Below are 111,683 nucleotides of genomic sequence, written 5' to 3' on the forward strand. Positions count from 1 at the left end.
TTTCGAGGGGCGTTTCTGGGCAGAGCTTGGTAAGGTCCATTACATCATGATTATTATTTTTTCTATTCTTTGCAATTTTAACAAAAAATTGTAAAAGATTATTAACTATGTCTAAAATTTACATGAAAGTACTTTATAGGTGCCTAAAAGACATACTTGTGCATATGTATCAATTAGTTTTATTTTGTAATCAGGTTGCTGCGTGTGGCAGACTTCTGGCCAGGTCCCTCTTGAAAATGAGATCTGGATCTTAACAGGGGTTAATCCGGTTAAATAAAGAAAGTAAAAAAATGGCATACTTTATTAGCCTAAAATTTACACAGAGCTGTAATTTAAAACATAGTGAAATTAATAATTTAAAGTAGTAACTGAATTTTAAAAAAATCTATTTTGAGCATACATTTTAGAATATACACAAAATATACTTGAACAAGTGTATATTTACACTTGGGCAAATATATATTTTGTCCAATTAAAGTATACTTTTATTTAATATATTAAAAGTGTATTTTGGTACAATTATGTTTAAGTGTGTTTAAAGTTCTAATTTCAAAATTGGTACAAGCATACTTTTAGTATACTTCAGATATATTTGTAGGTAGTACACTTAATACTTAGTATACTTAAAGTGTACTTTCACAAATGTAAGTATATTTGAAATATACTAAAGTATACTTTTTTTAAAAAAAATAAAAGTTGCTTGTGGAACCAGCAAGTAAGCAGCCTAGGCTAACTAGCTAGTTTCACTGGCATATTATTTTACTTATAACAAGACATAGATATTAAGTGAAATAATCTGCACATGGGTAAATGTCTGAACGTAATGTGAAGCTCTTTGGGGTAATAAAAAGTCTGCCAAAAGGCTTGGTGCTATTGAAATAAAGTGTAGAAACAAAAAAATCCAGGTGACCCCCAAAATGTTTAGTTTTTATTTAGTTTTTCCTAAGCTCTTATCTTAATTTGCATAAACATCTCATTTTACCAACAAAGTATCGTATTACAAGCACAGTAGAGTTTAAAGAAAATATATAGTTTAGGTGTTTTTAAAAAAGTGCTTAGATATAATTACTTGATAACTGAAAAAATATTGGGTAAAAATAGACTAGTAATCGCTATAAATTATAAATTACATTAAAATCATTGATATTTTCTCAATTGTACATAAAAATGTATTAAGATATAACTAGGAATCTCCTATTACCTAGGTGCTGTGTTGAAATCCTCTGGGGAAATCCGGACCATGAATGCCTCCCCAATATGGCAGCTTTCGTTGACGTACGACGCTTTTACTTCTAATACGCATGAATGTGACCACCAAACCAGTCGCCATTTTAAAAATAATGTGAAATTAAATTTCTGTATAAAATAATGATTACAACCTTTATTTAATCATCAGAATATCATAGTAGTTTAATTATATACAAGAGTGATTCAAGATAAATGAACTTTAATATCAACTTTTGAGCCTTTTAGAAGATTTCTTTTTCGAACATGTGAGATTCGCCATTACGTCCTTCAGCAAAGAAGCAAGGTCGGTTTTCCACCATTTTGTTTGTGCTAATATGGACAAAAACATTGGTCATGACGTCAAAAACGTCATGCAGTATAAAAGCTAAGTCCCTCCTTTCCGAGCTCATTCGCGGATTTGGTCAAAGGTAAGTAAAGACAGTAAAATTTGGGGAGCGATAAGACACCAGTGGTTTTTAAATGCGAAAAATACTACTAAGGATAATAAAATCCCTTAATATTATCAAGGACGGGGGTGTTTAACAGTCAGTTGAATGTGAATTTGTGGTTTTTGTGTATTTCTGCAGGTTTGAAATTGCTTTGCCGAAGACTGAGCCGTCGAGGACTTCAAACAGCTCTTCTCAATTTCATTTTTTTCCCTTCAAGTAATGGACATTTGATTACTATTTTTGCCTCCAGTTGGTCAAGAAGAAAAGGCTAGCGTTTAGCTAGCACAGCCCAGTCCATAAGAAGTCTTTCTGATGACAATTAAAACCATGAAGGTTGACGACATATAAATGAATTATGAGCTATAAGTGCTTGAAAAAGTACATCATAATATAGCCGAGACGCTGAGGATCTATAGTATCAATAGTAAGTTCATTTTTTGAAGTTAAATCGACACTGAAATGAAATTTGTTGTAGGTTACGGCTAGCTATCGGTAGCGAGCTAACAGAGCTCGTATAATAGTTTGGCTCTGGGCAAATATATTCTAGTATGAGCTCACACGCCAAAGAGGACGGGCGCTCATTGCCCCGTTCCTTTGTGTGTGAGACAGGATGGACAAATTGCTAAAATAAAAAGTTTAAGCAGGATAATGGTAGTATTTTCATAAGCAATCTGTTTATAAAGATTGCCCTAAGGATAGAAAGGAAATGCATAATTCGGAAATCTTAAGTGGAAAAATGCGTTTCATAGAGGTTCTTTCAAGGATTGCAAATCTACCGCAATCTGCACATAAAGATTGCGGTAGTATTGGGGTTACGGACACAATATGAAGCCCATTTGTTTTGTCGATAAATATAGGACATGGACACAGCGTGGTGGTGTAGACGGCAATCTGTGGATAAAGATTGCAGGATGGTGGCCCAGCCTTACATCGAAGCACAAACATTGTGGATTGGCCTTTATTTGCTTTCCGTCCTCGGACAACTCGGCGCTATCTTTCCGGATGAAGATTTTTGATGTTTTTTTCTAATGTTTTCGGAACGAGCATAGACTGTGATCTAGTTCGTTGGTCACGCTGGTGTATACGTCTGATATTGGCCATCACGGCGTTTGCAACACCCATTGTTTGTATGAGGGACTGAATGTACCTAGGAAGTGGTTAAGTAGGGGTGGGACTTTAGCTGAAGTCAGACTGCAGTTCACTCCCCCTACTTGAAAAGTGATGCAGGCTTGTAGGCTGCCTCTGCTGGGACAAATCGGCACAGCCTTTCAAAGGATAGGGTGGTTGTGAAATAGGATTTGCTTAGTGTAGTTATTGTGCTCAAGAAAAAAAACATTTTCTTCCTTGGTAGCTTGATTTTCTAGCAGACATTCTGTGGCAGTGTTGCTCACTAAATCCACTCTGATGATTAGAATATGTGCAGTAACACCAAAATGTGACCCATAACATTTCCCCCACCTAAATTAGGGTCATGTTTTCTATTTTAATAACTATGCATTTGTGTAACTATTGTGACATTTACAGGGTGTCAGGTATTTGCAGTGTTGTGGAGGTGTGAGACAATATAAAACTTCTACTACAACTGTTAACACGGGTAAGATCTGATGAATCTGACATTTCAACTTGTTTCCTGCAGGACTACGGCTTCTGCACTTGAATAGACACTGGCACAAAAACAGCTTGATTATTAATAATCAGAGATAAATGCATGCTTTTAAAGCATCACCTGCATAATGACTTTAAAATGATTTAACAAGGTCAAATAATGGAAAATGTATTCATGTATTCATAAACTTGTTATACAACCGTTCACTTGTGCCATTTAGGCCTTTGCCACGTAATTTGACAGTATAAGTCAAACAATAGCTACTTTCTGTTTCTTTTTTTTAAAGGCGACAATAATGGTAAAGAAAATCTAAAAGTAACAATGTACATTGGTGTCCAATACTACTTATATCACTGGCAAATTTAGATTTTGAATTATTTTTATTCACCCAAGAAGAAGAGAGAATAGATGTTGTAGGAAATGAGATGGGTATTGCTCAAAAGGTGAAGGAAAAAAAGTAAAATGAGTATAAATTTTCCATAAAAATAATTTGCATTTCTTGTAAATTTTAACAAAAATATTTATAACATCAATTATTGGAAAACATTTTTTGACATAGCAATCAACCTCTTACAAATTGCTAACCTGCTTTTTGGAATTTTCCTACTATTGTTATGACTTACACTTTAAGAGCTCCAGATCTCTGAGGCTGGTAAGCCTCCTGGTCGTCACCCTAATATTAAACTCCCGTCACAGATTGTCAGTGGGATTCAAGCCAGGACTGGCTGGACCACTCCAAAAAGTTACTATTATTTCAGACTAGAAGAAACAAAGTGCAAAATGAAATCTGCCTCGGGTAAGAATAGTTTGGGCCTTATCTGATGATTGTGACAAATACCCCATCCCCTATTTCTAACACATTTAACTGTAAGGCACTGTTGTGTAGTATTAATGAAACATTCCCCCTGATCACACAGTGAAAGGTGTAAGTTTATAAGACTTCCACATTTTCCGACCACTTTAGAATTTATACTAGCAAATCAAAATTTTGTAACTCAGTGCCGTTTCTCTTTTCATCAAAATCTTTGCCTGTTAGACTGATGACCCATCCTGCTCCCTGCAGGTCGGAGTATCTGTCAGACCAGTGGTCAACAGAGAAAGATGTTTTATTTCATCCTCGGGCTTAGAAAATGTTAATTAATGTAGTGTATTATTTGTTGATAATTTCTATCAACAAACAAAGCTAAGAAAAATTTACTTATTTTATGAAAATAAGTTGGAAGTTGTGTCCAAATTTTTGTCTGTGTAACATAGAGTGAAAATAGTTTTGTTTCTTCAACCAAAATAAAAAAAAATGAGATTAATAAAATGTATTTTTGTTGGATGTGCTTCATGAATCAATTTTATGAACACTGTCTCTCACTTTGTACTTTAACCTAAACTGGAATAAATATGTTGTCTCACACACACAATATACACTGTATGGGATTATGTTTATTCTTGTGAGCAAATTTGTGGAAGGAGAGATTGTGTGGTACTTTGAACTCATATTCCTATTAGACTGGTTTCAGTTGAGTGCAGGGAACAACTCTACATGCCTTGAGTATGAGGCAAAACTACCAGTGCTTGTCAGAGCAGTAGTGTAAGTTTCTGGAATATCAGATCTGTGTACTTGGATTCCTCAACCCGTGGAACCTGTTAAACCAGAGAAATGATGAGTTAAGATGTTCAGTGTTCTGAAAGATGTAGGGCACTTCTACACTAATGTTGCTGTTGTTGTCTGACGTTTGAACCAATGCAGACAAGTTGGTGTAGTCAGACAGCCTTTTACAGGAGTACCAGTTGCTTGTACTCCTGTAGAAGGCTCTGCATTCTAATTGATGCGGAGATGTCATTCTATTCTAACCTTGTTGGTCCAAATTCACTTTAGTTGAAGTTGTTTTGAAGTCCTTGTGGTGGAAGAGCACAAAGCATTTTGCTATTCATGGTCTTAGAAAACAGTCTGTGTCTTGGCTTTGTTTTTGTTTGACAGGCAGACATAATGGATCCCAGAACCATGTGTGTGTGGAAAAATGTAACATTTACTGCTTTTGACTTTATGGTGTGTGTATTCATAGAGCTGTGTGTGTTTCAGACATGGCGAAGGGACCAGTTGACCCCAGGGAGATTCTGAAAGGCGTTGAAGCCCTGCTGGGAAAGGATGGTGAGCTGCGCAGTCTTGAGGGAGTCCCGAAGGTGTTTAGGTGAGAAGTTCAAGTCTGATGAACCTCTGTGTCCCCTGCTCCTCCATTATTAATAAATGTGCCAACATAGTTTTGCTTGTTTTCTTTTCCTTGCAGCTTGATGAAAGCCTCTACTAAGATGGTCAGTAGGTGTATGTACCTCAACGTGCTGCTGCAGACGAAATCTCATGATATTCTTAACAGGTGGGACTTTAGATGCCATATCTTGCCATTATTAATCCTGCATTATATAGTGTTCCATTTAACTCCTAGTCCCTGAGCTACAGATAGGTTTCCTTACTGTCAAAAGATCTAAATGTGTTCAGTTGGCTGTTGGTGTATAAATGTGTTAGTACAAATGGATCCTGATGTAAACCACAGCTGAAATTGACTCTGTTGTAGTCTTCATTAAATCAGCAGTTCCTTCATACAGGTTTATCAGAGTTGGTGGCTACAGGCTGCTCAATTCCTGGCTTACCTACTCAAAAACCACCAACAACAGCCCTCTGCTTCAGCTCATCCTGCTCACGCTGCAGAAGCTGCCACTTAAAGTAGACCATCTCAAACAGGTAATGCTTTTATTTTACCGACGGAGTACACATGTAGTCACATGTCCAGCTACTTTTAGTAATTCTGTTGTCTTTCATTGTTTTCCCAGAACAACACAGCAAAACTTGTAAAGCAGCTGAGCAAAAGTGCAGAAACAGAAGGTCAGTTTACTTCACTTTAAGATAAATTAAAGGTGATTTGTGATGTAGCGCTAACATGGACTCTTTGTTTTTAGAATTGAGAAAGTTGGCAGCTGTTTTGGTAGACGGTTGGATGGCAACAATTCGTTCTCAGAGTGTCTCAAGCAGTGGCAGTTCCCCTGCTGGTACAAACTTGCTTATCTTTCATTCTTCTTCAGATGTAAAGTCTACCATTTTAACACACCACTGTTTGTCTTTAAGATAAAAAAAAGAAGAAGGAAGAGAACAAGATGGCAGTGAGGGATGTGAAGGAAAAGAGTGGAGATGAGGGGAGGAAGAAGGAGAAATCCAAAGCTCATGCACCCAGCCATACAAAGATTCGCTCCATAGGTATGCTTGACTTTAGCAACAATGATCCTTGGGTTATACAGTATATACTGTATATTTGTGTATCTATATTGATTGTATGTCTGTACTGCATAGGTCTGGAGATGGAGGCTTCCAACCCAACTCCTCCTAAAAAGACGTCCTCTGCACCACAGCTGGGTGAGAAATACATCATAAAACCCCCGTTACTCAAGAGACCGAGGTAAGGCCAGTTTTCTAGCTTTCTTTTAAAATGGTACCGCCCTGTGTTGTGATAATGAATCAAGTTCAGTCTGCCAAATTGAGCACTAAATGTTTTTTTCCAATAGTTCTGGTCCTTCAGATGCTCCACCTCTTGAGAAAAAATACAAACCTCTCAATACGCCTTCAAATGCAACCAAAGAGATTAAAGTGAAGATAATTCCAGCACCACGTAAGCTTAATTACAGAAAAACAAAGCAGCTTTGTGTTCTTAGCTGATGGAATAACAGTGTTGATATGGGCTGTTTTTTCCCCCCTCATTGCAGCAATGGAAGCCACAGGCTTTCTGGACGCCCTGAACTCGGCCCCAGTGCCTGAGATTAAGATCAAAAAGAAGAAACCGCCTGGTACTTCTACTCCTGCTAACACCAAAGCTGTCTCACCAACATCAACCAAGGTACTGACTGAGTTTATGGGACTCTAACAGGAGTCTTAATGTTGTTAAGGTGGTCACGTTACACTAGTGATGTTTCGCCACGTTATTAACGCTACTCTACTGATGCTACACTACTGAATCTACATTGGTCAAACCACACTACTGCCACACTACAGTGATGCTATGTTACACAATCACTGTAACATACAGAGTGTACAGAGCTACAGTGATGTAGCAGCTAGCATTACTACAATGATAGTGTAGTAATGCTAGTAGTGTATAGTGTATCATTTGTGTAGTGATACATTAGTAGTGTAGCATCATCAACATAGCACAATATGCTATGCTAATGGTTCTAACCTCTTGAGAAAAAATACAAACCTCTCAATAGGCCTTCAAATGCAACCAAAGAGATTAAAGTGAAGATACGCTTTAATCTCTTTGGTTTAAAGCGTATAATGATCATTATAATCGTTATTATAATGATGCTACACTTTTAATGCTACAATACTGATGCTACGCTCTGGATTCCACACTAATGGTGTTACTATGCCTGTTGCAATGAACAATAATTCAATAAATCGCATGATAAATAGAAACAAGCTCAATAATTTCCATGATAGATTGTTTTTCTCCTGTCTTTCTCTTTCTACTGAAGACAGGATGACAAAAGGTTTCAGTCTGCATTGGTTTCATCTAACTTCTTTTTTCAAGGGCAATTTGGTTTTTTAAAGACTTATCACATGAACGAGCTCATTCAAGTGTGATTGTCGTTTTTTCTTTAATGGAAGCACCATAATTGTAAAATTAGCAGAATATTAACAAAGATTTGCGCAGATTTGTAATGTAGTCACAGCAGTCTGTCAGGGTTTCTGCCACGGCAAGATCTAGTACCCCCCAGCTCATTATTTGGACTCAACTTAAATGTTTTAAATTATAAAACTGCTTCTACCCATACCTTTTCTGTCCTCAGACAAACCCATTTGACAACAAACCAGCTGGCTATTCTCCATCTTCAGCTAGACCTGCATCTCCAGAAACTTCTGCTTCCTCGATTGCTGCTGATGAAAACCAGGAGCCAGAGCAACCTTTGACCCCAATTCCTGCTGAGGATCCAGACACTGCTGACAACAGTACGGTCCAAAAACTTGTAACTCTAAGAATCTGTCCTACATCTCACTGACATTGTACAAGAATCTACTTTTTAATCTGAAACAATTACTGTATTGTCACAAACCTAAATAGTGTGTTGCAATCTGAGCCTAACCTGTTAGTGAAACACAGTGTGTCTGGAGGAGTAGACAGCTAACCAGCTAAACCAATGTCTGTTCCTGTGTGCTTCAGCTGAGAAGCCCAACGCCTTGGCAGAACCGCGTGCAGACGAGGAGAGCCTGACCAAGAAGGGCAAAAAGAAAAAAACCGTCCACTGGGCCGAGGAAGAGCAGCTCAAGCACTACTTCTATTTTGATTTGGACGAGACAGAGAGAGGTATGTGTGAACTAATAGTCATACTTTTTGCTGAGGAAACTGATCAGAATGACAAAGTAAATCTGCAAAAAAAACATATGCTTTGTATAAAATATAGTGCTAAAGAAGAAATTTGTTGTCCCTTCCACTACCTTTAAATAGTTAAATTTAATTTACAGTCAATGTCAACAAGATCAAAGATTTTGGTGAGGCTGCCAAGCGGGAGCTTATGATGGATAGGCAAACATTTGAGATGGCTCGTCGACTTTCACATGACACCATGGAAGAAAGGGTCCCCTGGACACAACCCAAGCTCCTGATGCTGGCGGGCAGCTTGGTGACCCCTGGGGCCAACAGCACAGAGAAACACACCCAGAGAGAGCGTGAGATGGGCATCCTACAGGAAATCTTCCTCAGTAAAGAGAGGTAACTGCATATTAAGCAGAAGTCTGCACTATGCTTGTAACGGTGGAAACAGCTTTGAGTGTTTTCATCCTTACCTGTTGTGTTGCTCAGTGTACCTGACAGCCCTCATGAGCCAGACCCAGAGCCATATGAACCCATGCCCCCCTGTCTCATTCCTCTGGACGAGGTTAGTACACAGAACCACAAACACTCAGTCATTACTGTGATGTCTTATGCGGTCTACTAAGCTGCGTATGTGTTGTTCCCTACAGGACTCGTCTATGATAGATGAGGACTACGGTGAGCCTGCAGACGCCGCTTCCCAGCAGGCCCAGAGTGAGAGTTCCAAGCTGCCGCCGGTCCTGGCCAACCTCATGGTCAACCTGAGCAGCAGCTCCCGTAGCCCCCAGGCCTCCAGCGCCACAAGCAACCCTGCAGCTCCAGTGGTCAACGTACAGGAGCTGCTCTCATCCATCATGGTACTGATGGGATTTGAACAACAGATACTCTTTTTAAGCACGGTTTCTAGTGCTCTCAAAGAATACACATACACACAGACCTTGTTCAGCTTAGCTAATACCTGTTTTGTGTCATCAGGGAGCTTCTGGTGGTCAGTCTACTGAAGAGCTGATAAAGCAGCCAGACTTCTCCGATAAGATCAAGCAACTGCTGGGTTCCCTGCAGCAGAGCCAGATCCAAACGCAGGGAGGACCACCTCCAGGTAAACACATGTCCTGATTCATCATGCACCTTCCCTCCAGAACACACACTAATGTCTTCTTCCTGCTCAGTCAACTTGGGGCTGCTGGGACATGGCCCAGGCATGAACAACATGACCAACATGCACATGCAAGGGCCCATGAATGGTGGATACCCACCCAACAGCTCACCTGGGGGTCCTCGCTTCAACCATCCCCCTCCACCTCACAACCATGGGCCGCCCTTCAATAACCCTGGAGGCCCTCGCATGATGGGGCCCCGGCCTGGACAGGGCAGAGGAGAGAACGGGAACTACTGGGGAGAGGACTCCATGAGAGGAGGACCACACAGAGGAGGACATTTCCACCGAGGAGGCCGGGGTCGCGGTGGAGATCTGGGTTTCAGAGGCAGGGGCCGTGGAGGGCCCAGAGGAGGACACAACAACATGAATGGTATGTGAGCTAAAATCATGGATTCTGAGAATATTACATCTACTTATTTAACATACAAATTGAACTGGAGAGTTTTAAGCCAACCAGAATTGCTTAACCAGCTTATGTCACTATGTAACGGTCTTTCCTTGTCACAGATATGTCCAAAAGGCCAGTATGTCGTCACTTCATGATGAAGGGAAGTTGCAGATATGAAAGCAATTGTGCTTTCTACCACCCTGGTGTGAACGGCCCACCTCTACCACCCAACTACCCTGCTAACCAACACAACCAGCACGCACAGCATGGTCACTAGGAGACACTGTCGCTTCCCATGTCTTCTACAACCACAGTGGCAGACTGACTGCAGTTATGCTGATGAATCACTGATATCTGACTCTGCAGACAGACGCTTTGAGACTACAGCAAACAAAATTTGTGCAACATGATCAGAGATGGGGCACGAGTGTATTTGTTGTGATTTTGTTTTATTGTTTTCCTTGATCTGTGAGACTTGAGAAAAAACCTGACCACTATATTTGAGTTGCTGCAGCTATATATAGGCTCACTTTGCTCTGTGCTTCATGCTGTGAATATCATAGACCAAAATATTTTTTCTGAATTTCTTTAGAACAAAACGTCCCTCTTAATTTGGTTTTGGAGTTTGTGCCAAATATTATGCTGCTGTAGGATTTTTTTCAGTTAATCCCATCCCCAGTGTAGTTTGGACCAAGGATATTCACTGATGAAGGTTAGTGAAACAGAACGCAGTCAGATTGTACTGGGCTTAGCTGAGCAGCTATAAATTTTTTTCTAATCCAACAAAGCAGGTCCAGCTTTTTTCAATTTTTATTTTTTCTGTCGCTAATATGAATTGTTAGCAGATGCTAAAAAAGCTGAGCAGTGTGCTACATGGACATTTTCTGCATGCACTCGCCTGTATTTGTGGGTCTAAAGTGGCAATCTTGGCATAACTGTGGTCATTATTGTTGAGCTACTGCCTGTAACTTGTGTACTTTCATGTAAACCCAGAAAGGGTTTGTGTTGTCAGTGTTAGAGAAGATGTGTCCATCTGTGGGTCACGTATAACAAGTGTTTTCTGTGAAAACAATGATTTTTTTTTTTGTCTCTTGTGGGACTTTGAGAATGTAATGTTAAACGTTGCTCCCTCCAAACTTTTTTGTTTATTTTTTGATACAGTCTTGGCCTTTGAACCTGTGTGAAATGTCTTCATTTATATTGTTTGAACAAAATCTCTGTATGAATACTGAACACACACACACACACACCACACACAAATACAAATACATATACTCCTGATCAAAATCTTAAGACCAGTCAAAAAATTGCAAGAATTTGCATTTTGCACTATTGGATCTTAAGAAGGTTCTAAGCAGAGCTTCACAATGTTAAAGGAAAAAATCTGTGCAAGAGACAAGAACTTTTGAGCAAGGAATTTTCTGAAAACTGCATTTACACTCAAACATGATTTTTTCAGCTGATCAAAAGTTTAAGACCATAGTCTTTAAAAGCCAAAAGCTGTGAAAAAAATCTGGAATCTGTCATTTTCTGTCAAGTCTTTACACTGTCAAGACCTGATGGCAAAAGCAAAAAAGCTCACTGACTTTGAACGTGGTAGGATTGTTGAGCTGCATAAGCAAGGCCTCTCACAGAGTGCCATCGCTGCTGAGGTTGGACGCAGTAAGACGGTCATTTTGCATTTTTTAAATGATCCTGAGGGTTATGGAGCAAAAAAGTCAAGTGGTAGACCCAAAAAAATTTCACCAGCTCTGAGCCGCAGGATCCGATTGGCTGTCCGTTAAGACACGAGACGATCCTTTACCCAAATTAAGGCCATTACTGGTGCTGACTGCAGCCCAATAACCATCAGACGGCATCTGCGAGAGAAGGGCTTCAAAAACAAAAAACGTCTTCAAAGGCCACGTCTTCTTCAACGCCACAAAATTGCCCGTTTGGACTTCGCAAGGGTGCACCAAACATGGGACATTGAAAGGTGGAAGAAAGTTGTCTTTGATGAGAAAAAAATTTAACCTTGATGGGCCTGATGGCTTCCAACGTTACTGGCATGACAAGGAGATCCCACCTGAGATGTTTTCTACACGCCATCTTTCCGTGGGGGCGCCATCATGATTTGGGGTACGTTTTCCTTCAATGGAACAATGGAGCTTCAGGTTGTGCAGGGGCGTCAAACAGCAGCTGGCTATGTGGAGATGTTGCAGCGGGCATCCCTCATGACTGAGGGCCTGTGTGGTAATGATTGGGTTTTTCAACAGGACAATGCTGCAGTTCACAATGCCCGCCTGACAAAGGAGTTCTTCCAAGAGAATAACATCACTCTTTTGGACCATCCTGCATGTTTCCCGGATCTAAACCCAATTGAGAACATTTGGGGATGTATGGCAAGGGAAGTTTACAAAAATGGACATCAGTTCCAGACAGTGGATGCCCTTCGTGAAGCCATCTTCAACACTTGGAGCAACGATCCCACTAGCCTCCTGGAAACACTGGCATCAAGCCTAAACCATTGTTTAAAGTCATCAACAAGAATGGTGGAGCTACTCATTACTGAGTCCTTTTTTTTGACACTTTGATTTCTGTTTTGGGGGGTTTTCGGGTTTTTTTTAGCTATGGTCTTAAACTTTTGATCAGCTCAAAAAAATCATGTTTGAGTGTAAATGCAGTTTTCAATTAATTCCCTGCTCAAAAGTTTTTGTCTCTTACACTGATTTCTTCTTTTAACATTGTGAAGCTCTACTTAGAACCTTATTAAGATCCAATAGTGCAAAATGCAAATTCTTGCAGTTTTTTAACTGGTCTTAAGATGTGGCGTTGAAGAAGACGAGGCCTTTGAAGACGTTTTTTGTTTCTGAAGCCCTTCTCTCGCAGATGCCGTCTGATGGTTATTGGGCTGCAGTCAGCACCAGCAATGGCCTTAATTTGGGTAACACTCTGTCTTGACGGACAGCCAATCCGATCCTGTGGCTGAGAGCTGGTGAAATTTTTTTTGGGTCTACCACTTGACGTTTTTGTTCCATAATCCTCAGGATCATTTAAAAAATGAAAAATGACTGTCTTGCTGCGTCCAACCTCAGCAGCAATGGCACTTTGTGAGAGGCCTTGCTTATGCAGCTCAACAATCCTACCACGTTCAAAGTCAGTGAGCTTTTTTGCTTTTGCCATCAGGAGGTCTTGACAGCAGGCACGTGCAAAAGAGGGCTGGGGGTGCTTGAGCACCTTCCCTTTTTGCTCCTTGCCCCAAAGTGCCCTTTTGGTCAATTTTTATTTTATTTTTATTTTTTTTCTATTATTATTTTCTAAGCCCTCTTCTGACACATAACATGTACTAAAATTATTTTTATTATTTTTTTGTACAACATAATAAGCCCTCCGGTCACCTTGTTACTTTTGACCTTTTGCCCGTGACGCATGACGCAGTTGCCTCTCGCACAGTGAGATAAGGCGGCTAACTGGAGCTTAACGTAGCGAACGTTCCAGATCACAGAACAGTTTTTGGTGAATTAAAACATTTTTGGTGAATAAAGTGGAGTAGACTTGCTTCTTGTCAGATGATGGAAAAGATTGAAGTATCGTTTCTGCTTCAGCTCGGAGTCGCGGTTTAAGCAGAGAGGTAATGAAATACAACAGACACTGACAGGCCTCTGCGTCTGCCTTTCTCTGAAGAACTACTGAGCTGGAAGAGACAGCCACGTGAGGAGAAACTGTTCTTATCTATCGATTCAGTATTTTTATCATATAGACATTAGGCTGTTGTTGATGTGGTATTAGCTAGCCGCTAGCTAACGACTTTGCTAGCAAAACTAGATAACTAAAAAGCTTCTTCCCTGTATCTTTAATGATATCAGTCATTCTTCAGTATCGCTTATGCAATAAGGGCACATCGCCCGTCCAAAACCGATCATCTCCATAATGGATATATGTCCGATCTTCTAATTTCCCTTGCTGCATAATGTACATTTCATTTATTCTAGCATTATGTAAATGTATCTTGAAGGAGAATAACACTTAAATAATAGTCCAACAAAGATATTCATTTAGAATTTAAAATAACTGACCCTGAATTACCATGATAGATATAATGAATGTAATAAAAGTGACATTAATGAAAGGGAAAAAAACTCAACCCAGACTTTAAGTTTAGGGTCTGGTTCGCAGAGTATGAAGTTAAATTTGTTTCCCAATTATTCAATTGAGAAAAAAAACTAACCTCAGTTAAGTAAAATAAAATTGTAATCAAAACTTTTGGAATTGTAATGATTTCTTTTTTTATAAAAACAAATCTTTTTGTTTAAAAAACTTTTTAATTAAATAACTAATTTTTGTCCTGTGAACATAAAAAGTTATTTGCCAAGCAAACTTTTATTTTCACACATCATAAATCTTTTGTTGTGATTTTAGGCCCTGCTCAAGACGTCATATGAGAATCACAAGCAAAACTTTGACTCCAACAAAAACTTAGAATATTAAGAAAAGATTTCTGACATGCAAAATAAGTTTGTTTTGCAAAAACAATGCACTTCATGAGACAAATGTGATTTAAATGTTTAAAAAAGTTTTTTTAAGCAAAACTTAATAGGCTTTTCTCATGGTGACATACATTAACAATTCAATATTTGCTTTTTTTTTTTTTTTTTTTTCGTTTTTCTGCAGTTCCGTGTTAAAGTTTGATGCACCTCTGCTCTCCTGAATGGACCATCTTCATCTCCACTGCAGTAAACAGGCAGCTATTTTATAGATTACAGTCACTAAAAGGTTGCATTGTGCCCTTGTTCATATTTTTAATAGTGTAATTCTGTAAAGACAAAATATGTCTGGTGGTCCAGCTCTGATTTACATATCTTGTTAAATTGCGGGTTTGAATATTACAATACTTTCCTATAACAAAATAGACCTGCAGAAACAAATTACTAATAAAATATCTTACATAGGCATAGTGTTATGCTCTATATGGAAATATTCGTTAGCTTTGATTGTATATCTCACAATTTTGTAATTTATCATTGTTTATTAAACTCTGAAAGCTGTTTGTTAATATTCTGTCCTAGAAGGCGGTTAGATGGGCCCTTTTTTTTTGAGCACCTGCCCCTTTAGTGGTCTCTGCACGGGCCTGCTTGACAGAAAATGACATGAAATCCAGATTTTTGCACAGCTTTTGGCTTTTAAAGACTATGGTCTTAAACCAGTGGTTCTTAACCTTTTTTGAGGTACCGAACCCCCCAGTTGCATATGCGCATTTACTGAACCCTTCTTGTTCCATCTAATTTGGAAAATAGCTAAAGGGCAATTACACTTAATTTTTCACTATCTTGAGCTTTTTTAATGTGTTGTATTTTAAAAACTACACCTAGACATTTCAAACCTAAGTAGATTATTCTGTACTAACAGCAGAATAAATAAAACATTTGTGAAACCTTCTGATTTGTGAAATTAATAAATAATAAGAAGAAATAAGTCATCGCAAGAAATAACGATGACTGCTTTCTTGCAATTAAAATTTCTTGTATCCTGACCGTAATGCTCCCTTATACAAATCACAGAACAGATGATTGAAATAAAGGCATTTTTTGAAAGTATTTTCTGTGCTTTTATTATAGAAATTGAGGAATCGATTAAAATCAAATCTGGTATGAAAAAAAATCTTGTATCATCCAGCCTTATTCAGCATATTAAATTATATGACTAACAACATGCTACTTAATATATTTCTTTGCTGGTATAACCTAAATGTGTTGCATTTTAACATTTCACCTTAATTCCTGATCTACATGCAAATACTTGATATAACGTAAACACTGAGAAAAGGAGAAAAAGTTTGTGAAATGTAGAGAATTACAAATGAGATAAAATTTTATTGTGGGTGCAAACAGGATAGCAAAATGAACAGTGAATATATAACATACTTCCTAGCAGCTAATCAGACATCAGACTTGTTTTGCCTTTACTGGTGATGAAAACTCGTCACTCTGGAGGAGAGGAAGACCGGCTCAGCCCCGTCCAGGATGACTGCAGTGTCAGGGTAGCCAACAAAGTCTGCAGGTAGATTTTTGCATATCTGGTGCTCCGGTTTCCAGATCATAGTTTAACCAAGTACTGTAAATAAAAAGTCAAGTACTGTAAATAAAAAGTTAGTCCATGTTGTGATGATCCGGCAGACCGTGGACTGATGGATGCCGTCAGCTGGTCCAGGTGCTTGGATCCAGTGGAAAGGTAATCAGCACAGAGGCTCAATCATGGCTCAGAAACGCATCACGAGACGTTACGATGCAAACCTGAAAAATTAAAAAGAAAAAAATCTAATAAGCGTCCATATTTAACTGCACAATGTAATCAAAACTAATAAATCCTCAGCTCTTTTTGAGAGTTTTGCTTGAAAATAAATTGACAATATCTCAGGAAATTAAATGTGTAAGTGAAACAGTTCTGGTATCACAAAGAAACTGCAAAAAATGTTTCAGAGGTGTAACAACACTGAAGTTACTGAGTAAGAGTGAACTGAAATATTTACTACTTAGAAAATGCATGTTAAAATCTGAATACTCTTTTGAAAGTGCAGCTGAAATTAATTTAAACTACTAGCAGGCAAAGCACAGTGTTCGCCTAATATTTGTACCAACAGTAATACAAAAAATTATGCATATAAGAGGCATTAGTTTATAAAAGTCGAGGCAAACCTAAATTTACCATTTTAAAAACAAAAAGCAGCGGGAGGATGTAACTTCATAACCTCATTTTCTAAGCAGAATCTCAGAGGGGAAAAAAGAGAAATTACGTTGTGTAGCAAGAACAAATTGTAGCAGCCAAGTGGAAAAATTCACTCTAACGTAGATATAATTATGAAACAGCAAAGGTAGATATCATATTTTCAGAATTCGGGAAATATGCGATTTGTACCATTTGTTCTGTGGGTCGGTGCCACTTAAACGGCTTAAAACGAAGGTTTTGGACCTTAATCTGACTGACTATTTCGGGCTGAAGCGTTGCTGCTCTTGGTTGTTCTTAAATTACCTGCTCGGTATCGCAGGGGCTCGTCGCTCCGACTGCATGTTAAATGTATTTTATATAATTGTCACATAAAAAAAAGCTAAGGAGTTGCCTAAAAATAATTTCATACTCCATATAATACAAACGCAAATATCAACACACGTACTGACTCACCTTGTGCCAAATCGCTGCCTCTGTTCTCAGCCTGTTCCCGACCAATGAGTCATATTTTTTGTTTTTGTTTTTACATTTAACCTCAGATTATAGATTGTTAAAACTAGAAACATGTTGGTGTCTTCCATCTTTTTGTTTGTATTTATGGTTTTTAAGTTTTACAAAGATAAACTTTACCATATTTAATTTATAAATGCTGAAACACTTAATTTTGAAGCCTCATCTGGGGTTTAATTGATTAGTGTGACCAATGGCCAGTATTCCACAGAATATAAAGCTCAAGATATGGAGCTAGAGGCTCTAAATATAACTTGTACTTTTAAGTTCACAATAGCTCCAATCAATCAGTTTGCAAAGGATTTCATTGAGAAAAAATGTCTAATTACCTTTTAACATACCCTAAATTGCCATAAGTATTTGCTCAACGGCCCTGACTCACATATGAGTTTAAGTGACATCCCATTCCTAATCCATAAGGTTCATTATGACATTGGTCCACCCTTTGGTGCTTCAACTCTTCTGGGAAGGCTATCCACAAGGTCTAGGAGTGTTTATGGGGATTTTTGACAATTTTTCCAGAAGTGCATTTGTGAGGTCCCATACTGATGTTGGAAGAGAAAGCCTGGCTTTCAGTCTCCGCTCTAACTCATCCTGATAGAACAAAGATGTTCTATCAAGATGAGGTCAGGACTCTGTGCAGGCCAGTCAAGTTCATCTACACCAGACTCTGCCATCCATGTCTTTATGGACCTTGCTTTGTGCTCTGGTGCTCAGTCATGTTGGAAGAGGAAGGGGTCAACTCCAAACTGACCCTTACCTCTTCCATGTTCTCAATGTTCCATTGGAGAACATCCAAAATGTCTTGGTATGTTGAAGTATTCAGAATTCCTTTCACTGGAACTAAGGGGCCAAGTCCAGCTTGGCACAATGCAGTCAGACAAGTACCATTCTCCTGGCAACCGCCAAACCCAGACTCATCTATCTGATTCCCAGATAGAGAAGCATGATTCGTCCTCCACAGTTCTAGAGTCCACTTTATACCACTGCATTGCTCTTGGTGATGTATGGCTTGGATGCAGCTGGTCACCATGGAAACCCATTCCATGAAGCTTTCTGCGCACTGTTCTAGAGCTAATCTGAAGGCCACATGAAGTTTGGAGGTTTGTAGTGATAAACTTTGCAGAAAGTTGGCGACCTGTTTGCACTATGCGCTTCAGGGTCCACTGTCCCTGCTCCGTCTGTTTACGTGGCCTAGCACTTCATGGCTGAGTTGCTGACTTTCCCAAATACTTCCATCTTTTTATAGCATTACAAGCTGACAGTTGACTGTGGAATATTTAGGAGTGGGGAAATTTCACGAGTGAATTTGTTGCACAGGTGGCATCCTATCACAGTTCCACACTGGAGTTTTCCAAGCTCCTCAGAGCGACCCATTCTTTCACAAATGTAAAAACAGTGAGCATACCTATGTGCTTCATTTCATACATTTGTGGCCATGAAAGCGATTGGAACACCTGATTTTGATAATTTGGATGGGTAAGCAAAAACTTTTGACAATATAGTACACCTTGCTTCAAATTATTATGCAAATTAGATTTGTTATAAAGATAAAATTTTTGTTGTGCTATTAAATTTATAGATGGTATTGTGTGTCAGGACTCTGAATCACTATAATTAATTTCAGAGAGCTGGGTTGATTAGTTTGTCTGGTGAGCTCAATTAAAGGAAATCTACTTAGGAAGAATGTTCAACATTATTAAGCAGGCCACAGGTTTCAAGCAATATTGGAAAGAGAAAGTGATGGGTATTTTTCTCGAACCTTCATTAAAAGAACCACAGACAACAACGTATATGAATTTTATGACCAAGCTTTTACAAAAGGAGAAGACTCAGCAAACTGTTCCTCCAAGCCGTTCACTGAGCGTTCTGAAGACCTTTGGTTACAGCTTGTCTTTTATTATCAAGCAGAGACAGGGAGGATAGCTAAAGAAGACAACAGAGATAATTTATGACTGCACACAGGCAGTTTCTAAAATAGGGAGTATTCCCGTTAATAAGAAGGCACCTGTGGAAACGTAATTTAAGGTTTTAGAAAACACAGTTAACTGTTTCACATGAAGACACAGGCAGATGGGGCCTCCAGATCACACAGAAGAAAGAGAACACTTTAAACTGAACATTAGACTGAATATGAACTAAAGTAATAACAAAATGATAATACCAAAAAATCTCTAACAGAAAGGGTCTCTCTGCTGACGAAAATCATCAGATAGTGTAGTGCCATATGACAAAGTATGAAAACATTAGATATTTTATGAAAACTGAAGCTTTATTGTTCTGTGAAGAGATTTGTGGCTGATTCAGAACAAAGATGGGTTTGTGCCGATAAAGCCATAATGAGGAAGGTTTTTGTTAGACAAATTCATCAGATTAAGAGAGCAGCTGCTAAAATGCCCTTACAAAGCAGCAAACAGTTATTTGAAGCTGCTGGTGCCTCTGGAACCTCAAGGTGGAGGATCCTCCAGAGGCTTGTGGTGCATGAACCCACTATTCGGCCACCCCTGCCCAGTGCTCACAAGCAGAAATGGTCACAGTGGGCCCAGCCGTACACAAAAATTAATTTTCAAACAGACTTGTTCACTGATGACTGCTGTGCAACCCTGGATGGTCTAGATGGAAGCAATAGTGGATTGGTGGTGGATGGCCACCACATCCCAACACAGCTGTGATGTCAGCAAGGAGGTGGTGGAGTCATTTTTTGGGCCGAAATCATGGGAAGAGAGCTGGTCGGCCCCTTCAGAGTCCCCGAAGGTGTGAAAATGACCTCAGCAAAGTATATGGACTTTCTGACTGATCACTGTCTTTCATGGTTCAAAAAGAAAGAAAAAGTACCTTCAGTAGCAAAATCATATTCATGCATGACAATTCATGCTGCAAGAAATACCACTGTGTCATTGACTGCTTAAAAGGGGAGAAACTCATGGTGTGGTCACCATCCTCCTCTTACGTCAACTCTATTTAGAACCTTTGGAGTATCCTCAAGCAGAAGATCTGAAGGTGGAATGCAGTTCATATCAAAACAGCAGTTCTGGGAAGGTATTCTGACATCCTGCAAAGACATTCAAGCAGAAACTATCCACAAACTCACAAGTTCAACGGATGCAAGAATTGTGCAGATGGGGTTCTATGTTAACATGTAACTCGATTTAAGATGTTTTACATTTAAATAGCTTTTTAGTACCTGTGACCACTTAATGCCACATATTCAAAGAATGACTGTTTGCAGTTCTTTATAATCCATAAAATGTTTAGAAAATCTGCTGTGCATAATAATTTGGAACAGTGCATTTTGAGTTTCTATCCAAAAATCACCAGACTCAGTCAAACTACTTCATATTCTGCCACAATAATAGATCATACACACATGAATTCTATTCAATCTTGATATTCTAGACTGAATAAAAGAATAGAATATCAATACTATAACACTGTCAAAGAACTTTACAAAATAGCTCTAAGAAATGTTCTCACTAAGTTTTCTGGCAATTATAGAAATAATTTTGGTAATTCTAACCGACCTAAATCAAGAAACGTTTGATATGATTTAACTTCAATTAATGAGAAAAAGACGCGTGAACATCTATCAGGTATTAAATTAAAGAACTCTGCTTCTTAAACCCCAGAGACTCCTGAGATTTTTGGGAACAAGTTTTTGTGTGTATTTTATGCACACACACAAGCACACACATACTCATACACACACAGCATCAGATCCGTCTTTACAAGGCGGGGCTGAGTGTAGTTGATAAATATGAAACGTTAATGGGAGAGATCTGAACCAAGCCCATGAGAGCAAATATTGACCATTGTACTCCTAAAACATACAATAAAACGGACAGAAAGCAAGAGTTAGGACACCTCAGCACTAATCAGCTTCCGCATCCTGTTACAAGTGACTATTGACAGAATTTGTTTGTTTAAGTCCTCGGTTGGTGAAGAGGTCTGTCAGAACACCTGCTCATTTTGAAGAATGTATTTTTCTTGAACAAAGAAGTTCTTGAAGATACAAGGGTCATGTATTTGATGACAAACTGGGCAAGAAGCATGGTACATTCATTATGCTAAAGTTCCACAAAAGATTTAAAATGTTTCAAGATGTTTTATTTCCTACCAATTTAGATAAGAATACACTGAACACTTAACACTTATGGGTGACCGTATTTCTTGCAGTACTCACTGAAATAATAGAAGATTTACTAGGCATTTTTAAAATTCCTTCTATCAGTAAATGTTTGAATTCAGTCAACACATCTAGAACTGAGCCTTTATTTTTGGAAAACTCTACCTACAATATTCAACCTAACTTTTATTTTACTGGATTTGACCTTGGTTTGGAAACAGCACAGTAGAACAGCTTCATCGCAAAACCAAACCGTGAGCAGGATGTGCTTTTATGGCATGGTATGATGTGCTGTGCAGAGAAAATGAGAGGCAGGGGCTCAGACTGAGTGTAGAAACAGACATTGGCATGGAAAAAGAAGGAAAGAGTTGATGGAGTGGGTAAAAGGTGGATTGGATGTCCGGAGACTCACTCCTGCCTGGGACAGAACAATGGAGGCTTTGAGCTACCTCTTTACAGGCTTTGTGAAGACACCCTGATAGTGATGGCAGAAAGAAACTGGCATGATGGAAAAAATAAAAAAATTCTAACTTTTATAAAATTGTGGATGTAGACATATTGCATGTAGACAAGAAAATGGACAGCGTCAACCTAAAACGTTGAGATTCTTGTTTGTCCAGGTTGACGTGTCTGCATCCGTCTTCCTGAACAAATCAACAGTCTTATGCTTTGCAGCAAATATGTACTGAGTTGCACCTTTGTGTATCGGGCAAATCACATAAAACCAGTTATGATTGAGTCTTCCAGTGCTGACTCATCATTAGAATGGAGTTGAACTCCTCCTCTTTCCCAAAAACATCCATGGACCTTAAATAAGATTAACTGAGCTGAATCAGCATTGAAGAAATGTGGCATTTTTCATGTCTGATGGAAATATTTTCATGAATGTGGTTAGTACATGGACTACACATTGAGTTACAACAAGCTGGCTGATCATTCTAGCTTTATGTTATGATGTGCAGTAAATCCATCATCAGCTCAGGATGCTGACCTGTCCTTGGATTTGAGCCAAGCTCTTTCTGTGATGCAACAATGACTCAATGACTCAATGACTTGGGAGCAAGATAATAAGATTAAATAGCAGAACTGACAGAGTATTAATCCTGTTCAATATGTGAAAAATCCTTTCCAGAAACTATTTGTGGTGTCCCAGTGAGCTGAATCCGAAAAAACGCTGGCTTAAAGCATTTATATTTAGTACCTAGTTATAAAACTAATCAATGTTTAGAGTTATACTTTAACATCAGTGATTCTACAGGAAAATGTACAGAAATTTCAGATACAACTTTTCCAACAGAGTTCAGTTTGCAAACTTTTGAGGCACTCCCGGGAATTCCAGCTGATGACGGAAAGAATGGAACAGTGAGAAAGAAGAGGGCGGATCCTCAGGGAACAGGTGCTTAAAAAGGGAACGGGTGGGCTTTAGCATCCAGGAGATCACTGAGCTTCAGTCCGACCTGTCACAAACAACAAAGGTAAGTTTTTATGGAGAATTCACCTGAAGGAAAAATTTCTTCCCTTTCAGATTTAATAGCTAAACTCTTCTCAAATTCACTAATAGCTAATTGAAGTTAGTCTTTGACAAAGGAAATTTATTTTTTCCTACAGGTTCCTTTTATATAAGAGAAACAATATTTCCTACTTAAACTAAAAAACTGTCAAAGATTAGTGTGGAGGTAGAGTGTCTTTGGGTACTCCACCTTTTTTTCTTGGATTTGAAAATTGTAAGAAGCAATTGACACAAAGTTTGAGTTTTTATGGGAATATTTTGATCTTTATTGATTGTAGCTTCACTGAGTCACTGAGTCTTTCATAACTATCTGTTTTCATACAGAACTTGAGACTTCATTCACTTATTGTCTACCATTCAGCGATAAAAATACTTTTAAATGCTGATGTGTATAAGGAGGTTGGAGAACTGAAATAACAGATTAGAATGTTGTCCCAGAGTGGAGATGATGGGGACGATGGGGACGGTGGGGACATCCAGGGGGAACAGCAGAAAAGTGATGGGACATTGAGGCATGTATATTCACATACAAAAAAAGCAAATATATATATTTTTAAAAATTAGGATTAGGGACAAAATTACAGCATAAAATAACACTCTGATTCATGTACTGAGTAGGATAACTCAAAAAAGGTGCAAAATGTGCATGTGCATTTGTGCATCAAAAAAGAAGATTAAATGTTAGAAGAATAAAAATGAAAATAAAATTGTGCAAATAAGAGGTGTTTAAACCCAGCAAAAATGTTATTTAAAATGTGCAAAACGGTTCCAGTAGGGGATGGAAACATCGGTAGGTTGTTGGAGTGTGATGGTTATATAAATCTACAGACTTTTTTTTTTTTAATTTGTGATTTTTCAACATTTGTGGTTTATTTTCATGTATTCTTTGTATTGACTCTTATTTTTAACATAGTCATCAACGATGGTGAAGGCTGTGCTTTCTGCTGTTTTGGTGTTGGCGATCATTTCCTCCACCATTGCCAAATACATCCCGAAGACTGGGAAGAGGATCCCACAGACTCTGTCAAGAGGTCTGTAGCAACCAGCTGAGATTGCATGATTAAATGAATATGGATGGTGACAGATGCTGGGACCAACTAGATTCTTACAACTTTTGATATTGTTACACATTTCCAGGATGGGGTGACCAGTTGATCTGGGCTCAGACATATGAGGAGGCTCTCTACTGGTCAAGGTCAAGGTAAGAAACAGTTGAAATGTGGATGACCACAGAGCTTCTCGAATAGAGCAGTAAATGAAATGTGCTGCATTACAGGAACAAGCCTCTGATGGTCATATTTCACCTTGAGGACTGTCCACACAGCCAAGGTAAGGCTCTGGGTTGTTAGTGGTTGGGAAACATGTTGGTCATGTGTGCTTCACATGACCAACATGTGACCAACCTCTACTTCTGTTCCATGTCCTGCTGCAGCACTGAAGAAGGTTTTTTCTGAAAACAATGAGATCCAGAAAACTCTTGATGAGGATTTCATCGTTCTCAATCTCATGGTAGGTTGCACAGTTGACCTGACTTGATAGAAACCTAACTTGATAGTCAAGTTTCCCTGGAAACCAGTGTGTTTTAAATTTGCATAATGGCTCATTCTTCATACTTCACAGTCTTCAACAACAACAAATTCAGTTATCATTCAGTTTTCTGACAGATTTTGTTTGTCTTTCTCAAATTTTTTAAAATGTTTTTTGAAGTATCACACATATATATATATATATATATATATATATATATATATATATATATATATATATATATATACATAGCCAGAAGTGTCTAAGTTGAACAGATGCTGTTGTTCAGACAAAAAGCTGTAGTCCTGAAAGACTCAAACATGCCGTTTTTCTTCCGTCCAGTATGAAACCACAGACAAGCATCTGTCCCCTGATGGACAATATGTTCCACGGATCCTTTTTGTTGGTAAGTGCTTGGCGTTTGGATTTTCTTTTTTTTTTTTTCTTTTACATAATTAACAGATTTAATTCTGTAGACTGAAGGCCAAACCTTATGTATTTGTTGCCAATATGATTCTCTAAAGATTTATATGGTTTAATAATTCATGTTGTGTTTCCATGTGGGAACTGTTTAATTTAAGGGAAGGATAAACAAGAATGATTATAAGCAGTGTTTCCTTTGCTTCACTAAACCATAATATAACTTTAAAGAAGTTAAAGGTGGAAGAACAAAAAGCCATTTCACAAGTTTACACACAATCAGCAAACTGGGAATCTCTGTGGAAACCTTTCTCTGTAGGTTTCTCTGTAGAAAGGTTTCCTCAGAGAAACCTTTGCAGTGGTTTAAAAGTTTAAAACATTTTAATTTCTTACCTTAGTAGAAGGTAAGACAGTGCCCCCCCTGTCATCCATCCATCCATCCATCCATCCATCCATCCATCCATCCATCCATCCATCCATCCATCCATCCATCCATCCATCCATCAATCAATCAATCAATCAATCAATCAATCAATCAATCAATCAATCAATCAATCAATCAATCAATCAATCAATCAATCAATCAATCAATCAATCAATCAATCAATCAATCAATCCATCAATCAATCAATCAATCAATCAATCAATCAATCAAATTTTATTTGTATAGCACATTTCAGCAGCAAGGCATTTCAAAGTGTTTTCATCATTAAAAACAAAAACACAGAATCATGTGACATTGAATAAACAATCCAAAAAATAATAATAAAAATAAATAAATGAAATAAAAAATAAAAAAACATTAAAACCCGCACCCCTTTTCTGACTTAATTCTGATCTGTCAGGACTTAAACTTGCTTCTCTCCCTTAAACAGAAAATATCTACTTTGCTGTAAACTCACCACCATCATCCACTAATGATAAAATGATCTGTTCACGTATACAAACTAGTTACGTTGCAGATATCAGAAACAAGCATACTATATATGAAACACTTATGTATTTACTTATTTATGCAGAGTGGGAACACTCATGCACATCTCATCATTTACCTTCTCAGTGTTTGTTAACTTCCCAGGGATAAAACTGTAGCCAGCTGGTTTAAAGGCAGACACTCTGCTTTACTTCATACCAAAATAAAAGTTATACTGTAAAATTCACATTAAGCAAAGTATCTCTTTTTTCCACTCAGTGTTTTTTGTTAGTACACAGAAAGATGTTAATTTTCCAAATCCCAAACCATATACTTACAGGCAGAGGCAATTAAAAAAGTTTGTCGCCAAACTGCCTTTTGAATAAGTGACAAATAATTTTTTTATTCCTACACATAATCCACGATGGTTATCAGACATCTCTTCAAAGTAGATGCTCACAGTTCTTGACTAGTTGCACTTATCCAGGGCTCGTCTCTCCACAGACCCCTCCATGACAGTGAGGGCTGACATCAACGGACGCTACTCTAACCGCATGTACGCCTATGAAACGGGTGACATCAGCCTCTGTAAGTGCTGCACATGTGTGTTCTGCAAGCTTTGTGTATTCAGCTGAAATGCACATAATCATTGCTTCTTGTTTCTCCCTCAGTGATAAGCAACATGCAGACAGCTAAGAAGCTCCTGAAGGCTGAACTGTGAGGACCCGGACTCCACCCAGTCTGTCACCACTGATCATATGATTTTCATCCTAAATAAAATGTACTGATTCTTACAATTTGTGAAGCTAATTGACTGGACATATAATTGACTTATGTTGATCACATATACTGTAATATGAATTAATTCTTTTGTTTGTCAATACAACACATTAAAACAAAAAATGTGTCTTATTTGTTTTGCTTCAACAGTGTTCCTGGTGTCCTTAGACAGCTCTTTGGTCTCCCTCTGGTGGGATTACATGAATTACAAGGGTTTCCCTTAAATAGTTTCAACCTTTACAACATATAAAAATAATTTTGTCATATAAGCCCTAACATGCAAAAGATTTGAACAAGTTGTCATAATATATCAAGCATATTTCTATGTTTCCATTAGACTTTTTTTTTAATATGATCTGAATTTGTAAATTGCTCCCAGGTAAATCCTGACTTTCTCCTATAGAGGAGCATTAGATCTTGCATGGATATGCAGGATCTAATGCTATCTATCATAGATAGATAATAACAGAGGATTATCTTGTTAGAATATCTATGATAGATAGATATATAGATAGATATATATATAGATATATATATAGATAGATAGATAGATAGATAGATAGATAGATAGATAGATAGATAGATAGATAGATAGATAGATAGATAGATAGATAGATAGATAGATAGATAGATAGATAGATAGATAGATAGATAGATAGATAGATAGATAGATAGATAGATAGATAGATAGATAGATAGCAAAGTGGAGTGTTGCGAAACCTTACAAAGACTGAGTGTTGTCCTTCAGGCGGAGGCGGGGTGCGGGTTGTGACATGGGGAGGACTGACAGATTTTTAGCAATAGAGAATTTTCTTGAACGCAAGTATTTGCTCATATGGGATTTTATCCACTGAATGAATTGATAAGTAGATTTTTTTTCTAACTCTCTGTGTGAGATTCTGTTTCTGTAAGAAACGAGGAATTTATATTTCAAGGTAACATAAACATGTCACTAAAGCAAAATTATGTAGACGGTTTTCTCTAACAGGATTTTCTGGATCCGCAGCCCTTTACTACCAACTGGTGGAGCTAATGCAGCAGCGCGTCGTTTATGAAGAGCCACTAAAGCCGAAAAGAAGAGTGGCGTTTTCCGCATTCCTCCTGCACCCTGCAGTCAGCTCGCAGCTCCGCTCCGGTTCTGGACCAGCACAGAGCTCCGCCGCGCCGCTGGGTGGGAACTTCCCATCGTACATGGGATCGTAGTCCTTTCAGTGGAACATTGGAGCAGGAACAAACCGAGGACTGAGACTGTGAGTACTATTATTATCAATATTCATTTGCTTTATTCATCATACATTTAGTTCCTGCGATGTTGCCCACGGCCTGTTTTAAACGGAGGAGCAAAACTACTCCTATTTCTCACATTCATTTTGTTCTGACATTCCACGGCGGGTGGGGTGGGAAAACACTCAGAGGATTTGAACTGGGGACGGAGGCACTCAACACATGTTTAGTTAAAAAAAAACATTATGACTACTCTTTTAATAAACATTTAAGGGCAAATTTGTTGGCACCCAGGTTGTATGTGTTTTATTGAGCAATCTATTTTTTGACCATTAAGATAATTTACTGAAGTCAGAACAGAAATGGTTCTGACTTCCATTTGTTTGGACCTGGGTCCACTGGGCCCAGTTGGCCTGCAACTTTTTTCGTGACCAACTGGACTTTATTGGGGGGATTCCAAGTTCCAGGGGACAATGGCAAGATTTGTCCTAGTTATAGAATATGACTTGTTCTCGTTTCTTATTGAATAAGTGTTTTTGAAAAATGTCGCCTTAAAAAACTTCCACATGGTACAAAGGCTTATAATAAGGCATATAATACAGAAAATTGACAAAAATGAAAAACTCCACAATACTGGACAGTTGTTTGTACAGCTGAAAATAATGAAGGTGTTTTTATTGTCCTGTACTTCAAATTATAGAACAAATATAATTTTTAGGCCCCTAACTTGAAATCAAAAACACAACTGTTCAAGTACAAACTTAAAAGGACAATAATAAATTATCATAAATTCTGTGTGACTGAACCATCTCTTACCTCACTCAGATCATTACACGTAGAAAGGGAAATACAGCTCAATGTTTGCTGACCTAACTCACCTAATGAGGAAGTACTTTCTTACTGCAATTCCTTTTTTGGCATGACTTTCTTTGTATTTTTCGAAAGCTATAGACAACACAATAGAGGACACGGGCACGAATCTTCAGGCGCTTGGTTCATGAAACAATTAGAAGACCGTTATTTAAACAACAAAAACCAAAACTAAATCCTAGTTGGTATTCTGCCATTCCTCAGCTTCATGGTTGTACAGTTCATTACAATTTGCACCACTGGTGGCTCTTACTGCCTGCTCTTGTGTAGAGCATATAAATTAGCTGAGACAGAGTTGGCTTTCCTCACTGACTCTTTCTGTCCCTCTTGGTGTTATCACACCCTGAGCAAACCGCAGCATAAAACACTTGAGATGTCACTACAGTGTCAGATGTTTTTAACAGTTTCTTGAACACACTTAGACCTGAGTCTCTTCAGAAGATGGAGGCTCTTCCTGTACTTCCTGTTAAAGTTTTTGTGCTGGAGGACCTGTCCAGTTTTTTATTGAGGTACTAAAGCTCCGCCACAATGTCAGTGTCCAAACCCTGGATGTTCACTAGGGATGTCTACGAACTTCTTATCAGAGAGTCATTCAATGCCACTAAAACAAAAATATTAAATAATCTGATATTGTTATTAGGTCATATGAAACATGACCTCACCCTAAATCCCAGAAATGTATTTCCTGGATGATGGGTTGAAATATTTTTGGATTTTTTTAATGCAAATAAATACAAAAAAATTTGTTTACTTATAATAGATTCTAGTTCATGACATGTTTGCATGTTACATGAATTTATTAAATGAGAGAAAACAGCCACTTCCATGTTATTATTCAACTGTACAAATATTTCAACACAAGAAGTGCAGAAAATATTGTTTTCCCCAGTCTACATTTTACATAAAACATCAGTACAGCACTGCAGTTTCATATTCATATGTCTTTGTTCACACATCTGACATTGTATTTGTTGCCTTTTTGCTGCTGGTTCATGTTCCTCTTCCCAGTCTGCAGCCTTTCTGAGCTCTTCTCCTGGGGTTTCCTCCTCAGACTCTCCAACTTGCTCCTCTTTTAAAGCCACCATTACTGTGTCTTCATTATATACCTCTTCTTGGGTTTCTGATACGGTCTCTGTACTTTGATCCCCCAACTGTTGATCCACTGTTGGGGGGATCAACAGTTGATCCCCCCAACCTGGCCTTGAACTGCACCTCTCTAACATGTTGACATGTAGGGAGTTGGTTGAGTGAACAAAATCTTGCCTAGCTGTTAGCGATCAGTAGCACATTACTGACAGATGTTTAGTGTACTACGGAGCAGAAAGCTGACGTTGTCGTTTCTCCCTACATCCAATGGGTGGCGCAGGTTGCAAACAATCGATAATACACACAGCCACACCTTGAAGGAAACAAACGCAGTACAACACTTTCATTCAACTGGTTGAGAGGTTGCCAGGTGACTGTGCCAAAAGGCATTTCCAAAAGCGAGCAGAGGGTCTGAGCAGAGACTAAATGTGAACGCAAGGAGAAGTTTTGAGTACAATCATTACAAGTTTTGAGAAGAAAGATATGAAAAGTCCTCCTTTCAAAATAGAAATGTAAACAAAAGTATTACAAGTTTTGAGAACAAAATACATGAAATCCTGCTTTCAGACTGAAAATGTGTGCTCTTGGATTATGGCAGAAAAATTCCCCCATACTGGTCTGCTCCGCATCAGAACCAGAACCAAACATGGAGCAGCAGCTTTTGGCTTCTATGCACCACAAATCTGGAACCAACTTCTAGAAAACTGCAAACAACTGAAACACTGAGTTCCTTTAAATCTAGACATGGCGTGAATCTGCATCCATCCATCCACCCTTGTCCCTTAGTGGGGTCGGGAGGTTCTGGTGCCTATCTCCAGCTAACGTTCCGGGCAAGAGGTGGGATACACCCTGCAGGTCACCAGTCTGTTGCAGGGCAACACAGAGACAGACAGGACAAACAACCATGCACACACACACTCACACCTAGGGGCAATTTAGAGAAGCCAATTAACTTGACAGTCATGTTTTTGGACTGTGGGAGGAAGTCTGAGTACCCAGAGAGAACCCACGCAGGGTCCTCTGGGAGGACATGCAAACTCCATGCAGAAAGACCCCGGGCCGGGAATCAAACTCAGAATCTTCTTGCTGCAAGGCAACAGCTCTACCAACTGCGCCACTGTGCAGCCCCCATCTGCATTTGAAACATCATAAATTATACATTAATAAACATTCCGATGTATAACGATGGCACTTGACAAATTGTAATCCTTCTGTGCTCTATGACTTTGTATTTTTGTGTTTTTATGGTGTAAAGCACTTTGAACTGTCTTGTTGCTGAAATGTGCTGGACAAATAAATCTGACTTGATTTGGTGGGCCAGTCTGTCAGTCAAACCTCTCTCATAGCAGAGAAGAAGAAGACTGGTTGATTTTTAGATTTTTTTTAAGATCGGTGGATAAGATCGGTGCGGCAGACTGGCGACCTGTCCAGGGTATACCCTGCCTCTCGCCCAGAATGTTAGCTGGAGATAGGCACCAGCACCTCCTGACCCCACTAAGGGATAAGGGTGTAAGAAAATGGATGGATGGATAAGATTGGCATCAAATGTAAATGATCTTCCAAAATGAATTAAATTGCGGCTGAGGCTGGCTGTTTTATAGGTCATGGCGTAAATTGTGGAGTTGACACTGTACAGTGCATGATTTAGTAAACAACATAATATTTTGTGTAACATGGATCACTACAAATCTAAAATGGACTGTTTTACTTTTTGCAGTGGACAAAGAAGATCCATGTGAAAGCAAATCAACATGGCCCTGTTCAAACCTGAGAATGTGGAAGACTTCTATGAGATTGAGGAAGTTTTGGGCAGGTAATGTTATACACACTGGTTGTGTTTTAATGTTTGGGAGATTTGCTGACAAGCAGTCGGTATGTATCAATGTGCATCAAATATTAGGAACAATCTTTATATTTAGAGATTGGTTTAACGAAAACTGCCTTTCTTGCAATGTCGTGTGTTTGAGCAGAAATTCATTATAAATATGCAGAAAAAAGAAAAATCCATCTTGAGTTTGATTTGACTTTGAAAGCACTACAGTATGATTTGACTTTGAAAGCACTACAGTGACAAAATCTAAAATAAACTCAGATCTCACTTCTGTAGTTCTTCAGGAGTTCTGGTTCATGCTACTTAGTTTTTCTATGGTTTTGATAATACTTTTTTATTGTGTTTGGCACATTATTATTATTATTATTATTATTATTATTATTATTATTATTATTATTATTACTTTTTTCCATTCCAAATAATGGCAAAAAATGAGTCATTAACTGGCTGCTCCAGAGCTTAGAGACATACTGAAGAAGTTAATTCAGACATTCAGCGATGTCTGAATGTCTGAGTCAAAGAATCATTCTCCTTTAATGAAGATTTGGCATTTTGCCTCAGATTTAAAAGTTTCAGGTTTTTTCACTTCGTATTAAGAGAGAACATGAACTTATTACCTCAACCTGTTCCGGGGAGAAGACCAAGACAACCAGAAATAACTTGTCATGTATTACTTCCATAGATTGAAAAAAAACTTGCAAGAGAACATGGCGTTAAAGGCAGCAACATTTCCAGATAAAACATAAAGTAGAGTAGTAGTAGAAAGTAGTAGAGAGGAGAATCAGTCAGTATGTACTTCTGTAGGAGCCAAGGCAGCATTACAATAGAGGTAATTCAGGATTACCTAAACCAGCCTAACTAAACACTTGATCAAAAAGTGTTTAGCCTGTTAGCCTGGTTTGTTGCTCACTCACAAAAACCAGCAGCTGCTTAAACAGAGAAGAAACTCTTAAATACTGTATGTAGGACAGCGGTCCCAAACCTTTTTATTACTTCGGACCGGTCAAGACTTGGAAATTTTGCTGCGGCCCGGATGGGCGTGAACCGTCAGATAAGGCTTCTGCATGTTGGTGTTCCCGCTAAATCCTGAATATACCCAATTTGGGTTGTCTTAGCCTTTTTATTGCAGCCTATGGGGTTTTCCCCAACTGGGAATGAGAATACAACCTGCTGAACGTGACAGGTAACCAATCAGAAAGCGTGGTGATGTAAGAACAGAGGGGAATCCCAAACGGCTGACATATCGCGCATATTGGAGATGATATGTGGAAATGTTTATTATTATATGTAAAGGTCATTATTATATGTTTATGTTTATTCAGTTAAAAATGTTAACTATGAAAAAACACAATCACTTCCAAATCATACTGCAGCAAATAGAGCGGCTGCTCCCGTCGTCTTTTATCCACCGCCTTTTCTTTTTGTTACGTCTTTTATCTCTTAAAATGAGTCCACAAACTATCACTATTGCTTCTACATCGTCATCGTGTTTGGTTATTCTAAATTCCCGTATGCTATGTTGGGAGTTTTGTGGAGTTTCTTCTGGAATCGCGATGATCGTGACTGGAATCAGTTCGTGTTACCTCTGCCGTGTGGCTGGAGACACGAACCGATCGAACCTGTTGGACTTTTATCAACTCTGTGGTCACAGAGATTTGGAGAATCGGCCGACATTCTTAAATCTTGCCATCTAAACCAGACTTAAGACTCACAAGCTTTACTCATCTCCTCTCGACCACTGCCCAAACGCTCTCTGACTCTGGTTGCTATGGTAATGTTTACATATCCCGTCAAAGTAAGATACAAATGCACCACAAAAACAAACATTTTACTTTCGTGAAAATTTTAACTCACTATAATGACTAACATCGGGAGCCCTGAGCTTGTTTCTTTGCAACAAGACGTTCCCATCTAGGAGTGATGGGAGACACCCGAGGTGTTGCTTATATGCCACAGCCTGCTTGGTCTCTACGTGGCGAAGCAGTTTGACGCTTTATTGCCTCATTAGCAGCCGGTCGCCGCATGTTACGCAGAGCGGGCTTGTAATGTGGGACTCACCTACCGGTCCGGGATAAATCCATTCTCCTGTCTCTTCTCTGGGCCTTTTCCCCTTTGCAAAGAAACTTTCCAAAGACATCTGATCTATTTCTTACTGCTTGTGGGCTCAATGTTGGAGCGCAAGTAACCGAGAGAATCCGGTTAAAGGACTTTCAAAATAAAAGATCCTCCAGACTCAAATAATACATAAAACGGAAATATTGAATAATTTCTTGCGCGGCCTGGTGCCAATTGGTCCACGGACCGGAGGTTGGGGACCACTGCTGTAGGACAAACAAATCTGGCCTTAGTCATATTTACACTCATATTGACTGAATGGAGCCATACAAGGCTTCTCAGTGCTGCCAAGGGATGAACTCATTGGCCATTGCTACTGCCAACAGCTGATCTAAGAATTTCCCAAAGATGGTCTGCATTGGTGCCCAGGTAGTTTGGTCCACTCTTTTCAAGGAAATGACCCTACTTCAAATTTAAAAGGGCAGATTTCCATCCATCCATCCATCCATCCATCCATCCATCCATCCATCCATCCATCCATCCATCCATCCATCCATCCATCCATCCATCCATCCATCCATCCATCCATCCATCCATCCATCCATCCATCCATCCATCCATCCATCCATCCATCCATCCATCCATCCATCCATTTTCTTCCGCTTATCCGGGGTCGGGTCGCGGGGGCAGCAGCTTCAGAAGGGAGGCCCAGACTTCCCTCTCCCCAGCCACTTCTTCCAGCTCCTCTGGGGAAATCCCAAGGCGTTCCCAGGCCAGCCGAGAGACGTAATCCCTCCAGTCCTGGGTCTTCCCCGAGGCCTCCTCCCGGTGGGACATGCCCGGAACACCTCACCAGGGAGGCAATGTACCCCACCGCCCCCGGAACGTGTTCGAAGTTCTGCCGGAGATGAGAGTTGAAGCTCCGTCTCACAGGGGACTCCGCCAGACGTTCCCAGCAGACCCTCACTACACGTTTGGGCCTGCCAGGTCTGACTGGCTTCCTCCCCCACCACCGGAGCCAACTCGTCACCAGTTAGTGGTCAATGGACAGCTCCGCACCTCTCTTCACCCGAGTGTCCAAGACATACGGCCGCAAATCCGATGAGACGATGACAAAGTCAATCATCGAACTGCGGCCTAGGGCGTCCTGGTGCCAATTGCACATATGGACGCCCTTATGCCTGAACATGGTGTTCGTGATGGACAATCCGTGACGAGCACAGAAGTCCAACAACAGAACCCCACTTGGGTTCAGATCGGGGGGGCCGTTCCTCCCAACCACGCCTCTCCAGGTCTCACTGTCATTGCCCTCGTGAGCATTGAAGTCCCCCAGTAGAACAAGGGAGTCACCAGGAGGGGTACTCTCCAGTACCCCCTCTAAGGACTCCAAGAAGGGTGGGTAATCTGAACTGCCGTTTGGCCCGTAAGCACAAACAGTCAGAACCTGTCCCCCCACCAGTAGGCGGCTACCCTCTCGTTCACCGGGGTGAACCCCAACGTACAGGCGCCCAAATGGGGGGCAACAAGTATGCCCACTCCAGCCCGGCGGCTCTCACCGTGGGCTAACTCCAGAGTGGAAGTACGTCCAGCCCCTCTCAAGGAGACTGGTTCCAGAACCAGAGCCATGTGTCGAGGTGAGGCCGACTATTTCTAGCCGGAACCTCTCAGCCTCGCACACTAGCTCCGGTTACTTCCCCACCAGAGAGGTGACGTTCCACGTCCCAAGAGCCAGCTTCTGCAGCCGAGGATCAGACCGCCAGGGTCCCCTCCCTCGGCTGTCGTCCATAGCACAATGCACCCGACCCCTTTGGCCCCTCGGACAGGTGGTGAGCCCATCGGAAGGGGGACCCACGTCTCCTCTTCGGGCTGAGCCCGGCCAGGCTCCGTGGGTAAAAGCCCGGCCACCAGGCGCTCGCCATCGTGCCCCACCTCCAGGCCTGGCTCCAGAGTGGGGCCCCGGTGACCCGCGTCCGGGCGAGGGAAAACGAAGTCCAAAGTTTGTGTTCATCATAAGGGGTCTTCGGACTGCGCTTTGTCTGGTTCCTCACCTAGGACCTGTCTGCCTTGGGTGACCCTACCAGGGGCATAAAGCCCCAGACAGCATAGCTCCTAGGATCATTGGGACACTCAAACCCCTCCACCACGATAAGGTGGCAGCCCAAGGAGAGGTTTGTTACAAATGTTTTTATCAATGTTAAAATACTACAGACAGTTAAGGGCCAGGCTGGAGTTCCCACCCCTGTTTTAGATGTATGCTTTGGTCTATTATCATGTTGAAAGACCCATTATCCTGTGAACAAAACTGAGCTTTCTGGCACTTGACTGTATGTTTGTTTCATTTGAGATTGTTTTGGTTGTCTAAACAATCCAAACAATTGTTTTGTTTTGTTCCAGAAACTGATTGCTATCTGGAGCTAGACACCTTTTTCCTTCTGTATACAACTTGCCTAAAAGCTTCAGTTTTATTTCAAAGGACATTCTCCTAGAAACTGGAGCATGTCAGCATTCATCTTTGGTTTATTAACGTCTGGTCTTTCTTTGTTTTTCAGTCAAAATTGAATCCATTCTTGGTATTCTTCCACAAAGCCCAGAATGGAAAGGTGTTAGGGTTAGGGGTAGGGTACTGTTAGGGGGTTAGGGTTAGGATTGAACAGTTACATTTCCTTTTTTGTTAAGATACCAAAAGTTTGGGTATAGTTCCATGAACCTTAAATTCATAAATAATGTGGTAACAGGAACAAGTAGCTGGTTTGTGACATTTATAAAGACATAAATTTATCATACTGAAAAATTGTTATATATTTTTTAAACTACTTTTTTTTAAATTACTGGAATAATCCAGAGAAAAAACATTAAGTAGAGTAGTAGGAGAAAGTAGTAGAGAGGAGAATCAGTCAGTATGTACTTCTGTAGGAGCCAAGGCAGCAATACAATAGAGGTAATTCAGGATAACCTAAACCAGTCAGTGAAAAATAAAAACTTTTCACTGAGATTGGTGGTCTATTTGATAAATTAGCACCACCAATCTCTTAATTCTTTTATATCTCTGAAATTAATTGTTTACCTTCCCAGGTAAACCATTTTCATCATCATATATTTCAGAAGACCAGAAATTTTCTTTGCTTCTCAGTCCTTCAAATTATTGTCCAATCACAGATAATTTATGTGTCTGCCTTTATAGGTTTATAAAAGTCCTTATCCTACTTTACTGTACATGGAAGATCTGGACTCTTGTCTATTGAGAAATGATTGCTTCCTGGAGGAAAGGAATCTGTTGAAGTTTGACAGTTTACCCAATCACCAACGTTTGGAAGTGACGTATGTAATGTGGCAGTTTGATGCAATGAAGTTTACTAGAATTTGCCAGCACTGTAAACAATCATCCTGAAGATGGTTGTTTACATGAACGATTACATGAGGAAACAACCATCCTGAAGATGGTTGTTTACATGAACCGATCAGAACAAGGCGGCTGTTCATGTTAATTCAATATTTGGAAGTGTGACCAACATGGGCTGAATAACTTTGTTAACTTCCTAAACTGGCATTGCTAAAACTGACAGACTACAATTGTAAAACAACACAGAAAATCATTTTCATTGTTCACAACTTTTTCTTCTGTTTGCCATCAGAAACAGAAGGTTGAAATTCCACAGGTAACTAAGTGAATGAAAGAAAGCCCAGATTGTGTGTGAAGCAAGATTGGATTAAGCAGGAAGGCAATGGTCAGGATAGTGTCAGTCAAAGAATATGAGGAAATCATAAAGAGCTAATAATGGTAATAACAGCCCTCTCAATTTGTATTGTGTAAAATGACTTGAATTCTGAAATGTTCAACTGAACATTGTATTGATTTTACAACTCTTTTGCATGAGATTTTTGTACCTAATTTCATTTCAATTGTCACCCTTCTGATCTGCATACCTGTATGTGCTGAGGTTTTAAAATATATCACCTGAAGCGTCAAAATCAATTCTTATTGGATGTAGTTGAAAATTGCATAATCTTTTTCACTGGGAGGTCACAGTTTCCCCTTTTTGACACCAAACCTGGGTGGAGCTCTGGGTGATGTGAATGGTCAGAAGTTTGTTGGTATGTTTTTTTGACGATGCACTCAAACAGCAATGTGAATATTTTGCATATTTTTGTATCTGCTGACATTAATGCTTTTGAGAAACGTTTATCAGATGCGATGTGGAACTGTGATTCTTCACAAACTACTAACAAAGATAGTTAAATGGCTAAAATCTTCTGCCATCTCCAGTCCACAGAGGAGGTTATCTGCAGTAAGGTGGTGCTCTCTTTCCATTTTGTCACTAATACTAATGTATAACGAAGTGAAAGTGGTCTGTGCTGTGTGTGAAAAGCGTGCGCTTATATGAAAGTCTTGCAAACAGGTGAACATGTGTGATTGGGTTTTGGGTCAAGTATGGGAGAGCTTTAGCATCCTGCTGCAGTTCAGCCACATTCATACTCAGTTATACTGCAGGTACATTTAGAATACAACACAACATAATAATGTTGCTAAGTGATTTTCTTTCCCAACACAATAGATTAGTATTAGAACTGTTAAAGCTGCCTTGAATCCATAACTTGTAGATAGGATCTTTATGACTGTATTGTAAAATGTATTCTTGGCCCATTTAGTGGGCATTTTGGTCAGGTTCGAAAAGTCTATGAGAGGACATCAAGGACTCACTGGGCTGGCAAGTTCCTAAAGATTCGAAAAACGGCCTGCAGCCGTCTGGGTCTGGACAGGACCAGCGTGGAGCGAGAGGTGGAGATACTACAGATATTACACCACCCAAATATTGTGGCACTCAAAGACGTCTTTGAGAGTCGATCAGAGGTGGTGCTCATCCTGGAGCTGTAAGTGTTTTTCTGTCATTTGTTTAAAAGTTTAATTTAAAACATAAATAAATAAAAAAAAAAATATATATATATATATATATATATATATATATATATATATATATATATATATATATATATATATATAGTAACAGTCTTCTGTTTAACATTTTAGTGTTAGTGGAGGAGAGTTGTTTGACTTCATTGCTGAGAAGGAGAACCTATTGGAATGTGAGGCCATTGAGTTTCTAAAGCAAATCCTGGAAGGACTGAAGTTCATGCACAAGAACAACATTGCCCATTTCGACTTAAAGGTAACATCAACATGGCATTTTGAAAAACCACTTTTCACTACAATGTCATATAACAAAAATGTGTTCTACTCCAAATTTAGCCTGAAAACATCATGTTGTCGGATAAAGGTTCCCCGCACCCCAACATTAAGCTCATTGACTTTGGCTTGGCTCACCATTTTTGCCAAGGAGAGGAGTACAGAAGCACAAGTGGCACTCCCCAGTACATTGGTAAGGACAATAAAAAAATATTTTATGCAATGATCACATGATCATTGCATAATGATCATGTGATGGTGGGATGGTGGTGATGGTGGGAGGAGCCCTTTTCAATTTCTACTCTGTCCACCTCTGGCATTGTGTCCTTTGTCAAGACACATTATCCACCTTGCCTGCTGGTGGTGGTCAGAAGGCCCAACAGGTAGTGCCAACGCACGGCAACCTTGCCTCTTTCAGACTGCCCTCTTTTCTGTAAGAACATCTTCTAAATCGTCCAGTTTGAGTGAGAAACAAACTTCAGAGCTGTAGCCGTGACGGCAAACTAAGCGGCCTATCAGCAGGGTGATTGGTGCACTCTTAGCTTCATACCCTCTTCTATGCATCAACTATAAACACTCTGTCAGGAATGATTCTGCTCTGCTGATGAAATGCTGAACGCAGGAGAGACCCATGCAGTCTGTGCCTACAGTGCTTACCATCATGAGCGTGTGAATGGATGACTGAATGCAGTGTGAAGTATCTCTGGACTAAATGAAGCGCTATACAAGTACAGGTATAGTCTGCAAATAGCACACCAGTTGTATCACTGGTTTAGCCATTTTTATGGAAGACTTTTGAAGTATTGCTTTTGGCCCAGTATTTGATTTCTGAAATTAATTTTTGTTTCCTACTAATTGTTTTAGACTTTAATTTATTCCAGTATGTTTAATAACATCAGTCGGGGATATTATGTAAAATTGTAAAAATTGTGACCGTATTAAATAAAAGCACAGAAAATCCACATCCAGTCACATGAAACAATTAATTACATTTAATCACATTTATTTCCTTCATTTGGTCACATAAACCCATTTTACTTCAGCTCAACTTAGAACAGTAAAACTCAAATTGAAGACTAATTTATTACAGTTGTTTGTTTCAGCCCCAAGCTTCTGACTGAGCTTCACAGCATCAGTTTTTCATTACTTTTTTTTCTTGTTTTTGCTTTAGAAAACAGCATGCAGCAGTATTTCTAGATATACACACTGAAAAAAAGAAGAAACCACACATTTAAGTGCTTGTATAACATGTACAAGCAGCAACTTGCAAGGAGCACAGAGCACTCTGCACTGGAACAGCAGAAAAACCAGATAAATATACTAATAGATTGAGAAAATAAAGCATGGAATAGGGTGGATCTTTATTGTCCACCAGAGTGGACCATTAATTTTACCAACAGGCTACAATAAATTACAGAAAAGAAGACACAAGCACAAAAAAAGAAGAATCAAATAAGTTTATCATAATTAAAACTCTCCACAAAAGGTTTAGTGAACACATGAGGTCTTTCAGTCTTCTTGATGCATAAATATTTGTTTTCAGACTTCAATGTTCACCAGTTTAACTGAGATTTCTGTTTGTTTTAGCGCCTGAGATGATCAGCAACGAGCCTCTCAGCACAGCAGCAGACATGTGGTGAGAATTCGACACTGAATGACCTTTTAAGCATGATCAGACAACCTTCTGCTTGTGTGAACCTGGATCTTTGTTACGTTTGAAATACAGTTGTGAAAAGGTTTCGCCAAACTCCTTTACTTCTACTATTGTTGTGAAGTAACTGAACTCCAAACCATTGACTGCATGTTGTGTTTCTCTTTTCTTCAGGAGCATTGGAGTAATTACCTATATACTGTGAGTTGGTATTATTTTATTGGCTCACTTGTAAGACATGAATACTGAACATTGCATTGCTACTTGTATTCCATCCTCTTTTCATGGCACAGAGCACACTGTGAGAACTTACTTCAATCTGATCAGAGATTATGCTGTTGTCTTTTGATGCCTCCATATCATTAGATTGAATTTTAATTCCTGGCTTATATAGGACCTGGTCTTTTATTTTTTTAAAGACCTCAGTGGCACTTGGCCTTTACTCAATAGTAGCTGGACAGTAGAAAGTGCATAAGGCAGAGGTGTTCGAACCTTTTCCAACAAGGGCCACAAGTGTGAAGTTAAAAAGTCATGGGTTACAAAAACTTTCTTGTTTTGAAAAAAAAAAAATTGATTCCATTGTAAAAACACACACAATGTATTAATAAAACGTATTAACCTGATTTCTATATAGAAATGACCTGCATTTTACTTTTTAATTGTATTGAAAGCTAAATGATATGAGCCTCTAACTTTGTGTAGTTTAATAAATGGTTGTATCCAGTTCTACTTTTTTAAAATTAAAATAATTTTAAAAAATGAATAGTTTGCCAAATCAAGTCAAAAGGAAAAATAAATACATTTACACAATATTCTGCAAATATTCTTAGTAAATAGACATTTCTCTAATATTTGAAGGTGTTTCAAAGTTTTTTTTTGTTTTGTTTTTTTCCCCAGCATTTCTGGGTGATCACCAGTGCTTGAAATAGGAAACAGGAAAAAATTCCAGAATAGTGAGGCCTGACAGATTCATCAGATTTAGCTAAACATCTGTTTGCTAGGGTTTTAGCCAGTAGCACATTAGGGCTGAAGTATGTTCTGTTTGTCGAATGGTTATCTTTTGTGTTTTTAAAGAAATTGGTCACACACATTCAGGAGTTCACAGATACACTTTCTTGGGTTATATCTTTCATTAGTTAGTACCACCATGTGCTTTCCACTGACATTTTAATGCATGTGGTGTTTGTCACTGCAGTTTCTTGATTCTCTGTTCTTTTTGTCTTTTCTGCAGGCGTAGAAACAGACTTCTACGGTGTATTCTTGTATTTCCTCTATACTCTATAGTTCTTCTTTATCCTTTACCTTTTAACTTTTTGCCCTATATCTTCCTTTCTTTTGATGTAACTGTAATGCTACAGTTGTGAAAGTAAATCTTTCGGGCTTCTCCTTTAAACTGCTGTAACATGTAAAAAAGGGAAAAGACATCAAAATGGGTCATTGATTATGACGGATTTATCTCTTAAGTTTAGGTGTGTCAGGCTGGGTTTGTCACAATGCTTTATAGCTCAGAGTTAATTAAGGTTAACAAATCCTTAAAATGGTCAAGTAATGAACCCAACAAGAGTAAAAAGTTCTGAGGTGCAGTTGGCCTAAGGGTAGACATAAAAACAGCTGTCCCATGATTACAATAGCAGTACATAAAGCAAACAGAATAATAATGATATGCAACTGAGGCAACAGGAAGTGAGGTCAGGAAGTGGACAATGGAAGGATCTGATGAGGAAATTAAACTGACCGGCTTTTAACTGTTGGGGAAGGACCAAACTCTGAATCTGAGGGAAAGTGACTCATAAACACTCAATCTCGTTTTAACAAATCAAATGGATCTGATGAATCTACAACAAGATATTTTGTGAACAGAACCACACTGAACGATAAAAGAGAATAACCTTAAAATAAAAATGTAGAGCAATATATTAAAGGAACACAATAAAGAACTAACTCAATGAGCTGGGTATGGAACACCATTAGTCACAAAAATAAACAACTTAGTAAAATGCAAATACCAGAATCAAAGTAATGAACAAAATATGAATCATGACAGAGTAAAAGCAACCAAAGTCTAATGGATAACTGCTAAACCTTCACAATATCAGGGGTCTCTCTAAGGATTGTGTAGGATACAACAAGTGTATGTGCACCCAAAAGGCAAAAATGGTGTAGGCCAAAAATTTTCAGGTTTATAAAACTATGTGTATGCACACCAGCTCAGGTATCTTTTACTGGACATTAGACAAAATGATGAACCTTACTGACTCTGATCTTAAATTCCTTGTCTTCCTTCAGAAAGAAGTTGGTCGAATCTTTACTCTGAGATTCAAATCCTGTAAATCACATCATGTGACCAAAGAAGATCCACTTAAATGAACAGGCAGAAACACTTTGAATGAATGTACTGGGATCTGCACACAATGTAGTCTCTCTAATCCTGTGCTTTCTCTCCTTAGATTGAGTGGTTTGTCTCCATTCCAAGGTGAGACTGATGAAGAGACTCTGAAGAACGTCATTGCTACCGATTATCAGTTTAATAAGCATTACTTCAGCATGACCAGCTCCATGGCCAAAGATTTCATCATGAAACTTTTGATAAAAAACCCCAAGTATGTAACATAGGTACAGTATCTATCTTGTGCATGCATTAAACTTAATAGAAACTAAACTTTAACAGCAGTAATGATGTAAATAATCTGGAACACTAGTTTTAAATCCTTAATACAAATCAAAGGTTCATTTAACTGTTCTCATTAGTTTGATGGATTCCATGTTTTGAATATTTTAAATTAGACCTCATTGTACAACCCCACAGTCTGTTTGAAATTTGTCATTCATTATTACTCCATATCAGCTTTTAGTTGGTTTTTGACCTTTATTTTTTAATGAATGTAATACATACACCTGCATTTGAGGATAACAATGGAGGATAACAGTTTATAAGCTATATTAATAATAATAGTTTATAAGCTATATTATTAATAATAATAATAATGATGATGATAAGCAGTGTAAGTAGTATTGATACACAAGAAGGGCAAAAAGAAGCACAAAGAAATTGTACCATTTGAACTTCTTTGTTCTACTCATGGGATAAATAATGGGAGAAAAATATCAATAGAGTTCTGCATTCAAACAGAAACTGCTTTAAAACTTTAAATTTCCACCAGCCTAAGCCCTATAAAAAGATTATTTGACTTTATTAAACACCATGTCTTTGCCAAGAACCCTGCCAGCATGCCTAGGTGGGCCCCATATGGATGTACAAGAAAGGAGGGCAGACAGATGGGTCCCATATGGGTTTGTCCGCGGGTTCCACGGTGGCCCCACGGTTTGTCCATGTAAAGCCACAGCCTACGTGGGCCCTACATGGGCCCTAAATGGGCAAACCCATGTGGGCTGTGACCCTACATGGGTTTGCCCATCTAGGGCCCATGTAGGGCCCACGGCCCACAGCCCTACAGAGTCCACTCTGAAGGGCTCAGATTAATCATTTAAAGACAAATGACATCAACACCCAGATGCAGTAGTTTCGGAAATCGTAATTGTTGAAACACCTTTCACATATCTATCTATCTATCTATCTATCTATCTATCTATCTATCTATCTATCTATCTATCTATCTATCTATCTATCTATCTATCTATCTATCTATCTGTCTGTCTGTCTGTCTGTCTGTCTGTCTGTCTGTCTGTCTGTCTGTCTGTCTGTCTGTCTGTCTGTCTGTCTGTCTGTCTGTCTGTCTGTCTGTCTGTCTGTCTGTCTGTCTGTCTGTCTGTCTGTCTGTCTGTCTGTCTGTCTAATCATGATTTTCTGTTATTGTATGTTGCAGTGAAAGAATGACAGCTGAAGAATGTCTTGTACATCCATGGATAAAGGTTGCCGCAACTCTTTCTTTCTCAGATAGCATATTTACTGTATTAAAATAAGGACTTTGGGAACTCCCAGTCATTGACATATCTGTTGTTAATCTGTTTTAGCCCATCACTCGCATACAGGTGGACAAAAGGAGCCGATCTTCAATCAATATGAGGAGCTTTAAGAAATTTAACGCCAAAAGGAAATGGAAGGTGTGTTGGAAGAGCTATGATGAAATGTTAAATCTTTAAAGATTTTTTTCCCCAAATATTTTCTATAATAAAGTAAAGCGAATACATCATGAGTAGGGGTAGCTCCTTGAGCCTTTTTAACAGTCAGTATGACAGATAAACAGTACCTGCTAATCACCAAGTCTCTTTTTGAAATAATCACAGAACCAAAACTGGAAGCGCTCCCAATGAACACTGAATTTTTTTGAAAGTTTCTACTCTGTAAAGTATGCGAGGGAAGCAAAACTAAGACAGTTTTCTGGGTATTTATTTAAAGGAAGGCACCGTTTGTTTCCGAGGCTAAGCTGAGTTTTGGGCTGAACATTTCTGCAGCGTGGTTATGGGTCAGTGTGGTATACAGTGTTCAGTTAAGCAAAAGTTTCAGGCAGTAAGCAGGAGAACGGTGAAACGGTGACAGCTGAACGGTGTTGCCTTACAATTTCATGTGGGAAACATCTGAGCAGCATTGTCTTTTGCACTTCTTAATTTCACCTCATATCTGCAACTTTGTCAGATGGTGTGCAGCTACTTTCTAAGAGCTAAGTGGTTGGTGGACATTTTTTTGTATTAAGTTCTCCAGTTCTCCAAAGTGGATGCCACCCAAGTCCTACTTATGAAGGAACACAAGTAAAGTGAAATGAAGTCAGTATCAGTTGATATTATTCTTCTCTCCTTCAGACATTCTCTCACTATTCAAACTATAGGAGGTGTATGGCACAATGACAGACTAACAAAATTAAAACATGCATAATAATAAAAGGTTCACTTTTATTAATATAAAAGTGAACCTTTTATAATAGGTTCACTTTTATAGGATTGTGTGCAAACCACACAATCCTGGGTAAAACTGTTCAACCTAATTAAAGAGAGTTGCTGTTTTCACATAATTCAGGCGTATTGGGGCAATAAGCATAGCATAACTAAAAGTATTACCTTGCCACTGATTATCAAGCAATAGGACCACCTACCTAATGCTGAATAAGTTTCTGATTTGCAAACCAAACAGTTTTTTTAAAAGAATACTTTATATAATATAAGGCAACTTATACAATATGCTGTACATGATTTTCAAACAAACTTTAAGTCTACGTTCTATCCGTTCTTCAGATGTCCTACAACATGGTGTTGATGTGTAACCGGCTTGTCAGTCTGAGGCTACCGTGTAAGAGCAGCTCCAATCCAGATCCACTGCAGGTGAGAATTAAAACCTATTCTAAAGTTTGATTCCACTGATCGGTCTGATAACAGCTTTGTTGACAATTTCTAAACTATAAACTGATCAAATTCCAGTGATGTGACATTAGCAAGTTGTCACAGGTTACTTCATTTCTTGTCCCTTTTCGTTTTTGTTATACAGTACATTACAGTACAGTACATTTTTGTTATATTTCAAGGTGTGTCAAAAATTTTGGAGGAAATAATTATTTAATCCCCTCTTGGTATTGTAAATTATTCAGTCAAAGAAAGAGAAAAAGCTTTTTATTTTATTAGAAACTACAATACAATGCTTTCGCTGATTTTCTCATTTATACTGGTTTAATTTTAATTGAAAGGAACTGACCTTCAACTTAAAAAATCCAGAAAATGTATGATATAAAACTTAAATGACATTATATTAAACTACAGTTACATCCCTTTCACTCAACCAGAATTTGAACTTTCACAGTGTGATTATGTTCCCATGTAGCGCACAGACAGCTGTGATTTAAGCTCTGATATTTTCTTGACTCATGTTTGGATGACAAGAAACATTGAGTGTGACTCAAAGTGAAGCCCTGAGGTGGAGCTACGATGATTTGGGCTGGGTGACTTGAGTGGCCAATGGACTGGCCTATGTAGTGTAAAATCATCTTCCCTCAGCATCATAATGAAGATTATTTTAGAGAGAAAATCTGAATGGGTCTTTCAGGCTTTTAGTGACACAAGTCAGCTTAGAAATGTTTAGGAATAAACACATTAAAGCCTCGTCAGCTGAACAAACACTAACATCAGCTCAGCACTAGAGCTATCTCAGTTCTGCTGCCTTACTAGGTCACTAGGTCAAGGTCATGTATTGCTTGGGGCTAGATTACATTTTGGTCACATATAGATTTTTAGCTGTACCATTATGCGTTTTGTCTAGATTTTTGCTTGGTTACACTGGCTTTGGGTTCATTTTAGTTGACAGAAACCAACATTCAACAAAAAATTCCAGAAAATGTAGTGATCTAAAAAAATTGACAAAAGAGATCATTTTGGACTAAAGCTTTTCATGCGTGCTTGTAAACTGGATATTCTGTCAGTGTTACCAACAATATTATAAAATTATTGTTTTTCTGCAGAGACAATGTGAAAGTGACACAGAGGAAACAGAGAGCAAGCCTGCCTCTTTGCTGCGCCGCAGGCTCAGCAGCAGTTCATAGAACTGTTCAGACAGTCCCTGTTGCTCTAAAGGATTCCTGAGGTCAAACACTTTGTTGCTCTGATCAAGTACATTGGGCCTCCCAAACGAACTGGACTCACTGGTTCTAATGGTGTCCAAGTCGGAGCCTTTTTGTTTCTGAAACACTTTTTTGTATTTGTTTTAACGCATTTTGGTGGATTTGTAAGATATGTGTCAATATAACGTGCCTTAAAAATCTTTAAAAAATCTTCAATGAAGCTCAAACCCATTTTGTACTATTGTTTGTGAAAGATTTAACGTTGTTAATGTTTGGTGTTTCTTTGTCTGTGTAAGTGGGAGGCAAGCAGAGCAAGTTTAATGTTGTACCCAACCTTTAACACAATGTGATCTGGATCTCCATTTCCACCTGCCAGTACAGCACCATCAATATCTGCTTGTCTGTGTGTTGTTCATTAAAAACAATTAAGTTCATGGTTTACTCATGAGTCCAGGAATTCCTTAAAATGCCTGAATTACTGATTTTTTTATTACTTGTGTAAGAACGGTTTCATCTTGTATGAATGTGTTTGCACTAGAGATGTGCCGATCAGGTTTTTTTCCTGCCGATTCCGATCACCCATGAGCAGGGGTGAAAGTAAGGGGGTACGGCAGGGTACTGCGTACCCCTAAAAGATTTAGCAGGGGTATGCAGTACCTGCAAGAGAGGGGAGCGGCTGTCTGCTGTAAAAAATCAACTGTGCAGCCGCGAGTGCACCCACTAATCAGCAGTGACTGATTCGTTTATCAAGATTAATCGTTATATGCCAGACATGGAAAACTGGGATGCACTAAATTCATGATGTTCAGAATTTAGGTCTCAAGGTGTCAACATTGCAGCCAGTGGAATGAGGGAAATACAGCTTTATTTTGTAGCAATTCAAGAGCTAACCATTTTTAATCGCTTCGCAAAAAAATTAATCAGCACAGAAACTCCAAAGCACACAAAGAAGCTATATATATATATATATATATATATATATATTATATATATATATATATATATATATATATATATATATAATTTTTTTTTTGTCATAGTACCCCCAAGAATTTAAAACTACTTTCACCCCTGGTTATGTGTTTAGCTTTTTGACCGTCATGCTAATCCGGGTGAGTGTTTGTAGCTGTGCGCTGCTTTACCTGTTATCTATCGCTCCATATGTCATTTTTATTCCTCGATGCAGCCAAACCCCGTCAAGTATGGCATTGTTTTTATGCCATATTAGATTCGTTGTGTAGATGCATTTTTACATGCTTCACCCCACGTGCTTCAATTTTCCACTGCAACAAGCAAACTTCCTCATCCAGTGCGTTATAGTTCCACACCACATCGCTTAGGATTTGTCGCTGCGCGTTTGCGCCAGCTGCACAGGCAGGCTGCGAAATGAGATGCAAGTGATCGGCAACAAGAGACCGTGATCACCGATCATACACTTTTTCACGGAAATTGGCCGATTATGATCGGTGGCCGATCGATCGGCACACCTCTAGTTTGCACTATTATATTCATAAAGTGATTTTCACTGAGGCCAACAAGCCATATCAAGTCAGAAATGATCCTTAAGATCATGGGTGCAGGGGGAACATCAACAGCCAAACGTTGTGATTTCCTCCTTTTAAAAGGACGGAAAATGGAAAAAAATTCAAGAGAAAGAAATGGTTGAGCTGCCAAAGCAGCAGATGAATGCAACAGAGAAATATTTTCACAGAAATACTGCATCCTGTCAACACAGACAGTAACTGGAGATTCTGACCACCAACATAGCACTGACATAGCACTGACCACCAACATGTAAGTTTGATAGAAAATCTGATTACTGTGTAAATTATTTTAATGAGTAGAAACAAACAGGTCAAACTGACACTGAACTCAATTTGCATGTGGTTATGTAACCTTGTCCGTGTGAGATGAGTTCTCGCTGTTCCCTGGACTCTGCGTTGTGTGTTCTTAAGGGTTTTTGTCGGAAGGAAATGAGACAGGAATCTGACACACTCGGCGGTTGAAATCGTCGTTGGGACAGTTTATTCTGACCACCCGACAGCGCAGCGGCTTCGCCTTTAGAATTCAGAGCAAATACTGACCGTTGTACCACCAGCACACAGTAACGAACGCCAAGTACGGCGTTCTTCAAAGGACACACTTTACAACATTCCACAACCCAAAGAGCAGATCCAACACTTTGGTGACATGCGCCACCACATTCAAGCACTTGTGACCAGCAGGTGGAGATATTTCTAAAAAAGACACACCAGAACACAGATTTAACAGTGTACAATACTTTATTAAACAATTATCTAAAAATTCTTTTAAAACACTTTTAAAATCCGAGGCATCGGGCTCACTACTTGGTCGCCGGAACCAAAGAAAAAGGGACAAACAAGATGGGGTTGTTCCCAAAAAAAAAAAACAAGCAAACCATGCAAATGCAACAAAATAAAGCAAGAAAAAAAGAACATACACGCAAAAGAAATAACAGCACTCAAACGAAACAAAAGAATACTTCAACAAACTGTAAAAGAAAATGCTTCAAAGGATGGAACAAGTTGTCGTCGTCTCTCCAAGTCTTACTTACTTCCAGTCTTACTGACCACTCAAAGGACAGTAAGCAACATTCACCCATTCACACGTTCATACAGCAATCAGTAGGCAACTTGTGATTAATGAAAACACCACAATTGTGTTTTTTCAGCAGTAGTGGAATATTAAACACATTTGTAATGGAGCTAATGAGAAAAAAATAAAACATGTCCTGATGCCGGAAAAGGGTGCCTTCTCCGGGTCAGGGGGTGTCCTGCCCCAAGTGGAGGAGTTTAAGTATCTTTCGAATCACGAATCACGAATGAGGGAAGAAGGGAGCGGGAGATGGACAGGCGGATCAGCGCATCGTCTGCCGTGAAGTGGGCGCTGTACCGGTCCGTCGTGGTGAAGAGAGAGCTGAGTCAAAAAGTGAAGCTCTCGATTTACCGGTCGATTTATGTTCCCACCCTCATCTATGGTCACGACCGAAAGAACGAGATCACGGATACAAGCGGCCGAAATACGTTTTCTCCGCAGGGTCGCTGTGCTCTCCCTTAGAGATAGGGTGAGAAGCTCGGACATCTGGGAGGAATTAGAGCAGAGCCACTGCTCCTTCTTGTCAAGAGGACTCCAGTTGAGGTGGCTTGGGCATCTGGTCAGGATGCCTCCTGGATGCCTCCCTGGTGAGGTGTTCCAGGTACGTCCCACCGGGTTGAGGTCCCGGGGAAGACCCAGGACACGCTGGAGGGATTATGTTTCTCAGCTGGCCTGGGAACGCCTTTGGGTTCCCCCGGAGGAGCTGGAATCAGTGGCTGGGGAGAGGGAAGTCTGGGTTTTCTGAAGCTGCTACCCCCTCGACCCGACCCCGGATGAAGCGGAAGAAAATGGATGGATGGGTCCCGATGCTAACAAGCTAAACGCTAACACTCCTCCATCAATAACTGTAATCAGTTCATTCTTCATTCAGATGTTCAAATAGGTTTAATGTTTAGACGTGAAGTGGCTGCTCTCTAATTTCATGTTGTGATTATTTCATCGATCCACTGCCAAACAGTCCGCTTTGACTTTTGGCTCTTCTTCGACAGTCCAATATGCTTGGTGTTGTCCATTGGGAAAATAACTTATTAACTTACCATTTTATAAGTAAAATAATCTACAATTAGAACTAGAACTTTTTCATCAATATTAAGGAATTATTGTCTTAAAACAAGCTCTTATTTCTGGTTGAAAAGTTACTTGTAAGTTTGTTTTGTCTCTTTTTCAAGTGTACTAAGATATTGACACTAGAAACTAGAATACTTGGTAAGATTTTGTATTTTTGCAGTGCAAACCTCACCTCTGAGTTCACGCGAGTCCGTCTCACCTTTAAAAAGAAATTACTTTTATTTTGGCAAATAGAAATTTTTCGTTTTTTTTTTTTTTTTTTTTTTTTACAAAAAAGAAAAGTTTAGTCTGATTTAACTTGAAACAGCAGCTTCATTTCTATCGATTATATAATTGGAATTACGAACATAAATTTGCTTAATTGAGACACGCTAGTTTTTAATTAACTTGTTTTTGATAAGTTTTGGTGATGAGATGAGGCGGGTTTTTTTGCCGTATCAAAATGAGCAAAACTGCAATAAAAACACTTTTTTCGCATCACACGAGTCACATGATCAACAATAGGATGTTACTACTTTGTTGGAAATGACAAACAGGAAGTAGCTGGAGGATGATGGCACTGCTTGTTTTTATTGACTTATTTTGTGAACAAACTTATTCACATACTTTTACTTGCATTTCTTATTTAAATGCCTTGCCCAACACCACATTATATGGCAGCAGAGGAAACTGAAATCAAACGCACAGCTCTCTGCTTGTCAAGAGCATCAAGAATAAAACGTTCAAATTATATTCCCCTACTGCAAGATTTTCAGTATACAGCAGCGTGTGCCTGTTTGCATTCAGCATGTGCCGACATGAATGTTTGTGTCCTGTAGAGGCAGGAGGACCAGGTGAACCTGGAGGCGTTGCTCAGGCCCCAACATGTTAGACAATTTACATTTTTCAGTGAAATCCCTCAACAGTCATGCTCCCACATCAACATGGGCAGGGGGAGCAGTCATACTGTAATTAGGACGTTGTGGGTTCAATTACAGCGTGGTTTGCCATCCAGCGTCTCAGGAGGGGGAAGCAGAACAGCTTCTGGGAAGAGCAAAGATGTGTAATCATCTGTACTATGATTTTTGGAAAATATAATCTTTATAATTCAACTGACCCCAGGAAGAATAGTTGATGCAGCATGCTGCTGATGCCAATTGGGATGCTAATAAACAAACATATTGACTTTGCAGCAATCCCTCCAGATCAAGGATTAATGAAGCAAACAGCAGCAGACCCCAGCCCAACCACTGGGGGTTACACTGCCCCAAACTGCTTCACATCTCGTGTTTCTGGACACAAGATGTGAGCAGTAAGCAGTTTATATAAATCGGATAAAATAGCAACAAACACAAAGTAAACATGTCTGTATTTATGCAAACATTGTGCCAACTTATTTGCAAAACACAATCCTCTTAAAGAGCAAAATAAAACTTCAAGAATCCAGCGGAAGGATTCTTGAAGAAATGGCACCTCAAAGAGTCAAAACTTAGTTAAATGCAACTTAAAAAAAGAAAACTACATTCAATCTGTTTATTCATTCCAACCCATCCAATGCTCCCGCCCTTACCCGGTGTGCATTGTTCTAGGTAGTGATGGGCCAACCACACAGTGGGAGAACAAAGACGACACATCCCGAATGAACGCCGCAGCTCCTTATATACCACGCCCACCTTAACAACCGGAACTTCTCACCTGACTGATTTCTATACCACTACATGATAATACTACCTTTGACAGACTGATAACATATGAAGGTTCTGAAGAGGCTAAATAATGCAAAGAGCCAAAATAAAACCTCTCAACATTGCCAAAAAAATTCAAGTATAAAACTTAACATTCAAAGGCAAATACAGGATCCATTACAGGATCCAGTATCCATTACAGAATACAGGATCCATTACAATAAACAATCCAGAGTTACTGAATGAAAACTTCCTGATAGCATGGTGGCTAGCTGATTACTGCTAGTTCTGAGTGGCTGTTTCTGACTGAGTGGAGTAATTATGCACTACAGGGAGGAGATCGATTCTTTTTTTAGAGATTGTCTCATGTTAGGACAGCAAAAGTTTTAATACGTATGTAAAATTATTTTTTTTAAGTTAATTTTTTAAAGTTTTAAGCACCGAACCGGTGTGAGAGTCACTACCAGGTAGGTGGAGCAGAAGCGGCGCTCCGTCTGTAGCGCGTAGCGGCGGTTCAACAGCGAGAACAGAACCACATCGCATCTCGAAGACGTAAATAATTTTGCGGGCTATTTGTTTAGCTTTCTGACCGTCATGCTAATCCGGGTGAGTGTTTGTAGCTGTGCGCTGCTTTACCTGCTATCTGATCCTCCATATGTTTTTTTTACTGCAGTGAGCCTCGATGTAGCCAAACTCCGTCAAGTATGGCATTGTTTTTATGACATATTAGATTCGTTGTGTTGATGCATTTTGACCTGCTTCAATTTTCCGCCGCAACACGCAAACTTCCCCATTCACTCAGTGCATTACACATCGCTTAGGATTTGTTGCTGCTGTTTGCGCAGTGTGAAGGAAAGAGGAGACCAGCTGCACAGGCAGGCTGAGAAATGAGATGCAGGTGATCGGTTTGTGTGATCGGTAACAAGAGACAATGATCGGCGATCACCGATCATACACTTTTTCACGGAAATCGGCCGATTATGATTGGTGGCCGATCGATTGGCACACCTATACAATACATATTTATATAACTATACAAACACAAATAAATAATGATTAATAATGACACAAATAAATAATGATTTATACTGAATAATATATACTGAATACATGTTTATATGTATGTATGTATGTATGTATATACCGTATTTTCCGCACTATAAGGCGCACCGGATTATAAGGCGCACCTTCAATGAATGACCTATTTTAAAACTTTTTTCATATATAAGGCGCTCCGCATTATAAGGCGCATAGAATAGACGCTACAGTTAGGGTTGCCACCCGTGCCCGGAGCGAAAATAGTTAAGCTTAACTCTCTTAACTTTTCCTATTTATTCTCTATGGTAGTTAATTAACACTACGGATGTAATGCACTGTTTAACCACCAGCGGGATTTTGGGGGCGCTGGGTCCACGTCTTCGCTCTCTGTGATTACAATAAGGAAGAACTTTAAGTCTGTTTTGATTGGCGGGCTGTGTTGAAGCGACTGTAGTAGCGTCGGGAAAATCCCCAAGACACTTTAATCGCCGATCGACTTTCCTTCACAATCGTATCTGAAGTATCCATCCTTCTCCAAATAACGTAAGTGATCATTTTCAGCAGAATGTTAAAGTTATATATAATTTGGATTATTAATTATTTAAACTTCCGAAGTTTTGGAAAGAGTTAGCAACTTTAGCTTATTAAAATCCCATCGTAACCAAGGTAAAATGTTAAAAGTTTTTAAAAATCTATCAAGCTTTAGCTAAAGAAACCTCTGTATTTTACTGCTATTTATCTATTAGTTAATTTATTTAAAATCATAAGCAATTTTGTTTGAAAAGGATTGCTTTCAAAGTACACTTCTACATCGGATGAATAGAGAAGTTGTTTACTGACCGTCCATCACAATATCCCTAGCAAGTGTTTATTGTTTTATAATAAGGCATAAAGTTCATTCACTGGCATTGTCATCACAGGGTGCAGGAGTCACAGGGCTCCTGCACCCTGTGATGTAGGAGGACGCCTGCCGCTCCTACATCTGGTAGATAAATGAACACCTTCGTGCTTTTCATATGTTTACAGAATACCAAAATTAACTGTGCCAATGGATGAATAAAACTAGTATTACTAGTAAATTATTTACATTACGTGGTCGATCAACACATTATGGTGGGATCCACCATACATTATGGTGTGGTGTCATTATTGTCTGATGGCTCTTGTCTGATGGAAAACTTGTGTTTCCCGGAAAGGTAGAAGTTAACTTCAGGAGAGGGCCTCATGGGTATCTGAGGCAAGATCCATCAGACGCAGCTAAAAAAATCAAGAACAACCCAAATCTCCAAGACAGGTCACCTCCTCTCAGAGAAGACAAGGTTAAAGAGAACGCTCGCTCCATTGTTTTCTTGAGAGGTGGCAATGTCTCCGATAGGCAGGAATTGCTGGGGGAGTATTTGGTCCAGTTTGGGAAGTATAAGGGGAATTCCTTCCGCTGGATTCTTGAAAATGACATCGGGTATGTTGTGTATTTGATCCACCAAGTTGAGGAAGAGGAGAGAGATGGACAGTTCAATCCAGAGGGTCCCAAAAAAGAAAACCTTCTGTCTTTTCTGGAGTACTGCAGAAGCTTTTCAGATAGTCAAGCTTCTTGAATACCTCTCTAAAAAGTCTTCTGAACCGGAAGCTGTTGTGGAGATTGATGAAAACCTAGTTGGCTTCGGAGTTCATTCAAAGAAGACCTGGAGGGAGATCTGGGAGAACCAGGCAGACGGATATGCCACCTTCATCCTACAAAGAAATTGTGTTCCAGGAAGCAAGATGTATAAGCTGCAGCAGTACCTTCAACAGAGAACATCCCAGAGTGCTTCAGAGCAATCTCTCCCTTCAATTTCTTCTTATCCTTCAGGTTTGTTGTCTGTGCGAGGTTGTATCTTTCAGAAATTGTGACAAAATATGAACATTTGAGAAACTTTTTTTTTGTTTTTTAAGAGATGGAAGCTGATGAAGAACTGGAAAGAATTATGCTTACACTGTCTCCATCCAAACTTCTTCCCTCAATGGTAACAATAACACATGCAAAGAGTGTGTTTATACAAATGTTTCCCAGTAGAACGAATAACAAATATGTTCATATATCCATAGTTTTGACTGAAACTGTACACACTTCATTCAAGTCTGTTTTTGTATTGTTGTCATTGCAGCAGGCTCAGAGAAGAAAACTGAGCAGAAAATGGCTGCCTGTCCACCAGCTGGTCCACATCAACAGGGTCGCCAACTAGGTGAGCATCAGATGTTTTCATTTAGACACACAAGGTTAAACTTTATTTCAACAACACAGACCGTTGTGCATTTTTTTGTCTAAACTCAATTCTCTGTTAGTATCACAAAGGGCTCAGTTTTAAAATACTTAAATGTTTCTGTTACAGCAAAATAATGGTATTAAAGTCATCACTGATTTGTTAATGTCACGGTCTTTACTGTGCTTTCAGTTTCAGATGGAGTATCTATGGCCAAATGTTTCCTTCCTTCCAACCATGGAGATTATTCTGACATGAATTGATCTTTTTATTGTCCGTCATTCTTGTTCCTTGGTTGGTCACGTTCAGGCTTGATTTAATGTATATGTTCATTGTGTTCTTTGAAGGCTTTTATTTTGCGTTGCTGAGGGTAAGTACAGAGTTTAAGCATGTTCATGTTCTATTACACGCTGAGGGTGTAATATGAAATTGATTTTTGAGTAAAAGAAAAATAAATGTGATAGTAATAATTTATCATCATTCATTCAAATGAGATGGTGACCCACCATATAATTAAATAAGCTAAAGAATTACAAATCCTTTATCATATCACACTCACATGTTTTTTGATTACCTCCATTGTCCTTATATGTATTTTGTCAAGAAGACATCCATCCATCCATCCATTTTCTTACACCCTTGTCCCTTAATGGGGTCGGGAGGGTTGCTGGTGCCTATTTCCAGCTAGCGTACTGGGCGAGAGGCTGGGTACACCCTGGACAGGTTGCCAGTCTGTCGCAGTGTCAAGAAAACATATGTGGGTAATGGTGGTAAAAATATATTTTTCTGCTTCAGGAAACTTCAAAGCAACGGCAGCAGTCTTGAAACCAGACCAAGCTGGTGATTGCAGCACCCCTGTCACTCCTACATCAGGTGGATAAATGCACACCTGCGTGCATTTGATGTGTTTACAGAATACTAAGTTTCAGATTTGTTTCCCACAGTTTCTTCAAATCGTCCTGTACCAGTACCTCCACAGTTGCTTGCTCTCAAAATTTAATTAAGCAAAACCACATCACCCTTAAGACCAGAGCCTGTTTTGGGTCTCAGTGAGTATATTATTTCAAGAATAAAACATATAATCATCACTGATAAATTTTTTAAATTATGCTTAGGTAAGCAATATAGGTATATTATACAGGAACACCTGCAGCATCCTCAAGTTCCTCTGCATCACCTGCAGCTTCTGGTCAGCCAGAGGTGGCACACTCCACTGCACCTGCTCCACCTTCATCATTCTGTGCAACCTCAGCAGGAGATCTTCCAGATGTGTTTGGTGACCAGCCAGCTGCTCCATCGCTCCCCAGCTACGATCAGGATGTGAAGCAATGGAACTACTCTCACCAGCAAAGGATTTGGATGAAAACAGAGATGGAATCCCTGGGTCTGTGGCCTGGCTCTCGACCAGTGAAACATCTGATGAACATGATTTCTTTGTGGCGTTACCCTCCTCATTGATTCTATCCAAAACCTCCCATCACCTAAATATTTTCATCTCCATCCGTTTTTTATCTGGAAACCTGAGCACGCCATAATGGAAAGAGTGCGCAACAACTACTCACTTCCATGTTTGTACAGCTGTACAAACCCCCATGTTGTGTCATCAGGAGTTGGCCGGCCCCGTATTGTCATTAGTACTACAGTATTACAAACCAGTATTACATCCTGGCCTCACGGCTCAGCTGCAGAGGCTGTAAAAAGTACTGGTTTGCAGATAAGCCACAGTGGATCCACATGCTGCCAGGTCGACTCAAGAACATCTTTCCTGCCTATTTGACATACAAGAAAGACATATGTGATGGACGAGCTGCGGCGCTCAGGGAGGTCTCCAAATGATATGGCCAATCAGTTGAATGAAGCCCTTCATTTGAAGTATGAGCGTGCTCACTTGTCTTACCTGTCCTCTTTCAAAAATGTGTTGGATGGAGAGATTGGACTCTATGGCCAGAAGACCATCACTGCTTCCCTGAGAACCACCAACACTGCTGATCCTTTTGGTGGATACGCTGATGCTGATGGCTGGTTTGGCATTACAGTCGAAGCTCATTATCTGATGGACTGCATCATAAAGGTGTACCGTAGACAGGAGGAGACCCTCAATCTGCTCCTTCAAGGCACGTTTGGGCAGGCTTTTAGAGCAGACCATACCTGGAAGGTGGCCCGAAAAGTTGTGCTGGCATCCGGCACAATGTCTTCCTATGCCGTTACGAACAACTAGCCATGACTTACTGGGCAAATATTAAAGGACATAGTGAAGCTCATCCTCCGCATGTTACACTACAACCTTGTCAAGAAAAAGAAAAGAAGCAAATTAATAGTTTGGGTGCATAATTTTAAATAAAGTAAAAGATATTGGGATAGATAATTTTCTAGTTAGTCCAGTGGTTGTTACTCCTGTTCATCATGGATTTTTGGTTAGGCTGAAGTTGATTTAAAGTTATTGGAAAAAGGGAGACAATTAGAAAAAAAGGAAGTGGAAAGTTATCTAAAAAGAGAATATTCAGAATATATTCAAATATATACAGATGCCTCTAAAATGTTAAACAACCAAGTAGGTATATCATTTGTAGTTCCAGATTTAAATTTTATGAAAAATAAAAGAATAACTGATAAACTGACAGTGTATACAGGTGAGTTAATGGCAATTTTAATGGCTTTAGAATGGGTTGAGGAAATGGAAAGAAGAGAGGTTTTAATTTGTTCAGATTCAAGTAGCGTATTAATTAATATTCAAGAGGTAAATTCAGAATCAAGGCAAGATATTATATTGGAAATAATTAATTCAATTTTCAGGATTAAAAATCATGGTTCTCATGTTTAACTAGTTTGGATTCCAGCCCACATTGGTGTGGTAGGAAATGAGTTGGCTGATAGTTTTGCTAAGAGCTCTTCAAAAAAGAATATATTGTTGATTTGAATATTAAGATAAGTAAAAATGAGATAAAGAATATTATAAAAGAGTATATCAAGGGGAAATGGCAAAAGCAGTGGGATAGAGGAGACAAGGCGAGGTTTTATTATAGTATCCAAAAAAATTTGGGGGAATTTAGGAAATGTAATAGAAATAATAAGGAAGAAGATATTATATCTAGAATAAGTAAGAAAAAATATTTACAATGTGTTACAAATATTTTAGAACTTTGAATATTTCAAGTGTAAAAAGTAGAAATAAATGAAAATCCACTTGGAACAGTAACAAATCCCCATATCAAACTGTACATTGTTCATTTAAATTAATGGCATTATTTACACCGAACTATAGGACTTGCAAAATTATCTGCAATTATTTGCCCTTTTCGGCAGCCCACCTCTCCTTTTCAGCCTCATAAAAAGAGGATTGACAAAACTCCCCCCATGCCATTTCCCCTTTCATTCCCTGGTACTGGTACAAGGACAGGACTTTTGCAGGACAGTAAATGTACTTCTCATTCACACCAGGGAACCCAGTGTGAACATGGGTACTGTTTGGGCCTTGTTTGAGAGGTCTGTCGCAGAACCTGCACAGACGCCCAGCAGGCTGCTCCTCCTTGGCCTTCCTTTTTCCCCGCTCCTCCATCACCCGTCTTACTTTGGCTGAGCGTTGCTTTGCAGCCTCCAGCTCTCAAGCAAAAAATGGTGTGTCCGCAAAGTCAGAAAATGACATTCGAGGGTCAGACAGGCCCTTTGCCACATAGGTGTGGTAAACCTTTTGTGAGCAGTAAAAATACTTTACCTCTGCAGACTGATAGAAGAAATGAACAGAGGAGCCGTCACCCTGAAAACGGGACTTTGGCTGGCCACATGCTAGACAGTTCCTAGTTCTCTTCTTCATGGGCTGCTGATATTTCTGCTGCTGTTGCACAATCTCCTTCACCATTTGCTCAATTTGTGCTTTTGTTAGTGGAGCATCCTGGGCCTTAATGGTAGGCTGGTTCATATTCGCAAGTGGAATAGTGACTACTGGAAAACTAACAGTCTCACTACCTTCTGTTAGATGATGCCACAGCTGTTGCGTCTCTAGAAGTTTCTCTGGGCTGATGTTTAAAAATGATTTTGTGTTTTTCATCTTGGCTAGATGCTTCATGTAACGCGAAATATGGTGTTTGGTTGTCGGGTGCAAAAAGCTGTTTGGGTCTTTCTGGGAAGCCTGAACACAAACAGCATATTCAGCATCCACCTTAACGAGGCAGTCTTTCTGCCCGTGGTGCTTTTGTAGAAGCTGGCCAATCTTATCCCTCATGGGCTATGTCCACCGGGAGTGGTCCAGGACAAAGATCAGACCACCCGCTTTGATGGGACCTTTGCGGGCAGCTCGAGGAGAGGCAGCAGGAAGCAGTGGTGTCACTGGTGTCTGTAATGGAGGGAGAGAAATTAAAGTTTAGATTCAGAAAGAAACTTTATTAGTCCTCAGTGGGCAATTCATTTCTGCAGCCATTAGAATCAGAATTTTAAAAATATCAGGATTTTCCCCACAAAGTTTTATTAAAGTGGTGACAAAATGTGATGAAAAACACCTTTTTGGGGCTTTGCTGGACCCCACCTTGTGAGCCTAATGTAGCCACAGCAGCAGTGCACTCCTGAAACAAAAAAGCAGAGTAAAACTAAGAAATTAATTTTTTTGTTAGTCAATATTTGCATAAAAGATTTATTTAATTGCTGTGGAATATTTGAAAATGAAAGAATCAATCTCACCTGAACGAAGAGCTCCTCCCTCACTTCTTCAAGTGGATCAATGAAAATTTCAGTTTTTGGTTCCTTGTAATGAGGATCTTCATTCTCAGCCGGGGGGTTCTTTCTGGGACTTATGTTTGTCTCAGTTCAGGGGGACAGGGCGACAGCCTGGCTCCAGGTACTGCAGACCAAACCTTTCTCTTGTATCACTGTTGGAAATGTGTAAAAATGGATACTTAGTTTGGCCTATAATTTCCTGAGCGAGTCTGTTCAGGTCTGAGACCAGAACAGGATCAAAAACTGCAGGGAGCTTCAAATCCGGCTGTTTCAGGTCCACAAGGCGCTGAAAATTCCACCGAGCAATTCCCATCGTCCCCTGTGCCTGGAAGAGCTCAGCGAACACCTGCGTCCCAGTGTCCCACCTGGCCTGGTGGAAATGAAAGCCCTCCTGCTGAGAAGTTCCCCTCACAGGGATCCACACAGGTACTGCCGCTTTCTCCCCCTTAACATGGTTCAACTGTATGGTTCCTCCGTGTCTTTTGAGGACGCCTTCTCCAACCTCTGGGTCACTCAAGCAGCCACGGAGGATGTAAACCCTTTGAATTCTCCGCACTTTCAGCATGGAGGGTTTGAAGAGTGGCACCCCATCAGAATCAAGTTCTGAGTACAATCTGCAGAACGCTTTCCACTCTCTCCACCAACTCTGCAGGACCTGGGATCTTGTTTTGGCAGTGGTCTCTAATGTGCTGCTTTGTTGGGTTTGGTGGCTCGATCCCACAGAAAACGTAAGCCTGCCGCAGCCTCTGCAGGACAACAACACAGAAAGTTTGCTGACAGGAATTTGCAGAATGGGCTGTACAGCAGATGATGTTCTGAAGTGCACTCTCTGGAGAAACGCCACATACAGTGAAACAAGTCCAGCTTGATGCTGATTTCACTGTTGTACTTCCTTCTAGAAGCACAGCTGTTGGTGAGGCTTCCAGAAGTTGCCTCAGCTACTGCAGCATCTGTTGTCTTCCAGGAGTCCCACAGCAGGTGTTCCTGTGGTTCAGGGTTTGGGATCCTGAATGAAGCATAACAATCCCTGAAACATAAACAGAAAAATAAATTTAGAAATGTAACATTTTTGTAAGCAAAGTCAGGCATATTTCAAACTGTTTTCCTTAAGCATGAATAATAAAATAATAATTAAAAAAATTGTCTTCTCTTACCTGTCGACCCATTGATGTGTGGCTTTTGGCTGACCTGCAGAAATGTATCTACTAGACAACCCTGCATACATGGGCTCCAGGGACTTGTCCGTTTCTGACTGCAGCATCACGCTGGACAAGATCATCCAGTTTTTGTTCATAACGGCATAGGAAGACATTGTGCCGGATGCCAGCACAACTTTTCGGGCCACCTTCCAGGTATGGTCTGCTCTAAAAGCCTGCCCAAACGTGCCTTGAAGGAGCAGATTGAGGGTCTCCTCCTGTCTACGGTACACCTTTATGATGCAGTCCATCAGATAATGAGCTTCGACTGTAATGCCAAACCAGCCATCAGCATCAGCGTATCCACCAAAAGGATCAGCAGTGTTGGTGGTTCTCAGGGAAGCAGTGATGGTCTTCTGGCCATAGAGTCCAATCTCTCCATCCAACACATTTTTGAAAGGACAGGTAAGACAAGTGAGCACGCTCATACTTCAAATGAAGGGCTTCATTCAACTGATTGGCCATATCATTTGGAGACCTCCCTGAGCGCCGCAGCTCGTCCATCACATATGTCTTTCTTGTATGTCAAATAGGCAGGAAAGATGTTCTTGAGTTGACCTGGCAGCATGTGGATCCACTGTGGCTTATCTGCAAACCAGTACTTTTTACAGCCTCCTGAGCTTCAGTGGCATCTCACCCATCTCAACCTGTAGAGCTGAAACTGGAGTTGATTCCATCGCTCCGCAGCAAAGTCTTAATACCTGATATTGTATTTTATCTATCTTTGCCAATAAACTACTTGAAGCTGAATTATATAAAATACAACCAGTCAAAGATTGATCGAATTAGTCCGATGTAAGCGGTCTTTAATGCTTTCCTGTCTGCTCCCCATTCTCTGCTTCTCAAACACCTCATATAATTTTTTTTTCTTTTTTCCACTATTTTACCTATATGTATTTTCATTGCGAGTTTTTTATCAAACCACATACCCAAATATTTTATTTGATCTTCCCTTTCTATAGCTTTCCCATACAATTTAAGATTCACATTAATATTAAACTTCCTATTTGTAAAAGCAACAAATTTAGATTTGGATGTTGAGAATCTAAATCTCCATTCTAAAGCCCAAGCTTTTACCCTATTTAAGGCTTCTTGTAGTTTCCTGTTTAAAAATTGTGTTTTTTCCCCTCTTCCAAATAATGCCATCATCTGCAAATAGTGAAACACCAAAAGATTGATCTATACTACTAAAAATATCATTAATCATTATAATAAATAGCATAGGACTTATAATACTATTTCCCCACCTAGTTTTACTCTAATATTTCTTTCAGTTAAGAAATTTTGGTAACACTTTATTTGAAGGGGGGTGAATAAGACTGACTGTCATAAACATGACACAACACCTGTCATGAACATCAATAAGTCTTCATGAATATTTATGACTGTTGTCATAAAGTGTCATTTGGTAAATCATGACACTTTTAATACAAGTTGACATTATTGAAAATGTCTTTGTTATGACAACTTGACATTAATCTAGACAAAATGTCTTTGTTATGACAACTTGTCAGTAACCAAGACACCATGATGTGACATAAATTTTCATAAAAGTATTACCAATTAAACTTTAAAAAAGTGCTTTATGTAGTAATATTATATAGCTTTGCCATGGTGTTTAGTCTTAATTTAATCAATCCTAAAGTTTTACAGCAAGATGTCTACAAAGCACTTATGAACTTTGCAATTGAAACATTATTTAAGGCTGTTTTAGCCCTTGTGCGTGCGAAGACTGAGGCAAACGTAGAGGACTGTGGCAAATGATACAAGTTTTACTTGTGTGGGGTCGGTTGGACCCCATTTCTAAATTTTTATAATTGTTGCTACTTGTTTCAATTTACTTGAGGTAAGAGTTAATATTAATGACACTGTAATGACATATTCATAACTGTTGTTACTTGTTTCACTTTACTTAATGACACTGTAATAACAAAAAATAACATATTCATAACTGGTGCTATTTGTTCCACTTTAGTTGATGTAAAAAAAATGTTAATGAGTCTGTTATTAAATCATTTGACAGTGTAATAAAGCTTAATGAAATCTATTTCTTGTCCTACTTGTCTTGCTTTATTTCAGGGAGTGGAAATATTAATCATTGCTTTGTTAAATCTTTTGCTAGTGTAATAATTAAATAATTATGACTAGTATTATGACAAATTTATGTCAGATCATGATTTCTTGGTTAATGTCAAGTTGTCATAACAAAGACATTTTCAATAATGCCAACTTTGTATTAAAAGTGTCATGATTTACCGAATGACTCTTTGACAACAGTCATAAATATTCACGAAGACTTATTGATGTTCATAATAGGTGTTATGTCATGTTTATGAGTGTCATGACAGTCTTATTCACCCCCCTTCAAATAAAGTGTTACCGAAATTTTTAATCCACCTATATATTTTACCCCTTATACCTATTTGTTTTAATTTAATCAGCAGCCCTTCTTTCCACAACATGTCATCAGCCTTTTCCACATCCAAGAAGACGGCTATCACACTCTCTATTAATCTGGGCCCGTCTAATTTCATGTTCCAGACATAATGCTGGATCGATTGTACTTCTGCCTCTTCTAAATCCAAATTGACCTTCTCCTTAGATTCTAAAAAATAAATTAATCTGTTATTTACCATTTTTTCCATAATTCTACCTAATTTGATGTTAGAGCTATTGGTCTGTAACTTTCAGCTGAATGTGGATCTTTACCAGGTTTATAAATAGGAATAATAATGGCTTCTTTCCATTTATCAGGGAATATCCATTCCTCCCAAAATTTTATTATACAATTCCAATATTTCTTTACTCACATCACTAAGATTATTTAGCATGCAATAAGTAACTTGATCATTACCAGGAGTTGATTTACTAGAACCTCAGAGCTTTATTTAATTCTAACAAGGAAAATTTCATATTAATAAAATCATCATATTCCTCATCATTATGAAATAATCCAATATTTTGCTGCAGTTTCATGTCCTATTTTTTCTTTATTTAGATTCTCTGTACTATGTATTTTGCAAATACTTTCGCTAATAACTCATCTTTATTATCATTTATTATATTTCCATTATCTTTTATTATTGGGAAAAAATACTCTTTTGAATTCCCAGACATTTTTTAACAGTATTCCAAACTTGTGACAATATTGCATTTAGTAGTTTTTGGAAGCATGATCCAACTGAGTGACAAGGCTGTTACAGTTTCACCAGCAGATGTCACTAATGAGTCATGAATGAAGCATCGAGTAATGAACCTTTTTGCAAAGCAAAGGGTTGGAAAGCTTTGTTGCTTCATGAGGCTTCATTTGCCCACCACTAGTTCTAGGCTCTCTTTCTGAGTCTGGACCTGCAGCTTCTGCTTGATGAGTCTGAACTCAAGTTGTGAAGATAGTTTTTTTTACCAGCTGTCCATCCCAATCACTGCCACAGAAACACCTGAGTGCAGTTCGTCTCCCCACCTTCTTCAAATCTAACAAAATTGGAGTCAAACATTTGTGGAGGAAAACTTTTTGTTCGTTCTATCAGTTTAAGATATTGTTTACAGAGGTCATGAAAGGTCAACCAGCCACACAGACAAATTTGTTGTTAATCAACAGCTACGTTTGTGCAGCAAAATTTTTTGTTGTGCTGCTTTAATATATTTGAAAACGTGACTGCAGAGTTTTGGTTCGCAGTGTTTATGTTTATGTTCCTGCACTGCAAGAAATAGTATTTTACATGCTTGTTTATTTACAACCCTTCAGTTAATTTCAACCCAAATCAAGAAAGTATGAGAATAACCAGCAAGAGTGAAAACTAAATGTGAATGCTTTAAACTTATCATTCTGTATCCATTAACATTTTTCCTCCCTTGCATGGTGGTGACATCATAAAGATCTTAAAAATATGTTGTAAATTCAGTTTTCCTTCTTTTCCAAAACTTTAGAAAAAGAAATTTCACGTCAGATTGTATTTACCTAGTGTTGTTCATAATGAAGATAACAGCAGAATGCTGATAAAACTGAAAACCTGGGGACATTTTTGAAGATCCTCTCCTTAGTGCAGTAAGTGTTGAGGAATATAAGTATGTTAATAGTTGGAAGTTATGTGGATTCACATTAAGATATGTTTTACTGAAAAGAAATGGGTTGAAATGTTGAAAGTGCTGGTTCAATCTGACCCAATAAGGTGTTGTGCGAGAAATTCCTGGCATGCAAGGGACTCGGCCAGAGTCTCTGTTTGGACAGATAAGAACTAACAATTTGACTAATGGTCCTCTGAGGGAGCAGATTTAACTTCCACGAGGTCGGCCCAGAATTCTCGGAACTTCCAACTCACACTCAATGTAAAACAGAGCCAGAAGCAAGATTCAGAACGCCATTGGTCAGACGGTTTCCAATACACAATAGCAGACTGAAACGGTATAAATGCTCGAAGCCAGAAGCAGGAGACAAGACATTTTGGATTCTGAGACGATGAAAATTAGATGATGAAATGTAATATGTGATTTCGCAGATGTGCATTAAATGTCTTCCTGTTTGCCAGTGAGCCGGAGAGAATGGAGTTTTGTGTATCGTCTCAATTCATGAGTTTAGCACCTTTGAATTCCTCTATACAAGTCTGCCCCAATGTAGTAAAAAAACCTCTCCATTCTGGTTAAAAATATTGCAAATGGCAATTCCAAATAAAAGAACGTTTGCTCAATAAAGAGCTTTTTATACTGTTTAATCCTGGACATTATGATGGGCAAACCACTTTGGAAGCGAATCTTATTTTGAGGCTGATGAGCAGAAACAAGCAGGCACCATTAGAAGAAAAAACAAATATCTGTAATTGAACTTTCTGGAATTTTTCACATTAAATTCAGATTACAAAAATCGACAATTACACGATTTTACATAGCTGGAAAAGTAGCAACCACAAATGTGCTGTCTTTCGGAAATTTGTTCATTTCCATTCCCCCCCCCTTTACTTCCTAGGTTTCTCTTTCTGACGTACTGCTGTTATTTCCCTTGGTAATGTCCATTTCCACTTTTAGTTTAGGTACGGGCTAAACTATCCATCCCTCAAAACCAGTAACTGGTCCTCAGTTCTTCTTGGCTTTTGGTGAGTCATATTTCCTCTTACTGGAGTACCAGAGGAGCAGAGGGATTCCGATAGAAGGCAGAGTCATCACACCAAAGGCAGCCCAGTCCAGCTAACAGAAGAATAAATCAAACAAGTTAAATACAAACAAAATATGTTGCATAAAATTGCAAAGAAATAAAATGACCAGTATATTTTCTAACAAGGAAATAATTCCAGTCCAGCTTACATAGTGAGGAGAGAAACGCCGATCAAACTCCCTCTGGGCCAAGATGCCCCCCTGGCCAGGGGCACTGGTGTAACCCACCTTCAAAAACAAACAACCAAATAAATAAAACTCATTCAAATTAGCTTTTTTTAACCATATCACACCACAAAGATATCTGATCTTACCACAACCTGTCCTCCTTCCTGGGCTACGTAGCTGACAGAAGCTGAGGTGAAGTTAAAGTACCCTGCCTTTAGGGGACGCAACACCACCGTATGAGACACGTTGCTAGCTCTGATTTCTGTAGTTAAATTGAAAACTGACAATGAAAAGAACATCCATGCCATTTACACCACAAACCTCTCTGAAGCCTGTAAGGACAGATAAAAAATGAGCAAACATTTTTTCTACATGGTAATGCTGTCTTCTGTAGTTTACTCATGGTCGACCCACCCTGAACATATTTGGTGAAGGATGAATGGCAGAAAACCACTCAGTTACAAAGTGACTTAGAACTTATTCTGCAGGCAGACATGTTTCCTTTTCTTTAATGTATCCGTTACACCTAGTGATAAAACATAATCATTAAATTCACTTCAAAATGTCACTGGTGTAAAAGTACTTCCATATGCCGTAAAACCGAGCAAAGCATTTTAACAGCTTTTTCAAACATCCAAGTTTTATGTGGATGCTTACATTAGTTTATTACTAGAGATGTGCCGATCAGGTTTTTTCCTGCCGATATCGATCACCCATGAGGGCTGATCGCCGATACCGATCACATAATTATTATTATTATTTTTTTAATCATAAACACTACCGGTTACATTATGTGGAGAAAGGAACCATGAATTCACCTTAATTTAGACAAAAAAAATTTCCCAAGAAGAAAACTAAACAAAACAGGCATTGTGCAAATTGTACTGCTACTGATAATACTACCTTTGACAGACTGATAACATATGAAGGTTCGGAAGAGGCTAAATAATGCAAAGAGTCAAAATAAAACCTCTCAACATTGCCAAAAAAATTCAAGTATAAAACTTAACATTCAAAGGCAAATACAGGTTCCATTACAGGATCCAGTATCCATTACAGAATACAGGATCCATTACAATAAACAATCCAGAGTTACTGAATGAAAAGTTCCTGATAGCATGGTGGCTAGCTGATTACTGCTAGTTCTGAGTGGCTGTTTCTGACTGAGTGGAGTAATTATGCACTACAGGGAGGAGATCGATTCTTTTTTTTAGAGATTATCTGTCTCATGTTAGGACAGCGAAAGTTTTAATACGTATGTAAAATTAATTTTTTTAGGTTAGATGCTGCAGCTTTAAACAGAGGTTTGGTGTGAGAGTTACTACCAGGTGGAGCAGAAGCGGCGCTCCGTCTGTAGCGCGTAGCGGCGGTTCAACAGCGAGAACAGAACCACATCGCATCTCGAAGACGTAAATAATTTTGCGGGTCATTTGTTTAGCTTTCTGACCGTCATGCTAATCCGGGTGAGTGTTTGTAGCTGTGCGCTGCTTTACCTGCTATCTGATCCTCCATATGTCTTTTTTACTGCAGTGAGCCTCGATGTAGCCAAACTCCGTCAAGTATGGCATTGTTTTTATGACATATTAGCTTTGTTGTGTTGATGCATTTTGACCTGCTTCAATTTTCCGCCGCAACACGCAAACTTCCCCATTCACTCAGTGCATTACATATCGCTTAGGATTTGTTGCTGCGCGTTTGCGCAGTGTGAAGGAAAGAGGAGACCAGCTGCACAGGCAGGCTGCGAAATGAGATTCAGGTGATCGGTATCGGCAACAAGAGCCAATGATCACCGATCATGCACTTTTTCACGAAAATCGGCCCAATTATGATTGGTGACCGATCGATCGGCACATCTCTATTTATTACCACCAAAAACAATCTCAAACTGCTATACCACAAGTTCCCGTGTTTCTAAAACACATAAAAATCACAGGATTATGATTAAATATAAATACCTGTACAATTTGAAAACTGCAGCAACAAACAGCATTTCAGTTCAAGGATACGGTGCAATCCTGTCCCATTTAACATTCAACATTCCCGACACAATTCCAAAGTCTTCAGGAGGAAAGGAATCATCAGAAAGTTCCACCTCCAGAGCAGCACTGAAGAGACAGAAAGAGGGACACACAAGGGAGAAAATCCCATTTCATTATTGGGGGCAATAAACCAGGAGATTTCTTAAGAGCATCTTTAGGTATGGGGTGGCGGTAAAGCTACAGTGAAATCTAACATTAAATGTGAAGTTAGAACCTTATCAGAGCTGATAAGGACCTTGGTGGTGGGCCGGAGTCAGTTTGTAACAGAAAAAGTGTTACACGTTTATCACCTGCGCTGCCGGAAATTGTTGTTGACAAGGAATGGGGGCAGGGGGAGGGCGTTGCGGGTTTCTTGATTGATTTTTGCCCAGAAAGCACATGGGCAAAAACCGTTAGTGAAACGGTCACTGGGACTGACTAGTATAGGGAAGTAACTTTAACATATGAATTTCTCATATGTTAACATAAAGGCTTGTTTTGAAGTATAAGCTGCTACTTACAGGCATTGCTTCGAAGAATTCGACCTGGAATGCGGCTTTCATAACAAACGTGTGTTCATCTGCTCTACCGCTAGCAAACAACCGTACTGATTAAATAACATAAAAGTCAAGCAGTTCCCTAAAAGTCCAACAGATGGCAGCAAAGCGCCATGCAAAACAAAACACCCACAGTTTACAGGACACACTTCCTGCTAAAGAGCCCCCTGGTGGTTGGAGAAAAATCCACATATAAACCGGAAAATACAATATATGGAAAAAAATCTGAATGCTCTCTGGTATTGTTCAGGGGGCCGGACCAAATGTGGAGGCGGGCCGGATCCGGCCCCCGGGCCGTAGTTTGGGGACCACTGATCTAAATGGTAATCTACATACATTTGTGTTGATTTTATATCGACTTAAACAGGAATCAATATTGATTCATGCACATTTGACATTAAAATATTAAATGTTACTAAAGCTATTTACTATGTGAAGTCCATTAGAAAAGCTTAGTTTCTCACCAAGGTGTTAATGAACATTTCAGGTTTCATCATCATCAGAACATTTCAGGTTTCTTCATATAGACTATGCACAATTGGCAAGTTTAAGTTTTGGACATATCATTTTTATTCATATTTTCCAACTCAATGCTGAATAAACCTGAATGGTTACTGAATATAAACATATCAGCTGATGTGTATTTGTAAAATGAGGGAGGGTCCTAAGAAAATCAAAATCCTATATCAAGGTGTGAATAATTATTACGCAGCTTTTTTTCCTCAGTCAAAATGAGCCAAAAAAGAAATTTAAGTAATTCTGAAAAGTAAAACATTTTAAAAAGTCTTTCAAAGGGATGCAGCACTATAGAAATTGCTAAGATATTTATTAATTTAAGTTTATTTGATAGGGACAGACAAACATCGACATAGACTGATCAGGACAGCAGTCCCATGTTTGCGTCATAGTGCAATAGCAGCTAATTCGCAGCACTTGTACCTAGATGGGCTTTTAAACAGTGCATCTTAAAACTAGTAAAAATTGAAGTAATCATTTAAAATAGCACAACATAATGTTGACAACATATACATAATCATGCATATAAAACAGTGAAACATAAAACATTAAGTATGGGCACAGTTATGTTTTTGACATAACCAGAGTTTGCTTTTTGAACAAAAAAGCAAACTCAAACTGTAAACCTGGTTACAGACTTTAAATTAACAGGAAGTGAGTTCCAAACTGCTGAACTCAGTGACAGAGCACTTTGAGCAAAAGTGGTTCTATGAAAGGGGACCTTACAATTTCCATTAAAAGCCACTCTAGTAGATCTGCTGTTACCCTGCAGTCTCTGCATACAATCACTTAATGATTTAGGTACAAGTCTGTTTAAACACTTAAAAATAAATTTTAAAAGGTTATGACTTATGAAACTGGAAAAGTCCAAAATGCCAAATTTAACCAAAATGTGACAGTGATGGAAACTGGTTTTTGATATCAAACCTTTAAAGCCCGATTAAAGAGACCTGCTAATGGTTTGAGTATAATTTGACTAGTCTGAGACCAGACAGGAGCTCCATAGGAAAAATGTGGGACAATCATTGTGTTAAAAAAAACACCTCTGCACAATGAAGTGTTAGACCATTTCTGATCATTTTAAAGTTTATATTTGATCTAACGGTTTTACTGATTTTATCAACATGGCTCCTAAAGTTTAACTTGGCATCCAAAATTATTCCTAAATATTTTTCGTGTGATACTTGTTCAACAGAGTCCCCATTGATCTGGATATGCAAGGACTGTAATGATGTTTTCATTATAAGAATCATTTAGCCATGACGATAATCTCTGCAAGCTGTTAAGTTTTTCATTCACTGATTTTGTCCGATGTGTAAACAATGGTGTCATCAGTATGCATTTGCAGGGTAACTTCAGGATAAGTTTCAGGAAGACTGTTAATATACAAACTAAAAAGAACAGGACCTAAGATAGTTCCTTGTGAAATCCTCTTTTCAATTTTACAGAAGCCAGATTTACTAATAACACATTGTTGACGATCTTTCCAATATGACTGAAACCAAGACAATAATTGTTCTGAGAAATTACATGATGAAAGCTTTGAGATCAGTAAATTGTGATTCACCATATCAAAGGCCTTTTAAAGTCAAGGAAAATTGCACCCGTGGTTTGTCCCGTCAAGTGACTGTTTAACCTTTTCAAGCAGCAGACTTCTAGCAGTCTCTGTGGAATGATCATGTCTGAAGCCAAACTGAAGAGGATGCAGAAGATTGTTACTTTCTAAATGCAATAGTAGTAATTCTAAAATAATTTTCTTCAGCACTTTTGACATGACCGGAATGAGGCTTATTGGTCTGTACTTGCTGCTTTCACGGGGACTTCCCGATTTCAAAATCGCTTTCACCAAAGGATTTTTTCATGCATTGGGGAATTGTCCTGTTCTGATGGTTGTATTAACTATGTGAGTTAAAGGTGTGATCACAGAACTATCAAACATTTTGCTGCAAGTAGTCAACAGAGTCACAAGAAACATGTTGACAGAAAAAGATGCAAATTAACTGCCAAAGACTTGAGAAGAATCAAACGTGAAGCTACCAGGAACCCATTATCTCCCAGTGCTGTTATATTCCAGAACTGCAACCTACCTGGAGTTCCAGAAGTACAAGATGTTCAGAGTTCAGAGCCATGGCCAAGGCAAGGAAGGTTGAAACCAGACTACCACTGAACAAGACACATTGTTGAAACATCAAAACTGGGCCAAGACAGATCTGAAGACAGACTTGTCAAAAGTTTTATGGACTGATGAGATGAGAATGACTCGTGACGGACCAGATGGATGGGCCTGTGGCTGCATGAGTAATGGGCACAACGTTCCACTTTGCATCAGACACCAGAAAGGGGGAGGCAGGGTATTGGTGTGGGCTGGAATTATCAAAGATGAGCTAGTTGGACCTTTTCATGTTGAACATGGACTCAAAAATCAACTCCCAAACCTACTGCCAGTTTTTAGAGGACAGTTTCTTCAAGAAGTGGTTCTTCAATCATTGTTCAGCCCTGGTTCGTTCTAGTAGTAGATGATTGTTTTGGAGGCCTACATGAGTATTTTTAATTAACCTTAATAAAGAGAGAAGAATACTACAATAGTCATAGGTGGAGGCTTCACCGCAGAGCGGTTTATGTCTAGCAACAACCGTGCACTGACCTGGAGCCCACATTGTAGATGTTGTACTGCAGGGTGAGGTCTCGGCCCTCCACAGCGTAGCGGTTCAGCAAGGACTTGGAGGCCAGAAGTCGTGCGCCCTCCTCTCCGGCAGTCAGCGTGAGAACCACCAGCAGCACACACACACGCGGTATCATGGTCATCTTGGAGCAAGTTACAGGCTACCGGAGAAAGACAGTTTCTTCTGAAACATCAGGGTAGCTTAGAAACAATAGACTAGAATGACTGTTAAACAGATTGCTCAGGGAAAAAATGGGAAACGAGCAGCTGGAATATTTGATTTAAAAAAAGGATGCTGCTATATTTCCAGACAAAACGGCAAACTCTAAATCTTATATTAGACGTCTTAAACATCAAAGTGAAACGCTTACGTGGACTAACCAGTGTGGTAACAACCATAAGCATTAAAACTCCCATTCTTTAAATAAACTAATTATATTGGTAAATACAGACTTGGTTTAGTAAATATTTTATTTCCTAACCTACAAAACAACCCAAACAACTTTTACCGTGACTGGTTTCCTTCTAGCAGAAGCGAAGCAGTGAGCGTGGCACAGACTGAGAGCTCAGAACATGACGTGTTCCTTAATGAATGAAGTTACCAGGGCAGGCTGCAGCGCCTCTGCTGTTTAGGCGGTGGAAATGCGCAAGCGAATTGGGAAGACTATATTTCCTGAACTAATCCAAGGGAGTAAATCCCACCTCATTATTGGAAGGGACCATAAACAGGGGAATTTCTTAAGAACAATTTTGGAGGGTCGGCAAAGTTACAGAAAAATTGAACGTAAAATGTGGTTTAAAAAGTTTTTAATGTGTTCAAGCAGCATAACCAAAAATGACTAGTTGCAATCAGGGGCGCTGCCAGGAATCATGGGCCCCCTGAGAAAAAAATTATTTGGGCCCCCCTGCGCAGCTGCTGTTACAATTGTTTTGAGTATATTTGACCCTTAAAAAGCGTCACAATTTTAAAAGCCTGCATCTGCCTTGCTTTCTTTGGTTCAATACTGATAATTAGCACAATATTTACTGCTCATTAACATCCAACAGTCCACATCCAGTATGCAAGTAGGTTGCTTAATTTTTTTTCTATTAGGTTTAGATTACTGAAATGTCTCCCCATGAGCAACAGTCAAAAGCAATGTGCAACTACACATAAAGCAATCCTGAATTCTCAAAAATGCTATGTAGTTGCATTTTATTCAAGCTGCAGTATGTAACTTTAATCAAAAAATATGTTTTCTCCATATTTGTTAAAGTTGTCACGATGTCGTAGCAGTTTGTTATGAGACGAATAATCTGTGAAAACAATCAATGTCCTCCATCTCCTTCCTGAATTACTATTACTGGATAAAGTAATGCACTGTTCTGACCAAAACAACCAATCAGAACAAGTAGGACGCTCTTACACTGTGAATTAGCTTCATTCACTCACTGCTAAATGTGCTAATGGTGGAGAAACAACTTATCATTACAAGAAACCGTTTATCTGCCGTCATTGGTAGCTAAGCTAACTAAACTGAGCATTCACAGTTTGAATCTGCACAGATCTGTGCTATGCTAACTGTAGCACGGCACTTATAGAGGGGGAGGAAGAATGAGCAGCACCACATGAGATTGTGATTGACAGCACTAAAACCCTCCTGCCACTGACTGGTTGTTTCTAGCAAAGGGAGAAGGCAGAGGAAATAGATTTTTCACAGATGACCTCTCATACCATACTGTCACAACATAATGACAGTTTTAAAAAATATGTGAAAAATATAGATTAAAAAAGTGACATACTGCAGCTTTAATTTCACTCAGAAGACAACAGGTCAGGAGGGAGCTGCTGTTGACTCACTCATCTGTTGTTAAGTGGTAAAAGGTACAAGGGACATATATGAATATGTTTTTTTTTCCTTAATTCAATAAATTCTAGTGAAAAGGAGGCAAACAGTAGTTTGTAGCTAAGCTAACTATGCTAAATGTTTGATAATATCACACAGTCTACTCACCTCTCATGGAGAAAAACTGGGTTATAAATTAACACTCTTGCCTTTTTTTCTCTCTCCCTCTCGCTTTGTTTTTGTAAACCTGATTTTATAACTTTTCTTAGCAGTATAGTAACTGCAGTGTCTTCCACTGTCTGCAGCTGAACAGCGTCACGGAGGTGATGAGCTCCAAGCAGGAACGAACCATTTAACGCAGAGAGGGGGGTGTTCAGGGCAAATATGCCCTAGTAAAAAAAAACATACTTTAGTATATTAAATTTTAACATACTTTAGCATACTTTGATTAATGTACTTAAATTGTACTATTTTGGAACAACTTTTTTTGTGCTTAGTATACTTTAATAGTATTTAAATGGTATTAATTTACCATTTTTTAATATACTTAGTATAGGCTACTTCAACATACTTTTTTGGAACAACTTCAAGTAGTACTTAGTATACTTTTTTATGTAGTATTCAAGAGCTTGATTAGTATATTTTGAGTGTACTAATTATGTCATAGAATTATATTAAAAATACTTTTAATATACTTTGAATATTTTAAATATACTCATAGTATACATTACTAATATATTAGTAATGTATTTAAATAACATTTAATTTTATTTTCCATTTACAGATATTGCTAAAAAAAAGTACAATTTTAATTACTCATAAAAGTCTTCTTTATTCCTACTTTCCTATTTTGTACAATACATGCATAACTATACTACAGTACTTACATTGTTTTAGGCTACAATTACATGGAAAGATTAATTACACAAGATGTTCAAGGTAATTAAAATTTTTGTTTTATTACAGACATTTTAAAATTGCCCAATTTAACTCACAACTTTATGAACTTTACATAAATTATCAGTTGACAAGTCAGAAGTGAACACAACACAATGAACATGAAGATTTAAGTTTGACAGAAGCAAATGTATTACTTTAAAGAACAAAAGTAAAAGACCTTTTAAAATTCAAAAACAGACAATTAAAATAAAAGAACATTTTAATGTGAACATCTCATTTCTAATTTTTTTTTCCAATGAAGTGTTAGTTGTTACATTTGCGATGGATAGCTATCCACACCTCCGAAGCTGTAGAATTTGGATATTCCAGTAGAGCAGCATCTGCAGAACAGAACAGAACAAAAACATTTTCATCAGTATTGTATCTGGCAATGAACCAAAAAAAGAACATGTTACATTTTGTATTTCAACAATATATATATAAATTATTTGAGTGACATTATATCGAGCAAATTTTTAAGTTTAATTGCCGCCCATTGGTGTATGTGTTAGTAACTTAATTCAATGCCAACAAATAAACCTACCATTCTCTCTCTGGATGTTGACTGCAAAGCTTGGTCGCCATTAACCTGCAATATTGACAAAAAAGCAAAAACAATACAACAGTTTAATAATTTAAAAATAGAAACTAATATTGTTAGAGATAGCAATGAACAAAAATGTAAAAAATAAAATTATTATTTGTGAAACCAACGTAAGTTTGTTTATATCTTTACTGCATTGTATATAATTGAACGAAGATAACGAATAAGCAAACTTACCACCAGCTAGCAACACGTTAGCAGGCATCGTCCCTTCGGGCTCCTTTTGTGACCCACATTTCATTTCCATCGGTTGTTGTCTAGTTGTGTTGTCGTCTGACTCGAAGTAGGACGTCACCAGCTTGAATTTACCAAAATTACTATTATCAAGGCCCTCTCTACTTTTGAGGCAATTGCGAGTAAAAATGGCGAATTTGAGCAGCGTCTGTTATCCTAGCGTCAAGGCTTCTCTTCTTTTTATGGCGTTTTTAAAAAATAAAAAAAAGGAAAGTGTGCAATACCGCCACCATCTTTTTTTTGTTTTTTAAACCAGTAAACATGCACATCTAAGCCTCAGATATCTCTGCCGCTCTAGGTTTTCCACAGCAATGCAGCAGCAGCAGCGGGGGGCGGACACCCAAAATTTGAGTAATAACAGGTCAATTGAATATCACATTTATTAGGGTTGAAAAAGAAAAAGTTGCCAAGATTAGATTTAACAGAACTGATTACGGTAGTTTCCGAACCGTAACTGTAGCAGTAAAAGTGCTGATCCTTCGTGTTGCTACTGTGCTAAATCAGTGGTCCCAACCTGTTTATTACCGCGGACCGGTCAAGACTTGGACATTTTGTTGCGGCCCAGGAGAGAAGGGAGGTGGAGAGGGGGAGGCGGGATGAACAGTCAGATAAGGCTTCTGCATGTTGGTGTTAAATACTGAATATGCCCTATTTGGGTCGTCTTGGCCCTTTTATCGCAGCCTGTGGGGTTTTCCCTGACTGGGAACGAGAATACAACTTGTTGAATGTGACAGGTAGCCAATCAAAAAGCGCAGTGACGTAGGGGAATCCCAAACAGCTGACATATCGCGCAACTGAGAGTCTGGCGGATATCGGAGATCATATGTGGAAATGTTTATTATTAAATCTACAAGGTCATTATTATGTTTATTCAGGTAAAATGTTAACTATGAAAAAAACATATTCACCTCCAAATCATAGTGCAGCAAATAGAGCGGCTGCTCCCGTCGTCTTTCATCCACCGTCTTTTCTTTTTATTACGTCTTTTATCTCTAAAATGACTCCACAAACTATCACTATTGCTTCTATATCGTCATTCGTGTTTGGTTATTCTAAATTCCCTCTATGTTGGTTTTTTTTACTGGATTATCCTCTGGAATCGGGATGTTCGTGACTGGAATCGGTTCGTGCCGTGTGGCTGAACACGAACCAATCGAACCTGTTGTACTTTTATCAGCTCTGTGGTCACAGAGGTTTGGAGAATCGGCCGAAGCTCTACTCATCTCCTCTCGACCACTGCCCAAACGCTCCGACTCTGGTCGCTATGGTAACGTTTATATATCCCATTGAAATAAGATACAGAAGCGCCACAAAAACGAACATTTTACTTTCGTGAAAATTTTAACTCACGATAATGACTAACGGGAGCAATGAGCTTGTTTCTCTGCAACCAGACGGTCCCATCTGGGAGTGATGAGAGACAATGACACCCGAGGTGTTGCTTATATCCACAGCCTGCTTGGTCTCTACGTGGCAAAGCAGCTTGAAGCTTCATTGCCTCATTAGCAGCCGGTTACGCAGAGCGGGGTTGTAATGTGGGACTCACCTACCGGTCCTGGATAAATCCATTCTCCTGTCTCTTCTCTGGGCCTTTTCCCCTTTGCAAAGAAACTTTCAAAAGACATCTGATCTGTTTCTTACTCATTTTGCTGTTTGTGGGCTCAATGTTGGTACGCAAGTAACCAGACATCCAATGATTCACTTCCTGCTAAAGAGCCCCCGGAAAAATCCACATATAAACGGCTTGTAGTCCGGAAAATACGGTATATGAAAAAAAAATCTAAATGCTCTCTGATATTGTTCAGGGGGCCGGACCAAATGTGGAGGCGGGCCGGATCCGGCCCGCGGGCCGTAGTTTGGGGATCACTGGTCTAAAAGGTATACCATATTATCCTAAAGTATACACTGAGATGTAATTTTAAACATACTGAAATTAATAATTTAATTTTAAAAAGTGAATTTTAATTTTTTTATTTTGAGCATATATTTTTAGATATACACAAAATATCTTTGACAGACATTTTAAATATCTTTTAAACATACACTTGAACAAATACATATTTTGTTCACTTAAAGTATACTTTTATTTAATATATTTCTTAAAAGTGCATTTTGGTACAATTATATTTAAGTATGTTTAAAGTTCTAATTCAGAAATTGGTACAAGCATACTTTTAGTATACTTAATATATATTTATAGGTAGTACACTTAATACTTAGTATACTTAAAATGTACTTTCACAAATGTAAGTATGTTTAAAGTATACTAAAGTATACTTTTTTTCACCTGGGACTGAACCAAACTCATAGGTAGCATTTTAATTTTAGTTGGGTATATGGGTCTCAACAGTTTGCCTCCTGAGAAAAACGCACGTTTGATGTGCATTACAACCAGGGGCACGGTATAGGGGGGGAAGTGATGACAATTCTAGGGGCCCTGACCAACAGGGGACCCTCCACAATTTAATTATTTATTTTTTGTTCATAGAAATAAAAAAAAATTATTTTATTTATTTTTATTTAAAAAAGGGGTAAATGAGGTCAGCTGTGGAGGTTGGTAAGGGGCTTGTGAAGTGAAGACTCTGGGTGGGGACTTGTCTCCGGGATGCTAAGCATCTTATATTTCTTCTGGCCCGCGTAGGAACCCCCTGATGGAACCTGTAGCATAGAGAGACAAAAAACATGTTAATGTTAAGAAGGTTAAAATGAATACAATGAGGGGTAAAGGGGAAGTGGGATTGACAAAACATAACAAACGGAGATGGATTTACGAGCAGGGTATATATAGGCTATTTGGAAATTAGAGGTGTGGTTTTAGGCGTGGTCCTGCTCCCGAAATTAAGTTAACACATTAACTTCCACTTAACGCTCAAAGCGCCAAGGTTTACATAGAAAAATATTCAATTTCATTTTGTGATTTTAAAGGCTCTATGTTAAAGAGAGTAAGAAATAAAGACATACCTTTCTGTTTTTCAACCTGCTTTCTGCTCTGACCTCCCACACACCAAGGTCAACATTTTACTTATTGTTTAGAAGTGTGAATTTGTGCATTTTACTTTGTTGTGAACTTACTCACTTGTCTTCCAGGCTGCTCCATTTCCTGTATCTATAACTTCCTCTTTAATGTTGATGTCATAGGAAGGGATCAGGTGAAGAGGGACCGTTTTAACTTGAAAAGGTAACTGGGGTTTTGTTTGGCTTATAATTTTTTTATATTTGTGTTACTGTAAAATTTAACAGCTAAACTGTAAAAAGTTGTTCGCTGTAACTGATATGAGTTGATGAATGTAATATTTAATCTTACATGTAGTATGGAGTATTCCCAGTAGTAGTACAAGATGTAGTACAAGTACAAGAACTTTGTTAATATACTTACGTACAATTTTCATGTATCTTTACTTTACTTAATTTAATTGTGGGTACTTCCGATTTTTATTCCGCAACATTACATATCTGCAATTTGTACTTCACTACATTTGTATAATGTGTTGCCCTACATGTCACATTTATGTCAAGTTGTGATTTTTTTTATTTGTTCTTTAGTTGGAAAGTAATCAACAACTTATTTGAGTTAACCGCTTCAAAAAGCATCTCTCAGGCATAAGTTTTGAAAAAGGTGTTAGAAACGTAAAATGTTTTTCATTATTTTTTTCATTCTAGTTGGGAGTGACCAACTGTGGAGTTGAAATATCAGTGGAAATTATCAGTGCCTATCCTGCGGTTAGTTGTGTCTAAAGTCCTTTTCTCAGGCAGACCACATTTACTTGAATGTTCTTACTGCAGTTAAAATAACACAATGGTTTTTTTGTGTTAAATAAAAACTTCCAGAGGTATAATAATTACTCTTTCTTATTTTGCTTAGAGGCATTTAACTCTACAGGTCATCCTGAAATTCTGATGCACAGAATCACAAGTCCAAGTGTGAACTGTGTCACAGAAGGAAAACACAATAAAAACATGGATTATTTGCAGCATTGTTCATTAAATTGGCATACTGTTGATTTATTAAAAAACATACAGGCACACTTAATCATATTTCTAGACCATTGCATACATTCAACAGTATTTTTAAAAGTACTTTCTTTTACTCAAGCAAAATGTTGATGTGGTACTTTTGCTTTCACTAAATCACATTTTTGTCTGCTTAATTGTACTTTTACAGTTCTTTGTAAAAAATGTGTTTTGTACAATTTCTACATCACTTAATATCCCATTGGAGATTTTTTTCTATAACCAGACTTAAAACTTTCCTTTTTGATAAAGCTAGTTCGACCGGCTCAGGTTATCCTGAGCTACTTCTGTGGTCATGCAAACTGACTTCTTTTTCTCAGTGTCTTATTCTACTCTTCTCCAGTTTGCATTATTTGCTGTTATTTCATTTGTTAACTTTTTGTTTTCTCTCAGTTATTTTCCTCTCCATAGAAGCTACACCTGGTTTGGCACTCCATTTGGCTGAAATATCTTCCTGGAGGACAACAACGGCTGAGAAAATGCTGCCATCGCCTAATCGTTTTCCCTCTCCTGCTATTAACTTTTCACTTTCATGAACACCAAAAGTAATCCTACATCACTTCATCTGTTTCTTCTTGTGCATTCTGCTCTGTCTTCTCAAACCCCAGTCGGTCATAGCAGATGGATTCTTGTACTGAGCCTGGTTCTGGTTCTGCTGAAGGCTTCTTTCTGTTAAAGATACATGCTTGATATGAGGGATTGCTGCAAAATCAATGACACAATGCAAGCAATAGTTGCTATGTGCTCACCCAGGAGGAGTGAATGCTGCAAGTCAATAACTTGATGCAATCTTCTGGGTTTCCTTAGAAACTTTTTAAGACTACTTAAGAGGTTTAAAGCTGAATTTAAACCTCGTATTAAAGAAAAACAGATGGAAGCTTTGCCCATCAGCAAAACAAATGTGATGTACCGTTTGATGTTGTGCAGCTCATAGGTTATTGTGGACGGTAAACAGGACTTTTGTTCAGAATTGTGGACCTTTATTGTGAAATCACTTTCATTCCAAGTGGCCACTGTCTTTGAATCCCACTGCACTGGGGATATGACGTCTCTTTTCCATTGCTTTCTCCAGCTACTGACCCAGAAGCACATGCTGCTGATGTGAAAATAGCAGAGTCAGGCAGAAGTGGGTTCTGGAACCGGTGCTGTAACTGGGCTCACACAAAACAAATCTTTTAATTTTATCTCAGACACTTTTTGTCTTGTATTCTCAGTCGCAGTCTGGTGAGCCAAAGACGGATCAAAACAAAATGGGTGAAATGGTTCAACTAGTTTGCTAATGCTACATGTGATTTTTTTTAGAACATTGGGTATTTTGAATAAAATTCTCATTGCTTCTGGAATGTGAATCCAATCCTTGTCAATAAATCATTTTAATCATTCACACTGAACAATATGTTTATGTCCTTGTACATTTTAGATTATAGAGAATCCCCATCTCTGATCAAACTGTTCTCTTGGAAGATATGTGCTTTAAAGTTAGCTTAGAAACTTATGTTCTGGGGAGAAAGTGTGTCATAGTCATTGTGGGAGTCACACGGTTGCCTCTCTTGGTTTTTCCAATCTTGCTGAGAGCAATGTACATTCCAGGATGGGAAGCTGATTCATAGACGTTATAGTTGTTGGCCAGGAGGTTCTCCTTGAACTTGCAGTCATCTCTGTAGCTTCCCTAAGTAAAACAGAGAGGGACAGAAACAATGATCAACTTCCCAGCTTGTTTTTGCTCATCATTCACTTTTTTATTTTAAAAAGAGGAAAAAGATTTATCTTCAATGCACAATGTAAATATTTAATTGCATGGCAAAGAAAAGGATTTCCAAAAGAACGTCAATTTGAGACATTTAAAATATGACAGCTATTACAAATACCCTGTTGGGATCTGGCTTAGCTGCTAGTTGACATTTTCTGAGGATTAACAGTCAACCCTTATCAACAACTTATCCACCATGAATTTAACCAAGACCTGTCATAACTATTACATTTTCCTCCATAATTCAAGCAGCTTCATGTGAATAAAGAATCAAGGGCAGTGAGGGCACTATGAATTGCTGTTTGACATTTGTCATTAAACAGAATAAGTAAGTCAAGATTGTTCAGTTGGACTTATTTGTATTATATATTTTATTTTACTAGCTCTAAAATGCTTCTTCTCAAATAAACTTGTGATATATTTATCAAGAAATGTTGATTGTGATATAAATTATACCAGAGAAAGAAGCAATACACAGATGACAGTACGTCTCTTGGATAATAGGGCTAGATATGTTCTGTTCATACACATATTCCTGTTATAACAGTAAGTCTTCAGCTTTTGTTATGAATTTACTTATGAGCAAATTATCAACAAAGTTAATCACTTATCAGAGCGCTAATTGGGAACCAAGCTCTACCCTCTTCTTTGTGTGAGAGGAGGGTGAGTGGAAGAAGCGGAAGAAGAGAGAGAGAGCGAGTGGTTGTATATTCTATATCTTTGGCTTTTTTCTTACTGTTTTTTCACTGGGTGTTTATGTTACTTGTTTAATTGTGATTTTGTGTTAGTTTGTCACATTTTAAGGGTTTTTTGTTGGGTTCGGGTGTGCCCGTCAGGCGTGCCTGGCGGGTCGGCCTCTGACGACGCCATGGAGGTCAGTGCTGGGGCTTTCTCCACACTGACAGGGAAGTACAGCGTCAAGGTGGGCGCTAGTTCTCCGTGCAGCTCGGAGGAAGTTTGTTTGGCTGTTGGTGAGGTGATTAGACATGGGTCCATAAGGTCTGCGGCTCGAATGAATGGTGCTGTGGTTTTGTTTGTTGAGAAGGTTGAGCAAGCTCAATAGTTGGTGGAGGTGGGCATTTCAGTGAACGGTTTGTTTTTACAAGTCTCGCTGCTCACGTTACCTGCAACCAAGGTTACCCTGTCAATGTGCCTCCGTTTATTAGTGATGAGTTTCTGATACAAAAGCTGTCTCGGCACGGCAAGGTGGTGTCACCTGTTAAAAAGTACTGTCAGGGTGCAAATCAACATTGCTAAAACATGTCTCCCATAGGAGACAACTGTTTATATATATAAATAGACGAGACAATGAACTTAACCTGCGCTTTCATGTCAGAATTGATTATTCTGATTACATCTCGTTTGCTACACCTAACATGAAGTGCTTTGGCTGCGGTCAGGAGGGTCATATTGTAAAAATGTGTCTCGACAGGGCCGGGCCGACCCCGTCGAGTTCAGCGAAGCAGTAGCCTGCTGCTGCTGAGCAGGTGAGGAGCCCACCTGGTGAGGCTGGGGCAGCGGAGGAGCCTGCTGCCGCAGCAGAGGAGCCCGCGGCAGATGCGGGGGAGCCCATGGTGGCAGCGTAAGAGCCCGCTGCAGAGGAGCTGGCGAAAGGTACTGTTGAGGTGGGAAATGAGTGCATGTGTGGGAAAGGGTGGAAGCACGGTGTTGTGTGTTGATGGAGTGAATAGTGGTGAGGGTGAAAGTGAAGTGGTGGAGAGAGACGGTGTGCAGGGAGATCAGGAGGGAGTGAGAGGCGATGAGTAGTATTTAGTGTGTGGAGATCAGGGAGAGGTGCAGGCGGACAGACCGAACAGTGCGGAGTAGGTTTTTGGAGCTGGAGTGGGGGGAGAGACAGGTGAAGCAGAGGAGGCGATGGAGCTGGAAGCTTCAGCCCGATAAAGAGGCGAAGCAAAAGGAAGAATGTGGTGGCTGCTGTGCAGGCCAGCAAGCAGGTAAGTAAGCTGGCTTGCAAAGAGGAAAGAGGTGCCGAACAGCAGCGACGCTGAGAGCTGGCTCTCTGACACCAGCGAGATATCTGTGTCACAAACGAGCATAACTTAGATACCCTACAGAATCTTTTAAAAATTTTTTTAGAACAAACTAAAGGATTCAGAGGAGTAAAAATTGAAAGTTATTTTCCTAATTTGAGATTATTTTATTTCTCTGCGAGACATCATAGGAACAAAGAGGTATCAGGTTTTACAGATTCAGAAGTTTTTAGACTAAAGAAAATAATGACCAAAGTTAGATTTAAATTATGCACAGTAGCACTTTATTTTTTATGGTCTTTTGGTATTTTGTTTTTAGCTTGTTACCCAATATGAATTCTTTTAAAATAGCATCTTTGAATATTAACAGGGCGAGGGAGGCTGAAAAATGTGCTTTTATTTATCAAACGCTGAACCAAAAGAAAATTGATGTCATTTATTTACAATAAACTCAGAGATGTGCCGATCAGGTTTTTTCCTGCCTATTCCGATTCCGATCACGGCTGATCACTGATACCATCACATAATTAATTTGTTTTTTTTTAAAATCACAAGCACTACCGGTTACATTATGTGGAAAAAGGAACCATAAATTTAGACAAAAACTTGCTTTTAATAACTTTTTCCAAGAAAAAAACTAAACAAAATAGGCATTGTGCAAATTGTACAATACTATCTTTAACAGACTGAAAACATATGAAGGCCTTGAAGAGGCTAAATAATGTAAAAAGTCCAAATAAAACCTCTCAACATTGCCAAAAAATTCAAGTATAAAACTTAACATTCAAAGGCAAATGCAGGTTCCATTACAATAAACCAGTGGTCCCCAAACTTTTTCCTGTGAGGGCCACATAACTTTTTCCTTCTCTGGTGGGGGGCCGGAGTCAGTTTGTAACAGAAAAAGTGAAACAGAAAAAGACGATTGCAGGAGTGCCTAAATATAAAAAATATATCGTTTTCCAGAAAGCACAATCAAATAATTCTTTCTGGGTTCTTCACAGAAAAAATCTAGGAAGGATTATAGTCTGTATTTTCCGAACTATGAGCCGCACCAGACTATAAACCACAACCCCAAAGCTTTTTATGTTGTTTAAACCAGTAAACATGCACATCTAAGCCTTAGATATCTCTGCCGCTCTAGGTTTTCCACAGCAATGCAGCAGCAGCAGCGGGGGGCGGACACCCAAAATTTGAGTAATAACAGGTCAATTGAATATCACATTTATTAGGGTTGAAAAAGAAAAAGTTGCCAAGATTAGATTTAACAGAACTGATTACGGTAGTTTCCGAACCGTAACTGTAGCAGTAAAAGTGCTGATCCTTCGTGTTGCTACTGTGCTAAATCAGTGGTCCCAACCTGTTTATTACCGCCGACCGGTCAAGACTTGGACATTTTGTTGCGGCCCAGGAGAGAAGGGAGGTGGAGAGGGGGAGGCGGGATGAACAGTCAGATAAGGCTTCTGCATGTTGGTGTTAAATACTGAATATGCCCTATTTGGGTCGTCTTGGCCCTTTTATCGCAGCCTGTGGGGTTTTCCCTGACTGGGAACGAGAATACAACTTGTTGAATGTGACAGGTAGCCAATCAAAAAGCGCAGTGACGTAGGGGAATCCCAAACAGCTGACATATCGCGCAACTGAGAGTCTGGCGGATATCGGAGATCATATGTGGAAATGTTTATTATTAAATCTACAAGGTCATTATTATGTTTATTCAGGTAAAATGTTAACTATGAAAAAAACATATTCACCTCCAAATCATAGTGCAGCAAATAGAGCGGCTGCTCCCGTCGTCTTCATCCACCGTCTTTTCTTTTTATTACGTCTTTTATCTCTAAAATGACTCCACAAACTATCACTATTGCTTCTATATCGTCATTCGTGTTTGGTTATTCTAAATTCCCTCTATGTTGGTTTTTTTTACTGGATTATCCTCTGGAATCGGGATGTTCGTGACTGGAATCGGTTCGTGCCGTGTGGCTGAACACGAACCAATCGAACCTGTTGTACTTTTATCAGCTCTGTGGTCACAGAGGTTTGGAGAATCGGCCGAGGCTCTACTCCTCTCCTCTCGACCACTGCCCAAACGCTCCGACTCTGGTCGCTATGGTAACGTTTATATATCCCTTTGAAATAAGATACAGAAGCGCCACAAAAACGAACATTTTACTTTCGTGAAAATTTTAACTCACGATAACGACTAACGGGAGCAATGAGCTTGTTTCTCTGCAACCAGACGGTCCCATCTGGGAGTGATGAGAGACAATGACACCCGAAGTGTGTTGCTTATATCCACAGCCTGCTTGGTCTCTACGTGGCAAAGCAGATTGAAGCTTCATTGCCTCATTAGCAGCCGGTTACGCAGAGCGGGGTTGTAATGTGGGACTCACCTACCGGTCCTGGATAAATCCATTCTCCTGTCTCTTCTCTGGGCCTTTTCCCCTTTGCAAAGAAACTTTCAAAAGACATCTGATCTGTTTCTTACTCATTTTGCTGTTTGTGGGCTCAATGTTGGTACGCAAGTAACCAGACATCCAATGATTCACTTCCTGCTAAAGAGCCCCCGGAAAAATCCACATATAAACGGCTTGTAGTCCGGAAAATACGGTATATGAAAAAAAATCTAAATGCTCTCTGGTATTTTTCAGGGGGCTGTAGTTTGGGGACCACTGCAATAAACAATCCTGAGTTACTGAATGAAAACTTCCTGATATCATGGCGGCTAGCTGATTACTGCTAGTTCTGAGTGGCTGTTTCTGACTGAGCGGAGTAATTATGCAGAGCAGGGAGGAAGCAGAGGAGATCGATTATTTTTTCAGATGTTATCCGTCTCATGCTAGGACAGCAAAAGTTTTAATAGGTATGTAAAAAAAAAAAAATTTGTTAGATGCTGCAGCTTTAAACAGAGGTTCGGTGTGAGAGTCACTACCAGGTGGAGCAGAAGCGGCGCTCCGTCTGTGAAATATTACTACCTGTAGCGCGTAGCAGCGGTTCAACAGCGAGAGCAGAACCAGCGTCTTACATCGCTGATTTAAATAATTTTGCAGATTATTTGTTTAGCTTTCTGACCATCATGCTAATCCGGGTGAGTGTTTGTAGCTGTGCGCTGCTTTACCTGCTATCTGATCCTCCATATGTCTTTTTTTTTTTACTGCAGTGAGCCTCGATATACAGTGGCGGAGCCAGAGGGGGGGCCAGTGCCCCCCCTGTCATCTGATTGGCCCCCCCTGATGATTGACATGTAACAGCACCAGGTTATTCCTGTACATTATTTGGAATCATTCTAAGTCAATCTAATATCTAAAGAAGAAAAACAATAATAAATATATGAAAAGAAAATGTATAAAACTTTATATAAGTCCATGTGATGACATAAATAAATAGATTTTTATCAGGCGCGATACCAGCCTCCTTTATACTCATAACAACAAGCTGATATTCTTCTCCTGGATGTTTCAGTTGTGCTGCTGTGGTGCAACTCAAAGGCTAAAGCACTTCATACCTGGTGGTGATGGTAAAACACCAATAAGTTATTTATTGATCCTCCACAAAAAGAAAAAACCGAAGAGGGGCCGACAATGTTCGTAGTTTGGAGCAGAGGTTGCGCTAGAGTTTTTTTGTTGTCCGTCAAAGAAAAAAATCATTTTATTTCCAATTTGTAGTCATCAAACGAAACATTTATTATTTCTCTGCGAGAACATTTTTGAAATCAGGTAACATTTCACGAAATGATGTGATTAGAAGACGACAGAACTCTGATCGTTTCCTGATCCCGCATCACTTCCCTCTGCGGGAGAAAAACGCTGCAGAAGCGGATCAGCTGCGCTGGTCGCTCCAAAGCCGCTGGTCCGTTAAAGCGTCCAGATCAGAGATGATTCTCTGACAGATATTGTTCTTAGTCTGATTAATAATGAGCTCCACGATGTTCTATGTGCGTAAAGTTGAAACTGTCTGCGCACCAAGTGTCAGCTGCACTTGATCACAGTCTGGTCAGAAACCAGCGAACTGCTCACTGTTCTTACGAGGCTGAGGAGGGAATCTGATGTATTAACTCAGTTAAGTTTTTACTGGTTTTGTTTTTAAAACATCAATAACGTAAGCAGTGTAACTATATATTGTATATTTGGCGTTTGTCATCTCGTGTGATTAATTGGTGTGTAACGGTGGAGCATTTATTGCCCAGCGCTCTGCGCTTGTTTCTGCCTAACGGATCTGCACTTTAATTTCTTTCCTCTCTCAACAGTCAGTTGTTATTCCTCTATTTAAACTACAATAAGTAGATCACATTCTCTTTAGGTTTTCTCTGTGTGCTCCAAACTCATTAAATGTAAACTCATTAGAAGTCCGAGCCACCATCAGGCAAATAGTTCTGGTCCGACCCGAAATATTGTTACCTGTCAAATTACCTGTCAAAACAGAGCTTCCTAACCAAGGTGTAACTCATCAACACGCATTTAGACGAAAGACGCATTTAGTTCATTGTCCATGAGAAAGATATTTTATTTGATTGATTTTAGTTGCCTCTGCGATGAACTCTTTGCGTAAAGTCTATCATGTCTCCATGTGCGCCAGTCAAAGGTTTTAATTATAACATGTCAAATGACAGAGGGGCTTAAAAAATAAAGAAATATTCAGGTTTTTCTAAAATTATATATCGACTAGGCCACTTTCGATGAATGCCCTGTAGTCTTCCTCATATATGGATGAGTGTATATATATATATATATATATATATATATATATATATATATATATATATATATATATATATATATATATATATATATATATATATATATATATATATATATATATATATATATATATATATATATATAATATATATATATATAAATATATATATATATATATATATATATATATATATATATATATATATATATATATATATATATATATAGATGTGCTCACACATTTAAAATTTTGCCCCCCCAGAGGTAGTCCTGGCCCCCCTTGGCCCCCCCAACTTTAAAAGTCTAGCTCCGCCACTGTCGATATAGCCAAACCCCGTCAAGTATGGCATTGTTTTTATGCCATATTAGATTCGTATTGTTGATGCATTTTGACCTGCTTCACCCCCGACCCCGAGGTAATTTTCCACAGCAACACGCAAACTTCCCCGTTCACCCAGTGCGTTATAGTTCCACACGACATCGCTTATGATTTGTTGCTGCACGTTTGTGCAGTGTGAAGGAAAGAGGAGACCAGCTGCACAGGCAGGCTGCGAAATAAGATGCAGGTAATGATCAGTTTGTGTGATCGGCAGCAAGAGACCGTGATCGGCAATCACCGATCATACACTTTTTCACGGAAATCGGCCGATTATGATCGGTGGCAGATCGATCAGCACACCTCTAATAGTGACAATTTAATAGTAACAGACTGGGGTAGAGAGTGGAGGGGGGACGGCATTTTAAGTCATGGCACCTCCCAGAGTGCAGGGGTGGGATTCCTCTTTTCTAGAGCTTTCACCCCAAACTCTACTGAGGTTGAACATGTTATTCAGGAAAGGTGTCTTTTAGTCAAGACAAAGTTTGATCATTTTAGTATAGTTTTTATTAATATTTATGCTCCTATCACCAATGCAGAGAAAGAGAGAAAACGTTGTTTTTTTTTAATTGGGGAAAGGTTGTAAGATTGTGGGTCTGATGATTATGTTTTTATAGGTGGGGATTTTAATTGTTCTGAAAATGAGTTTTTAGACCATAATCATGCAGAGCCGCATCCAGCGGCCCAACATTCTCTGCGGCGGCTTGTCTCGTCTCATGACCTGGTGGATGTATGGAGGAGGATGCACGCAGGCTCCAGGCAGTATACATGGTCCCACATTAAAGAAAACCGAATCTCTTTAGCTCGTCTTGATCGTTTTTATTGTTTTGAACACCATTTTAACGTGTTTAAAACATGCCAGATTTTACCGGTGGCTTTTACAGATCACTCGTTGCTTATAGGTAGTGATTTTATTAGAAACATTTTACCTAGAAGCGCTTACTGGCGCTTCTAGGTAAAGCTTGTTCTGATGTGATAACCTTGTGTTTTTAATGGTATTTTGTGCACTTTATCATTGTAAATAAATGTTTTGTTAAAAATAAAAAAATATGTATTTTTCTTCTTCTCTTTTCGACTTTTTCCCTTTAGGGGTCGCCACAGTGAGTCATCAGTCTCCATGTAACCCTATCTTCCGCATCTTCTTCTCTCACACCGTCTACCTTCCATGTTCTCTTTCGCTCCATCCATAAATCTCCTCTTTGGTCTTCCTCTAGATCCCTTTCCTGTCAGGTCCAACCTCAGCACCCTTCTACCGATGTATTCACTGTATCTTACCAACATATTCATATATTTAACTTGTTCCCTGTGTCTTTTACTTCTTAACAGATGAGTGAGTGAGCAGAAGCTCTAACCCACGTCAATCCTGACTCGTTCTCTCCTGAGTGAAATTAAAGCTGCAGTATGTAACTTGTATAAATATTTTTTCACATATTTGTTAAAACTGTCATTATGTTTTGACAGTATGATAGGAGACATAATCCGTGAAAAATCTATTTCCTCTGCCTTCTCCCAGTGCTAGAAACAACCAGTCAGTGGCAGGAGAGTTTTAGTGCTGTCAATCACAATCTCATGTAGTGTTGCTCATCCTTCCTCCTCGATTTGTGCCATGCTGCAGCTAGCATAGCACAGAGCTGCGCAGATTCAAACTGTGAATGTCAGTTTAGCTAGCATAGCTACGGATAACGGCAGATAAATGGTTTCATGTAATAAGTTGTTTCTCCGCCATTAGCACATTTAGCAGTGAGTGAATGAAGTTGATTGACAGTGCTAAGAGCGTCTTATTGGTTGTTTTCATCAGAACAGTGCATTACTTTAACCAGTAATAGTAATTCAGGAAGAAGATGGAGGAGATTGATTGTTTTTACAGATTATCTGCCTCATAACAAACTGCCATGACAATGTGACAACTTTAACAAATATGGAGAAAACATTTTTTATTAAAGTTATGCACTACAGCTTGAATAAAATGCAACTACATAGCATTTTTGAGAAGTCTGGATTGCTTTATATGTATTTTGCATGTTTCTTTTGATTATTGCTCATGGGGAGAGACATTTCAGTAAAACTAATAGAAAAAAAGTTAAGCAACCTACTTGCATACTGGATGTGGACTGTTGGATGTTAAATTCATGAGCAGTAAATATTGTGCTAATTATCAGTATTAAACCAAAGAAAGCAAGGCAGATGCAAGCCTTTAAAATTGTGACGCTTTTTAAGGGTCAAATATACTCAAATTGTAACAGCAGCTGCGCGGGGGGCCCAAACAAATTTTTTGTCAGGGGGCCCACGATTTTTGGCAGGGCCCCTGGTGATGACAGTCCATTTGCTATAGTAATATAGTAATAATAATGATATAATAACGCAACAATCATTAAAATTTGTGCTATGCTTAATAACCATTATTCCAAATGATCCCATAAGTCTGTGTATAGGGGTAGATGCAAAATTTGTTTGAAATCTTAACTATTTCTTTCAGGTGTGATGGAGAAGGGAAGCATAGCTCCCCTGGCCACTGCCTTCCTCAGCAATTTCACTTGATTCTCATCTCCCTTCAGTGTTCCATCTGAGATTTCTTCCTATGAAGTAAATTTCTTTGGGTTAATTTCAACCACTCAACGAACTGAAGGAGTTGTTGTGAAGAAGGATGTCGATTTTTTTGTGTTGTTTTTGAAATATAATCTGCCTGTAGAGGGGTTGTAGTTTAGCATCACTTCCAACATGGACTGAATGGAAGTGAATGAAGCCATTCAGTCCATGTTGTCCATGTTTCCAAATATTAAGCAATTGAAGTCAGCGCAAGAGGCATGTCAAAAACATTTTACTGATAGCAAAGATGTGACCCTACTATCTAGGGTTGTTTAGAGTGCTTGCACTTCTAAGCTTGGAGTAAGCTATGGCTAGTAAATATATCTGTATTATATAAATGACACAGCAGGCTCAGCAGATAGAAAATTAGAATAACAAAACTCGAGCATAAACAAAATGTTTCACTTTAACTTAAACTGCAGGTGTGTCAATATCTGATACATTTTTGTTTTTAATTCAGGGAAGTTATTGTAAGAGAAAGATTTTAGTTGAGTAAAAGTACAGTTTAGTAAAACTATTCCGAAAAGTTTTTTCTCAAAACTTTCAAGTAAATCTGAGTCTGTATTTGGATCAGTTCCCTTTGTAAGTCAGACCTTTTCAATGTTTTAGGGGTTAGCATCAAACAAGTACAGCATATCAAAAGAGTAAGTATTGCAAATATACTATCTGTTGGAATAGGAGCTGTTCATTGTAATTTATAGGATGAATCCTACGTCCCCATTGTAACATTCAATTAATTGTAGTTTTTCCACATGTTTTCCACTTTATTGTTGTGAGCTTTAATTTTCCACCACCAAATAAGAAATGCAGTGAAAATACTGAATTACATTATAATTAAACTTGCAAAATCAAAAACTATTTATTGTTCCATCAACAAGATCTGTTTATAAAACAAAACAATGGAAAAAAAGTGGGATCTTGATTGCAAATTATACCGTACTGTTAATGGTCTGCCAATGCCTGTTTTATCAAACATAAAAGTGATGTTTTACACCAAATACTCCAAAATCAAAACCTTAGTTATGCAGAGAAAAGTTGTATCTTACCGAACCATAAAGTTTCCCCTTGTCACTCATGGCGATGAACAGACCACTTCTGATCCCATACAAAGTCACAACTCCTCTTTCCACTGGTGAAATTTCTAAAAGGCCTTGAGGGAAGAACTGCAGTTATAGATTATGGAGAAACCAAATTTGAACAGAAATAATTCTTACTCCCAAGTTGGACTAAAGACAAAGTGATATTTTCTGTCCCTCAAATGTTGACCTCACAGAATTAATTATTGAGAAGATTTAAGCACTTGTTTAGTCAAATGAGTACAGTAATAAACTTAAGCAATTTGACCCCAGAGAGCAACAGATAACATATTAATGTCAATTGGTGTTGAAATCTGCAACACTGGATGGCACGGGTGTGCATCAAGTTTTAGTGGTCCACTCTGATTCTATATCGATGAGTTACTAGACAGAAAGCTACAAACTACACCAAGCTCCTCTTGTATATCTGGAAATACATTTCATTTGAAAGGATTCTTCATGCAATCTAAGTAAGACCTATCCTATGATAGAAACCATCTAGAAATATGCCTGACACATTATTACAACTTGTGTAAACATTTTGGTCGTTAAGACTTATACGACTTGTATGTTTAAATTTTGAGGTGATTGTGACTATTCAACAGAGTCATAATTTCATCATTTTCACAAACATGTCATAAGTGATTAAAATATCTGAAAAAGCAGAGTTGTACATGAGCACTGGCATTGATTTACAAAAACATTTGCAACCTGCTTAAAGGAATGAGAAACTGCCGTTATGATGCTCACCAGGGACAGATAAAGACAGAAAAATCTTCATCTGTTAGTTATAACTAACTAGATAGTTATAACTAGATAGTTATAACTATCTAGTTAGATAGTTATAAGATAGTTATAACTAGATAGTTATAACTATCTAGTTAGTTAGATAGTTACAAAACAGACAGTTTGGTAGGGGAGTCAATGACTAGAGTCCTTAAGACCAACATATCCTTTATGACTTAGTTTATTTTTCAAATTCAATTAATTGAAATAAGAAATGCGTCACAAAATTTTAAATCTAAATATAATAGATTGACAGATGTTAGAAATTCAAATTAAATAATTAGGGGAAGAAAAAGGAATTGAAATATTTTTGTAGCTCATTTAATTAGTTATTGTAGATAGTGAAGGCTGTCCACAGAACATCTCCTGTAGCAGTCATTATTGAAATGAATTTGAAGAAGCCTCTGACTAAAGATACTCTGTTTTATAAGACAGTCTCATAAGGAGAATTTTCAGTTCAATCTGGAGAGACTCAAACGGAGAAAGAAAGCGATTAATAGAGTTTAATGACAAAATGAACATGAAAATAAACAAAATCCTTTGGCGTTCAGGCCCCGGCCGGGGACGTCAAGCTGGTCTTCGATAAGCTCGATGAACATTCCTCATGCAGCATAGGAATGTAGACCCCCCGGGGCCTGTACTGGTGGCGGCGGTAGGAGGAAGATGAGGCCTGAGAGCCGGGAGCAGAAGGTGGAGATGGGGCAGAGTTGGGTTGATCGCAGTTAGTGAGCAGAGGAGGCCATGGGTGAAGGTCCTTTTGAACTGGAGCCAAAACTGATTGGCTGGAGCGAGGCTTGGACCGGCGCTGATAGGTCCAGGTTGTGAGAGGGAAGCGCTGATTGATGAGGCAGGTGCGACTAGAGTCTTCCAGACTGAACTTTTGTCAAGACTCCATTTGTCAATAAATTTCTTGATTTTATGAAGAATTCTTTTCTGCACCATCACCTCCAGAGGTTCCCCAGTCATTCCCAGTAGAAAAATAGAGCAGGACCAGAACAGAACCAGCCTTCTTTATCAGGCTGTTGAGCCTTTTTAGGTCCCTGGTTCTGATGCTGCTGCCTCAACAGATGACAGCAGAAAAGATGAAACTCTCAACAACAGACTAATAGGCAATCTGAAGCATCTTGCTGCAAACTGTGAAGGATCTCAGCTTCCTCAGGAAGTCTAGTCTGCTCTGTTTCTTCTTATAGACACTTCACTGTTGCATCTCCAGTTTAGATTGTTGTCGAGATGAACACTGAAGTACTTCTACTCTTCAACCACCTCCACTTACTTTCCCAGGATGGAAACAGGATTTGATCTAACCCTGTTCCTCCTGAAATCTAAAACCATCTCCTTTGTTTTGTTTACAGTCAAGATGAACCCACACCTTGACACAAAGTGGTCCAATATGGAGACATATTTCAAATTTGCTTTCTTCTAAATAAAATTCCAAACTGCACTCAATTAATTGTTTTGTAATTAAATAAATCCCATTAATGTAAAAATGAAAAATGTTAAATATAATTTCATACAGAAGTAGTTCGAAGTCCATATCTACAACCAACAAAAACGAATCAATCTTGCACGTTTTGCTTTGAGTTACTAAACATAAATCTTTGTGTTGGGAAGACTTCTGGATCTGAGATGGCAGCAATCGCTTCAGAGTGTCCGATCAGAGCACTTATTAGATTTGTGTGGATGCTGAACAAATCAGGAAAAGACCAGTTCAGTTTTTACTCTTTATATAGAGCAGTGTTTCTCAATATTTTTTGGGCCAGTGCCCCCGTAGCCTTTATCCAAGTCCCTCACCGCCCCCCACCAAAGAATTTGCAGGCTACTTTGCACTGACCATTATTTTATAATTAATATTACTATCACTATTGTAGATGTTTTGATTCTTATACTTGTTTCTGTATTTATCATCAAAAATAATTTCCCAGAGAACAAAAAAGCCATGGGAATAGGAATTATTTTCACAGGTGTCTACAAAAAATGCAATGAACATTCAACTTAAAAGGCCTAACGGCAGCCAATCAGACTGGAAAAATATTCTTATTCTTTGCCATTTTCTAGTTGTTAAATATTACACAAAATGACCAGATAAAAGATGTTCAACATGCCAGTTTAAACTTTGAACTATTTCCAAACGACTGAGCTCTGCAACATTAAAACATGGATAGAACTGTAACTATATTAATCATAACTCTTCTTCTCTTCAGTGTTTCTGTAGGTTTCTGGTGGTGCAGCTCTGTGCTGCCTTCAGGAGAATGGGACATCAGAGTATCATCCATAAAATTTCACCCACATGGCATTTACTGTGCAAACCAGAGCTTTCAGTGGAAAAACTAAAGTTCCAGATCCTTTTAATGCCGTGAGACAGAAACATGGATTATATCTTTATATAGAACTGTCTATTGATTTATAGATTAATAGTTTTACTGGACAGAAATGACAAAGAACAAATCTGGTTCTTAATAAAATCCTAATGAGTCAAATTCAAAGTGTCATGGAGTCATCAGCCTCATGACATTAACACTGACATGAAAAATAATGTTGAAAAAATAAATATATCAAATCTAATTAAAAACATAAATAAGTGATGTTATTTACTGTTATGGTCTGTAAGATATATTTATTCTCAGTACTAGATGTGGTCTCAACAAACAAATGGCATCAACAATATTATTTCACCTTTTACCTGGAAATAGTGTCTGTTTATTCTTGCCATACTGTTCTCTGTATTAATTATTGCTCAAAAGGTCTTGCCATACCAGTTTATTCCTCTGTATTTACTTTAGTTTCTTAGTTTATACTGGCCTTTTGTTCTTTCATTCATTTCCATTTAGTTTCCTTTGATTATTATTATCTCTTGATGTATTGCTATGTCCACTTTAGTTTCTTTCCTGTTGCTACATTTATTTGATCGTTTATTGACCATCAGTAATCTTCATTCATCACCTGCTGCTCCGCCTAATCGTCATGTGTTGATTTTTCACTGTTCAGCAATGGATTCTCTGTTTTTCTGCCATAATTCACACCTAGTTCGTCGGTCTGTTTTATGTCCCGCTTCACCTGTTTCAGAGTTTTGCGCAATGTGTGCCTGTTTTTTTTTTTTTTTTTTTAACCCCCTAAGGTGCAGGGCGTATCGATGGGGAAAAGGCAGACTGACCTTTAACAACAACGGCAACAATTTCGGTATTCTGATTATTGAAATTTAAGTGCTGTGGTACCGTTGTTCCGTCACCCTCGACCCGTTTCATACCGGACCACTTACAGCACCGTGTTAACGCTATAAAATGAACGCTCTCTATCGTGGTATCACCCATGGATGGATTTCTTTATTTAAATGGGTTCATTTTTCAGAGGGATACACAGTGAAGGTATCGTCATTTTAGTAATTACATGTTTATAAGAGCGATTTTCTGTTGTCCTTCCATGGAAGCGGGCAGCCTTCAAACGGAAATAAAACACTTTTTAATATAAGGTGCTGCTTTGACATGATCACAGAACTGCCAAAACATATGTACAAAAATACCAGACAAAGTGAATCACAGCAACGTCATCAGCCGATGTAACGCTGAACTGATGCGGTGAAGCTACCAGGAGCAGGAGAACGGAGCTGCGCCAAGAAGCTACAAACACTGAAGAGAAGAAGAGCTGCCATCGATACAGTTGCAGCAAAGCATGATTTAATGTTACACAATACAGTTTTACCAAGTTGCTCAAAGTCTAAACTGGCATTGTTGTGCATTTAAGGTGTAAAATTTACCTTCGACCAAACGCCCCCCAAAGGAATCTCAGTGCCCCCCTTTTGTAAAAATTTCCGCCAGCGCCCCCTGCCGTCCTCTGAACGCCCCCTGGGGGGCGGTACCGCCAACGTTGAGAACCGCTAATATAGAGGGTTGCCAGAATGGACATGAAGCAGGTGTAAGTGTGTGTGTGTGTGTGTGTGTGTGTGCGTGTGTGTGTGTGTGTGTGTGTGTGTGTGTGTGTGTGTGTGTGTGTGTGTATGCGTGTGTGTGTGTGTGTGTGTGTGTGTGTGGTTCTGTAAACAAACAGTATAATACAATAATACAAGCCAATTAGAACCACGGTTACAATGTAAACATAAAGATAAAGCAAAGCTGTAAATACAATATACAGCTAAATAAACTGACACATTACCTCTCTAACAGAAACATAATTGGATGAATGGTAACATTAAACTTACAGGTTTATGAACGCACACAGTCATTCGCTGCTTTTTTCTCTCTGAGGTTACCAAGCTGCACACCTGCGTTGCATTCAGGGTGCATAGGAAATCTACACAACCATACCCTTTTGTACACTTTGCCTTTAATATTACTAATACTCAAACTCCTTATCTCCCACTAATCACAGATTTTCATTCTTCTGATAGCCTCTATGCAACAATAATGTTGCAAAAAGAACTTAATCAGCAAAGTTTCTATTTGTTATATAAGGAGCAGACAAAACACAGTTAATGTAACATTTATAGTTTGCATAATGCAATGGTAAACATCTATATTGAAATTGAATAACTACAACCAATCTGTGCTTATTAAAAATAAAAATGTAGTCAATGTATAAACTATTTGACAAATTCCTTACATTAATCAAGGTCTTTGATATTATTTTTATCATGAAAGGTCAAAAATACTTACTGTATTTGTTTTCATTGTGTACTCCTGTTATTTTTCCATTTGGTAGGACCTGAATATGGAAGCCGATGCCCACGTTACAGTAAAGTCTTCTAAGTCTTTTTATTCCCAGGAGATACTGTCCATCTCTTTCTGCATCTTCTCTTTTGTTCAAAGTGAAGCTGCTGCTGCTGTGCACCAATGATCTGGCATTGCGTGTGCTCTGTTTTGTCCTGCTGAGTGTAAGAGTGGCATATAAGCTGCACAAGAAGATCCCATACAAGAAAAAAGAGATCTTGGACCTTGAAAATGACATACTCTATATACCAGTAGTGAAAGCAACTCAGGTGTAGCCTAAGTTTTTCACTTACAGGCAAACATAGAGATAAAAACCAGCATATATTCTAAAAAATGCTTACAATTCTGGATTTCTAAATGGTGAAAATCACTTGTAGAGTGCATACTGAAACATCCCTAAACATCCAACTCTGAATGCATGTTGTTTTTCTTTTGTATGACTTTTTTCTGGTTTTGCTTTATCCTCATACAGTCACACACCTAGTAACAGTCCAGACTTATATGCATGTTGCATTACGTCACATACCACCTGCTGTCTTGTTTATCTGTGAGTCACAGGTGCTGTAGAAGCACAGACTGAAAATACATTGAACATGCAGTGACAGAAAACAAACATAGACACGCAAGCATTTAAGCAGGAAAAATAATAATGAAACACAACTGTTAGTGGCATAAACCCAGGTGCTCCTCTTGCGCCATTTGAAACCAATTGCATCAACTGTTTGTAAATAAGAATAGCACACAGGTGGGACCAAGTCATTGCTTTGCAAGTCACAAGTTAGGTTTAAGTCCTTCTACCCAGGTCTTGAGTCAAGTCCCGATCAGACTTAAAAGGTCCAAGTCGAGTCCAAAGATAAAACAGGGAAGTCCGAAATCAAGTCAGAATCCTAAGCTTTTAATTTCGTGCCTTAAAGCAGAGGTGGGGCGCGCCCCCTATGGGGGCGCCGTGCCACTGCAGGGGGGGGGGGGAAGCGTCTGGATGAAAAAAGACAAAAAAACCCCCCCAAAAAACAAAACATGAATGCTGTATGCGCTGGGTTTTTACCTTAGAATGGCCAACTCTCTTATTCCTTGGTCAATTTGATACAGTAGGGGCTTCCACACTTCCCACATCTGTGTCCTCTGTCACTTTTATCAGCAGTTAAAACTGTTTAATCCGTTGTTAACATGTCGTAACCTGTTTTTCGGAACCGCCTTTAAACGCAACATGAGCGTTACAACCATACCATACCATACCAACTTTATTTATAAAGCACTTTAAAAACAACCACAGCTGAAACAAAGTGCTGTACATTAAAACACAACATAACTATAATAAAAGACATAATATAAGGATAGACGCCTCATGGACCGCTCTCGCCTATTGTCGCTGATGAGATTTAGGGCGGCCATCTTGGAGCGGTACACCACTCCACTCAGTTTATGTGTTTAGCAGGCACAATGACGTATCAGCAGGGGTGAAAGTAAGGGGGTACGGCAGGATACTGCGTACCCTTAAAAGATTAGTGGAGGTACGCAGTACCTGCAAGAGAGGGGAGCGGCTGTCTGCTGTAAAACATGAATGGATTCACTGTGCAGCCGTGAGTTCACCCACTAATCAGCCGTGACTGCTTAGTTTTTCAAGAACAATCTAAAACACGACTTAATCAGTTAACAAATAACTTTTTTCCCATTTTATATTGTTTCTGAACTGTTCGTGCTTTGCTAGAGCAATATGTCGATCGTGGAAGGTTTTGAGTTTATCTCGGCATAAGGTGACAAACTGAACGCAACCAGGACGCTGAGACCAGCATATCCTCATCTGATTGGCTTATCAAACCATTCATAACTTTAGGAGAAAAAACAAAGAAAGAAAAATCAACAAAACATGTTCAAATGAAAGACCCAACAGCAAAAATAATCTTGGTGATTATTGTTTCTACAAGGTGTTGCGCAGGGCCGTGCAGAGACCAGTAAAGGGGCAGGTGCTCAACAAAAAAAAAGGGCACATCTAACCACATTCTAGGACAGAATATTAACAAAGCCAATGAACTTTAAGAGTTTAATAAACAATGATAAATTACAAAATTGTGAGATATACAATCAAAGCTAACGAACATCTCTATATAAAGCATACAACTATGCATATGCAAGACATTTTATTAGTAATTTCTTTCTGCAGGTCTACTTTGTTCTAGGAAAGTATTGCAATATTCAAACCCGTAATTTAGCAAGATATGTAAATCAGAGCTAAACCACCAGACATATTTGTCTTTACAGAATTACACTATTAAAAATATGAACAAGGGCACAATGCAACCTTTTAGGTTGCATTGTGCCCTAAGAAAACAAAAATTAAATTGTTAATGCTTGTCACCATGAGAAAAGCCTACTGAGTTTTGCTTAAAAAAAAATTAAATCACACATTTTTGACTCATGAAGTTAACTTGTTTTGCAAAACAAACTTATTTGCACTTGTCAGAAATCTTTTCTTGGTATTCTAAGTTTTTGTTTATGACTCAAAGTTTTGCTTGTGATTCTCACATGATGTCGTGAGCAGGGCCTAAAATCACAACAAAAGATTTCTAATGTGTGCAAATAAATGTTTGTTTGGTAAAAAAAATGAGTTATTTAATTAAAAAAAGTCTTTTAAACAAAACTTTTTTTTAAAGGAATCATTACAATTCCAAAAGTTTTGATTACAATTTTATTTTACTTAACCGAGGTTAGTTTTTTTTCCCCCCATTGAATAATTAGAAAACAAATTTAACTCCATGCTCTGTGAACCAGACCCTAAACTTAAAGTCTGGGTTGATTTTTTTCCCCTTCATTAATGACACACTTTTATTACATACATTAAATCTATCATGGTAATTCAGGGTCAGTTATTTTTAATTCTAAATTAATATCCTTGTTGGACTATTGTTTAAGTGTTATTCTCCTTCAAGATACATTTACCAAACGCCAGAATAAATGAAATGTACATTATGAAGCAAAGGAAATTAGAAGATCGGACATATATCCATTATGGAGATGATTGGTTTTGGACGGGCGATGTGCCCTTATTGCATGAGCAATACTGAAGAATGATATCATTAACGATACAGGGAAGAAGTTTTTAGTTATCTTGCTTTGCTAGCAAAGTCGTTAGCTAGCAGCTAGCTAATAGCACAGCAACAACAGCCTAATGTCTGTATGATAAAAATACTGAATCGATAGATAAGAACAGTTTTTCCTCACCTGGCTGTTTCCTCCCGCTCAGTACTTCTTCAGAGAAAGGCAGACGCAGAGGCCTGTCAGTGTCTGTTGTATTTCATTACCTCTCTGCTTAAACCGCGACTCCGAGTTGAAGCAGAAACGATACTTCAACGTTTTCCGTCATCTGACAAGTAGCTGGTCTACTCCACTTTATTCACCAAAAACTTTTTATTTTATTCACCAAAAATGGTTCTATAATCTGGAACGTTCGCTACGTTGAGCTCCAGTTAGCCGCCTTATCGCACTGCGCGAGAGGCAACTGCGTCATGCGTCACGGGCAAAAGGTCAAAGGTAAGAAGGTGACCGGAGGGCTTATAACTTTAATACATGTTTTTATGTGTTAGAAGAGGGCTTAGAAAATAATAATACCAAAAAAAAAACACTGACCAAAAGGGCACTTGGGATCAAGGAGCAAAAGGGGCAGGTGCTCAAGCACCCCAACTGTGGTTCCCCCTATCAGTATGAGAGTCAGGGTGAGGAGGCACCATGTTAGGAAGAGAAGTGGAAGCTGCAGGATCTTCAGAACAAACAGGTCATGATGCTAGGCTACTGATTATCCCTCTGTCTGGAACAGGATCAATAGAACCAGTTTAAAAGCTAAAATGAATGGTTGTATGCCAGACATGGAAAACTGGGATGCACTCCATGCCATGATGTTCAGGATTTAGGTCTCATGGCATCTCAATGTGTCAACATTGCAGCCAGTGGGCTGAAGGACATACAGCTTTATTTTGTAGTAATTCAAGAGCTACACAGCTTTTATCACTTCGCAAAAAAACCTCCAAAGCACACAAAGTAGTAATATCTATCTATCTATCTATCTATCTATCTATCTATCTATCTATCTATCTATCTATCTATCTATCTATCTATCTATCTATCTATCTATCTATCTATCTATCTATCTATCTATCTATCTATCTATCTATCTATCTATCTATCTATCTATCTATCTATCTATCTATCTATCTATCTGTCTGTCTGTCTGTCTGTCTGTCTGTCTAGATATCTATCTAGATAGATAGATAGACTGAATGTATTAAACTGAATGTATTTAGATGTATTTAATAAAAGTAACACGGTTAAAACAATGACAGAGGTGTTTCAGTAAGATAAGGAACAAGACATATAACAAAAAAAAAGACATTTTGTGTAATTATAATAAAAGATAATTACAACCAGGTTACATTCACCCCCCTAGAATTACACAAAATGAAAAACAGTTAGAAGACACTCAGTACCAGTACAAAATAGTTTTCTTTCCTGCAACAGTGCAACACATCAGCATAACAGCTACCCTACAATAAGGTCAGGAGACTAGAGATCGCTCAACAACTAGCAAAATCTCACCGTATCCCTTGGACAAAAACAGGTGCCTTTTACACCCCCCTATACAGAATAAACATATAAATGGTACTGAAGCTTAGGCAAACAAAGAAAAAGATAATCCTAGACAATGGCAGAAATTATACAACAAGAATTTGGAGACTCACATCAATAACAGGCTGAACAATATCCTTATCATAAAATGCCTCAATGACAGCCATGGACTCTAACAGGCGACAAACTGGTTAAATAACCCTCCCAAAGCGTGAAGTTAGGCGGCGAACAACATCCCCTCCCACACTGTCTGGAGGATGAACAGAGCCAACATCATCAGGAAGATGAGGTAAGGAACCAGCAGTCGCCAGCACTCCAGTGTCCATAGAGGAGTTCTCAGAGTCATGAGGCAGGTCACTATTTCCAACTGTTGGAGCCGTGGGCACATCCTGAACCCATGAAGCAGTGCGGTCCTCCCCATCACTGCAGGACAGAGAGTCAGGTAGGGTAGGCTCAGCAGGAACAGCACTAGGAGCCTCGCTAAAACATTCTGTTCCATGTAGATCAGTAGCTGAGGGGACTCTAACCACACTGTCAGCATGGCGGTTCACATTGCCATCCATGGTCATTCCCACAGGTAAAAAGTTCACATCAAGCAGGAGGTTGCGATGCACCACACGCTCATTGCCATGACGGTATCTAATTCGATAAATGTGGAGAGCAGGTTTGGATGCAACCACTGTGTACATCACAGGCTCCCATTTATCAGAAAGCTTCCGCTTTCCTCTGGCTCCCTTGTTCGCCACCAGGACCTGATCTCCAACTGACAGAGGGTGACCCTTGGCTCTCTTGTTGTACTGGTCACATTGATGTTTCTGCTCTGCACTGGTGCTCTTCTCAGCCATTAGCATAGTAGCACGCAGATCTTCAACCAGTGATTTGACGAAAGAGTGGTAGTCTCAAATGGTATCATCATGAAGAACGTTCCGAAAAACAAGGTCAACAGGCAGCCTGGGAATCTCCCGAACATCAGAACGGTACAAAGCCAGTGGTCTCATGAACTGTACAGTTATAAACAAAAGTCAGAGGACTGGATCATCTGAGGCCATTTGTGCTTCGAACGTGGAGGAAGAGATCTCAACATGTTGCCCAGGGTGCGATTGAATCTCTCTGCAGTCCCGTTATCCATCGGGTGATAGGGTGAGGTGTGTGATTTACTGACACCACTCAGCTCCAAAAGCTCAGCCAGCAGCTCACTCTCCAAATTTGCGCCCTGATCCGAGTGAATGCGCTGAGGAAAGCCATAAACACAGAAAAACCCATCCCATAGCTTCTTTGCAACTCTTTTAGCAGTTTGATCCTGACAAGGGAAAGCATGTGCTAACTTTGTGAAGTGTGATCACCAAAACATCCACAGACTTGTAGCTGTCCTCAGCCGACCAGAAATCAATGCATACCAGCTCCATAGGAGCACTGGTCTTGATGTTCTCCAGAGGGGCTTTCACCGCAGGCTCTGGGGTTTTACTGAGGACACACCTGGGACATTTTCTCACATAATCTCGCACATCTCTCTCCATGTCATGCCAAAAGAAGCGATGACGAGCCAAGGAGAGTGTTCGTGGCTGGCCCTGATTATCATGGACACCAGTCAAAACCACAGACATCAGGGACCACAAACTGAAATTGTTTACCTTTTGTCAGAGGGTCTTTTATGACACGGTAAAGAACAACCTTCCAGCAATGTTAGTTTGTCCCACTGCTTCAGAATTTTTAAAGCCAGTTGGTTTTCACCAAAGCGTTCCCGCCTGGATGGACGGCATGCCCGCTCAACATAGAAGACAACTCTGGAAACAACAGGGTCATTTTTCTGGTGAGAGACAAGGTCAGTTAGACAAAGAGCTGTTGATGGACCTGTGGTGTGTGGGATTATCATGTCCAGATGGTCAGCTAAAGATGCTGCAAGCTGAGCCTGACCAGCATCTCCACTGCAGACAGATGACAAAAGAGAGGAGACCTCGACGCAGGTCATGGAGGTGTCGGCTGCAATTGAGGAAGAGCTGTCCACTGATTGGGGCTGACAGGTCAAACGGAAAACATCCTGCACAGCGTGATCAGGAACCTCACAGAAATGCTCCAAAAGTTTCTGACAAGGCTCTGACAGAAGGCGATCAGCCAAGGGCTTCACAAAAGGGGCTCTGCTCAGGGCATCTGCCACCACATTCTGTCTCCCTGGAACATACCTGATCTCAAAGGTGTATGGAGCAAGCTTAGAGACCCTGCGCTGTTCACAGGCATCCAATTTGGGCTTGGTCAAGATATTTGTGAGAGGATTATTATCCGTCCACACAGTAAACCTATGACCCTTCAGCCAGTGGATGAACTTATCACACACAGCCCACTTTAAGGCTAGGAACTCGAGCCTGTGCGCAGGATAGTTAGTCTTGTGAGACTTGCTGGCAAATGCAACAGGTCTAGCAATCTCTCCATCAGCCGGGACCTGCGACAAAACAGCACCGAGCCCATCCAATGAAGCATCGGTTGAGAGAATAAATGGCCTCTCAAGATCAGGATGTGCCAGCACCACACAGTTGAGGAATGCAGCTTTAAGATCTCCAAACGCTTTCTCACAAGCTGGAGTCCAGTCCTGGGGAGTTGGAACACGAAATGTTCCAGCTTTCCCATGCCCTTTGCCCTTCACTTTACGTTTCTGACCTGTGGTGAGGGCGTAAAGTGGCTTTGCGATGTGGGAACAAGCTGGAATAAAGTGCTGATAGAATAGCACCATGCCCAGGAATGACCTTACCTTCTTCTGGCACGGAGTGCAGCCATCCTCATTCATGAGGTCCTTTTTGTCAAACCCAGAGATGACCCTTACCTTCTCTTGATCGACAGAAACACCACCAGCCTCCACAACATGGTCCAAGAACCTCACAGACCTCCTGAGAAAGTGACACTTTTTCTGGGCCAGCTTCAAGTTGTTAGCTCTCAGGCGACAGAAAGCAATCTCTAGCCTCTTTAACGAGTCATCCTCAGAAGGTGCAAACACCAACAGGTCGTCTAGATAACAGAGGAGGCTGGAAAAGTTTAAGTCACCAAAAACGTTGAGCATCATCCTCATGAAGGAAGCTGGGCTGTTGCATAACCCTTGTGGGAGACTGTTGTACTTATAGAGTCCAAGCGGCATGGTAAAAGCTGTATAATGTTTATCAGACTCATGGAGAGGGATGTTGTAGAAACCAGAGGTCAAGTCCATGGTGCTGAAAAGAGCATTCCCACCAAGAGCAGCGAGGCAGTCAGACTGATGGGGCAATGGATGAGCATCCTTTACTGTCTTAGCATTAAGCCAGCGGAAGTCAATGCATATCCTCATGTCCCCAGACTTTTTCCACACCATAACAAGCGGAGAGGCATATTCACTAATAGACTTCCTTATGATACCCTTCATCTCCATCTCAGACAAGACCTCCCTCAACTGCTGATAATGTGCTGATGGGATGCGTCGATAAGGCAAGCGAAATGGCTTTTCATCAGTCAAGTGAATGCGATGGACAAAATCCCTAGCCTCACCACAGTCCAGTTTCCCCCTGGAGAACACATCCTGGTAAGAAACCACGAGCTCAGCCAGCAGTCTTTTAGACTCACCTGACACCTCACAGCTCTCTATGTCTATGTCATGTAGACCACAGTTTCTCAGCATCTGCACTGGATCAGCACTGTGATGTGATGAGCTTGCTGAAACAGCAGAATGGTTGCAGTACACTTCAGATCTCCCCTGACTAAACGCAAAGTCCTCCACAGCAACACATGGGAAGACATCAGCGAGTTTAGCATTGCGGCGCAGTACCAGAGATTTATCTGTTGGGTTGAGAACCTTCATAGGGACCCAACGATCCCCCCACATGGGTGTTACTACACGACCCACCAAAATGTTTTTTGGAGTGGAACGAGCAGATGACAGCTCGACGACCACAGTGCCCCCTAATGACAGTGGAGCAGTGGATGGAAGCTTCCCCCAAACCACATACTCTTGACGGGGAAGGAGGGTGACAGCCTGTCTGAGCCTGACCGTTCCAATCTTGTCAGGTAAAGTAGAGTTTGACCACCGAGAAACACAACTCAGCAGCTGCAAAAACTCCTCACACTCTGGGTTTGCAGTGTCTGGTGTAATGAGTTCCCAGTATCTCAAATCGGTTTTCATTCTTTGAATAAGGGGCACATTGCTACCAATGATGAATTCATCATGTTGGCCAGAATGTTGGTTCCATAAATTTGAAGCCATAGATCTCAATGTTCAACTCATAGATGCATCGAGGCCACGTGAGAAGGCCACCACATCCAACGAGCACCACATTCTCTGGGACTGCAAGAGGGATCAAATCAACACTCTTAGTTTGCTCTCTGCCTCCATGCTCAATGTGCATGACATACTCCCAGAGTCCAACATACCCCTCAGTGTAGCTAGGTCACTCACTGAAACTGAGGCATAAAACAAATCACTAGCCCTCTGAACTCTCTTTGACTCCAAGAAAACCACTTCACTGTTCTCAGGTGAAGCGTTACAACACTCAGTATAAATAGAGTGTGCATCTAGTGCATTAGTGAGGGTATTATCCACACTGCCCCTCTCATCACACGGGCTCTCTAGTTTAAACTAGGGTAGTGGGAGGATGGCTGCGGTGTTTGATGAGCAGGCAGAGGACAATCCCTTTTAATGTGTCCTGAGCCGAAGCAGTTGAGACACAGTCTGAACAGTCTGCAGTGTGAATGTGTTGTTTGCTCCTCTGAGCAACAAACCCTGCATGGAGCATGCTGAGGATGTTTAGAACCACGTGTGTAACTCCCCATATGTTGACCACATTGTTTAATAGCAAGAGAAGCTGCACACAGAGACAGAACTTTATCAAACATCTCTGTCATCAGATGAGGTGGTTCGACTCCTGAACTGGAGGAAAAAGTTGGCTTGGGTGTTGCATTCTGAAAGGGAGTCGGTTGTGGAGCAACATGCTGCTGTGGCTGCTGATACAAGGGCCCTGAAGCTGAAGAACGATCAGATGCTAAAGCAGCTTGGGGAAAACGGACAGCAAATGGTGCCGCATCGGCTGGCAACGCAGCACTGGGTGACTGAGCACCAAGCTGAGGAAGACAGGAGAGAACAGGGCCTGTAGATGAACCAACAGCCCTGTTCGTGGTAACCACTGGCCTCCTAAGGCTCGCAACATGGTTATAAAGGCAGCTCTGGACCTCAGCAGCAGTCCACTCCTCAACAGGTTTCAGCTGGAAGGAAAGAGCTAGACAAGGATCAGGACAGTGGTTGATGAACATTGTAACAACTTCAGCTCCTGGATGCTCCACCTGCTTCCCTCTTCTACGCAAACACTCATCAGCTGCTTCAATAGACTTGTTCAGTCGAATCCAGTAGTCCATGGCTGTCTCCCCATCAGCAGGCAGGATGTTATAGAAGTCTCTCATTGGTAAACTGGAGAAGATCAGCTCACCAAAGTTGCGTTTCAGAATATCAAAAACAGTAGAAACCAACTTGTCACTACATGACTGAGGCCGGCAGCGAAGCGACACCTGAACCACATCTCTAGCTTTCCCAATAAGTCTGGATGTGATGATCTCACACATTTCTACAGGGTTCACGCATCTTATTCTTGACAGATAACATCTCATCAAACCCTCCCATTCCTGAATCGAGAAAGTGTCAGTGTGGTCACCTTTGAAATATGGTGGTGCCCTGATATCAGACTGAACCACAAACCTCATTTGTGACTGAAAGGTCGGGTCGCTGGGTTGGCTATCAGCAACCCAAGACTGTGATTGACTTTGTGGGTTTAGCCCACTCAGGTTTGTTGTAATGGCATCCCCAATCTGCTTAGCCAGATCAGCAATCACCCCACTGAGAGCCTCAGTAGAAACAAGTTGGCAAAGGTCAGACCTTGCATTGCAAATGGGTGTAGAAGCAGCAACAGGGACAAGTGGGGGGGGTTCAGCTCAGACTTATCAACAGAACATTCATATGCACTAGAAGGCATAGGCCCTTCCAAATGACATGTAATGTTGGCCCCTCCCCAGACTAAAAGTGACCCTCCTGTTCATTTCATCACCCTTAGAAGGTACCTCAGTGTCAGACATTTTACCGAACAGTAACAGATAAACACCATGAAAAAGAACAATGAACAACAAAGAACAACAGGTTACATATGCTTCCCTGCCAGCATCTTGCACCCTGCTGTTTTGTGCTGGACTGTCTCAGGGGCCTCCTTGCATAACCTACACCTGGGGTCTTGTCTGGAGTGGTAGATCTGAGCCTCTATTGCTCTGGTGTTTAGGGCCTGTTCCTGTGCAGCCAGGATGAGAGCCTCTGTGCTGTCTTTGAGTCCAGCTTTTTCTAGCCATTGGTAGGATTTCCTGATATCAGCCACTTCAGTTATTTGTTGGTGGTACATCCCATGTAGGGGCTTGTCCTCCCATGGTGGTACCTCCAGCACCTCGTCCTCTGTTCCCCATTGTCTGAGACATTCGCTGAGCACATCGTCTGTTGAGACTTTGTCCTTGATGTATTTATGGATCTTGGATGTTTCATCCTGGGCAGTGGCTCTCACACTCACTAGTCCTCCTCCATCCTCACGGCTCCTGTACAGTCTCAGGGTGCTGGATTTGGGGTGGAACCCTCCATGCAATGTTAGTAGCTTCCAAGTCTTAACATTCGAGTCTTAACATAGTCTTTATACACTGTAAAAAAAAACTGTAAAAAAACGGGTAAATAAAAAATAATAAATTATGGAAAAACTCTGCCGGAAATTCCGTAAAAAAAACAGGAAAATGTACTGGCAGAAAATTACCAGGACATTTTCCTGTGTTTTACGGAATTTGTTTTTTTACTGTGTTTATTTTATTTTTTTTTCTCCAAAAACTTACTTAAATAAATGTAATTGAGCAAATGTAACTAGTTACTTGTTGAATTTCTGTCTTGTAATAATTGTGCAGTGAAGTCACACAATTGAACTTACAAATTTACAACCAAGTCTAAGCTTTTTTTCCCCTTTAATCTTTGTGAAAAAGAGAGAAATCTGACCAAAGGAATCAAATAACCCATAATATCAACAGCATTTGTGGATTTTTGGTAAATATCAGCTGATAATGTCCAGAGTGTGACTAAACCTCAACTGTTCATCATAACCTCTTTGTTTGGTTCTATTCCTGAACCTTACAATGAATTGTATGAACAGCTTGGTGACGCACCAGGTGTCACATGATATAAACAACTGAACTGTGAATTATGTGGATATTAGGTGAAGATTTCTTGGTATGACTCAATGTTGTTTGAAGAGTCTTAATTTGTTTAAAGATGTTTTTATTGGAGGTGATTTTAAAATGTAGACTTTCAGGGGCACAAAACCCACAATGAACTGCAGGAAGTGGTTCTTGTTCAGAAAAATGAGGTAATTGCTGCGACATCAGAATGGATTGTGAACATCCAAAAGTGGATAAGCTACTTGTTTACTGCATTTCAACTATCACAGTGGACATAAGGTTTAACAAATTTTTTTCATCGGTGGATGAACTGTATTTGCTGGATAAGTAATAGGTAGCAGGACGGAACTGAAGTGAAAATGTCAACCAGTTCAGGAGTGAACAGCAGAAACAAAAATCTAATTAATTGAGGTAATGGAGGAAATTTCAATAAATAAGCTAAATGGTTTGCATTTACCATTCTTTTGAGCCATTTAAATAATCAAGTTCTGTCCAAACATTGGTCACCTAATTGAAATTCAAACATTTTCAAGGATTTCAAGCATTCGTATGAATCCTGTAATATAAAATAACCAATGTCTATTAAAGTAAATAGTGAGAGGTGTATTTTCTTTTCAGCTTTTGTAAAAGCATAATAAAAAGAAGATAAGTCTTATATATTTCCAAAACAAGATTTTCTGATTTATGTTAAATATGTTGAATGTACTGCTATAAAAAATCTATTGTGTTTTCAGAGTGAACTTCCAGGTCATGCAGTATTAAGGGAGATATAAGGAGAGAAAGTTCTGTTATTTCTGGACAGCTGAGCCCACCTGAATGTCAGCTACACCCACTAACTGAAGAGAACAGGTGAACATATATAGAACATATATATATATATTTATACAGAAAGATTTTTTTTTACTTTTAAAATAAATATGTACTGGTTACACACAAATACGTACCATAGATATCTTTTCAAAACAATGTCCAGAATAAGGCTGCTTAATACAAAACATAAGAAAATTCAGTAGCCTACTAGGAAAATCATTGATCACTATCATCATCTTAATTCTGTGCACCAAAACCATTTAAGCTGTTTTCCTCATTGTTTGAATTGAACAGTCTAACACTCACTTCCTTTGTCTCTCTTTGTTGCTCAGTGTCACTTTTGTTGAGACAAATTTGCTCTTGCATCATGCAGCAGTTTGGTAAAAATTTATAAATTAGCTATACTGCAGTGTTCAAAGTATGTGAAAAAAGCTCATTTTCTAGATAATACAGTAAATAGCTGAAAAACTTCACAATGTGTTTCATATCAGTCTATATCAGTAACTGTTGATATAATTATTGATTCGTTTTTGTTTTAAATATCTGAAATACTGCCAAACTGGTGCATTGAGTAGTGACTAACTCTTTAGTGCAGTTTTCATTCCACAATGTTTTTTATTTCTAAGCAGTTCTGAGTTCAAAACCTGAAACTGCTGCTGTGCAACTTTCTTACCAAGTTTTTGCCAAGTAACCAAAGAGTAAGTTAGTTGATGCCACCAACTTGATGTCCTGGCTATGCGTACATTCTCCAGAATGCTGTGCAGTTCTGGATCAGAATTCAGTGCATATTCTATATGATGAATATTTTATCAGATGTGTTACCTATTGAC

General features: G+C 39.3%; 5 protein-coding genes across 11 annotated transcripts; 3 read left to right on the plus strand and 2 right to left on the minus strand.

Annotated features, from left to right (window-relative positions):
• Nucleotides 1-1,564: 1,564 nt before the first annotated feature.
• On the plus strand, nt 1,565-11,352 carry ppp1r10 (protein phosphatase 1, regulatory subunit 10). Its single transcript, XM_008421195.3, has 19 exons — nt 1,565-1,655; nt 1,815-2,100; nt 5,357-5,465; nt 5,562-5,648; nt 5,878-6,013; nt 6,103-6,154; nt 6,229-6,318; nt 6,395-6,523; nt 6,617-6,722; nt 6,829-6,932; nt 7,027-7,157; nt 8,110-8,269; nt 8,481-8,624; nt 8,783-9,029; nt 9,120-9,195; nt 9,281-9,487; nt 9,606-9,729; nt 9,800-10,159; nt 10,297-11,352. Exons 3-19 carry the CDS (start codon nt 5,359-5,361, stop codon nt 10,452-10,454), a joined length of 2,418 nt encoding a protein of 805 aa, XP_008419417.1. The 5' UTR covers nt 1,565-1,655; nt 1,815-2,100; nt 5,357-5,358; the 3' UTR covers nt 10,455-11,352.
• An 11,526-nt stretch (nt 11,353-22,878) lies between these two features.
• On the plus strand, nt 22,879-26,679 carry agr2 (anterior gradient 2). The gene is made up of 8 exons (XM_081612862.1): nt 22,879-22,987; nt 23,936-24,053; nt 24,160-24,223; nt 24,299-24,351; nt 24,455-24,531; nt 24,892-24,955; nt 26,387-26,470; nt 26,554-26,679. Exons 2-8 carry the CDS (start codon nt 23,945-23,947, stop codon nt 26,601-26,603), a joined length of 501 nt encoding a protein of 166 aa, XP_081468988.1. The 5' UTR covers nt 22,879-22,987; nt 23,936-23,944; the 3' UTR covers nt 26,604-26,679.
• Nucleotides 26,680-27,460: 781 nt separating this feature from the next.
• LOC103471921 (death-associated protein kinase 2) lies at nt 27,461-63,637 on the plus strand. Of its 5 annotated transcripts, XR_001777080.2 has the most exons (16): nt 27,462-27,597; nt 27,669-27,912; nt 31,560-31,655; nt 38,376-38,597; nt 38,755-38,893; nt 38,974-39,103; nt 40,498-40,546; nt 40,736-40,762; nt 43,009-43,161; nt 44,386-44,431; nt 44,534-44,623; nt 45,749-45,835; nt 55,592-55,669; nt 55,880-56,560; nt 56,632-56,736; nt 56,829-63,637. XR_001777080.2 is itself a non-coding variant. In XM_008421197.3 (13 exons), exons 3-13 carry the CDS (start codon nt 31,594-31,596, stop codon nt 47,041-47,043), a joined length of 1,086 nt encoding a protein of 361 aa, XP_008419419.1. In that variant the 5' UTR covers nt 27,463-27,597; nt 27,669-27,912; nt 31,560-31,593; the 3' UTR covers nt 47,044-47,502. The 5 variants fall into 5 exon arrangements, 1 of the variants encoding a protein (XP_008419419.1); XR_001777081.2 differs by having other exon boundaries at nt 27,461-27,597; nt 55,592-56,560; nt 56,816-63,637; XR_001777079.2 differs by having other exon boundaries at nt 27,461-27,597; nt 55,592-56,560.
• A 2,741-nt stretch (nt 63,638-66,378) lies between these two features.
• ssr2 (signal sequence receptor, beta) lies at nt 66,379-74,792 on the minus strand. 2 transcript variants are annotated; one of them, XM_081612220.1, is made up of 6 exons: nt 74,651-74,792; nt 72,639-72,817; nt 68,910-69,008; nt 67,050-67,158; nt 66,886-66,963; nt 66,379-66,768 (listed from the first exon to the last, which is right to left on the minus strand). In XM_081612220.1, exons 2-6 carry the CDS (start codon nt 72,797-72,799, stop codon nt 66,658-66,660), a joined length of 558 nt encoding a protein of 185 aa, XP_081468346.1. In that variant the 5' UTR covers nt 72,800-72,817; nt 74,651-74,792; the 3' UTR covers nt 66,379-66,657. The 2 variants fall into 2 exon arrangements, with proteins under 2 accessions (XP_081468346.1, XP_008419420.1); XM_008421198.3 differs by lacking the exon at nt 74,651-74,792 and adding an exon at nt 73,166-73,322.
• Nucleotides 74,793-81,624: 6,832 nt separating this feature from the next.
• Nucleotides 81,625-100,572, minus strand: LOC145553809 (fibroblast growth factor 4-like). Of its 2 annotated transcripts, XM_081612815.1 has the most exons (3): nt 98,176-100,572; nt 92,714-92,817; nt 81,625-81,939 (listed from the first exon to the last, which is right to left on the minus strand). In XM_081612815.1, the coding sequence occupies exons 1-3, from the start codon at nt 98,465-98,467 to the stop codon at nt 81,763-81,765; spliced, it is 573 nt and encodes a 190-aa protein (XP_081468941.1). In that variant the 5' UTR covers nt 98,468-100,572; the 3' UTR covers nt 81,625-81,762. The 2 variants fall into 2 exon arrangements, 1 of the variants encoding a protein (XP_081468941.1); XR_014089857.1 differs by lacking the exons at nt 92,714-92,817; nt 98,176-100,572 and adding an exon at nt 86,402-87,232 and having other exon boundaries at nt 81,850-81,939.
• Between the last annotated feature and the right edge of the window lie 11,111 nt (nt 100,573-111,683).

Source organism: Poecilia reticulata, chromosome 11 (assembly GCF_904066995.2).
Source record: "Poecilia reticulata chromosome 11, P_reticulata-male-v2, whole genome shotgun sequence".
Taxonomy (NCBI): Eukaryota; Metazoa; Chordata; class Actinopteri; order Cyprinodontiformes; family Poeciliidae; genus Poecilia; species Poecilia reticulata.

Bases quoted from the DNA above. Each gene is read 5' to 3' on its own strand.
- ppp1r10 (XM_008421195.3), top strand. From the start codon at position 5,359: ATGGCGAAGGGACCAGTTGACCCCAGGGAGATTCTGAAAGGCGTTGAA. The intron at 5,649-5,877 runs GTGGGACTTTAG...TCCTTCATACAG, and splicing joins TCTCATGATATTCTTAACAG to GTTTATCAGAGTTGGTGGCT. The intron at 7,158-8,109 runs GTACTGACTGAG...TTCTGTCCTCAG, and splicing joins TCTCACCAACATCAACCAAG to ACAAACCCATTTGACAACAA.
- LOC103471921 (XM_008421197.3), top strand. From the start codon at position 31,594: ATGGCCCTGTTCAAACCTGAGAATGTGGAAGACTTCTATGAGATTGAG. The intron at 38,894-38,973 runs GTAACATCAACA...CTCCAAATTTAG, and splicing joins TTGCCCATTTCGACTTAAAG to CCTGAAAACATCATGTTGTC. The intron at 43,162-44,385 runs GTATGTAACATA...TGTATGTTGCAG, and splicing joins CTTTTGATAAAAAACCCCAA to TGAAAGAATGACAGCTGAAG.
- agr2 (XM_081612862.1), top strand. From the start codon at position 23,945: ATGGTGAAGGCTGTGCTTTCTGCTGTTTTGGTGTTGGCGATCATTTCC. The intron at 24,352-24,454 runs GTAAGGCTCTGG...GTCCTGCTGCAG, and splicing joins GGACTGTCCACACAGCCAAG to CACTGAAGAAGGTTTTTTCT. The intron at 26,471-26,553 runs GTAAGTGCTGCA...TTTCTCCCTCAG, and splicing joins AACGGGTGACATCAGCCTCT to TGATAAGCAACATGCAGACA.
- LOC145553809 (XM_081612815.1), bottom strand. From the start codon at position 98,467: ATGTCATTTTCAAGGTCCAAGATCTCTTTTTTCTTGTATGGGATCTTC. The intron at 92,818-98,175 runs GTAAGTATTTTT...TCTTCCCTCAAG, and splicing joins ACACAATGAAAACAAATACA to GCCTTTTAGAAATTTCACCA. The intron at 81,940-92,713 runs GTAAGATACAAC...TGTTTTACTTAG, and splicing joins AGGGGAAACTTTATGGTTCG to GGAAGCTACAGAGATGACTG.
- ssr2 (XM_081612220.1), bottom strand. From the start codon at position 72,799: ATGACCATGATACCGCGTGTGTGTGTGCTGCTGGTGGTTCTCACGCTG. The intron at 69,009-72,638 runs GTCAGTGCACGG...CTGTCTCTTCAG, and splicing joins ATCTACAATGTGGGCTCCAG to TGCTGCTCTGGAGGTGGAAC. The intron at 66,964-67,049 runs GTAAGATCAGAT...TTGTTTTTGAAG, and splicing joins AGGAAGGAGGACAGGTTGTG to GTGGGTTACACCAGTGCCCC.